The following is a 144,179-nucleotide window of genomic DNA, read 5'->3' on the forward strand; positions in this document are numbered from 1 at the left end:
ACTGTCTGTAGTTTTTCATACAAATGTTCTCTATCACGTTCTGTCTTTGTCTCGGTCAAATAGGCACCAAATTTTACATTTATGTTACATTTTGACTACAAATATGACCCACTTTCAAGCAAGATTAATGTTTCTATCGATGAAATGTCCTTTTAAAGCCTTTAGGGAGAAGACAAGCAGACCCCACCTGCTTCGGGGAAATGTTTGTGTGGTAAACAGGACATGGGAGAAAATGTGGCTTAGAAATGATCAACTAGTTCCAAATAGCATGAATGTATGCATTGAAAATGTTTGGGGTCATTTACTGCAAATAATGCCCACAAAAACCTGACGACTGCCATCTGGAAAGTTTACAATGTTTACAGTGTCCTAATAAAACATCAACACTCACAAAGTACCATGGTAATCAGGCACGTGCACACATAGGCATCAAAGGGGGCTTGAGCACCTGCCCTTTTTATTCCTGGAGAGAAAGTGCCCTTTTTTTCTGGGGTGCTTTTTTAAAAAAAATAATAATATGATCTTTATTCATATAACAACTGATGTCTGTCTGTTTCTTGTGTTTTTTACTTGTTGCTTATTTAATTTAACATGAATTTATTCAGGAATCATTTAAATGAGATTTAAACTCTTATATAAAGAAAAATAGCGCTATTTGTGGCACACAAACGGTTAACAGATGAGTCCCGCCTCCAAAATTCACATCGCTAATATGATTGGCTTTACCTTTCCTTAGTCCTGCCTCTCTAACGTACTTCGCTTTATGATTGGCTTGTCTACACTCGTGCTGCATCATTCGCGCTTCAAGCGCCAAAGCTCAGCCTGAATACGAGACGCGATGTCCATGATTATGCAGGCAGCTATCGGTAAGTGTTTGAGGATGAAAGCATTCTTATATTAACAGTTTTATGCACAAAATATGGGACATGTTGTTACACACAACGATTCAGGGACATTGTTTTCCACGACAATCCCATATTTACCTGAAGAGTTGCAAACGTGTAACAGTGTAATGTATGTAGTTTAAACAGACTGCTCATAAAATAATAAAGCACAAACAATAAAATAATTGCTAACTGCAGTAGTAAGCTTTTTTGTTTGCGTTTTTGTAATGTCTGTTAAATAAGTTTAATGTGTTACACTGGAGTGCTGGAGTAGATTTGGAAGAAATCTGATGGTTCAGTATTTTACTTGCCTAGTCTGAATTTTCACTGACATCACAAAAAAGTAAAATATAAAATACAAATAAAATAGGCCTAATCTATATTTGTTGTTTCTGACATGTGTAACCCTAATAAATATGAAACCTAAGATTAAAGGTGCCATAGGATGTGTTGTCATAATATGTTAAATTATTCTTTGATAATTACATAGAAGGTATGTTGCTTTATTAAGTGCAAAAATTATCCAGAAACGTTTTTACATGTCTATTTACAACCCTAGAATTTGTCATTTTAATTAAATGGTCTATTTTTGCCCTATTTGAAAGGGTCATGAATAATAATGTTGAGCTCTGCTCTGAGGCTCATGCCAGAAGCTCACATTAGTAAACAGACCTTATATTTTGAGCCCTTATCAGACAAAAATACATTTTGAGTAACAACTAATCAGCTAAACGCTAGCATATGATATAGCATTTATTGGCATGTAGCGCTAACTCAGGAGTCACAACTTTGTTTTTAGCATTTTAACAAATTTGTAATTAATGTGTAATTTAATGTTTTCAAAACATGCACATTGTGTAATGGCTTCCTTTGCTGCTCAATAAACCTAGACTACTAAGGAGACCATGGTGTCTGTGTGAACTCATTATTTTGTAGACATCTTTTTAAAATTAAACAATTGCGTGAGTTTGAGGAAGATAAAATGAATTAACTTTTTAAATAATTTTTTTAAAAAGGAAGTCAGAATTGTGTTAATATATATACTTTTTGTTTTTAAAAAAAGAAAAAAATATATACATAATTATGAAAGGTGCCCTTTATTTCACTTGAGCACCTGCCCCTCAAAATGTCTGTGCACGTCCCTGATGGTAATACTGTAGTTTTTGGATGACACATAATTATGGTGACCATACAGTACGTGCAATTCTTCCCGGACACAACCTGGCCAGGATTTCGGGTGCGTCTTCCGGAAGTCGTATTTGTCGACTGCATACGTCATAGAGGATTATTATTATTATTATTACAGAAATTGATACATTTAAAGGTAAGAATGAAACTACGATTGTCTTATGTTTTTAACTGAATGGCGTATGCATCAACAAATACGACTTCTGGAAGACGCACCGAAATCCTGACCAGGATGCGTCCGGGAAGAATGGCACGTATGTTCACCCTACACATAATGGCACAAACAATCCATGAAACCTCTGCTCATTGGTAAATAGTAAATGGACTGCATTTATATAGCATATAATGGGTGTTTTAAATGCATATTAACAATCACAATGAGAAATGTCTGAAAACTGGATTAAAGCAGAGATCAGGGAGCTCATCAAATTATTCACCAGCATAGAACGGCGCGTCATGCACTCCTTTATAGTCTTATCATAAACAAAAATGCCCGCTAGTGGTTTCTGGAAAGAGAAATAATAAATAATATGCAAACTTCAGACGCTGCGTAGAAGATAGTGCAGGACTTTAAAAAGGTCACGTGTCTTTCTGGGACTTGCAGATGCCGGCAAATCATTGGCAGTGTGATCAAACGATCCTGGAAAAATCCAGGATGCATTTTCCATGTATTTTCCGGAATGTCTGTGTGAAAAGCGCTATTCAGTGCTAAATAGCACTAAAAGTGGTTCACTGGCTTGTAATCATAGGGGAACCATTTTATGGCACCTACAGTATGTAGCATCTAGAACCATACAGTATGTGGTGCTGTAGTGGTGCTACATCACCCCCGTATGGTTCTTTATGTGCTATATAGCACTAAAAATGGTTCCCCTCAGTAATTCTTAAAGTGTGGTCCGCCAAACCCCCCCAGTGGTCCGCAAAAAGATGACCTAAACTAGGCAAGTGTTTATACAAAATTGTCACTTATTTAAGTAGATTTTTAATGCACTTGCGAAACTGTGATATCAGTTCTTGCCATTCTGTTTTAATAACGTAAAAATGGATCGGTGACTAAACCAACTAAAATCCACAGATCTATTAGTTTTGTAATGTACTAGTTTTTGTTTCATGTGAAAAATTTTGGACATTAAGGGGAACATTTTTTTCAGCATTTTATTGTTACCATAGTTACAACCATAGACTTCATATACCCACCACCTCAGTTTTAAACTAATGGCTCTTTGGAATGACATTAAGTGGGACCTAGGCTGTTACAGTATGTTTAATTGCAGTTTTTTTCCACATGTGCAGTTTGTTGTTCATATTAAGCTGTAACTCATTTCACATTTACTTTTTCAGATGAAATAAAATTTATATAATAATTTCTGAACATAGTTTTTGACTTGAAACAGTTGCATATTAAACTTAAATTTAGCTTATCCTTCCTATTTTGTTGTTTTTTGGGGGGCGTGTTAGAGTGGGATTCTGTTAGGTGGTCCTTAGAAAAAAATTGGAAGATAAAGTGGTCCTTGGTCTGAAAAAGTTTGAGAAACACTGCCCTTTGATTACGAGGTTTAAGTGCTATTTAGCACCAATGAGTGTGAAAGTAAGTAATGATCAGATTTTTCATTTTTGGGTGAAATATTCTCTTAGCATCTTCTTACGCTCAAATTGTTTAAATTTGGCTTAACATTTGCAAGGTTTAGAAACGCAACTTCAATTATTATTAAAGAGATTATCATAATTTATGCGTGATTTCTTCTGCGTTTCAACAAAAAATATTTTGTGTCTCGAGTGGGTGGGTCCTACAAACATTTCTCAAAATATCTTCCTTTGTGTTCATCAGAACAACGAAATGTATAACAACACGGAGGTGAATAGCCTAAATGATGACAGAATTGTAATTTTTGGGTGAACTGTCCCTTTAAAGTGAGCTGTTATCTGCGCGCACAGGTGCACACACTCAAATGAAAAGCACGCAAACACTAAATCTCGGCGCTTGACAGGATACATACACACAACATTATCTGGAAAATACCTCAGTCTTGGCAAGTATTCTCATAAAAACACTCAGTTATTTCTTAAAGTGAGCGCAAAAGTTTAGAAAGAAATCAGATGTGTGTGCTTATTCGGTCTAAACTGACTAGAGACACTGACACTTTTTATCATTACAGTATGGTAATCAAACAACAGAACACAAAAGGAAAATCAATCATTGTAGCTTGAATTATATTTTATTTGTAACTTTGTTCTTTTCTATGTTTATATGCGTAGGGTATCATTTCTAGATTTCTTCTTGTTTTATTTAATTTTATTTCCTTTATTTTTTTGCTGATCTGAAGTTTAAAATTTCTGTCCTTTCCACTGCTGCGTAGTAGATCAGCTGTCATTTAAATGAATGTGAATGTAATGCGAGTTACTGTACTTCTCTAAATCTACTGTACTGTTTGTTTGCCTCTCACTCGCGAGTGGGCGTGTCGCTCTCTGAGTGACGCAACTAGAGTAGCCTGCACGCGCTGCAGCGGTCAATAAAGACACGCGCGCTCTCAACCATACAACACAGACGCGTCAGAATCAGGACGGCACAACATCATGGGTAAGAAAGCATGTTTAACTCATGTGTTTATCTTTATGATGATTGTGATTATTGATGACTTAAATATTTTTATTAAAAGAAAAATGACTGGTAATCTAAAAATGTTTCATATTGATTTACAATTATAATAGCCTAATAATTAATAAAATATAACTCAATCACAACGCTACTGTATTGTGTTACAGCAGTTAAATTATTTGTGATTTTTTTCTTTTTTGCTATAGGAAACACTTTTATTATTTTATAGTGGTATAAATTAATCTATTTATGTATTAATTTCTTGCAATTTTGTCCACTATGGATCTGTCAAGATGTGTATTTTGAAAAGCATTCATTTCATTTGCATAACTTTTATTTATTTATGTGTTGTTTTTCCCATGACTTCATAACATTAACCAGGCACAATTTAGAGACCTAACTGTTGAATTCAGCAGGTTTATGAACTGGTTCAGTCTAAAGCATCTCTGTTCTGTGTGAATATAAAGTTTAGTCAGGAGTGTGATGTCACTCTGTGTGAGTTTATGTATAAGTGTGTGTTGATAAATCCACTGTAAGTTTTTCTGTTTGCTTGAAGTTTCCACCCCGCTGCATGCAAACATTACAGATCTCTGTGAAAGAGGTTTTTTAAGATTCGTCTTATACAGTAAGAGTAGCCTATAAACAGCTGTGTCCTCATTTGCCCAACTACAAATATTTACAAATGATTAAAATAGTACGGCGTTCACATATCCATAAATAGAAAATATCATCGAATGAGGAAGGACATTGAAAGGCTGTTTTTTCTCTTACCTCAAGCAGCCTTCACTTGCGTAATTGGACGTTTTCAAGAGTTTGTAGCATCACTAAATCCTGCTTTATACCAGCAAACAGTCTGGCCTATTTAGTTAATGCAAACTATTGAAATAAATGCAAAAGGCTTGGGAACACGCACGCACGCACGCACAGGGAGATAGCATCTCTTAAAGACTTGGAGTAAAGCTTTGTTAAAGATTACAACAGCGGGTAAACTGATAAAAAACAGACAACACCCCACTGAGACGAACCCCCACTAATACACACAAATATGCAAACACAAACACACACACACAATAATCTGAGACTAATTTGGTCACCGCAGGTAAGTGAGTACAGAGTCTATTTGCAATCTCTCTCGCTCTCTCTCTCCATGTCTCTCTGTCTGTCATCTATAGGTCTTCATTTCTCTGTAAAGCCCCTTCAAGGCTGCATCTGTTAAACATAAACCACATGCTTCACATGCACAATACATTCTTTAGATCTTTACCACATGCTCCAATTACAAACTTAAACACACACACAGGTCAGGGTCCAGCTGAAACACATTAAAGCAGAGTAACACAACACTGTGTTCCTTGACTGTGTTCTGCAAGAACATCTTGCATGAAATAAAGCACAAAATCCCATTTAACAAGAAGTTTGGAAGGTCATCCGGATCATCTTAGGTATTGTTTGCTGTCCAGTTTACTGCAGACTTGAAAGTGTGACAAACTCTCCTTCTGACTTGTCTATCTAAACTCAGACGGAAAAGTATGAAAGTGAGCATAAAATTTCCAAGGCATTACGTTTAAAACTCTTAAAGCCTTTAGGGAGAAATGTTTGGATGGTTATCAGGACATGGGAGAAAATGTGGCTTAGAAATTCTCAACTAGTTTGAAACAGCATGAATGTATGCATTGAAACTGTTTGGTGTCATTTATTGCAAATAAATTATGGCCACAAAAACCGGACGACTGGCGTCTGGAAAGTTTACAATGTTTACAGTGTCCTAATAAAACATCAATACTAGCAAAGTACCATGATAATACTGTAGTTTTTGAATGATACACAATAGGGCAAACAACCCATTTAACCTCTGCACATTGGTGCACATTTCAAAATAATCAATGAGAAATAAATGTAAGGACTTACAATGACTTGATGTGTGGAACGGTAAGTATAACAGAATAAAAGCATCATAATCTCTCTTCATCATGTGTTCTTACAGCTCTGGATATCAGTACTTGGGACCTTGCATGCAAGTTTAATAACACAGACCACCACACCGAGTTAAACGGCACAGATCGGCTGATCGTGAGGAGAGGTCAACCCTTCACCATCAACCTGTACCTAAACTCTGGATCTTATCAGCCTGGAGCCACTCAGCTTTATATCGAAGCAGAGACAGGTAATGTTGTGTACACCTGACACATTCATTATTGCATTTACACTCACCTAAAGGATTATTAGGAACACCTGTTCAATTTCTCATTAATGCGATGCTGTAATGGTGTGGGGAATGTTTTCTTGGCACACTTTAGGCCCCTTAGTGCCAATTGTGCATCGTTTAAATGCCACGGCCTACCTGAGCATTGTTTCTGACCATGTCCATCCCTTTTTGACCACCATGTACTTATCCTCTGATGGCTACTTCCAGCAGGATAATGCACCATGTCACAAAGCTGGAATCATTTCAAATTGGTTTCTTGAACATGACAATGAGTTCACTGTACTAAAATGGCCCCCACAGTCACCAGATCTCAACCCAATAGAGCATCTTTGGGATGTGGTGGAACGAGAGCTTCGTGCCCTGGATGTGCATCCCACAAATCTCCATCAACTTCAAGATGATATTCTATCAATATGGGCCAATATACTTTCAGCACCTTGTTAAATCAATGCCAGTATTAAGGCAGTTCTGAAGGCGACAGGGGGTCAAACACAGTATTAGTATGGTGTTCCTAATAATCCTTTAGGTGAGTGTATATTTATATACATCCATAAGGCTGCTAATTCAGTCCAGCCTGATCTCACTGGAATTCGTACGCATTTTACAAGTAGAAGAAGTGAATTGTACAAATATGTAGGATTATTATTAAAAATACACGATGAACTCCACGCCTAACCAGAACATCACAGGGGCAAAAACAAATCTTACACATACATGTAAGTGTACAAATATGGTTGTATGAATTATTATGAATTTGCAGCCCAGTCTCGTTTTTGCATTTTTTTTTGTGACCGTATCACGAATTTATGTTTAAGTATCGTTGTTATGTATTGGTTACTCAACTATTTTCTTAGCATTGTGGCTTCTAACCCTAACGCCAGGCCACAATGGTTTAAAAATCAGAAAATATAAAAAAATCTGAAAAAATTGTATAAACCAATACTTAAAGTGACATCCTAACGCAAACACCAAATCTTACCCTAAACCGAAGCGAAAATGGTTTGAAAATAGAAAAAAGCAGTTGAGAAACCAATACGTGACAATGACACATAAACAGAAATTCGTGATAAAGTCACGAAAAAAATTTGGAAATTCGTGACAGTATCATGAAAAATAATTCATAATTTACGTGACTATAGGTATGCAATTTCGTGAGACGGGTTAGAATTAGTCATACATACAATTGCCACGATATTGTGTTGTTCAGTTAAGGTTGCAATGTGTTATCAAGTGTCAAATGTAAAAAGAATGTAAAAATGACATAAAAAAAAACCATGTACATCATATAATAACACGTATGATTGTATCTAAGGGTTTGAATCGGATTTATTTTACAGTATATCAAACATAGGTAAGCACTGACAGCAGGCGACTCTGGGCCAGATCCGGCCCGGGGTCGTCTGCTGGCTGGATTTCATTGTTTATTTGGGGATGAGGTGGGTCTGATGTCACTTAGGGCATCGTGTAACAGAGTTAGGATGACATAAAACATTTAAACAACATTGATTTGGCCTGATTTGACATTAGGAACAAATGTCCCAGAAAGTGTTTCCTTTAACAGCAGAGACCTTTTTAAGCCTATCCTCATGTGTTGTGTTTGGCAGCGACCGTGTTGCTTTTTCATGTAACTTGTGTTATGTTGGATGTGAGAGGAGGACATCGTCAGTGTTTGGCACACAGACAGGAAGAGTCTGTACAGACCCAGATAACCTTACTGTCAAGACAACAAGACTGCAGCTTTTGGCTTATTGAACAGAATCTGTGAAGAGATTAGCCCTCTTAAAAGTTCACATTACTGCGGGCTACAGTATGATAAAGAACTAGAGATGAGCACCACATAAGCGACCCAATGACCACCCGCAACCTTCTTGTGTAACAGAGCGGTGATGAATTTCACACTTCCAAGGGGCCCTCTGGTTTTCTTTAACTTGTTTTAAATATTTGCACATCTAATGAAATATTATGAGTCTTATATAACAGAAGACATTAAACAAACATTACCTTTTATTAACACGACAATACCTTAAATGTACCCTAATGCTTTCCCATCAGAGTTTAACACATTCACCTCAGTTTGATTAATCATACTACACTAACAGGAAATGTGATTTAACTCAATGCCCGGAGCTTTGGAGACGGGAGTGGCGTTCTGGAAAACCTCCAGTTCTGATTTCATAACATTCCAGTGGATGTGATTGTTCAATGGCCTTTAATAGCAGGGTCAATGAGATCTATCCTGCAGCTGTAGACACATTCCTGAAGATTCGGCATGTCGGTCAAAGCTGGTTTGTGCTTGTTAGTGCTGGTGGAACAGTATAGCCTTATTGTTTACTATATTGATCCACCAGCATGATTGTGCTGATAAAACTGGTTGACTAAGAGCAGCTTGCTAATTAAAATAGTTAAGAAGCCTGATAATGATCCCAGCACACAAACATCCACAGACTTTCAGATGCTTAAAAAGTCATACTACACACTTTAAAAATATCTGGGTTAATTTGGACCCATAATGGGTAAACATTGGACAGAACACGTGATGGGTTATAGACAACCCAATGTTGGGTTGTTGTTATGCAACCATGGGGTATAACCCAGCTGTTGGGTTAAAACAACCCAGCATTGGGTCAATTATAAACCAGCGGTGTGTTTTGTCCAATATTTACTCATTATGGGTCAAAATGAACCCGGAGTGCACATTCTGCATGCAATAAATTTACTTTAATATAATGCATACTCTCTAAATGCTGGGTCATAAAGGGACGAGCCCAGCCGCTGAGTAAAATGAATCCAGAAGATATTTATATTTGACCCAACAATGGGTTAAAACAACCCGGTATAGGTTAAATTACAACAGGGGCTCTTTTTCATTTTGGCTAATCAATACACTGCAAAAAATGATTTTCAAGAAAAAAAAATCTTATATTTTTGTCTTGTTTTCAGTAAAACTTTCTAAAAATTCTTAAATTAAGATGCTTTTTCTTGATGAGCAAAACGACCCAAGAAAATAAGTCTAGTTTTTGGACCAAAAATATCAAATTTAAGTGATTTTGTGCATAAAACAAGCAAAAAAATTTGCCAATGGGGTTAGCAAAAAAATCTTGAACATTTTTCTTAAACAATAAATTCAAGAAAATTTGCTTACCCCATTTTATGCACAACTTTATTAAATTTGATATTTTTGGTCTAAAAACTAGACTTATATTCTTGGGTCGTTTTGCTCATCAAGAAAAAACATCTTAATTTAAGAATTTTTTAAAAATACTAAGAAATGTTTTTCTTGAAAATAATTTTATGCAGTGTAAATGTCAGAAAGTCAATGAGATTCAATGTTATACTTATTTTCAAGACATATATTACACTACTGTGGCCGGTTGCATAAACATAGCTGTGACATTAAGACTGCGTCTTAAGAATGATTCTGACTAACTAGCAATTAGTTAGGGCTAATCAGTCTTATTATTTGTATTTAAATAAGACCAATCGACCTTTCTATGTAACATACTTAAAACAGTTATGATCAGTCTTGAAGAAAAAAATTCATGACTAACTTTTAAGACTAGCCTTAAAGTTTTATGCAACCGGCCGCTGATGTAGTTAAGTTAGGGATTTTGTAACTTTAAGATGACCTAAATGCTACTACCAAATTAAGACATCATAGATGCCCAGCAAGCATTTTTTAAAAGACAACACAGCCCAGACATCTAGGCTAAAAGAAGGCAAAATTGGGACTTTCCAACCCATTCTCATGAATTGCATATAAATAGCAAGCAGTGTGAAAAGTTGTGGAATACATAAGCCAAATGCGTGCATATGATTCACTAGTCCTTTCTGTTCACATAATATGGTGCATCCCTTCATGTCGTTTTATGTAATAATTTTTCAATATTTTTTCTGTTTTTTTAAACCATTGTCACTTGAGTTTAGGGTTAGATTTGGGATTTGCTTAAGGATGTCATTACATATATAGGTTTCCCATGTTTTTGTCTATTTTGAACAATGGTAGAATTGGGGTTTACGTTAGGATGTCATTTAATATAACAAAAAGTTGTTCTAACTCCAAACCCAAGAAAGCAATACATAAAACGACACAAAAAGATGCACCGTATTAAGTGAATGGGAAGGACTGGCTTTTCACATGCATGCAAAATTAGAATTTGGCACAACTTTTCACACTGTGTGCTATTTATATGCATTTCATAAGAATGGTCTGGACATCTAACCACAGCCCAAAATAAATCAATAAATGAAAGCAAACACTTATAACCACTGTTGACTTTGCTTACATGATGGGATATCAGACATCTCACAAGATATTTTGGCAACCAAATTGAAGTTTATTTAGCTAGAAGTGTGTTACTCATAACCAGACTATATCAGATCTATAGTTCACCTAGACTGTGAAATGGCGGCTGTAGCTTGTTGGAAGTCACCTCCACAATGTTTGAAACAAAGCATTTGCAGATGTTTTTCGCTGTTGGTGTTGACGCTGTTCTGAACTGTGATTATCATACAGGACCTCAGCCCGTGGAGCAGTACGGCACCAGAGCCGTCTTCAACCTCAGCGATGAGATCGACAGCACCCGTTGGAGTGCAGCGGTCACCAGTCCACCTGCAGACACTGTTTGCCTTTCTATTTGTGCGGCTCCTGACGCGCCCATCGGACGCTACATCCTGACTCTAGACGGACGATTCCAGTTTGAATTCATTCTGTTGTTCAACCCCTGGTGTCCAGGTAAGTAAAAGCAGATGGGTTTGAATACAATGCCTTGAGGTGATAGATGTGAGGAAAGCCTGCTTGATTATAAAGATATTATCTTTTAAGTTATTGTAACCTGGTACTGACACATGCATTGAAATCTGTAAACATCCAACCACTAAAACCGTCTGACTTACAGGAGATGTGGTGTACATGGATAGTGAGGAAAAACTTGGGGAGTATGTTTTGGCTCAGGATGGCATCATCTTTAGGGGCGATGCCAAGTACCCTGTACCGCTGGCTTGGGACTTTGGACAGGTACCAAGAAACACATCTGTACTATTACACAATGCTCGAACATATTGTACTTGATAAACTGATTTCACTCCCTAACAACAAATTGAAAAGCTCAAACACACAACAGCAACAGATGCGTTTAGGTTGATCGGAATCATCGGATCACAAGTGGATGACGCTAAACTCTAAAAAATGCTGGGTTGTTTTAACCCACTGTTGGGTCAAATATAAACATTTTCTGGGCAAACACTGGTTTGAAATTAGCCCTTTGTCTGAAACAAAAGTATCTTACAATGCATCCAATTTTAAATGTGCTAAAAATCACATTTGTGTGATTCTCACGAAATCCAGACATAGAAGGTTTCCAGCATCAATTTTAAAAAAAAAGCCCTTGCAGCCAATTTTTTTTTTTTTTTTTTTGCACATATAAGATTAAGGTCTGAACTTACTATAACCATTATTTTTAGAGGATTTAAAAAATATTTCCTATAGAATTATTAAATTTTTTTAGATTATCATTATCAAAATTATCATTACCGCAACATGATATTACATTAAATATATGCATTTACAAACTCATGCTTCGGTAATGAGAACTAAAAAGTTGTCTAGGTACTATGACAAACAAAATATTAACTTTTATCTGGAGAGAAAAAATAAGAACTGCTTACCTGGTAGCCATCTTGAGTGTCACAGTCAATTATGTCCCTTCAAACATTTGTTTTAAATGTTAGTTCCTTGAGGGCTTAAACAATGATTGAAAATTGTTGCGGAGGATTAGAAAATTGGTCTTGGACACATTTATATTCCTTATTAATGTCTCTACATTTACCAATGATCACCAAATACCACATGTTTCTTTACTGTAAATGTTTATAGTATAACATGCACTGAAGCTTTTTATTTTTTAGATTTTTTAATTATAAATATTTCCATGTCAAAGAACCCAAATCCAGTCATGGACACGTTGCGGTAATGAAAATTTCCCCCTTAAATGTGTAAAAAAACAACAAAATTGGTTCGTCTGATGTCATTTGAAATCATGTGAAAAATAGTACATGAAGAGATGTTTGTAACTGTATGCTTCTTATTTTGATACTCTTACTATGCATTTATTTTTTTATCAAAATATTTCATGACACCTCATAAGTCTAATTTCGCCATTTAGAAAAGCTAATGTACTGAGTGAAAATTACCAGTTACTGGCCGTGGGCGGGGCTGTATCAGTGTGACATCACATTAACAAGAGAATCAAAACAGCATGTCTAATGAGATTGCTTTGGTTTAATGCGGTCTCATTTTTTGATCTTAGGGTTGTTGCGTTCACACACTGCCAAAACACATTTAGGTCCAAACACCTGTAAAATGGATTTTGCGTAATAGGTGCCCTTTAATGCTAAAACAGAAAAAGAATGCTATACTATTTAAATAAAGAAATATTTATTCATCATGGTAGCCATTCTTATATTGCCTTTAATGTAAGATTTAAAAAAAACACAGTAAACTAAATATATTTTATATATGACTTTATTGTATTGTTCAGTTTGAAGATGGCATCCTGGATGCCTGTTTAAGAATCCTGGACATGAACCCTAAACACAGGAAAAACCCAGGGAAGGACTGTTCTGGACGCAGAAACGTCATTTATGTTACACGAGTGCTCAGTGCTATGGTAAGAATCTGACATCAGCTCTGTTACACAACACTGCCTCACACAGGTCATCATCGTGAACATCAGGTTTAGGGAAAGCACCAAGACACAGTTTCATGTGGTTTTCTCAAAGTTTGCATGGATTACAATGAATCACCATGACACATTATATCGTCTTTTAGATAAATAGCAATGACAGAGACAACGGTGTACTGGAGGGATGTTGGAGAGACACGTTTGATGGTGGTGTGAGTCCCATGTCCTGGAGGAGCAGTGTTGATATTCTGAAAACATGGGACCGCTCGTCTTGTATGGCTGTGCGTTACGGTCAGTGTTGGGTCTTTGCTGCTGTTGCCTGCACAGGTATTTCAACATTCGCCCTTATTTACACTGATGAATCATCTTGTATTGCATGTGTTTAATGTAAGCGTCTGCACGAGTCACGACTAATGCAGTTATCTGTATCTGGTTTGTTTTCAGTGGCTCGTGCTCTGGGGATCCCATGCAGAGTCGTAACAAACTACCTTTCTGCTCATGACACCAACAGCAACCTCATAATCGAGCGTTATGTTAATGAGAAAGGAGAAACAATCGGGACCAGCAAAGATATGATATGGTATGAACAACAGCTTGCTTTCAAGACATAAATGTTATACAATTACAGATTCAATACATTATCTCTTTCCACGCCAGCGTTTTTTAAAAAAAGTGTCAGCCAGTGCAACTTTTTATGATTTCCAGAAAAGTTTAATGCCTTCCAGAAAAATTTTCTTTAAATATATAAACATACAATATATCAAATGAAAGAACAGACCCTCAGCTTTAAAAAAAAAACATTTCATCCTACCTTAAATTGATATAATAATTGCATTTTTGTGAAGGACTTTTGTTAGAGATCAGATTCAGAGCGATGATCAAAACATACATAGAGTTTTCACTGTTTTCGGATCAGTGGATGCTTTAGTATTTTATAAGTTGGGTAAGAGCGACACCTGGTGGATAATAACAGAAATATGGATTGCCGTAAAAACTCGTCATTGCCAGGGAAGCTTTATCTCCTAATTGACGAGATCACTTATCAAAGGTGGGGAAAAATTTAAAGGGATTTTTCACCCAAAAATTTAAATTCTGTCATCATTTGAGATTTTTTTAAAACATTTAAAAAACATTTTTTAAGATTTAAAATAAATATTTGTTGTCCCCAGAGTACAAATGTAAAGTTTTAGCTTAAAATACCATATAGATAATTTTTTATAGCATGTAAAATTGCCATTTTGAAGGTGTGAGAAAAAATTTGCTGTTTTTTGGGTGTGTCCTTTAAAATGCAAATGAGCTGAAGGAATGCAAACACTGATCACCATAATGGTGGTTTGTTAAAATTGAAACTCAACTGTGCTGTCAATTATTTTTTTCTCTCTCTGTACTAAATGGCAGTGCTGTGGTTGGATAGTGCAGATTAAGGGGTGGTATTATTATAATAAGATCCCCTTCTGACATCACAAGGGGAGCCAAATTTCAATGAGCTATTTTTTCACATGCTTTCAGAGAATGGTTTACCAAAACTAAGTTACTGTTTTGTTTCAAATTTTCTAGGTTGATTGAAGCACTGAGAACCCAATTATAGCACTAAAACATGGAAAAAAGATTTTTATGTTATGTCCCCTTTAATACTTTCTGTATTTTTCAGCATGTTTGAAGATATTTTAATTATAAAAGCAGGAAACTGTCATGTTATCATTACTTTAAGAGTTGTTGTTACTGTTATGTTTAACATGTGTTGTTGGATCTGTCGCAGGAACTACCACTGCTGGGTGGAGAGCTGGATGACCCGACCGGACCTTCCACCGGGCTTCAACGGCTGGCAAGCGAGTGACCCAACACCACAGGAGAAGAGTGAAGGTCTGGGCGTATTCTGTTGCTTTTTTCATCTGCCATGAATGAACACAAGTAACAGACTGATAAATGTGTTTCTCAGGGGTGTACTGCTGCGGACCGGTTCCCGTGCGGGCCATAAAGGAGGGCGAACTGACGCTAAAGTACGACGCTGCGTTTGTGTTTGCTGAGGTGAACGCAGATTTAGTGTCCTTCCTCAAGTATAAAGATGGAAGCACGAAAAAAATCGTAAATGACCAGAAGGTGGGACAGAAGATCAGCACTAAAAGTGTGGGCCGAGATGAGAGAGAGGACATCACACACCTGTACAAATATCCTGAAGGTCTGAACACACACACACACACACAATCTCACACTGTGCTCAGATTAACTCAACAAACATAAAAAGCAAATCTTTGTATAAAACATTTCTCCGGAAGCTTCAGATGTGGATGGTTTGTGATCGCTGATGTCTCGTCCAGGTTCTGCGGAGGAGCGAAAGGTCTTTGAGAAAGCAAATCACCAGAACAAATTACTGCAGGAGCAGCCAAACCCTGGGCTGCACGTCGACATCAAGCTGTCTGCGGGTATCAGGAAAGGCTGCGACTTTGACGTGTTCGCCATTGCGACGAATAACACGCAGGAAGAGAAGAAGTGTCGTCTTGTGTTTGCATCACGGGCCGTCTCCTATAATGGAGTCACTGGGAAAGAGTGTGGCTTCAAAGATCTGCTCAACGTAGAGCTCGCACCCGGAGCAGGTGAGCAGTGCTGTACGAGTTATCAAGCAAACCCAGCAAGCGATAGCCGTCATTTTACCATCAAGGTTAACTAGACCCGACTATGAGTAACCCACTTCTAGTCAAAATAAACCTGAATATGAATTATCAATATGGAAATCATGTGTTTGATGCCAGGGACCACAAGTGATAAAAGTGTCTGCCAAATGCATAAAAACAAAATGCTAATATTTATTGTGTGGTGTGTTTATTTCAGAGAGGAAGGTCCCGCTTCGGTTGAACTACAGTAAATACTGTAATAATCTAACGGAGGACAACCTCATTCGTCTGGGCGCTCTACTGATCGATTACAGCACCAGAGAAGCCGTCATGGCCATGCGTGACGTCGTGCTGGACAACCCCGAGATCAAAATCAGGGTATGGATGCTATACACCGTTACCACCCATACGGCCAAAAATATATTTTATATAATATACAAAAAATGACCAAAAAATATATTAGCTGAAGTATACTTTTGAATGTTTACAAATTTTTTGTATATTTTGAAATATATTTTAAAAGTAAATACATTTTGAAGCTTTAAAAAATATAATTAGCCCTCCATTTATTTAAATAAGACTCACTGAAAGTGACATAATATCATTATAGTCACGCGAAATGTATTAATTTATTCGTGTCCATGGAACAAAATTCAGCTTTTTTTCGTGTCTTGAGCATAAATGTCTTTTTCGTGACGAATTTCGAATTTTTATAAATAGTTTTGATGTCCGTGGCACGACTTTGTTTTTCGTGTCATTTTATGTATTGTTTTCTCATTTTTCCCCCTATTTTTAAATCATTGTTGCTTGGGGTTGGGGTTAGATTTGGGGTTTGGATTTACTTTTATGTATTGGCTTTATGTACATGTTTTTCTTCCACTTTTAAAACTATTCTTGCCTGTAGTTGGGGTTAGAGTACATAAAATGAAATGAAAAATAAAGCCTACTTATAGCATATATTTAAAAGATATTTTGGCAAATAATAAATTTTTTCCATATGGGGTGTAAAATTTGAAATGTATTTGCTTGCCCTTGAAATACATTTTGAAATATATGTTAATATATGAAGGTTAAAACTTATATATTTATAAAGTATATTTCCAAATTTAAAAATATATTCATATGAAAATTACTTTCTATAAAATGTATTTAGCATTTAAAATATATTTTTGGCAATAGAAATTTATTTTTTGCCGTATGGGCATGACAACCAAACACCTCGATCACTTTATAATTAGCTCATGGCAACTCCAAAATGCTGAGCCACTGTCTACGACTCAGATCCCAATGTGAATGTTTTCCAGATTTTGGGAGAACCCAAAGAGAACCGTAAGCTGGCAGCAGAGCTCACACTGCAGAACCCACTGCAAGAACCTCTGCAAGGCTGCTGTTTCACCATAGAGGGCGCCAACCTCACAGGCGGCAATAGCATCACTGAGAAGTAAGAAATCTGCTTCATGTCTAGAAAGAACTGCATGTACTTTTTGGATGGTAACATATGCATGAACCCGACACAACAGGACGGATTAACTATGGTGGAGACTTTTCTGTGAATGATTGTATCAATGCAGTATCAACTAGTTATTCATGACATTTCTGTCTTTGGGATATCATGCACAATAAATCACTCACGAGTCACAACCCTTACCAAAATTATGGTTGAACTATGGTTATTGAAGCAAAACTAAAGTAATGCTAAGGTAATGTAAAGTAAATATAAAATCATGGTTATTTCGTTAAGGGAATAAAAAAATAGGAACCTGTATTCTGTAACTAAACATATAGCCATAGACTTAAACTGTACATAATAATATTTTGCATTTGTCAAATACACTGTCAAAAGTAAAAAAATTAGCAAGTTGTCACTGGGGCAGTACCCTTAAAAGGTCCACTTATGTACAGATAACTAAACATTTGGTTCCTCTGAGGTACTAATATGAACTCTTCAGGTGCAAAGATGTACTTTTTAAAGGGTACCCAGACAGCAGTGGCATATGCACAGGTTTAATCATAAAGTGTGCAAACACAAAAATCCAAGGCAAAGGCCCAATCCCATTTCTCTGTCTTACCCAATTGGCCCAATTGGGATAGCCCTTACTATCATCTGAACATGCAAAACTAAGGGGTAGGGGGAAGGGGGAAGACAGAGAAATGGGATTGGGCCATAGTCTATATTTATAAAAACTTGCTTTGACGTGGAAAAGTGAGGGTCAGGGTCTGAGCAGACGTACGCTTTTCCAATTGTATTGCATGTTATCTGCATGTACCTGCATGTACCCACATTGATGCAGACAAAACAATGTACTTTTGTGTAGAGATTAATGCCGGATCCAAGTATGGAGTTCATAAATTCATGTTCTCCACACCTACTGATCTTCACTGTAATCAAAGCAATAACAATAATCAAGAAAAATCCCATCCAGTGAAGCTGTTTGATTGAAGTGTAATATGCAAATGTTTTTGTCTGTCCAGACTCGACTGTGGCATTGAACCCGGGCAGGAGGCCAAGGTTAAAATCTACTTCACTCCCACTCAGAGCGGCCTGCGTAAACTCCTGGTGGATTTTGATAGTGACAAGTTGGGTCACGTTAGAGGATACAGGAACGTCATCATTGGAAAATGAGATCCATCAACCATTCCTGTGCACGAAGATTTGATCTGTTTTACATTTGCTTTTCATTATTCATGTCTATTATATGCAGTATTTTTGTAAAAATGTGAAAAGCTGCCCTGGATACTGTGGCACGCAAAAACACCACAATGTAAAAGAGCTGGCAATAAATCTCATCATCGTCAAATTGTAGCACACTGAGTTATCACGTACATGATGCAATATTTCTGGATGTGTGTTAGATGTGTAAACAGAAGTTGTCTAAGTGAAAGCTTAAGGAACAATGCATTATGGGAAAAATAACAATGTAAAAAAGACAATCACAACATAGGAACCCACAACAATTCGATTTTGGATGTTTAGATGGAAGAGTAACACATCTTGCACGTCTTTAAGTGTATCATTGCATTCAAGATTTAAAAAAAAAAATCATTAAAAATAACTTTACTATATTCCTGGATCCTGATCATTTCTAAAATGTCAAATAACTAAAGTTAGCGTTTCGCGCTCCTTTATAGTCTTATCATAAACAAAAATGCATGCGAGTGGTTTCTGGAGAGAGAAATAATAAATTATATGCAAACTTCAGACGCTGCGTAGAGGATAGTGCAGGACTTTAAACAGGTCACGTGTCTTTCCGGGACCTTGCAGATGCCGGCAAATCAAGGGTAGTGTAAACAAGAAAAATCAAACGATCCCGGAAGAATCCAGGATGCATTTTCTGTGTATTTTCTGGAATGTCTGTGTGAAAAGTGCTATAGGCACATTCCTGAATCTGCCGTTTTCTGGGCTTGGTGCCAGTAATGAGCACTTTCTGTTCTTGCAGAATTAAGTTTAGTTTAAGTAAGATGACCTCTTATAGACGGTTTCAGCAGTAACAACATGAAAAAGCAGCTGTCGTGGTCTGCACGTAACTTCCGGTAAACTCCGCTAAGAATAAATAATAAAGTTCTTTAAACTTAGTTTATTTATATAACAAGGAAAAAAACAACACATAGATTACATAGAAAACCTTTGGAAAACATTTGTTATTTTTCGACGAGGCATTTGTTCAAGAGATCCGTTTAGCAACTAGTCAGACCATAAAAAAACCGGAAGTAAAGTTCGGATTCAGAGGTGTATCGCGTCAGCGCACGTGCATCTGATGAAACCGTCTATATAACAAAAATCAAGTTAAAATGTATTCTTTAATTCAATGCTTCTCTAAAGCAGTGGTTCTTAACGTTATTCCTGGAGGCCCACTGCCCTGCATGTTTTGTATGTCTCTTTTATCTGGCAGACTCAGTTCAGTTCATTGATCTCTTCTAATGAGCTGATGATTTGAATCAGGTGTGTTAAATAAGGGAGACATACAAAATGTGCAGGGCAGTGGGCCTCCAGGAATAACGTTAAGAACCACTGCTCTAAAGCATTCACACAACACATGAGCAGCACGTGCTCGCATTGCTAAAAGTAGACCTTAAGCATCATTGCTGCAAGGCATCTGGCTAACTTGTAGAAACAGTCGTACACAGTTGTAAGAAAATAGATTTTTTTTTTACAAAAGATAAACTAAACTTAAAACACTAATGAATGATGCTAAACAATACAGGATAAGGTTGGAAATGAGCAAACAGCTGGTATGCATAGTTGTCCTCCGTTCACTACAATATCATGTAAAAAAGTCACTGGCTGTTTGCTTCAGGCCCTTGCACACATTCAAAAGCAATTGGTCTGAATGCGGATTCCAGTCTTCACCTTGCCATGTTGTCACAAATGAAAAGATAATATACAGTACAATCTTCTTCACAGTTTTTTTAACTACCGAAAACTGGCACGGCACTAGCATGGACCCTCTTCAATGTGAATTCTTGTGTGGTCTTCAAGAGTCGTTTTTTGTTTGAAACATTTTCCGCACTGTAGACATGGATATGGGCGTGCTCCAGTGTGAACTTTCATATGGACTGCAAGATTACCCCTCCTTGTGAATGTCTTTCCACACTTAAGACATGGGTATGGGCTTTCTCCGGTGTGAATCCTCATGTGTTCCTCAAGAGTTTTTTTGCGTTTGAAACACTTTTTACACTGATGACATGGGTATGGGCGTTCTTCGGTGTGAGTCCTCACGTGTTCCTCAAGACTTTTTTTGTGTCTGAAACCCTTTTCGCACTGATGACATGGGTATGGGCGTTCTTCGGTGTGAGTCCTCACGTGTTCCTCAAGACTTTTTTTGTGTCTGAAACCCTTTTCGCACTGAAGACATGGGTATGGGTGTTCTCCGGTGTGGATTCTCATGTGGATCATAAGACTAGGTTTGTGTGCAAAGCTCTTTCCACACTGCAGACACGGGTATGGGCGTTCTCCCGTGTGAATTCTCATGTGGACATTTAGATGACCTTTGTTCCTGCAAGTCTTTTCACACTGAGTACACTGGTATGGGCGCTGTCCAGTGTGAATTCTCATGTGTATTGATCGATAAGCTTTGTGTCTGAAACTCTTTCCACACTGAAGACAAGGGTAGGCCTTTTCTCCAGTGTGAATTAGCATGTGGAGAGTTAGATGTCCTGTGGTTCTGAAACGCTTTCCACACTGAAGACATGGGTATGGGCGCTCTCCAGTGTGAGTTCTCATGTGGATTTTAAGATGAGTTTTCTGCGTGAAACTCTTTCCACATTGAGAACATGAGTATGGACTCTCTCCGGTGTGAATTCTTGTGTGGACTGATAGATCACTTTTGCTTGTGAAACTCTTGCCACACAGCAGACATGGGTGTACATCACCAGAGTGAAATCTCATGTGGCCCACAAGACTATTTTTTCGTGTGAAACTCTTTTCGCAGTGCAGGCATGGGTATGGGCGCTCTCCAGTGTGAACTCTCATGTGGACCATAAGATAATTTTTTTGTGTGAAAACCTTTCCACACTGAAGACAAGGGTGTGGACTCTCTGTAGTGTGAATTTTCATGTGTTCTTCAAGACCCTCTTTCCTTTTGAAAGTCTTTCCACACCGAGGACATGGGTTTGGACTCTCTCTAGAGTGAATTTTCATGTGTTCTGTGAGACCACCTTTCCTGTTAAATGTCTTTTCACACTGAAGACATGCGTATGGACGCTCTCCAGTGTGAACTTTCATGTGGACTGATAGACAATCTTTCCTGTTGAATTTCTTTTCGCACTGAAGACATGCGTACGGACGCTCATCAGTGTGAACTTTCATGTGGACCTTTAGACTAGCTTTACTGCCAAATGTCTTTTCACACTGAAGACATTGGTATGGAGTCTCTCCAGTGTGAATTTTCAAGTGATCTATAAGATGATCTTTCCTTGTGAAGGTCTTTTCACATTGAAGACATGGGAATGGGCGTTCTTGAGAATGAATTCTCATGTGGACCGTGAGATGATTCTTTCTTTTGAAAATCTTTCCACACTGCGGGCATGGGTATGGACGCTCTTCAGTGTGAGTTTTCATGTGGACCGTGAGATTATTTTTTCTTTTGAAAATCTTTCCACACTGCGGGCATGGGTATGGATGCTCTTCAGTGTGAGTTTTCATGTGGACGGTTAGTTTACGTTTGCTTGTAAAACTCTTTCTACAGTCAGGGCAGGTGAAAGTTTTTTCTTCAGCATGGATTCGTATGTGCTTCACAAGGTCTGCTTTACTTTTAAAACCCTTTCCACAATGAGTGCAAGTAGATGATTTGGTGGCTTCTGTTCTTTGCTTTTCTGTTCGTTTTAGAAATGAAGTCATTTTCATCTGCAAGCAACCAGGAGATTTTTCTGCGATTGTGGAATTATGTGATAATGACGTTTCTTCCAGTTCCATCAGGTCTAAAAGAAAATGAGTATATATATATTTGTGTTAATACATTTCTATAAGTGTTCTCAAGACCATAATATGTTAACAAAACCTTAATAATATTGTAAAGTGTTTTTTAACCGTAATGTTTCTCAGCAATCACTTTATTCAGGGTTCCCACACCTTAGTTAACTTCAAATTCAAGGACCTTTCAAAGACTTTCCAGGTCCAATACCCTCAAATTCAAGGACTAAATGTGGGGACACATTTCAAGTGAGAGCAAGGTTACATCGTGTTACCTTTTAAGATACATTGTTACAGTTCCCTTTTGAGGGAACTGGCACTGCGTCACTGCGGTGACACTTTGGGGAAGCCTCCAGAGGTAAGTGCGTCTGAATGTCAATATCGAATTCAACCAATGGTGAGGCTTAACGACAAAGACAGGGTGACGCGGGAACCAGGAAGTATATCGCTATCTGAAATATTGCCAAAGACTGCGTTACAGGGACACAGGAAGTATGGCAAGGGAGACGCAGCGTCTCGTTCCCTTCTCAGGGAACAACAGTTACATATGTAACCCGAGACGTTTTCATGTGTCAAACACAACAAAAGTGCTTAAAATAGATTCAAGCACTTTCAATGACCTGTATCTATGTATGAATATTTTCAAAAACTTCCCAGGGCCTTGAATTTTCCCCCCAGATTCATAAACTTTCAAGGATTTTAAGGACCTGTGGGAACCCTGTTTATTTGTCACTTGGTCACAGGTACCAGCAAAATTATCCATCAACCTCTCCATACATACAATACATAAAATCTGACAAGGGGTAGACAGAACAGGTCGACAGGGTATTGAGGAAGAAGTACAGCATTACATGAAAGAGGGGAGAAAAAAAACAAACCTCCAGACTATGCTCCAAAGGGAGTACAGCAGGGTTCCCCAAATCTTACCCTGGAGGGCCAGAGCACTGCAGAGTTTAGCTCCAACCCTGATCAAACACACCCTGAGCAAGCTAATCAAGGTCTTCATGATCACTAGAAAATCACAAGTGGGTTAGTTTGATTAGAGTTGGACCCAAACTCTGTAGTGCTCCGGCACTCCAGGGTAAGATTTGGGGAACCCTGGAGTACAGTGTGGGAACAGGGGAAAACACCTCACAAACATAAGCACATAGTCAGTACACTTTACAACATGAACAACACACGACTTGCAACGGGGTAGGGGGGAATGGAGGGGTCGAGATAACCCAGCGCAGGCAAGCAGCCATCCGGTCTTGCAGCCATTCTCGGTGCTGGTCACAGACCCACCTGTCAGGATGGGGGGCACAAAGTGACGAGGCAAGGGATGGGGGTACTGGGTGGGTGATTGCGTTCATATGTATCTGAAAAGATCAGATACAGGTCGCATAGGGGCAAAAAAAAAAAATCGGAATTGGGTCGTTTTAGCCTGCAGTGTGAACGTAGCCTAAGTGCTGCGCATCCTACCCCTGACAAGCATTAAAAGTCCAGTCATCACCGGATGACAGGTTTTGATCCAGCTTATTTGTCAGAGGGGAAATAAATGTGACAGCAGGGTTCTCATCTAACACTTGACGTACCAATTACGCACAGCCTAACTTATTCATAATATATTGAGGTAATTACATGACGGGTAACTGAAACCATTTACATATGTGTGTTTAATTTTTTTTAATCAGGACATTGTTAATCTGCTAATTAAATAAGACAAGAAATATTCACGGCACCTAACTAAACCAGAAAACTGGGTCGATTGCTTCCGGTTGCCGATATGCAGTATGGTAGCTTGTTATTGTTATTCGTAGTATTATTTATGTTCTTTTTTATTCTAATATCTGAATGCATGCGAGAAGAAAATGCCTTCTCAAAAGCTATAAAATATTAAAAAGTTAGCAAATTTTCTTTAAATGGAACACAAATAAAAAAAATAATTAAATAAAAACAAAGCTTGATCATTTCAACATTTGATTTGATTGAAAAGCATTATTGATTTTCAATTGAACAACTAAACGCCTTATTTCAGACAGCGCTTGTATTATATGCAAAACATGGCTTTTTATATCAGCCACTATGCAAATGAGAGTTAATTTATGGTCCTCATACACAAACGAAATGTTAGCCACCTGTAAGACAATGGGTTAAGTCTGACACAATCTGGTGATCAACACATTGAGCAAAGCCTGCACTTTTCTTAGACAGTTTTATGTTTTACCAACGTTGGGAAGTGGTGGTTAAAATAGAGAATTGGGGCTGGAAGTGAACACATCCTGAACATGCCCTTCTTGACCCAACCACAGTCAACCTGCAGCTAGAACTAGAGGATATTTCGAAATGCCTCCCCACCATGGCAAATGCAAGATCATCAATCATAAAAGGGAACTTTGACTTAAAGAAAAACTGCAAATACGCAATGTGAGAGATATTGTTTATTTTAGTCGCTTAAGCAAGCTAAGAAACTATGCATAAATAAATTTGCTGCAAACTTTCAGTTATGTCTTTCAGCATCTCCAAACAATTCTGATTAAATCAATTGACTGATTTCAGTTTTGGTAAAATAAGTTTATATTAAACTATTTTAACATATTAAAATAAGGCCATGAGTCTCAGTTAGTTCCGATCCAAATTTCAAGTTTTTTTTTATCACACTTTTATTGGTTTTACGTGGGTTTGCATACTCAAAAATCACAAATTAATAAATTATTTTCACTGCATCATTATTAATGAAAAAGGTTTTTAAAAAATGTTATGGATTCTGGAAGCTCAGGGCTGATTTTATAACCTATGTATCTGAGACTAAAGCCCAATTTATGGTCCTGCCTATACGATCTATGCCGTAATGCCGTAGGTTATGCGTAGCCATGACGTGCACCAAAGCTGCAACAAAAGTCGCTGTCCATTTACCTCCATCACTGCTGGTCATCTCATATAAAACACAACAAGCCTCTTCTTCTTTTGTGAGTTTACTCACCCAAGCGGCTTCTTCGGCTGTTGCACTGCTATGTGGTGTTGTGCACTGGAAAGGTTACAGTATGTTTTTATAGTACAGTCATGATGTGATAGATGTGTGTTCAATATATCTCTGTCACTCCTGAATCTGTCCATCATTTTTACTGAATGAGTATATAAATCATTACTTGCTTGACTTTCTCTCTATTTTAGTGTTGTTCACTGAGGTTCCTCGTGACATCATCTCTCAGGTTGGAGAAGATGTGGAGTTGGCGTGTTCCTTCAAGGGGGCCGGTTCCTCATCCATTTCTCTGGAAATTCAGTGGTGGTACGCTCGACACGGTAAAGACTTACCAGAGAAACCTGAATGGACAGACAACCAGGCAAGCGCAGAAATGTTGTTATTGCGCACACACTTTGCACTAGTAATCCTATACTGCAACATTATTTAGAGACATAATTTAGAGACCTAACCACATCGTTGCCGCAATTGTGCATACCTGTAATTTCGCTTTTGTGTCTCTACAGGTGCTTTCACACGAAGAAACATCAAAAGGGGAAACCAAAATAAGTGTGAGTTGTTCATATAAATGTTATCTATAGATGACCTATTTTTGCAGTTTTGGATTTGTCATTTGACTCTAAGCTTGTCTTATCTGGTAGTCTGCGAGAGAACTGTAATGTGAAGGTTTTTGTCTTATTTATGTTCAGGTGGTCAAAGTGGTCGGCAGTAACATCTCGCACAAGCTTCATCTGTCTAGCCTCAAACCATCAGATGGGGGCACGTACGAATGCAGGGTGATCGACTTCAGTGAAAGCCAAGCTCAGCAGCACAGAGTTCAGGCGTATCTGCAGGTACGGCCGGATGATCTGCAACACGAACGCGCACAGTTCCGTCACATGGACCACGAGACCCATCAGCACACCGTAAAGGGCAACCATCAGCTGGATGATGGAGAGCCGGGTGATGCGGACCTTCACAAGAGACACCCCAAGCGTGAGGAAATGTTTTATAAAGTTGATCATCATGAGGGAAACAAAACCAAAGCCGGAAATAAACACCAATCAGAGAGCAGAGATTTCCAAACACATGACATGCAGATGAACAGTGACTCTGTCCTGATGAAGACTGTAAACTATAGAGGAAAGGAGGGAAAGAAGAAGAGATATAACGGGTGATTATGAAGAAGAAACAAAGAGGGAAATAAAAAAGTGCGCTCACATTTTAAAATCATTTATTAATTTAAAGTAAATGACAGAATGGCCATGCATCAACTGCACAATTTAGATAATGGATGACTGCATATACAAATGTGCCAGTAAATCTGCTGAATTATTCTGATTATTGTGTAATAATTATATTTAGTGTTTTGTTATCACACGGATGTAAACAAGAAATGTGTATGTCATTTTAACGTTAGCTAGTTTTAACCAAATTATTATTAGTAATTTGTTATTTGACCTGCATATTAGCATATTAAAGGGATAGTTCAGTGAAAATTACCCCGTGATTTACTCACCCTTAAGCCATCCATATTCGCATGACCATCTTCTTTTAGATGAACACAATTGAAGTTATATTAGAAAATGGCTCTTCCCAGCTTTATAATGTTATGTAAATTTAGGGTCATTTTCAAGCACAAAAAGTGCATCCATCCTTCACAGACGCAATCTACACAGCTTCAGGCGTGTCCCCAGAGTACATATGTGAAGTTTTAACTCAAAATATCATATAGGCTAGATAATTTATTATAAAATGTTAAAATTGCCACTTTGTGTGTGATCAAAAATTTGCTGTTTTTGGGTGTGTCTTTTAAAATGCAAATGAGCTGATAGCTGCACAAAATGGCAGTGCCGTGGATGGCAGATTAAGTGGCGGTATTGTTATAATAAGATCCCCTTCTGACATCACAAGGGGAGGCAAATTTCAATTAGCCTTTTTTTACATGCTTGCAGAGAATTTTCAAAGTTACTTGTTTTATCTTTATCACATTTTCTAGGTTGATTGAAGCACTATGGACCCAATTATAGCACTTAAACATGGACAAAAGTCAGATTTTCATGATGTGTCTGTCTCCTTTAATAAAGGCCTTCTGGGGGTAATCAATGTGATTTTGTAAAAACTTTATCTTATAAACTATAAATAGCATTAAATCCTAAAAACAAATACGTGATTTTTGTGTTGTGTTCAGTTTAAGTGCGTTCAGTGGCGTGTTTACCCACCACGCAAACCACGCAATTGCGTAGGGCCTCGCGGGCTTGGGGGGCCCCCTACTGGCCACAAGGTGTGCGAAAGTATGTTACGTTTATTCAGACCCAAATAAGCACGGATAAAGCACGCGCGAGTGACAGATGTGCAAGTATGCACGCAGAATAATATATGCGCGCATCCTCGCAAGGGCACATATAGTATGGGAAGCCGAACTCATCAAAAGAAGGACGAAACTGCGCCACTCGAGTGATCTGCGTTATTATATGCGCGGCTATGGCGTTTAATCAGACCCAAAAGTTGCGCGCACAAAAACCGGACGCTTGTCCACGCGCGAATATTGTTCTGACAAGCGTCCTCGCGAGCGCGCAGATGAGCAAACTCTACAGGACAGCGCACCTCTGCACAGCGCGAACAAAAAGCAGCCACACAAGTGCTGGAATGAGCGCTCGCTCGACTCTTTCTGTGCTCTCGTAACTGCACAACATTCACTCGATGGTCAAGTTTACTTTAAAGACTTTGGGCTTCACACTTGTGATTGGTGGTTTGGTTTGATCAGTGACACGAATCTTTTGTTCCACACTCGTACAGGTATAAACATGAAAAATACACCACGCAGGGGTTTAAATAATGTCTAAAATACATAAATCATATTCTGTATCTCATCATTGTCATTAAAATCTCATCTTTAGTGTATTTCTAGTCTATATGCTTGTTGTATCTCACACAGTACGTTTGTTTTTACAATATGAACATGAGAGTTATGTGATTCCCATCCATAAATTCAAGCAATATCCAACTTACAATGTTGTTTGCTGGTGTTTGTTAGTTCAGTTTGTTAGTCTGAATCATAATCTAATGCTTCCTCTTTTTCCTCATTTAGTTTTTTTAGTAAGATGTCAGACAATGAAGTTGCAGTATTAATTACATTGTTTTAAATACATCCTATAAGACATTTGCAAGCAAAATATATATCTGAGAGGGGAGCGAAACATTTTTTTAAAAACCAAGAATTTTTGTCATACCAAACTGTAACAATTTAGTGTTATTTTAAGCAGTGTAAAACAAAATAAACCTGGTTTATATATATATATCTCACTTAATTATATATACTGAATATTATTGTTGTGCAATTCAATTGAAAAACCTTGGGCAATGCTGGGGCATGGGGGGCCTTGGTGCTTGGACTTTGCATAGGGCCCCCAAAATGGTAAACACGCCACTGAGTGTGTTGTGTTATGCATCTCAGGTTTGACGGTCAGGCTCTGCGCAGTGTTTTATTTGATGCAACACTGCCGCCCTCAGGATAAACTGAACAACTTAGTTAAATAAACTTCATAAAATAATGTGTTTATTAAACCATAAACCACGCGAACACATTGTATCAGAGGTGGGACCAAGTCATTGTTTTGCAAGTCACAAGTCGAGTTGCAAGTCATCAACTTTAAGCTTCAAGTCTTAAACAAGTCATTAGTGCTCTTTAACCAAATGATCAGTAGTAATATATCCACTATATGAGAGAATAGAGAAGATGGTTTAATAGAGTATATTTATTTATTTTTAGTATATCCTGATCCACACTCCAGTCCAGTCGGTGGCGGTAATGCTGCTATAAGTTGGTTGCCAACCGCCCATAAACACTAACAAAAAGTTCTACAAGGGCTGAGTCTGAAAGCTCTAAAATGCTGCTTTCGGAGGTGGTGAGAAGAAAAAGACTCTGAAGACTTGGGTGTAACTTTAGCTAGTTAAAAAAGATTTCACACAGCTTTGCTTTGTCTGATTTGAGGGAAGATAACGTTTCCTACGTCAAGTGCCGGAAGTTCGAGTTGCTGACAGACTCGCGCATGCCTGGATGCGGGATCTTATTAAAGGTTTGGTGTGTCTCATTGAGCGGATGTGAAACATAACGGTTTGAAGAGAATAAGTGGACCAGACGTCGTCAGCGAGATATTCATACGAATGATCAGAGCATAAGTGAGTACAATTTGACTTAGTTTAATGCAAAGCGAATCTATTGTAAAACTAATAAATTAGTGATGGTAAAATAAAGTCTCCGATAAAGCAACAAACATCACTGATTCAAAGCTTTGTCGAAAACAGCGCCATATGTTGGTTAATAAAACAGTCGCTTTTTAAAGAAGCTCGTGACAGGTGTAACTAATATATTTACCATGGTGGAATAAATAAATGAATGAAACAATAAACAGCTATGCATATATGACAAAGATTGCCAATATTTTTTGGATAGAACATATGAAGAGAAGTTTAAAATAATTACACACACAAATTAAATTAATAATGTATTTATTATCAGTTTTTTTAAGGATTCAAGGATCACCTCACACACAGTTTATGATTAGAATACAATGAAATGCATAACTTCCGTTGGGCATATCGCATGTGGTTTAGTCGCACAAGTTCAAATTTTTTAACGGATCCAACGCTCAAAACGGATCCGATATTTTACGCATCCGCAGATGGTCGGGACCTCACGCAACCCCTTTGCGACTCTCCATAGGAAATGAATGACTTCCGGCTTTTCGGCCGTCGTGTGCAGTGGAAAGGCGGCTGAAGGCTGCAGCCTCCGGAGGTCGCATGCATACGTCATCAAACCTGGTTTATTTAAAGGAATAGTCTACTCATTTTCAATATTAAAATTAGTGCTGCACAATTAATCGCATCGCAATCGCGATGTCAGCCTGTGCGATATTATGACAACAAAATGATGCAATTATGTTAAATAAATAAATGTGTGGACTTTTAACACAAACTTTCTGATAACAGTTTGATGATTTTCCTTGCCGTTTAAAAAAAGAAAGAAAAACGAACAAAAAAGCAGTGCACGTGTGGCATGCACGTGTGTGGTGTGCGTCGTCACTTATACCAGAGCGAAGATGGATGCAGAGGAGGTTGACAGTGATCTGGTAGCTAAAAAAAAAAACTCTACGTCTGTTGTATGGTGGTATTTTGGATTTAGGATTTTCTGACACTGAGCAGTTGCGACATCACGTGGCAATACGAAAACATTTCTAGTTTTACAAATACACATTTTAGCTAAACTGTGTGTGGATTTTCCTTAAAACCCATCAAGTTGACTCATGATACCATATAGTATAATCGCACATCGCAATATAAGCATCAATAACCGCAATGGGAAAAATTACCCAAATCGTGCAGCCCTAATTAAAATATGTTATTACCTTAACTAAGAACTGTTGAATCATCCCTCTGTCATCTGTGTGTGTGCACGTAAGCGCTGGAGCGCGCTGCGACGCTACGATAGCATTTAGCTTAGCCCCATTCATTCAATGCTGCCATTTAGAGATAAAGTTAGAAGTGACCAAACACATCAACGTTTTTCCTATTTAAGACGAGTAGTTATACGAGCAAGTTTGGTGGTACAAAATAAAACATAGCGCTTTTCTAAGCGGATTTAAAAGAGGAACTATATTGTATGGCGTAATAGCACTTTTGGGAGTACTTCGACTCGCCTGAAAAGTCCGCTCCCCTTCTCACTCTCATAATGGGAGAGGGAGGGTGTTACTGCGCCGAGTCGAAGTACTCCCAAAAGTGCTATTACGCCATACAATATAGTTCCTCTTTTAAATCCGCTTAGAAAAGCGCTATGTTTTATTTTGTACCACCAAACTTGCTCGTATAACTACTCGTCTTAAATAGGAAAAACGTTGATGTGTTTGGTCACTTCTAACTTTATCTCTAAATGGTACCATTGAATGAATGGGGCTAAGCTAAATGCTATCGTAGCGTCGCAGCGCGCTCCAGCGCTTACGTGCACGCACACAGATGACAGAGGGATGATTCAACAGTTCTTAGTTAAGGTAATAACATATTTTAATATTGAAAATGAGTAGACTATTCCTTTAAGTTAACTGAGCATTACATTTAGCACTCTTGGCTTGGAAATTGTGCTTTGTGCAAAATTTTTCTCCTCACAAAATGAAAATTTGGAATAACGAATTTATTACAATTAAAGGTAAAAGTATATTCTTGGAGAAATGGTTACATTTTGGTTTAATCCACTTAAGTGATTTATTTGATTTATTGTTAAAAATATACTCCTATGATTCCTTTTTGTCGAAATTAAATTTTCCTATAAAACCTAAAGAATTTTCTGCAGTAGTCAAAGCTATCCCTTCTGGCCTTATTAGCCATATGACTTATTATAAGATTGATAATAAAGATTGTAACTTTCTTCTTATAAATGGTAAAAATATTTTTGAGAAAAAATGCACTAATAAGGATATTAGACAAGTTTTTCATGAAAGGAAGAGAGTTGTTCCAAGAGGAAAATTTTATTGGAATTCTATTCTAAGAGATTTAATTTGGTTTAAAGCATGGTTGCTGCCACATACATTTTGTATTTCAAATAAAGTAAGAGAAATTCATTTTAAGATAGTACACAAAATATACCCAACTAATTTACTGCTTTCTAAATTTATGGACATTGGGAATGAATGTTCATTTTGTAATAATACTGAGGAGTCTTTATGTCATCTATTTTTTGATTGGCTATTATGTACAGGCATTTTGGAATGAATGTTTTTATGTCTTATCAACTAAAATTGATAAGACAGAAAATTTTAGTTGATAAGACAGAAAAACATTCATTCCAAAATGCCTGTACATTTTGGCAATCAAAAAATAGATGACATAAGAAATCACTCTTTTAATGAAGTCTCTTAAACTTGTAAAAAAATTTCTATGAGTCTGTATTTGGCGTCTTGGAATGTCTTCTATTTTACTTTTATTACTATTTTTTGTTTTTTGTTTTGTTATTCAACTTTGGAAGTTTCTATCTTTGATGCCTGTTTTTCTGTAATGATGTTTATATGTTCTCTAATAATAAAAAACCCCTGAGCATTACATTCGCAAGTCATAAGCGTATTACAACAACAATTTACGATTAACTAAGAGTAATAGTCAACTTCATTGTTAATATTCTGTAATAAGACGTATGCAGCCTGCAAATGCGACCTCTGAAGGCTGCAACCTATGGATTGAGAAACTGCCAGCACCAGCCTACAGTAATTTATCTGACAACTATTGATAGCTGTGAGAATCTAAAAGATATTCCCCCACACCCCCCACTAGTTAACATATAGTCAAACCCAATTTTACTCCCATATATCCTGTTTTGCTTTACATTTTATGTTTTTATGGCTATAATAATCCTTTTTGTGATTGATAAATCCTGTTATGATATAGGTCTCATGCAAAGCTTATCCTGTTATTAACAGTTACAAATGTATACAATGCATATCGTAAAATACTATACCTTAAGTGTATGTCTGGTTCTATTCTCTTAACATATTGTTTAACATATTGTTTACTTTGTGGCCTGTTAAAAGAAATGCGCAAATATTAATTTTTCAATTCTTTCAAAGTTTCCTTATCAATCTACAATAAAACTTTAAACTGAAATGCATTTTATACTAAATAAAAGTACTGATGATGAGGAATAACACTAAATAAAATAAACATGAGATCAAATAAACATGATTAACAATATAAAGCTTGACCCGTTAAATAAAAGCTGTGTCTTAAAACTTGGTGAAGCTCCCTTTCTAGACATAATTTCTGATCCTCACTTGCCTAGGTAGGAAGCTATGTATTAAGGGAGCTTATCAGATTTTAAGACACTGTGTTCTTCACATCATAGCCCACCTGTGTTTCCAGACGCGCGATTATCCAGATGTGCGCTGATTTGGACACAAAGTCCCACGCAGTGTAAAATCCACAGCATCTCTCCAAACGAAACTGTTTCTGGTCTTTCCACTCATCTAATCCAAATATTTAATCCATGAGTGTGCAGATATAAAAATATGACGGCTGACGGGGAGACGCGGTACCGGATTCGTTTCTTCACACTCTGATGCGGATTAATTACACGAGCCGCTGCGGCGGAGGAACACATAGGCGGTGTGATTCGGTCTGAACAATTAGGCGGAGGGATAAAAGGTGTTCGTGAATTCATACTGTACTGGATTTGATCTAAGAAAAACACTCATTTGTAAGTCATCTGTTAGAATATGATTTGCACAAGCTTATAATATAACTATCACAAATATTTATCATTTAAAAATAATAACCTGTGTTATTTGGTATAGATGCTTCTTTTATCAGTAGGGGAGAGCGGGGCACAAAGTAAAGCTTTATCATTCAAAAAAATGTAAGTTAAATTAATAATTTTTACACAGTCAAAACACACATCTCTGCTAAAATGAATTATGATAATGTCGGTCTTGCACCCATCACCAATCCCAGGAAGTAAACTGTTGCCTACAATCCGTGTGTTTGTTGTAGTCCAAGAAAAGAGATTTATTGGAGACGATAACTTGCGTCATCGTTTACTTTGGGGTTTGTACCTTTTGCCTATCGTTAACATGAACTAATACACACTTACACACTAAAGAAAGGTGATCTTTATTGCACAGTGTTTGTACTTTTACTGTACATGCATATTACTTTTATCTTTCGCTGGTTTTGTGTTATATATCTTTAACAGTCAAATCTTCATGTCAGAACACAAACTAAATTTCACAATTAAGCACAGGACAAGACCCTGAAAATGGACAATGGGCAAATGAATAGTCACCGAACTTAACCTTCATTATACAGAGAAAGACAGAGAAATCGTTTTATAAAATGTTCTCTTAAATAACGTGGGGTTCATTTACTTGAACAAGTCTTGGTTTTCCATTACAAAAAGAAGACTTGACCTCCACTTGAAAACATCAAAGTGTCCACCAAACACTGCGTGTGTCTGAGCATCAGAACAGCTGCGTTGCATTTCACTGTGTTTCAGGTTGAATGATGGATGCATCACAGGGTTTGCAAGCATGCAATCCAATTCTGAAAGCTCTCTCTCTCTCTCTCTCTCTCTGTGTTTATAATTGCCGGCTGTGAGATGCCAAGAGCTGGAACAGATGCACAGCTCAGAAACAGACATCAACAACAGATGCAAATATGACAGAAAATGTGAGCGGATGCATCACTGCGTCAAAAGAAATAGAAAAAATGTCATGTAAATAAATAGAAAATAGTAACATGTTATTTGCATGCATAACCCATTTGAATAAAAAGATATGCAATGAGCAAATTGAGACAATCCTCAAGCCTATACAGTTATTCAGGAAAAGTTTTAGTTTTAGTTTTAGTTATAGTAATAGTTCCCAAGTTGCTACTCAATTTGCGTCTTGTCTTTGTAAACTACACATATATCTGCACAACAAATGTTTCTCAGTACAATCTTTTGTGTTTTACGATAAGAAAAAGATGAGTTTGAGCAAGAGAGATGTTGAAGATAAAGAGATATATAGACAAATAGACTCGAAGTAATGTTACTATTGAATCATGAATGCATTTGCGTGATGCTATCTGAGTATTTGTGTGTTGTAAAATCATTTTTTGTGACCTTCAATTGGTGAAGCGTTTACAGTATGTGTCCTCAGCCTTTATTTTTGTGAGGAACACGACAGCTGGTATTTCACTGGCATGATAATTTTCCTTGAAAGGCAGAGAATGCCATCCACCTCTCTCTTTCTCTCTGCTATTGAACAATATGAGAGTGAGTAATAAATGCAGCAAGATCAATGTGTATCGTAATCTAACTCAACCTGGTCAAAGTAATTAGATGTTGGGTTATGTGATCTTTTACTCAGACATTAAGATGGTGAAAATAAAACGAACCTTATCAGAATAATGAAAAAAGTTATCATTAATTGTGTTTGAATATTAATGAAATGGTGGCAGAGATATTTGCCCATGGCTTCATTAGTCTGTGTGTTTGGCTCTTCTAATAGAGACAAATGACTGCCAGCAGATGCCATGCACACAGAGATGCTTCATTCTGATGCACACAGAGAAATACAAATTCAGTCGGTAAACACAAAGCCGTCTGCAAACACTGTAATTACACAGCATCCCAGACAACAAACACTGAATGATAATGTGTCAGCCTATGACATACTGCTTCATTTTGTATGTCACATTTTTGGGGTCCATGTGAGGGTTTTTTCGCTTACAAGAATGTGACATAAGCCCCAAATTCCAATAGTAGATGATGCATAGTCTGATTTTGTAATGCTGCATTTATTACACGATGTGTGGACAGTGTATTGTACCCTGTATTATTGTAATGTATTGAAGTGGTATGTTGTGTGAAAATTAAACATGATGGTATGTTTCTGATTAAGATAAACCAACTAATACCACCTTACAGAAATTATTAAATCTATTGTGAATATTTACTGACATATATGCATACTAAAAAATAATGGGTTATTTTCAACCCAGCGTTGGGTCAAAACGGTACGAACCTAACCAACTGGGTTGTAATATAACCTAAGCTGCGTTGTTTTAACCCATTGTTATGTCAAATATAAACATTTTCTGGGTTAATTAAACCCAATGGCAGGAAAATAACCCAGCATTTTTAGTGTGTAGTTGTTTGAAAAAATGATTCCTGATTGGTAATGGCTTTTGTTGTGTAACATATGTCAAACAGAAGGAACAATTTAACAATCACGTTGTGTATGAAAGTTTTGTTTTATTTTAATTTTGAATGCTGTAATGCTCAGAAGGAATCAAAACAGAAGGGATGAACCGCATCGCTCACAGTTCCTGCCATGCAAACAGCTTTTCTTAATCTTGAAAACATATTAAAAGCATTAACATTCCCCCTTCTGTAACATCTTGACATAACAAAAAGAAAAACAACACGTGGGCTTTAAAAACGAGAAACTCAAAAACATGAACTCAATTTGCTACACAAACTGTTGTGCATGTTAAAGGATCTGAAACCCCATTCAAAGTGTTATACTGGAAGTGTCAAGATGCAACACTAACTCCGTTGAGACGCTTTGTGGTTGTTTACTGGCACACCAAATATGATGATGTGCAAAAATCTCTCTCTCTCTCTCTCTCTCTCTCTCTCTCTCTCTTTCTCTCTATCTCTATCTATCTCTATCTATCTATCTCATTTTTTTCAGGCATGCATCTCTCTTACACCTGTAATGTTTCTAAAAATGGACATCAGCTTTCAAATAGTTTAGAGATTACATTACACAATGTTCGTTGTTGTCCATACCAGAGGTTTGTAATGCACCTGGGACACAATACAGCTGTGTAATCCCATATTACACTGACTCTGAATGATAATTATTCATCAAATAAGAGTCAGCTATAGCAGACATTTTGTCTCAAAATTATTATCAACGTTTTTTCGATAGCAGTGGAAAGTCACCTAACTTCTTCATGTCTCTAATGAAATGAAAAGCTTTTTTTCTTTTTCTGTCTGTCAGAGTGGGTCACAGTCATCTCACTGACTCACCTGTCCTCCATATGTGCACATCATAAAGGTCAGATGATTCAGAAATCACACTAAAACTCATATTCACAACACCACATGAGTTAATGTGTGTGTAGATCTGAATATTCACTGCTATACACTTCTTAATACGAAGTTATGAAACACTGAAAAAAATGATTCATTCAATTTACTAAATTTTTGTAAGGTAAGTGGTTGCAAATAAATTTATTTAAGCTACATTTAAACAAAAACAATTTGAAAAATTAAAAAATATATATTTTGTTTAAATGTAGCTTAAATAAATTGATTGCAACCACTTATTTTAAAAAAATAGAGTAAATTGATTGAATAATTTTTTTTAGTGTGTTTTCAAAAATGTATGTTTCAGTGCAATTGTAATATTAACAACCCAACCAAATTTGAATGATTTTAAAAAAGCCAAACAAATAAAATAAAAAGGTGACAAACTGAGAACACATTTAATAACTACCGAGCCCCTAAGGTGACATTGGAGTAAAAAATCGAAAGTTTAGTTTCATGTGCTCACATGAAACCTTCATGTGCAGAAATTTTTTTTTAAGTTTAGTTTTGCGTGCTCACATGAAACTATCGCGTACGTACGTGAAAGCGAAAGTTTCATGTGTGCATGCGAAAGTTTCACCTGTGCACGCAAAACTAAACTTTATTTAATCTTTGCTCCATGTCCCTTTAGGGGCTCCATAAATATCGGACTTTAAAGTACTGTATTTTTTATCTCTTTTTGAGAAGCTGTTTTATTTATATTATATTATTATATCTTTTGACATAAAACAAAATGATGTTTAATGCTGCAAATGAAATGCAGGTAGTTACGTGATTGTTTATTTATTTGCTGAACTATGAAATACCACAATTGTACTTTAATTTCTTAAGTTTGAGATTTCACATCTATCCAAGAATAGTCACAGCATATAGTGCTTTGAGTTTAAAAATAGTCTTCATATCGTTGCTTAAATTACTGTCACCTACACAATATGTGCATTTAAAATTAGCAACCCAGAAAATATCTTTAGAAAGTGTAATGTACCATGTACATAAATGCAGTATACTCTATATGTTTTGTTGGACTAATGTATGTCGAAGCAAAATCAATGTTTGGATATCTCTAAGTGACAAATGATTCTGTGTTGTTAACTTTCTGTAAACATTTCTTGTGTGAAATAACTTGTTCAGGTTAACTTAGGACTGAATTAAAAACAAACCTTCATTTTCAAAAAAATAATTTCTGCAAAAAGATTCTGCAAGGTGTACAGTATGTAAACTTTTGATTGCGACGGTACATAAAGGTTATTTTCTCCAGATGTCCAGATGGCAGCATGGATGTGAAATATTTCCCATATTTAGCCATGCTGTAAGTCGTGCGATGATCTGAACTCTTAAGCAACAAATAAAAAAATCTCCAACAAAATGTTTCATAGTTAAAATATTACTACACAATTCGTTATCTGTCTCACATGACTGGTTAAGATGTTTAGCTTTAACTCATTAACCCACATGGGTGTTGAGTCCACAGCTTTAACCAAAGTGAGATTTCCAAGTTTCCTCTAAAAACACATACCAGCAATGTTCACTTAAACTTGGTCAGTTGTTTTCAAATGTCTACATGTGTCAGAGGACATCGGTCAATGTGGATTAATCTACTGTTTCGGTATGAAGAACATTCAGTACCGTCTATATTAAATGTTTTAAATGGGTTTGTAAATCTGTACTGTGCTTTTGTTTAGTAAAAATCTGTAGAAATATGTGACAAGTTGTTTGTTTCTGTAAGGTAATGGATAATCTTCAGCTGTATCCGGTTTATGTAGTTATTGCTGTATTATTTCATATAGGAGTGGCTGCATTTCTTTTCTGTATCAGAAACAAAGGTAATCTCAAATTCATATCATTCTGATGTATTATATAAATATGTCTTGTTTGTAACTCTTCGGAAATGTGTTCATTTTTCCTCTTTAAGATTATTGGAATGATGAAGAAAAGGCTGACATCAAAAAAATCCCATGTTGAAGAAAACTTCATGCTTATTATGTCTGAAAACTAAAAACTGTGTCTGGTTGTTTGTTGGCTTGATATTTGTATAATTTAAGCCAAAAGCCAATGGAGGTTATTAAGGCTTGTAAACGCACAACAACTTATAATGGGTTCTTGGTACAAAACATCTTCATGTTAATTTTCAACTTTTATCAACAATTTCCACCAATTAAAACACAAGACACTTATATCAAGGATTATTTTCCTTGGTGATGGTATAGGTCAGGAGAAAGTTTGTGTGCATATTTTAGCATGTAAATAAATTACTCTGTACTGTAAAAAATATACATGTGTGTTTCGTGCATTGCTGTGTATTAAACTGCTTGACTTTCAGCAGCATGAGTTAAAATACGTTGTGACATCCATCATTTTGACCATTAGATGTGCAGGGCATCGGCCGTCCTTCAACCCAACCCACGACCCCGACCTCAACCCATCTGTAATAAATGAATTAATTTATCAGAAAACCTGTGAATGAGACCATCATTTGTGTTTTTTTATTTTCTTATTATCTATTTTATTCTCAAAAAAAATTTTTTTATTAAAAATTGAGATGTGTATCAAAATACTAACTAACATGTCATGTCGTACTTAATAATGATATAAGGACCGATTATAGATATAAGGACCTTAAATATTTGTAGCTTTTGTCAAGCTATTGGGATTGTTTTGATGAAGTATAGCATAAACGTAACGTTATCACAGTTATTGTTAATGCTCAAACACAGAAGAGGCTCATCTCTCTCTAAAACTCTCCTGAAACTCTCTCTGTTTTATGAAACATTCATAAGATGCTCATGCATTTCTTATTATCGCTGTCTTACTTGGTTCAGAAGAGCAAATCATTTCTCTTGCTGCATGTTCCCATGAACTCACATTTCATTTTCTACAGTACACTAGCCATTTAATAACACTGTCTTCTCACATTAGCATGACACAATTATGGCAAACTATATGTGTTTTACAGACTTGCAGTGATAGTGATTTTTGCTCTCAGACTGAGACAAGTTTATCAGAAAAGCAAAGATGAGGAGAGGGTTCTGGGAATGGAGGAGAACTACACACACACACACACACACACACACACACTCAGATTATCATATCAACCGCATAGCAACCTGTCTGAAACAACCAGAACACCTTAGCAACCACATAGCAACCTAACTAAAAACACTCAGAACACTTTAGCAACCACATTAAAAAACTCAGATCACCATAGCAACCACATAGCAACCAGACTAAAAACAACCAGAACCCCTTAGCAACCAGATAGCAACTAAATTTAACACCACTGAGAACACTTTAGCTAATAGCAACCAGATTAAAAATCCCTCAGAACACGTTAGCAACTGCATAGCAACCAGATTACAAACCACTAAGAATTCCTCAGCAGTCCCATAGCAACCCAATTAAACACCAATAAGAACCCTTTAGCTAATAATAACCAGATTAAAAATCACTCAGAACACCTTAGCAACTGCATAGCAACCGAACTGCAAATCACTCAGAACACTTTAGCAACTGCAGTGCAACTGGATTGCAAATCAATCAGAACACCTTAGCAACTGCATGGCAACTGAATTAAAAATCATTTAGAACACCTTAGCAATTGCATAGCAACTGGATTAAAAATAATGCAGAACACCTTAGCAACGACATAGTAACCGGATTAAAAATCATTTAGAACACCTTAGCAACTGCATAAACGGATTAAAAATCACTCAGAACACCTTAGCAACTGCATAGCAACTCAACCGGATTAAAAATCACTCAGAACACTTTAGCAACTGCATAACCGGATTTAAAATAACTCAGAACACCTTAGAAACTGCATAGCCAGATTAAAAATCACTCAGAACACCTTAGCAACTGCATAACCGGATTAAAATCACTAAGAACACTTTAGCAGCTGCATAACCGGATTAAAAATCACTCAGAACACCTCAGCAACTGCATAGCAACTCAACTGGATTAAAAAGTCACTCAGAACACCTTAGCAACTGCATAACCGGATTTAAAATAACTCAGAACACCTTAGCAACTGCATAGCAACTCAACCAGATTAAAAATAACTCAGAACACCTTAGCAACCGCATAACCGGATTAAAAATCACTCAGAACACCTCAGCAACTGCATAACCGGATTAAATTTCACTCAGAACACCTTAGCAACTGCATAGCAACTCAACCGGATTAAAAATCACTCAGAACACCTTAGCAACTGCATAACCGGATTAAAAATCACTCAGAACACCTTAGCAACTGCATAACCGGATTAAATTTCACTCAGAACACTTTAGCAACTGCATAGCAACTCAACCAGATTTAAAATCACTCAGAACACCTTAGCAACCGCATAACCGGATTAAAAATCACTCAGAACACCTTAGCAACTGCATAACCGGATTAAAAATCACTCAGAACACTTTAGCAACCGCATAACCAGATTAAAAATCACTCAGAACACCTTAGCAACCGCATAACCGGATTAAAAATCACTCAGAACACCTTAGCAACTGCATAGCAACCAGATTAAAAATCTCTCAGAACACTTTTGCAACTGCATAGCAACCAGATAAAAAATCACTCAGAACACCTTAGCAACGTCTTAGCAAATTAATAAAAAATCACTCAGAACACCTTAGCAACTGCATAGCAACCAGATTAAAACCACTGAGAACACTTTAGCAACTGCAAAACAAACCACTCAGAACCAGAACACTGTGTCAACTAGTAACCCACAAAAACATCTCAGCATCTGGAGAGCAACCGGATTAAAAATCTCTCAGAACACTTTTGCAACTGCATAGCAACCAGATAAAAAATCACTCAGAACACCTTAGCAACGTCTTAGCAAATTAATTAAAAATCACTCAGAACACCTTAGCAACTGCATAGCAACCAGATTAAAACCACTGAGAACACTTTAGCAACTGCAAAACAAACCACTCAGAACCAGAACACTGTGTCAACTAGTAACCCACAAAAACATCTCAGCATCTGGAGAGCAACCGGATTAAAACCACACAAAAGACCCTTAGCAACCACCCATACAGTACCCATAAGTACAGTGAAGTCTACTTCATCATTATGCTGAAATTCATCAGTGAATACTGTGATGTTGTTTTTATATTTCAATGACTTTACATAAGATTTCTGATGTGTGCTGAACCTGAACACCTCTGCTGTGATGAACAGATTGTTTCTGCCATCTACTGTTAACAGATAAATGTCACTCACACATAGAGCATGATCAACACCTTTAAAAGCCATTTAGATCCCACAGAAAAATACTGAAGTATACTTTAGCATTTACTTTATTAAACTATAGTACATTTTAGTATATGTGTAGTGTATTTACACTAAAATGTACTATAGTTACTATACATTTACAAAGTGTAATTTATACTACACTGTAAATTTTACATAGTATAAATTACACTTTGTAAATGTATACTTACAGTATTCTGTAGTAAATACAGTAGTGTAATTTAATATTTACCATGGTCAGGATTGTGGGATGTGGGATAGTAGGATAAGGTTTAGGTTTAATCTAGATTAAGGACAGGGTTAGGGTCTTGTATATCAAGCTATTATGCCTGCGAATTTAAGGGTAAGTTATGGGAGGGGTTTCGGGTTGTTATGGTTGGTGTTTGGGACTGTTTTTGTCAGGAATGTTGTTCCAGGACCAACAAAAGATGTTGATCCTAAAACATGTCTTGGCAAAATCATGCTGAATGATTGTAAATAATTATTGTAATGACAGATTTCAGGTTTTTGTGAAAAACAACTTTAAGTCATGAATACAGTCATATTAAATTTTACAACAGAAACAGCAGGCATAGTTAAATATTTCAGACTGAGATTTCTCTCTCATTACTTAAAAAGTATACAAGCAGATGCTTTTAGTCAGGTTACTTACAGATGAGGTGCACTTTACAAAACTACAGATACAGTATCCTATACAAACATCAACATGAGAAACACAAAGACTACATATCTGACTACAAAAAGTTTATGGACAGTAAATCTTCACTTCAAGCCTGTTTAACAAAGATGGTCTTGAATCCATAGAAGATGCTGGGCAGGTTTGTCAACACTAAACTAGCCTGAAGCATCCTGGCACCTGGCATCTTGGGAATGAACTGAATCGGCTTCTTCATGGCCTCTCCAGGCTGAAGTGTGAGTCTGAGACAAAAAACACAAGATATACAATTTAAATATTTAGAATTTTAAAACACAACCTTTACCTATACTAAGAAAAAGCTAGTGTAGTATTCAGATACTTTACCATTTTAAATGTTTTAGATGATATGGGTGAGCAAAATGCTTTTTTTAAGATATCAAGTCTTTGGTGTCCCCAGAGTGCCTATGTGAAATTTTAGCTTAAAATACCCCACAGATAATTTATTACCACATGTTAAAATTGACACTTTGTATGTGTGAGCAAAAATGTGTTGCTTTTGGGTGTGTCCTTTAAAATGCAAATGAGCTGATCTCTGTACTAAATGGCAGTTCCGTGGTTGGACAGTGCAGATTAAGAGGAGGTATTATCCCCTTCTGACATCATAAGGGGAGACACATTTCAATGAGCTATTTTTCCACATGCTTGCAGAGAATGGTTTATCAAAACTAAGTTACTGGGTTGATCTTTTTCACATTTTCTAGGTTGACAGAAGCACTGGAGACCCAAAATAGCACTTAAACATGAAAAAAGTCAGATTTTCATGATATGTCACACACACACGCAGACAGACACACACAAACAGCGTGATGTCTGTAATTTTCAGTCTCATAAATGTTGGCAAGTATGTATTGTAGGGCTGTCAAAAGATTAATTGTAATTAATCACATACACAATTAAAGTTTGTGTTTGCACAATGTGTGTGTGCAAAGTGTCATTAAGGTCGCTGTAATTTCACCAAGTAAGATGTGATCCTGGATCAACGTTTTAATCAAAGAAACCCCAACTTACCCATAACTCAAACCCTAACCATTTTATAACCCTTATAATCATTAGTGTGAAATAATAGTTTGAGAATAATTTTTTATAAGCCCCTAACCCAATCCTAAATCTAACATACACCCTAATCCTGCAATCTGATTGAATCTAATCTAATAAAATGTAATAAATCTAAACAAAAATGTTGATCCAGGACCAACAATTAATCCAGGATCACATCCTTCTTAGTGAAATCACATTCACCGTATGTTATTTGTGTAATTTTTTTTTTTTATTTATATTATAAAATATATCAAAATCTTATAAATAGATTTCTTAAATGCATACATGCATGTGTGTGTATTAATTTATATATATACAACAATAATTACACACAGTGCACACACACATATATTATGCACAAACTTTTATTTTGTATGTGATTAATCATGATTAATCCTTTGACAGCCCTAATGTACTGCCATAAAAACATGTTCGGTTCCTTTAAAGAAGCACAAAGATCAATCTTTTGATGTAATTCTTTCCATAGGAATTACTTTATCAAATCTTTGTGTAAGCCACCTCTCCCTATTCAGAAACACAGTTTGAACATGTTTCTCATTTGTAATTTGCTTTGAATAATTTGCTAAATAAATATGTCGTCACTTTGGCATCACAGCTAGTACAGGCGAGTACCATTTCAGGTATTTGAAATGACCTGATTTGAACTAATTTAATTTTGCAAAATACATTTTATGCACATCCCAGCTTAATAAACAAAGTGAACTAAAAGTAAGCCATTCATAAAAAACTCCTAAAAATCTAAACAGTGTGAAGAACATTAAAGGAACCCTGAGCAAAACTGTTTCACACCAATTCATATTTGCAGGTTTACATGTTTGGTTTAACTCGTGGCAGACATAACACTGTTCACCGTAAAACTGAAAGCGCTTCATTTATTACCTCATTCGAATCTTCTCTTCCAAGAGTCCTGCACCGGTGACCCTGAGCTCTCCACTCACTGATACGTTGAAAGGATTCATGAAGGACACTATAGCAGCCTGTGGCCTGTTAACGATGACCGAGTACTCATTCGCGATCTGAAAAATGAAAGTGATGGCATTCAATTTCTGTATGCTACAGAGAGAAACCTCACAGCACTGCAGTTTTGTCCATCACTGACCTGTATACTGAGAGTAGGACTGCTGATGTTGAACTCTTCAGATGCCATCACTCTCTCCTGAGTCTCTACGTCCTCTAAAACCACAGCCAAGTTAACCAGATCATCTTCCCTGGACTCATCCCTTGCATACTTGCCGTAAGAAATCTCGTGTTTGAATGTCCGAGCTGGTGGAAAAATAATAAAAACATGAATCAAAACTTCAAAAGTGCCTACACGGAAGACTTATCATGCAATATTAGTGATTTTTCATTTATTATATTAAGAGATGCACCAATACGAGTTTTTCTGGTCCTTTCTATGTCCAGGATATCGACTGCTTTTAAAGTCTGTGTAAAATCAGATTTTAAAGTCCCCATGAAATCTTCTTATTTTTTATGTAATATTGCATTCTTTATTATAAACAGTTAAACCGTGTAAGTCATTATTTAAAAAAAAAAAATGTATGTGCCCTTATAAACTTTAATCAAAATCTAAAAAGTACTTCCGCCCTCTTGTGGTGATCCTTCTCTGATTACATCAGCTAGGCGGCTTGGGCGGAGCATCAGTTAACCCCGCCCCCTCCAACTGTCAGTTTGCTGCAAATTTCATTTCTAAATAAAATACCTACTTTTCTATATCCAATCAATTTACAGTGGAAAACACAAGCCACGCCCACTATTTTCCTTGTGCGGTATTACGATTCACTCTGAAATACTTCACAACAATGAAAGTAAAATCGATCGCACAAGAACTTTAATTGTGTTCACTGTTTGTCACACCTCGACGAAAAATTAAATAAAAAAAAATCTCGTAAAAATCTTGGACAACGTATCCGCTGTCTGTACTGAAACCATGCCTACAAGTGGGAAAGCTGCCATCTCTCTCAACTTTTAAATACAGCTGCAACCTGAATGGATGTTCGCGATTGCGTTAGGGGCGGGGCCATGCTTGGTGGCTCCAGTGCATCATCGAGCCACCGTTTTAGCCCCACCCAAATAATCCTGAACACAGAAATGGAGAAAAACTGTTTAACGGTGTAAATCCACATTTCAGTACTACATAGTTCACACGCGTTTCGCAAACACTGTGTTTATATTTGTTTAGAAACTTTGAATCAGTGCCGGTCTTTCCTATACGCAAATTACGCAATTTGCATAGGGCCCTGGACCACTAGGGGGCCCCCTTGATCTCAGAATTATTTAAAACCATTATACCAAAGAAAAATTATTATTATGTTTAATGAAAACAAGACGCTATAATTTAAATAATTTGCAAACTTCCGAATTTATGCGGGTTTTTAAAAATACTTAATGATTTCTTAAATCACTTATATGTACTCGGACAATATGCAGGCAGTTTCTCAATCCGAAGGCTGCAGCCTTCAGAGGTCACATTTGTAGGCTGCATATGCGTCATAAAAACGTATTTCAGAATATTAACAATTATAATGTTGACTATTATTCTTAGTTAATGGTTAATTGTTATATTATGCTTATGACTTGCAAATGAAATGCTTATTTAACTTAAATAAATCAGGCTTGATGACGTATGCAGCGCGCATATGCGACATCCGGAGGTTGCAGCCTTCAAATTTAGAAAACGGCCGCGTGCATGACGCAGAAGAGTGATTTGGTAACGATGCGCATATTATATGCCCACCATTGATTTAAAACAAAGCTATCCGTCTGGGGCAGAATAAAGGGGAAAAAACGTGAAGCAAGGGAACAAGATAAAGGATTTGCGCGAGCAAATTACATACAAAGTCAATACACGCGTCCTAGCATGGGGCGATGCATATGACGCGAAAACACGCGCTTTTCCCTTTGAACTTCAAGAACGCGCTCTCGCGCAGGATAATTTGACATGAGAGAGAGAGAGAGAGAGAGAGAGAGAGAGAGAGAGAGAGAGAGAGAGAGAGAGAGAGAGAGAGAGAGAGAGAGAGAGAGACCGAGACAGATGTAAGAATGTTGCCCACGTCGAGAAAACTTAATAGAAGACTTGAAATTTGTAAAGGATTAAATTATATGACACTCGTTTAATTACAGTATGTTAACTGGATAACACTGGATATAACTCATTGTATAGTTTAATAAAATAATGTATTTTGATTACATAAATCAAACCTAACTATATGATTGTTTTAGCTGCTGACCAGCATAGGGAATCTCTAAGGCTAATTTATAAGACATGTTGCTGATACAGTACTGTGTGTTGTACCTTTTCTTGTTAATTGAGTCTTTTTGGGCATCTTATGCCTAGAATTATTCAAGGAGGTTGACTTAACTTCTTTTAACTACCTTTAAAGTTTGATCAATTGTGCATAATGGCATGTGCAACAAATGGATATAGGGTGTCAAACTCATAGATATGCAATATTTAAAATCAGACACTCTTTTTAAAATATTTGGGGTCAACCTCTGGGACAGCTTTAAAGGGACACTTCACCCATTTGCATTAAGCTTTGTATATTTAAAACCCCAGTCATGTTTTTGAATGGTCATGCATCATTTCCTCATTTGCCGCTGAGACAGGAGAAAAACAGATTTCAGTGTTGCACTTCCTTCTTTCAATGATGTAAAAATCATCATTTTGCATCATTGAAAGAAGGAAGTGCAATGTCTTTGTTGAGGGAGTGAGACTACAAACACCCCTTTTCTCGGTCAAATAGGCACCAAATTCTAAATGTATGTTACAGTTACAGCTTTGCATAGGGCCCCCCAGCATCTAGGACCGGCACTGCTTTGAATTGACTTTACAGTCCTTCCAAAAAAACGCTGAGTTTTTTGTAGTAAAAAATCCTTGATCTTGCGGCACGTTTTCTCTAAAAATGCGATGGAATATGCGGGATATTTATGCAATTTTATGTGCTGAAATTGCGTGAACCTGCCAAAACTGCGTGAACTTGTAAAACTGTTTGCAGCTTTTCATTGATGTTCACGTCGCGTAATTACGTCACTTCCTAACATTCCCATGCAACAGGGGACATGGCTGTGCTTGTGTGAAGTAAATGCAACATTTTTCAACTTTCTGCTAAGATATATGTGACTTTTTGCTTCGAAAATGCAGGGATTATGAAATCATGCAAGTCCCGCATATTTTGCAATTTATGCGGCAAAAGTGCGGCATATTTAAAAAATGCGGCTCCCGTTTAAATATGCAGACTTTGGCTGATATGCATTGAATCATGTGATCGCATAATTGCTTTTTTTCTGGAGGGACTGACTTTAAATGCACTTTAAACAATGCTGATGTCTGATATTTGTTTGCTTTTATATACCGATACCGAATATACGTGAATATATGCGCAAATATGATTAAGATGCATCCTTAATCATTAGTCATTAAGGATCATTATTTTATTATGGATGATAGTTTTTTCATGGTTAAGACTTACATTACGTCTACACTAATAATTTAATAACGTAAGAAATGTAATCGTACCAAATTTTAAAAATAATACCATTATGAAATGCTAGATTTTTAGTTATGGCCAATTTTAGTTAACCGACAATTGTCATTTCTCACCCACAACATAAAATTACAATCAGTAGTTTAGTCAATTTGGGGTCTTTATCTCAAACTTTGGTCTGTTGGTTATCGGGTGGCCTTTAGTTGTAGTGTGGTGGTTAAAATATCAAGCACATTTCATGTAGTGCATAATTCTTACTTAGATTAGGAGCGATCTTCAGATCATTATGAATCTCCCAGAAGGTTGCAGCGGTAGGATTGCGGTTGTATTCTTTGTGTTGAGCGTTGATATGCACCTTGAGCACTTTTTCTTTGGGTGCGTTGTTGGTGATGATGACGTTGAACACGATGCTTTCTCCAACTACAGGAGCCTTCAGAAGACTGAGAGACACAGCAACACCCTGCCGAGCTGCATGCAAGGGCACGCAAAAAATAAAGCATTACCTCACTGTATTACAGTCTGTGTCAATTATACAAATAAAACTGTAAATGCTTGAACTTGTTCTGAACGAGTCTTCACCTCTCAACAAAATTTTAATGAAAAACTTCCCTTTGTATCTTTTCAATCAATTAAAAATACATAACTGTCCTTGAAAACAACTCAAGACAATTTTGAGAGGCTTCACAGTTTAGCTTCTCAATTAAATTGACCTTTTTTAAAGGATGTTCAACTTAGTTTCTTATCAGATAACCACTTCTGTGTACACTTTTATATTTAATTAAAATGTATAATGACTTACCAGCAAACCGACTAAATGCTCTGTCCTCTGAAAAAAAAAACAATTTGGTGAATTTGTTTATAATGATATCTTTGAATCATTTTCTCTCATCTGTGCTTCACATACCAGTCTCAGTTTTATAGTCTGAGGTGAGATTCTGCATTTGTGTGGATCCAATACGTTTGGTGCAAACCAGGGCTCCAACTCTTTTGGTATCAGTCATGGTTCCTAAAATGTTGCCATTTCGGACAAGTATTATTTGCACATCGGCGTTCACTTCAGCGTAGACAAATGGTACGTCGTACTGCGCATCTATCTCTTTCTCACGAATGGCTTTAAGAGAAGCAGGTCCACATCTATACATTCCTGTAGCAGAAGATGAATGAATATAAAGACAAACTTCAGCATGGTTAGTCCGTGGCATATGATGTTACTTAAGCCCGACTGATGGTTTGTTCCAGGCTAATGGGTTTGAATAACATGGACTGATAAAATATGCATTGTAAAGAGTCAAAACAAAGTCTATGATGTAGTTTTAAATGTTTTACAATGCCAGAACTGGATGTGTCAATACTGAGATCGACAATGAGTTTTAAAAAATAGTGACCCAGCATGGTCCACAAAACCTATTTTTTTAAATTGAGATTAATACATCATCAAAGTTAAATATTTTTTGTCTTGTTTTCAATACAAATATATAAAGAAAACTCTTAAATCAAGATGCATTTTCTTTATGAGCAAAAGGACAAAAGAAATAAGTCTAGTTTTGAGACAAAAAATATACAATGTAAGTGAATTTGTGTTTAAATCAAGGGAAATGGGACATTTTTCCTTGAATTTTTCTTAAAGGATTAAAAAAATAATAAGTATCCAACGCATGTTAATAAAAATGCTTAAACATCTTAATTTAACTAAACCTAGTCCTTTAGCTAAGCCTTGTCATTGAAACCAGGCCAGAATGTCATAAAAATGGTATTAGATTACTGACCTGCGCTCATCTCTTGGGGTGTGGGGTCAAGAACCTGCCAACCATCAAACCCTTCACCCAAATCAGGCCTCTGCATCCAAGACTCCACCCAAACATGAAAGTTCCTGAAAAATATTCATCTTCAGTATGGTAATCGACACAACCGCATTTGCTTTCGGCTTTCTTGTTTTGGCATTTTATTTATATCAAACATGCTTTATTAATTTTTAATAAAGCTTTAATTTTAAACATTACATTAGGCATCGCTATACTTTAAAAAAATGCAGCACGAAGTTAAAACAAATTGGTTTTGCAAGTTAATTCAACTTATTTTTTAAATTTTGGCTTAAAAAATTGACATAACTACTGAATATAAATTTGAATTGTTTAACTCAATTTCTTAAGTTAGAGTAACAAAAAATGCGTTCATTTGACAAAAATGCTGCATATTTTTTTTACATTTATTTATTTAGCTACTGTGGTCAACATATTATTAAACCTTTTATGTTTTAAAGATATTTTTCAGGATTACTCACCAGATGCTGTCCCGGCCGACAGGCAGCTTTTCCCCAAACTCTGAGTAATATTCCTCAATAACCATGTTTCCATTTGTGTCGTGAGCGGAGTTAAAGTTGGTGACCACACGAGTTGGAATGCCGAGTGCCCTCATTACTGTTAGACAAACAAATATTGCTTTTTAATATCGATAGCGATACAATAACATCTAAACAATTATTTATTCCCAGACAACAGACGACTCTGGGCCAGATCTGCACCAAATCTGCACTAGAGCTGCAGACTTTGGCACAGTTCCGGTGCAGATCTGGCCCAGAGTCGTCTGGGTTATAAGAGATAATGTACAGTCAGCTGGCTGTTATAGCTAAATAAATCCTGACAGGGTCATCAGGATAATATCTGAGCCCATTCGGTCATGAAATAGGTATCAAATCAACGGTTATGTGGCTAATTGCTCCTTATACAAGCATGTGACCACGGAATACAGCAGAGTTTCCTAATTTCAGTCCTCATGCCCCCCTCCCACAGTGTTTTAGATGTCTCTCTTTGATTTAATGCATCAGCTTATTAGTGTGTTAATTAGGGAGACACCTATAACATTACACTTCAATGGTGCAGTGCAGACCTGTCACGTATGACATCACTCATGCAATACTATGACTGTTCTGCGTGACACTGATTAAAGTCAATGAACCTTTTTATGTGAGAGGGCTGATGAGCTGAATCAGGTGAGACATTTTAAACATTCTGTGAGGAAAACTGGAATTTAGAAACACCGGAAAACAGGGACTGACCAAGTATTCCAGTCAGTCATATAAGGTAAACTAGATATAATAACTAACTTATATCTTACCTGTACACATGACAGCTGCAAAAACCCAGCACTGGCCATATTTCACAGGGCGGAATTGTGATGCGGACCACATCTGGAGAATATCTGCACTGCCGGACCATAACGAAGGGTTAATGCCATCTTCGTATTCACCCGACCATTTTCCCATCAGTACACCCTGATCATCCGGAGAGTTTATCTGTTCAAAGAGAGAGAAAACAAGAGACAATACTGAGATGAACAGATAGGGGAGAGGAGAGATGGGAGGAGAGGACTGAAGATGAGAAAGAGCCTTACCATGGCTGAGACCACTCTGCCAATGTAAACAGGACTGGAACGGTTCAGTAAATCTCTCCTCTTGTCTGCTAGATACTGAGGACTTAACTGTAGCATCTTTATACAAATGTCCAAAATCCCCCTTTCATACTGTAGAAAAGCAGTGGACAATAAAAAAATTGTAAAAATGTAAAAAAAAAATTAAAAAGAACAAAAAATATATAAACTAGGCCTGCATAACGATTAATCACAATTAATTGTTTGCAGAATAAAAGTTTTTGTTAAGATAATATATGTGTGTGCGCTATTTTTAATAATTATGTAAAGATGCATGAATATTTTAAGAAATATTTACATGTGTGTATATATATATATATATATATATATATATATATATATATATATATATATATATATATATATATATATTTATACTTTTCTTTTTAAGACTACATAATTATTATAAACAGTACACACACATATATGATGTAAACAAACACTTTTATTCTGCATATGATTAGTTGCGATTAATCGTTATGCAGCCCTAGTATTTTTTTTATGACTACAAAAAGTAGTAAAAACGACTTTTCTTTTTATGACTAGATAACTATTATAAGCAGTACACACACATATATGATGTAAACAAAAACTTTTATTCGGCATACAATTAGTTGCGATTAATCATTATGCAGCCCTAGTTTATATATATTTTTTATTTTTACCACTTTTCTTTTTATGACTAAATAATTATTATAAACACACACAGATGTGATGTAAACAAAAACTTTTATTCTGCAAATGATTAGTTACGATTAATCACTAAGCAGCCCTAGTTTCTATATTTTTTTCTTTTTTACGACTAGATAATTATTATAAACAGTACCCACACATATATGATGTAAACAAAAACTTTTATTCTATCATACGATTAGTTGCGATTAATCATTATGCAGCCCTAGTTTATATATATTTTTTCTTTTTATGACTTACAAAAAGTCATAAAAATGGCTTTTGTTTTTACAACTAGATAATTATTATAAACACTGCATATACATACATGATGTAAACAAAACTTTTATTCTGCATACGATTAGTTGCAATTAATCGCTATGCAGCCCTAGTTTATATTTTTTTTTTTCTCTTTTACGACTTACAAAAAGTCGTAAAAACTACTTTTCTTTTTACGATTAGATAATTATTATAAGCAGTACACACACATATGTGATGTAAACAAAAACTTTTATTCTGCAAATGATAAGTTGCGATTAATCGTAAACAAAAAACAAATTGCATACGATTAGTTGCGATTAATCGCTATATATGCAGCCCTAGTTTATATATTTTTTCTTTTTTACGACTAGATAATTATCATAAGCAGTACACACACATATATGATGTAAACAAAAACCTTTATTCTGCAAATGATTAGTTGTGATTAATCATTATGCAGCCCTAGTTTATATTTTTTCTTTTTACCACTTTTCTTTTTATGACTAAATAATTATTATAAACACACACATATATGATGTAAACAAAAACTTTTATTATGCAAATGATAAGTTGCGATTAATCGTAAACAAAAAACAAATTGCATACGATTAGTTGCGATTAATCACTATGCCGCCCTAGTTTATATATATCTTTTTTTACGACTAGATAATTATTATAAGCAGTACATACACATATATGATGTAGACAAAAACCTTTACTCTGCAAATGATTAGTTGCGATTAATCGTTATGCAGCACTAGTTTATATATATATTTTTCTTTTTAACGACTTACAAAAAGTCATAAAAACAACTTTTCTTTTAATGTCTAGATAATTATTATAAACAGTACACACACATATATGATATAAACAAAAACTTTTATTCTTCATACGATTAGTTGCGATTAATCGTTATGCAGCCCTAGTTTATATTTTTTTTTTCTCTTTTACGACTTACAAAAAGTCGTAAAAACTACTTTTCTTTTTACGGTTAGATAATTATTATAAGCAGTACACACACATATGTGATGTTAACAAAAACTTTTATTCTGCAAATGATAAGTTGCGATTAATCGTAAACAAAAAAACAAATTGCATACGATTAGTTGCGATTAATCGCTGTGCAGCCCTAGTTTATATATTTTTTTCTTTTTTACGACTACATAATTATTATAAGCAGTACATACACATATATGATGTAAACAAAAACCTTTATTCCGCAAATGATTAGTTGTGATTAATCGTTATGCAGCCCTAGTTTATATATTTTTTCTTTTTACCACTTTTCTTTTTATGACTAAATAATTATAATAAACACACACATATATGATGTAAACAAAAACTTTTATTCTGCAAATGATTAGTTGCGATTAATCGTTATGCAGCCCTAATATAAGCATCAATATTGTTTAAATTTTTATACCATAGAAAGTAAGAAATAAAATCCAGTGTGCACTGAACAGTTAAAAAAATAAATCCCCTTATTTTACACTGTATGAAAAAGATCAAATATACATGCATCTCTCACCTGATCAAAGGACCACGGTCTGGCGACGATGTTACCCGGTGTGCCTTTAAACAGCACTCCAAAATCACTCATCACATATTCATCTCTCTGCTCCTCAGCGCTCAGGAACACAGAATCATCTGTACATGAATGAAACAACTTGTTCTTGACTGACAACTTCACATTAGATGTGTTCACATCAAGACTGAGGGCTCACCTCGACTCCAGGGGTTACACAGCAGTGTGAATTGACCGAGTGAATGGATCCTTACACCCATGCGGGTCTCTACTCTCAGACTAAGCGAGTAAACCCCTACAGAAGCAGATACGGGACTGAACAGCGACACTGATATTGTACGGGAGTTCGGGTTGGGCACGGCCTGGTCCAGAGTGGCACTCCATTGAGATGAGGACGGCTGTCCGTATACAGAGACGGGCACTTCGACGGGCACTTCCACAGACAGCGGACCTGCAAAGAGGACATTATCAGGTGGGTTTACAAATACAGCACAATGATACGTTTCCTGTTGATTTTCCATAGAAAATGCCATGAATATGTGCACTACAAAATGGGCAGTCAGTGTTGATCTCTATACACAAATGATGATTTACAAAAGAATTTTATGAATGAATGAGCACCTAAAGCAGTTAATGATGACACACGTGCGTGCTGGTGTGGCCTGTTTGAAGATCTGGGCTGGTTAGCCAACTGTTTGAGGTTCAAACCCAGGAATGATTCATACTGACAAACTTTCATTAGTTATGCACTTTAGTGACAAAGTGCTTAACGTTCGATCAACATAATTGATGACTTTCCGAAAAACAGAGGTCATTTATATCACTCATATGCATGGACACACAAGCTTACCTAGAAGAACTTGGAAGACCAGCTTATCCCTGCGTGGATCGAATGCTCTCCCATCAAAGTTAATCAGAATCTGAAAGGCCTGTCCTCTCCTCAGGACCAAAGTGGTGGAGCTCAAACCGATTGTCCTGTGGCGGGGCTGGTTTCTACTCGACTGTAGGTCGGCATTTTTAAACTTGAACTCTGCACAAAGTTAACTTAAAATCAAACACTGAACAAATTTGAGATTTGGCTTTGACCATGAACTGAAAACTGCTTAACCGTATTAAAATGAATGTTAACACATACAATGGTTAGCCAAATAACTAATGTTTTCAAAAAAGATTACTGTAAATCCTTTAGGATTACTTTTAATTCCTAAATAACACTTTAGTTAAACATTTACACAGTGAAGAGTAAAACAATGTTAATAAAACTGCATTCAAATTTTTATAATTGAAAGTTAGTGTAAATCTCACCATCCATTTGGTACTGCCGTCTTGTTTATTTGCTGTTATATGCTGATCCTTTGCTTTACGAATCTTTATATAGGATATTCTCCCGCCCCTCCCTCTAAAAAAAAACATTTTGCATGAAGTGGCCCAACCACATTCACTTACAGTCAAAGCATGCCAGATAAGACAGTCAGCACAACCAACACCTCAGATGATTGAGCAATCCAGCATTACGTGAGCATTGTGCAGATCAAGGAGTGGATACTGGATTAACACTGTCACAGATTTAGTCACCCATCTGTGAGAAAATAAACAGACTGTCATTAGTTAATAAACAGTATTAGGGCTGTCAAACAATTAATCGCGATTAATCGCAAAATAAAAGTTTATGTTTGCATAATATATTTCTGTCCTGTACGTAATTATAAAAAAATATACAAAGACCCACATTCATGTATGTATTAATATATATATATATATATATTTTTTTTATATATATATAATTATATATTATTATATGTATAATAATTTTTATTTCTATATATTTTATATTATATATGATTAAAAAATGGATACATAAAAAAAATCTTACATTTATACATGCATGTGTGTGATTTTATATATACATAATAAATGTTTCTTTAATACATACATGAATGTGTGTTTATTTGTATATACAACTGAATAAAAATCAAGATATTTAGATGAGCCCACCATCAGAAGCATTGTTTTGTGAAATGCAGAACAGTGCACTGATTTGTGCCTCACAGGGTGATGATGAAGCCCTAACCTCACCTCTAAACTTTTTTATTGTTGTTTGTGGTACAAACCACACCTCAAACAGGTACATCAGCATTCAGTATAGGTACATTATCAGTTTTCAGTTCATGGTCAAAGTCAAATCTGATCTCAAATTTGTTCAGTGTTTGATTTTTAGTTCATTTTGTGCAAACTTTAAGCTAAAAATTTTTTTTCAACACAGCATTGGGTCGAAAAGGGATTACTGTGCTGGTTGTTTTCACCCATTGTTGGGTCAAATATATACATTTTCTGGGTTATTTTAACTCACTGTGCTGGGATAAAAACAATCCAGTATTTATTAAAGTGTAACGACAACCATAGATTGGTTATCAATGACCAAACAAGTTGGTTCTGTATGAGTGAAACCAACCCAAAATGTTTAAGAGTACATGTGAAATCTTTTTTAAATCAATAGTATAAAAAATGAAAATCAGTAATTACCTAAATCTTATAGGATTAAAAAAAAAGAAATTTCACATTAAGACAATAAAGCATATCATTGGGATAACACAATGCATTTGAAAGTTTATTCAATTATTTCTAAAAAATAATTTTTTCAACAATAAATAATTTATTGTCATATGTATTGTGAAAGTCTTATGCCCCTATCACATTTATGTTTCACTTTTGTTATTAAGATTTACAGAAAATACAAGGAAAATGTACTCAAAATGTTTTGAGGTGAGTAAAGTCCTGAAGTCATTTGATTAGAATTAGAAATAAAGATTTAAATTAATCTGATTTTAAGAGATCATGCAGGTTCCTGCTATTATGAAGTGCTCACACATTAAATATGTGATTTTGTTTTTTAATACTGCATACAAATTTTCTGTATTTTCGATTGATAAAAAAATATAAATGATCATTGCAAAAACAACAAATCTAATAGTGGCCTACTTTTAAACACTGTATATTTCTGCCTGTGATTTTCACTTATAATCGTTTTCTCCTGAAGTGGAATAATATATAATTTTATTGTTAGTTTAATTGCTATACAGAAGCACTATTACAAAGACACAATGAATGGTCCATAATGACATCTGTAAGGAAACAATTTCACACCCTCACTTAAATGCATGAGAAGTGAAGCGTGACTATCTCTCATCATCATCATCATCATCAGTGATGTAAGAGCTGAAGTATTGTGAAGGTGTGGTGTTCATGGGCTTGGCATGGTTTCACTTCGGTCACTCCTCCACTGGGCCCTTTTTCCAGAGGATTTTCTGTAATGATGACATCTTGAATTGGGAAACAGCACATTTTCTCTTTTCACACAACGTTGTGGCATTTACAGTCTCAGTGTGGATTAAGAGGATTAGTCACTTAACATTTCAACCTTCCTCATGTACTGAACAGTTTGATGAATCTTAGATTAACAAAGATAAGTCGGCTATAAACAGTCATATAGTTGAGAAACAATGCAAGAGAAAGTTCATGACCGCTTTGAAAATTTTTATGTAAACATGGTAATGAATGGGCCTTCAACTATATCAATTATTTATAATTATGGACACAAAAAGCTTCATGCATCAGTTTTATACTGACAGAGTGAAATAAACACTCTCAGAGTGTTAACACAAAGAAAAGGTAAAAATGATTTTAACTATTTTTAACAACTTGGCTGTTTTGGTTTCACATACTGTATGTTTTGGTCTATAGTTGCTACAGTTTCGCAAAGTGATTTCCAATCAATTTTTTTAATAAATCAATCAAAATTTATACTTTATGTGACATCAGAATTGTTCTTTCAAGTTCTTTCTCAAACGCTCTGACTTTTGGTGACAGTCACAGCTAAAGTGTGTTGTATCATCTTTGTAGTATCGTATGGTTTCATTAAATATGATTTAAATAAACTTTGTTGCACTTCACAGCAGAATTAAGTTGAATATACATGTCTTAAAGAGTTTTTGATGGCCTGTTTTTGATCCCAGTCCATCACTTCGTATTTCAAGGTTGTTATTGATAAGAATCTAGGCAATTATTTCAACCGACCCATCCTGGTTGCTACATCCAAGCCCTTCCCTGTAAATAAACAATGTTTTACTATATTTTCCTCACATTACAGGTTTTTGAAGTCATGTTGTCTCCATCGGTGACTGTCCATCTAAAAGTTTTCATATAATCTTAAACTAAACACCAAAGAGAGTCATTATTGGGTTTGTTTTTTCAAATGCTTCAGTGTTTTTAGGTTTAAACAATACACCCTTACTGTACTCACATTGACCTGTTTGTATATTTCACAACCAATTCACTGAAGAGGAAAGGTCTCTGAATTTTGAAATTGCCAATTTGACAAGTTAACACGTGCTCTGGGTAAGACATAAAGGAAAGTATGTGGCAAAAATATTGACTCACTGTACAGTACAGTATGTACAATCTTTTCTGTATTTATTCATTAAAAGACACATTCATGCTTTAAATCCAAACCCACATAATGCATGGTTAATAAACTCTGTAAATAGTACTCTTGATTTTCAGTTTACTATGTTACACAATTGTCTCTTAACTTCTTACACTCTGAGGCTATTTTGGGGATTTCCGCCTGGATTTGGCCTACCAAATTTCAAAAGCTTCCCATACCCACATGCAGAGGTGCACATACAAAAGTTTGGTATCATTTTACAGGAAACCCTTTGAAATTACATAAAACACTGTTAAAAGTGCTCAACATGGTTGTATGTGTTGTCAGTCCTCTAATAAACACAAAAATAATAAGGCGCTTTTTGATGTTTTTTTTCTAAAGTCTGTATTTAAAAGTGTATAACTCTGGCCCTGAGTGGTAACGAAACCTACAGACAGTTTTGTTTGATTGCAGCTATTGGCAGCTTACAGAGGAAAAAGGAATTTTTTCTCTATCATAATAAATGCAAAAGTTATTTTACTCCAACTGAAGGGAGGAATAATACCCTTTTTGTATTTAATTTCTGCCTAAAAATATTTGAAGTGCTACCATAACCACATACAGTGGAATAAATGGAATATCTTTATATCATTTTAAAGAAAACCCTTTGAAGTTACATAAAAAGCTGCTGTTTGTGCCAAATATTGTTATTTATGTTGTTCTTCATATGATGAAACAGCAAATTTTCTTTTTTATGTTGTAAACACTGTCTTTGATAGTGTATAACTCTGGTTCTGGATGCTCTAGCAGACTGCAGACACTTCTGGTTGTTAGCAGCAGCAGACAGTAAACACCCAAAAAAAGAATGAACTCTTTATCATGTCGCATTCAAAAGTTATTCTCATTTTACTGAAGGGTGTGAAAATACATTTTTCATATAAATATTAATTTTTTGTTTTGCACATATAATAAATAGCAAGGGATTATATATACACACAACCAAAGAAAATGCTGTGAATGGACTCATTTTTTAGAGTAGGACCTAAGATAAAATATGGTGTATCATTTGTGGCTATCTGTGCTATCTGAGGCAGATCACACTCAAGTTTCACATATGTTTACAAAAGACCATATTTTACCTCATTATTCATTCAACGATTGTTGGATATGTGATAATAATAGAACAAAAATAACGATGTAGCTTTATTCCTGAGAGTGAGAGCTTTCATTTGATATAAGACTTGCCCATGTTGGTCATACTTGAAAAATATGAAATACGTGAATATTAAAATCATATACAAAATTGTGGGGGGGTGATAGTGTAAATTAAGTGTAAATAACTTTCTTACAGTGAAAGATATCTCAAAGTGATGCATATCTGCAGAAAGTAGAGACTCTAAGCTTTCAAACAGTATCTCATATGTGGTACTGGGTCCATGATAGACCATTAAAAATTACAGGAATATTTTATATTAAGTCAAAATAAGATAATTCTGGACCCGGTACAGGGTCCCAGAGTTAAAGAAGTTAATTTAATTAAAATATAAATCTGGTTAAACTCACCAAGTTCAGTTGTGGTGAAAATTTTGCATTAACTATGGACCCTCATAATAAAATTATTAGTAACAACAAAAGTAAATCATTGTTTGTGTGACTGCTAGACAACTTCAGTCAATGCAATATGACACCAGAAAGTGGAGATTCATAGCAGTCAACTATGCATTATAGTATCACTTTTAACACATGCACCTGAATTCATATTGCTTCATATTAGATACAAACATCCAGACAGCACTTCTTTCATATCTCTGACAAGATGAGTTACTTTACTTTGTTAGGATACTTTACTATTTTAAGCATAGCTGGACATGTTTTTTGTGAGATTTACTCAAAAACATGAAGGTTTTTCATGATTTTCATGAGTAATTGTAGTGTTGTTCAGCGCTAATGATTATATCTGCTATGCTCCACAGAATGTACAAACATCAGAAGTAATTCAGTCCATCTCTATTTGTGCCACAAAGTGCAGTACCATAGGTGTGATAATTAAACTATTTAATTAAGTAATTGAAAAGGTCTACTGTTTTTGTCGAATTCTTATATACTATCATGTTCATTTAGTTTTTGGTTTGTTATAAATGAGAAAGTCTGTAATATCATGCCAGGTGTTGCTGTCATGGTACAGGTAATTCATGGATGACTGAAGGGAAGGTTGAAGTGTATGAGGATGATACTCAAACAGCCAGAGCACAATACCCCACACCAGCGTGGCAAACAATGGGAAGGGATCTCTCTTGGGTTGGGGAATGTAACCCTTTTCCACAGCCAATCGGGACAAAGCAAAGAGGATTCTGGACAGCAGGTACATATTTATCTGAGGGGATGTAATATAAAGATTAATTTGTTAACAAAATCACACATCAGATAGACAGCACTTACTTACTGTATGAAATCTCGTGCTAAAAGTACTTTTTGAATCCGTTTAATTTTTGGATAATTGTACCTTCACTCACCTGGCTGTTGATGTTGTTATTTTCTCCGAACACAAGCCAGCCTCCGATACACGCAGCGAGGAAAGCGTGAGACTGAAGCTGTTTGCCCTGTATGTGCTGCTGGATCCCCTGCAACCCTTTATATGTAAACACAAAGCAGGCCAAGTTCCTGGAGTGGGTGTATGTGGCCTGAGCGATGGCTTTAAACTTCTCTCTTAGACTGTCAATGTGTGATGATATGTCAAAAGAAAATGCACAAGAAATGTGAAAATCTAAACACTTATGCACAGATTACATTACATTAACAGAACATTACATGCATAAGGTTGCATTTAGTATTATATGGTCATATCATAATTTACAACATTTTATATGAAATCATTAAATTACTAAGTTATTACTAAGTTTTATTTTTAAGTAAAGCACAGATTACATTACAAAGACCATACAAAAGATCTGCTAAAGATGACAATTAGGGATGCACCGATACCACTTTTTTGGAATACGAGTACGAGTACTTGCATTTCAGTACTTGCTGATACCGATACCGAGTACTTAATAAAAAAACATGATTTAAATTTACAGGTAACAGCTTTAGTCATATAATTTAACAAAAAAACAAAGGACTAGTTTTCCAGTTTGTTGTAAACTCTGCCTCTTTGGACAACACAAGAGGCATTAACCCCTTACATGCCGCTCAAACATAGACATTTCTCAGACCGTGGTATCGATTCCAGGTATCGGGGGACTTTTAACGAGTACGAGTACTTTAGAAAATATGGTATCGAGGCCGATACCCAATACCAGTATCGGTATCGCTGCATCCCTAATGACAATCAGCAAATTAAATAAAAACAACATGCAATCTAAACAAAATGCTTTAAAATGAAAAAAGCATTATTGAGATGTCAAAGTTTATTTCACCTTCCACTTCTGAAGAGAAACGTCATGACAAGGGCATGAGGGGCACGAATTTTAGCACCATATCTGGAAGAAAAGAAAGAAAGTTTTATACTCATTCTTTTAGATTCTATTTTACTTTGTTAATTAGTATATTTAACATAACTTAATCATGTTGTATTATGGTCCTGAATGAACACCTACGTACTGTACAAGCTGCAGCTAAAACTTCTTTAAATCTCTAAATAAATCCCAAGGCAAAAACTCTTGCCTTTATTACATTTCTGCATTTGGCAAACTCTTTTATTTAAAGCGACATACCGTGCATTTAAGATATACATTTTATGAGTATTTGTGTTGCTGCCTTAGGGTTGAACCCATGACCTTTGCACTGCTAATGCAATCTGCTCTATCAACTAAGCTACAGAAACATCTTTACCCATCGCACTTTTTAATTAAAAATTACTTAACTGTAATTTTGAGACCAATAAAATGATCAACTTCACATTGAGAAAAGAAATGACGTATATTCTCATGCAAGATGAAATATAATCACAAGACCCCATTCATGCCCAAATGTTTTAAACATCAGAACGACAGTCGGACCTGACGTCAACCTGCTGCCATTATTAAACATAAATGTAGTCAAACGATGAACTCACACAGCTCCATTCCTGAAGCCTTTAACAACCGCCAGAGCAGTTTTATATTTCTGTTGTTGAAGGAGATTGTTGACTGTGTATAACAGAGTTTTAAAGAGACCTGAAGCTGCCATGACACTTCTAGACGCTTTACGCTGTAACACACACGTGCAGCTTTCATCTTCTTCTTCTTCTTCTTTGATTTTTTTTGGCGGATTGCGAACCAACTTCATAGGTGCATACCGCCACCTACTGTGGTGGAGTGTGAAGAGAATAAACTAACAAAACAAACTAAAAAAAAAAAAAAAAAAAAAAATTATATTCTATTTTTTAATCCACTTATCCTGATAAATCTCATGATTGCATTTATCATTTTCCCTGCATTTAATCCGTTAGTTAATATTTCAGTTAATGTGAACTCTTGGATTCCCAGTGATTGCATTTCCTCTTTAAGACTTTCCCTTTCTCTTTCATATACCTTACATACCATCATTACATGTTCCACTGTTTCCTCTATTAAACATACTTCACATAACCCTGTATTATGTTTTCCTATTAAATGTAACGTGTGATTAAGATAAGAATGACCTGTTCGTAAATGAGTGAGGATAACTTGTTCCCTTCTACTTATATTATGATTGATTTTAGATTTCTTAATACTCCTTTGAACTTTATGAAAATGTTGACCTTTTTGACATGAATCCCAGAATGTTTGCCATTTCCTATTACATGATTCTAAAATTAATTGTTTCCCTTCTGATCTACTAATTGAAATATTAATACTTGGTTTATCCATATTTAAACTATCTTTAGCCATTTTGTCTGCTTCTTCATTCCCTTGAACTCCCACATGTGCAGGTACCCATACAAAATTAGTTGTTATTCCCATTTGTTTAATACTATACAATGTAATCATGATTTCTATTAAAATGTCACTTCTATTTGTTTGCATTGATTGCAAACTCAACAGAACAGCCATTGAGTCAGAGCATATTATTACCTTTTCAGGTCTTATTTCATAAACCCATCCAAGTGCCATTAGAATTGCAACCATTTCTGCTGTATACACAGATGTGTCATCTGTTATTCTTCCAGCCTTCCTAATATCAAACTCTGGAACATAGAATGCAGCTCCTGTTCTTCCAGTTTCTATGTTCTTTGACCCATCTGTATATACTTGAAGAAATGAATAATGTGAATTTTTAATATACTCTGCTACTAATGTTTTTACATTACCCACCTCTCCATTTTCTTTAATTTTCTCATGTATCTTTAAGTCTATTTCAGGTTGATCAAGTAACCAAGGTGGTATTGGCGACGTTACAATTATTGGAGCAAATACTTTCGTATCTAACCCAGTTTCATTAATCCATTTTTTAATGTTCCATGCAAAACCTTTACCTGGTGTATTCATAGTTTCCCAACTTTCCTTAAGTACTTCTTTTACGGGATGATCGTTACTTTGTCCATTTAGATTAATCCAATATGCCATAGCTAGTTTTTCCCTTCTTATATACAGAGGCATTTCGGATGTTTCCACCTGCAGTGCTGCATTTGGGGTTGTTTTAACTGCTCCTAAAATGATTCTTAAAGCTTTGGCTTGTATGATATCTAACTTTTTTAACATAGATACAGATGCCGATTCATACACAATACATCCATAATCTAGGACTGATCGCATGAGACCAACATATATATCTTTTAATGACTGCTTATCTGCACCCCAGTCTTGACCTGCGACACCTCTCATTAAATTCAGTATTTTACTGCACTTTTTTAAAATATATTCAATATGATCTTTCCAGGTTAACTTATTGTCAAACCATATTCCCAAATACTTAAATTTTGACACTTTTTCTAATGATACTCCATATAATTTAAGTTGCTTATTTTCTTTCCTTTTTTTCCTTGTAAATATCTGATAACATGTTTTGGATATCGAGAATTTGAACCCCCATTCTAATGACCAATTATCCACTGTCTCTATTGCTTTTTGAATTTTGTCCATATTAAAAGATATATTCCTTCCTCTTTTCCACATTAATCCATCATCAGCATATAAAGCTGTATTAATTTCTGGAGACACTCTTTCAAATACATCATTTATCATGATGTTAAATAATATAGGGCTTATCACACTTCCCTGGGGAGTTCCATTTTCTATACTCACAGTTTGAGACATTTCATTACCCACTCGAACTTGGATTGTTCTATCCATTAAAAAACTCAAAATCCAGTTGTACATTCTACCTTCTATTCCCAATTTTCTCAATTTTAGTAGTAAACCTTCTTTCCACAGCATATCGTATGCCTTCTCAATATCAAAATAAACTGCCACTAATCCCTCTTTCATTGACAAGGCTTTCTTGACATCCGTTTCAAATTTTATTAATGCATCTAATGTTGATCGACCTTTTCTAAAACCGTACTGATAAGATGCTAACACTCCCTTACTCTCACATACATAATTCATCCTGTTTACTATCATTTTCTCCATCAATTTACATAAGTTGGATGTAAGTGCTATTGGTCTATAATTTCCAGCTATCGATGGATCTTTCCCCGGCTTTGCTATCGGAATTATTACAGCATGTTTCCATGACTTTGGTAGCTTCCCTTCTACCCATATCTTATTAAATATTTCTAATAATACTTTAAGAATTATATCATCTGCATATTTTAGCATAATATAACATATTCCATCTTTTCCTGGTGCAGATTGTAAAACTCGACCTAATACTCTTTTAAGTTCCCAAATCTCAAATCCAGCGTCTAGAGTTCCATTTCCATCAGGCATCTTATTATATATACATTGATTTTGCATTAATATTTCATTTCTTTTCCTTTTGTAATTTTCATCAAGATTTTCTATACTATGAGCTTTTTGTAATGTCTTAACTAATATTTCTGCCTTTTCCTTTTCTGTGATTCCAGTTCCTCCTTCTCCAGTTATTACTGGTATATTTCTGGTTTTATAGATCCCTATCATCTTCTTTAACATACCCCAAACTTCACCCAATTCCGTTTCCTTACCTATAGAAGAACAATATCCAGCTTTCATCCCTCTCGGTAGGAAACTTTATCGTTGATAACAGTTCCGCATACATTCTCCTGCTGTTATACTGTAAATATTTAATATAATATGCATGTGTGGTACATAACTTATACATATAAAAGAAACAACTGCTACAAAATTTTTTATTATGATATGGACATCCTTATAATATTTATAATCGATAAATATTTAGGTAGTTTGGAATGTGGTGTGACATGTATTGTATCTAAAACTATTTTACATTTTTAAAAGCCAAATTATTATTGCTGTGTATATGATAAATAATCTTTACTTTGGTTTGATTTGTTTTGTATGATGCCCAGCAGATGGCAGCATAGCTCTCGCGCATAACCGACGAGCACGCGCGCACGGGGACAACCTTTAAAAATGTAAAGTATGTCGCCAAGCAACAAGCAAACTTTAGGCCTATCTGTGAAAATTATTTAAAAAAAAAATAGAAAATTATAGAAATAATTAATTTTATTTTAACCCCTAGTAAATAAGACCGGGGCCAGTTGTTACATTATCTCCAATGTGGAAAAAAATATATCTATCTATGATTTATTTTTATCTTTAATCATCAGTGAATTAGATCATTTAAATTAGTGCAGGTTAAAAATATGCGAAATGGTCAAAAATAGTTGTAGCGCGTGCTCGCCTCATTGCCCCGCGAGTTCACGCGCATAGTCAGTGAGATGTGAGTCCTGCGAGGATGGACCCACGGCGAATCTTGCGGTTCCTGATCCTTATACTAGGATTAAACCGAGTGTGTGAAGGTTAGTTTTGGGTGATTGTTCATTTATGTACTGTTTTATTTACGGGCGTGAGTCTGAAAGTGTGTTTTAATCGCTGAACGTTGAGAATTTACCTCAACAACAACATGGCGCTCACGGTTTAATGACCGTCTCCACAAACCCTCAGACTGTTCTCTCATTTCCGTTCTCATTCCCTGTTTTTGCCTTTTGATTGATGAATATATGAAACACTTTAAGTTATAATCTACCTATATGTGTAATGTAAACAATAAATAATCAGGGGGGCAGTTTTTCTGTCAGAAGATCACGTAAGCGATGAGTTAACGTTAGCATGCTAACATGCTAATACCGCTTGGTATGTCTGTAAAGTTAAGTTTGATTAAAAAACATGAAATGTGTGAACTTCTCGAACACGCTGTATGTCTTTGTATTTGTTTGTTTGTATAATGTTTTTTTTTTTTCAGTTATTTGATGGTATATTATCTGTACAGGGCAGGCCTCTTGATATACTGTATACAGTACTGTATTGATTTGACTATGATTGCTAAACAACCGGAATTCACACAGACAGACCCTACATTTTAACACATTCACGGAGTTATTATGTTCTTTTGTCTCTCTTATATGTTACACACTTGTGTTTGTTCTTGTTAGTGTGTGTTATGCTATTGTTTAATGTTGATATTGGTTTATATAAAGGTTTGTTTGTTCATTGTTTGGTCTTATGATTTTGCGGAAGTGATAGAGGAGGCGTTAGCTCTACAGAATTACTGATGGTTTTCTATCTTTATATAGGAATTGATAAATAAACTAGTTGTAAAATGATCATTATAAACAATGACTCTTTTTAAACTCTATTTGCATTGGTCTGTTGCACGTTTGTGTACTCTTAGTTTTCTCGCTTGTTTTAGGTTTTCTGTTAGTGATTCATTGTATTAGTTTTGAGGAAGTATCAGGACAGGTGGACAATACTAGGCATGGGCCGATTACCGGCTTCAAGGTATACCGAGGTTTTAAACAGTCAAGGTTTCAAAACCACTGAAATATTCTGTGATATCGTCTCCAAGGTATGAGCTGTGTTTATACAAAATTCATTAAATCATTAAGTCATGTGATTGATTTGATGTTTACATTTAATATACATTACAAAAATATTATATATTTTTTGAAAGCATATTATAATTTAAAGGCTTTATTTTTACCTGGCATTTAAAAAATAACACATTTTAGTGTTGCAATGGCAAAACCGTAACACAGTGAAACCGTGGTATTTTTGCTAAAGGTTATCATACCGCCAGAATCTTATACCGGCCCATGCCTAGACAATACCTTCACAATGTTTATGATGAGTTATTATGATGATCAATATAAGTACAGAGCAGAGTCGTGCAAATGATTGTTCTCAATGTAAATTGACTGTTTTGAAATACCATGTTAATACCAGGGTAGACTCAAGCTGTGTGTGGTATTGTTGGCCTTCTGCTTGGCTGTGAATTATGATGTGTTTTACTGTACAGGTTGTGATAATGCTGGGGTCACTGAGACACTTCTGGGATCTCATTCAGGGGTCTCAAGCTGGTGTACATGGACTAAAATAGCTTCTGTTATTTGTCAGAGACGTGACCGAGCATTGACCCCATCTCTCTCTGTTTGTCTCATTCTTTCAGTATCATGTGATGTGAGACATACAGTCAGTTTGTTTCTTTGTTTGGTTTGATGTGGGGTAACTCTTACCCCGGGGCTCTTTCTTTACAGCTCTCATAGACCCTTTATAAAGACCCTTGTTTTCTCTTAGGATAGCAAAACACACTATAAAGAGTTTTCTTAGACTTTTTTTTAGATATTACAATCTCATTTTTTAGCTTTTAAGAAATGAGAGTATTTCCTTGTGAGGTTTAGTAACATACATTTTTTATATATCTTTTGATAAAGAAAAAGTTATGTTCGCACAGTGTCTTAAAAACTTCAGATAGAGTAAGAGTTGTATTTAATAGCTAATCACACGAGCACTATAAAATATAATTTAATGCTAATATTAATACACAGCACAAATGTTTGTTACGTGTTAGGATCGTATCATAGCAGCATACTATATAAATTAGGGGTGTAACAATACGTTGATATGGATAAATGCATCAATTACATTTCTAACGATTCGATGCCACACAAAAATATTGACATAAGGTACTGTACCTTTATTTTGACACACTCCAGATCCTCATTCCTTTTAAACATAACGTTTAGTTACTTGTTTCTGCCAAATCATACATTTTTCATTCATTTTCGTGTGCTAGTGTCAGCAAGTGAATGCAATGCAGCAATAAAGCGGTTGTAGCAGCAAAAGCACAGCGAAAGAGGCAGGAGACGTTGTGACCGCTATCGGACGCAAATCCTGGGTTTGGAAATATTTTGGAAATGGATTGGACCAACAAATGGCGCTTTTGACAGTACCCCACGGTTTGGTTTAGGATGGGTCAGCTTACTTTTGGGAGCTTTTCCATTGGGTGGAGTACTTAGTACCCAATACTTTTTTCGTACCACCTCGGTTGGGGTTTCAAGCGATCCGACCTGATACCAAACATGACGCAGAAACACTGTAGATCACTGATTGGTCTGAGAGAATCGTCACTACCAGTGTCATCGCTATAATGTAAAGATTAGCTTTACCTTAGTGCTAGCTTGCACTGTCTCGAGCAAACATGTTGTCATCTGTGCTCTGCTATAGACAAGTTTCCCAGGTGAAATAGGCGGGCCGCCATTAGCCTTTCACTCTGCCAACGACTTCCAGTTAGCGAGTTTGTTTTGCAACTGCGAACAGCACAATATGTCCTGGAGCCGTGTCGGCGTGTAACACCATCCATAGATAGTAGGGATGCACCGAATATTCAGCCACCGAAAGACTTTTATCACCAAAACAATACGGCCGAAATGTTGTGATGACGCAAACAGAAACCGCGCCCTGCACGTGCTTGTCTGAAGCAACATGTATGCGGCGTGGATGTATTTAACCGCAAAAAAGCGCTAAAGCACGCACAGAGGCACATGCGGATGTGTCCGGTCCAGACGTGATCATCACAGTGAGTACGCCCTTCAAAGATCAGAACTCTTGATGTGAAAACTTTAGAGAGAGTCGCCCAAATGTGTCTCATACTGTATAGTCCATTAACATACATGTGCCGAATAAAGCAATGAAAAACAACGTAACGTTTTTATGCTGCGCTGTTTGGGATTCGCCTTTGTTCTCTGTGTAACGTAAAATCTTTCTGTTATTGACAGGGCACATATAAACAAAATTATCTCCAAAGTATTCTTTTTCTAATAAAAACATTTGTTTATGTCTTAAGTGTATGTATAGATTACAGTCATAAACCAGTCTCTGCTTATTTAAAGAGACAGTAACCTCAATTAACTTACTTAAGTCTGTGTTATTAATGTTAGTTCAAACAACCCAAGACAAAGAGAAAATCACTTCTGTAGCTCTAAAAATAATAATATATTTAATTTATACAAAGACAGTGTTATGACTCGTTTAATTTGATTTCTGTACCTAATGCTAATTTTAGACCTTATTAATGTGCAGCTTTGTTCTTTTTTTATAAATGTTTGTAATTTCTTTATTTGTTATTAGATTTTCCCCACCCCCTTTTTGCTGATCTGAAAAATAATCCGATCCGTGCCTCAAAAACTGTAATGTGATCTGAACCGTGAGTATTGTGATCTGTCACACACCCCTAGTAAAGTAAATACACAGTGATAGCCATAAATGCATTTGTACTAATAATTGGCATAATAATTTATTTCGGTGTTTCGGTTTTTCGGCCTTGGTTTCCTAATTTTCGGTTTCGGCCAAGAATTTTCATTTCGGTGCATCCCTAATCCATACTTTAATTTTTCTGCACGCTAACCAAAGACAGTAAAAGACGCTAACTGTAAGTGCTTGGCAGACACAACCGGAAGTCGTTGGCAGAGTGAAAGGCTAATGGGGGCCCGCCTATTTCACCCGGGAAACTTGTCTATAAGTTCCCAAACTCCTTTGTTGCGATGAAAAACATCCACAGGTTGAGAACCAGGAACACCGTACCAGTTTCTTTTCCAGACTTGCAGTTTGTTGCGGCACATTCGCAACGCACATGCACATTATATGTATATGCCACTTAAATGAGGCTCAGCAGAGTGCGTCGACTGACAAAATGCCACCAGTGTTTGTATAGAAACTGTCATGTGATACAGAGGTAGTGATAAACACGATGTGCAAACATCGAGAAAAAAATAACTGTATGGGGATGTTTAGCATTCCAACAACGCTCTCACTTTTATGATACAGCAGCAGGCAATGCTAATATAACGACACGCCTATAATCCCTCACACTGCAAAGTGTTACTAAACTCGAGGGAAAAGCTAAACCAGGCAAAGTGAGGTGAGCTGACCCAAACCAAACCAAACCATGGAGCACTATGCAATGGAAAAGCGCCAAAATTTGCAGAAAACCTTTGCCAACACCAGCTGAAACAATAAAGATTTTGAATGTTGCCATCATAAGCTTGATTTTATGTGACATTTTTCCTTCCTTCCTTTTTGTCCTTGGCCAATCACATGCCTGTGTTTTTCGCATCATTTATAATTCTGTAGGCACAAACTCTGCACAACCCTTACGGCAGTGTTTCTTGAACATTTCGGCCTGCGCCTCTTTTATGTAGGGTGCATCCCTTCTCAGTCATTGAAATGAGTGTGTGTTAGGGCTGGGTATTGCAACAAATTTGGTGATTTAGTTCAGTTCAGTTCAATATCAATTAGTCATCAATATTTCATTAAAAAGTTTAGATTTGCAGACATGGAATTAATTACGTGTGCTGTCTCTTTGAGACCTACATGTATTGAATGGATCCAATATTCTGTTACACATGTGTTCTTTCTGAATTGATCAGTTATACACAACAGTCTATGTTTAAGAGGATAACCGTGGCATTTTTAAAATCATTTTGGGTAAATAAGGCCAAAAAACATGCAGGTTAATTAGTGGTGCACGATATATCGCCCGCCGATATAACATCGGCCGATATGGTCATTTTTTTACACATCGGCATCGTTCCGATGTCAAAATAGGGCCGATGTGAACAGGCCAATAATTATTCCTGTGTATTTGACGTGTGTGTGTAGGAGATGTGAGTGTGGGGGCAAGGATGTTTGTGTGCTGAAGCAGGTTCTGTCGTTTGCCTGGTCGTTCTTCAAAGTGTCTGAAAAGGATCCTCGCTATGCTGTATGACAGGGGCGTCCAATACGTCGATCGCGATCGCAAAGGCAATGCCGGTAGATCGCACATAAGTTAACTGTGTATCCTCATGCTGCTCCATGCCTCCAAGCGTAATTGTGAAACACGTAAGTCTTTTTGCATTGCTGTGCTTTCTTCTCAAATGTGTTTTTATAAATCTTATGCCTGCCCGCTGCAGCTCAGTCGTGTAAACTTCCGAAATTTACCAGGATGCAATCGCATCGCATTCTTCAGGCACTGATCCACGTGCCCAGGGTGTGTGTGCGCGCGCACAGGCGAGCGAGCGCAGCAGTGTTGTGCTGTTTATATGCTTCTAATACTATTGTCATTTTACTTCTAGTTTGTTTCACTAAACCGTATCTCCGCTATTTTAAACAGTACTCGACATGTACTCCAGGAAACTCCTCAAAAAATAGAGTAATGGTGACAGCCCTAAATCCAATGTAGAGATATATGCAGTATAGTCCACGCATTTAAAGTGTTTTTTAGCATGTAGATCCTGTCGGCTTTATCATTTTATAAGTAGATCACCACACAAAAAAGTCTGGACACCCCTGCTGCTGTATGCAATGAGAGTGAGGGCCGGGTGATGCGAGGGGGAGTTCGGGCAAAATTGTTCAATACAACCAATTTAATCACCCACTTAAAAAATGAGCATCCCGAAGCTTACAAAGAATATGGGAAATCAGCTAATTGATGACATTTTGCACATGGGTAAAGGTGCCCATCAGTCATTTCTGGACATAAATTACAAAAGTAAAAAAAAGTGTTTTGGAAAATAGCTCTTTATTTGATTATCATAAAAAATGTGTTTTCTATATCGGCATCGGCAAATATCGGCATCGGCCATAACAGACAAGAGTCATATCGGTTATCGGTATCGGCCAAAATTTTCACATTGCATCACTAGGGTTAATGCCTCTTGTGTTTTCCAAAGAGGCAGAGTTTACAACAAACTGGAAAACTAGTCCTTTGGTTTTTTTTTTGTTAAATTATATGACTAAAGCTGTTTCCTGGAAATTTAAATCATGTTTTTTTATTAAGTACTCTGTATCGGTATCGGCAAGTACTGAAATGCAAGTACTCGTACTCGTATTCCAAAAAAGTGGTATCGGTGCATCCCTAATGATAAACTTTTGTAACGATGTACCACTGGCCCGAGTGTACAAGTTACATTTCTGTCAATTGTCCCGAGCATCGTTCACGCTTGGCACGGGCCATCGGTATGGATGCACGGATACCACTTTTTCCATTTCCATTCCGATACCAGAATTCTGAATATATGCTGATACCTTCTGATCCGATACTACTAGGGGTGGGCGGAATGACCAAAAATCTATTTCACGGAATAAGTCATTTTATTTCACGGAACGGAATATTTCACGGTATACATGTTTTTCAGTTTATATTGTTTTTTGATGATAAAAATGTACAGAAATACACCACTCACAATAGCTTTTAACTAAATGCTCACCACAGTTTTAAAATATGAGCAATTTAAAGTTAATAATGTTAAAGTGAAAATGCCCAGAAGATAACAACAGATAAGTCTTGATTAGACAGAATCTTGTTTTTAATTGAGTTATTAATTTTATAGACTATTGAAGCTATAGTATGGCTTCATTGTATTTTGTATTTATCCATACATTACATTAAACATATGCAATATGTAAAATGAACAGGTATAAATATATGCAAAAACCTACAGACAGGATAAATACCTGTATATGAGAGAAGAAGCTCTAGATATTATAAATGTGACAGGTGCTATGATGATCATAAAGTTTGTTTTAATGTCTTGACGCCCTTTACTTTCTATTAGACCTTAACATTTGCATCTCTTTCTCTTCTTTTCGATCAAATATGTTTGTATAAGCAAATGGCGCGTCAATCTACATCGTTTCAGCAGCGCACGTGTCACTGATATAAACGCAAGTTTTGTCTTGGCTTGCTTAAAGTTCAGAAAACTTTACAACTATTAGCATTATGTGCGAGAAGAACTCTTTAATTGGCATCGCAGCTCCTTGCGCTTGCCTAGAGAGACCTCTGCACGCGAGAGACCGGCCGGCCGGCTGCTGCATGAGGAGAGAGAGCGCGCGCGAGAGAGAGAGAGTGCGCGCGAGAGCGAGCAAGACAAGAGTCTCACTGAGAGACCCGCGGTGGATTCACTGGCTCTTATTATAAAAATTACACAAATAACTCGTTCATTTTTTATAAGTGAACTATTTTACATGTTTCTCCATCACACTCAGTCTAACATGCTGAAGGGTAGAGTTAGCCACGCCCACGTACTAGCAATCCGCGGAATAGACGGAATAGAAAAATCTGTTACGTCTGACATTTTATTCCGCGGTAACGGAATATACCGTCATACCGCCCAGCCCTAGATACTACTGTATTTTTCTTGAACAATTTAAAATTGCACGCACACACAAAATGTTAAATGTGTATAGTGCTTTCTGCTACATCTAGTATAATTTTTAGGGGTGCACGATTCAGAAAATTTCAGGGGACTTTACATTACAGCTTTGCATTTTGTAAATCTTGAGTCAGCTTGACCTTTGCTCGTTCAGTGCAATAGATTTTAGAAAAGATATGGTTTATTAATTATAATAGAAAAAATGGGAGAAAGAAAATCCAGTGCGTGGTCGTGACTTTCAAAACAAGAGCCAGTTGTTATCGCCATAGAAACTGTCGGCACGCTGAAACTGCACACGAGCTTTAGCGCGGTAACGCTCACGGCCATTCTCCGATCGACTTGGGTTTTACACACAATATTAATCAGACTTGAAACCCGAAGTAATTTAACTGTGACTGACCTGGACCCGACTGACCATTTCAAATACAAACCCGGAACCATATGGTCCGTGGGTGCTCCATCAAGTGTCATTATTAAAGAGTGTCATCATCACAGAAAAACAAAAAAGAAAAAATTTGATGCCAGATATACTTGGGCACTTGTTATAACTGGGCAGCGTGCCCATAAGTAAAGTCAATGTGTGTGAAACACTGTTACAAGAGTGTGCAGGCGTCAGAGTGAATACAACGCAGCGCCATCTATGGGAATACTGAGAAACTCATTTCAGGACAATAGTAACGCGGCATTACAAAAAAAATTTATGAATCGATTTTTGGGATTCTATGAATCGATTCTGAATCGGCAAAGCTAGAATCGCGATTCAAATGTGAATCGATTTTTGCACACCCCTATTAATTTTACATGTAAAAACCAATAATTTAAAATGAGTTACAAGAACATTAGTGATTATCAATCATGGCAATGTTTAGGAGAATAGGTACATTTGATCAAATAAGTATGCTAAATAAATTTTCCTTAATTGCACAAAACTATCACAGTAAAAAAGTTTAGTGTGCAAATGGTTATTTTGGCAATTATGCGGTTTAATGCACATCCCGGGTGCAGAATTGATGCGCCTAATGATGCCATGCAGACGTCCCTAGTATAATTTCGGCTTCAATAATCAGTGAGAATTCAGAGGATGCTAAGTTGTTGCTAATAATAATAATAATAATAATCCCCTGTGTAATATATGCATGGAGAACAGCTAGACATTAGACAAGATAGTATTCCCAATAGGATGTGACTTGTTTCCTGTTATCAAAGGGCAATGTTTCCATGAATGATATTTGTTTGTTTTGTTGTGGTTATGTAATGAGTTTCAATTACAAGCTATAGTAGGACCGAAGCCTTCACGAGGAACCAAAACACACACGTTACGCTCTTCTTTCTCTGTGCTTGTTTGCATGTCGATATGGCGTGTCAGGTGTGACATCACTGATAACATAACAGCCGCCATTGGTTTTCATTTGCCATGTGACCGTGACAAGTTCTAATGTTTTGCATTGACCAAATATTCCATGCCATAGCTGTCATTGTATCGTGTTTGTTTGCACGGCTTAAGCGCTGTATTGACAAACAAGCCTTCAGGGCCAGGACTTGATGTCATTTACATTTAAAGCAAACAATCATAACTGGATGTTTATGCCTGGTAGAGGTGGGGCCTGGTTCTGTCCTCCTAACGATTGACTAAACATTAAGCTTCTCTAAAAGTATGAACAACTTTGTTTCAATAAGTCCTCACCCTTGATCACAATGTTTGTCTTGTGTTGTCTTCCTATTCAATAGTGAACTATTAATGGTTTGTTTTCTGGATCCTCCCATTCTTATGACTTCAGTGCATGAAAACATGACATGTATTTATACTAGTGCAGGGGTTTTCAAACTTTTTGTGTGTGTGGACCACTATTTGTAATCAAGAATTTTCGCGGACCACCTCGTAATACTTATTATAAAATATGTCTACACAAAGTCCTGAATTAATCTGCACATCTAAATAGTCTTACTAGCATTAAACTAAAACTATAACTGGTCATCACATCAGTACAACAGGGGCCTCATTTATAAAGCGTGCGTACGCACAGATTTGATCGTACAGTTTGCGTACGCAAAAATCCACGGCAAAGTGCATATTTATAAAAGCTGTCTTTGACGTGGAAAAGTGCTTAGCGCCACGTCAGGGTCTGAGCAGACGTACGCACTTTTGCTTGTTTGATTGCTGCAGGTTTTTGGAAATATAAGCCATTCTTGCTGTTTGAAATTTGGTTTAAACATTGAGAAGCGCTCTTTTATATGTCTGTGACATTAATTAGGCATCGTTTAAAGGCGGAGATCTGAAACTGCTCGGCTGCGCACAAGTTCAAGTTCATTTGCGATTTATAGATTTGAAAGGGGTACGCGCGTTTTTTGCGCGTACGTTCGGTTTATGAATCACACGTACGCATTTTTTATAAATGATCGTAAGATCAAATGTAGGATGGTTTTTACGCAGCATTTTATAAATGAGGCCCCAGGTTTCTTAACCTTATATCATAATTATTTATATACATATTCTTAGTGTTGGGAAAGTTCACTTTCTACATGAACTAATTTAGTTCACAGTTCACAAATTTTAAAATGAACTAGTTCAGTTCATAGTTCATATTTGAAAATGTTAAACTAGGTCACAGTTACAAAAATGAACTAATTTATAGTTTTTTAAATGATTGCCATTATAGCCCATATAGAACCACAGACAGCTATTTTTTGATCAGTTTTAACACTGAAGCTAAATGCGTCAGATTTCATCTTCATGTCCAACTTTAAATCCTTATCCAACCAGGGTTTACATTAGCATTGACTGTCTTTTAATTTTTGTATTTGCTTACACATACCTTGAAAGGCTAGCTGGGTGGGGGTCACACCCCGGGCGAGAAGCGCTGCGAGGCATTGCGTGTATGACAACTCGCAGGTATTGCACACCACACGTGCACGTTAAATAGCGTGAGCTTAGTCAAAGTCTATTTCAAGATCCGGAATATGCGTTAGGAGCCTATGTTAATCGTTAACGATTTAGAAATTTTAATCGTTAATCGTTAACGATTTTACAAATATGATGTTATTTAATGTTAAACTATTTGAGTTGGGCGGCAGGAATTTCAGCAGTGTCTGTGTTGTTGTGATGACGCATGCAGCGTGACTGGTGAACACCGAATGGTGGCGGTGTTGCCAGATTGGGTGTTTTTTCCACTACACATTAAGACCTGTTTACAGTGTGTTTTAGTCGGGTTTTCGCCTGGAAGAATATACAAATCTGGCACCCTATTGAACGACGTTAAACTGAGAGAGCGTGCCGTTCACAAGCACCAGAATGAATGTGTTCACAGTAACGTTTATTAGGCAGCAGTACACGTTCGCCCAAAATATGAACGAGTTTGTATATTAAAATATACATATTCTTATTTTGCCTTTTCACGGACCACCTGCAGTACCCTCACGGACCACTAGTGGTCCGCGGACCACAGTTTGGGAATGGCCGTACTAGTGCATACTACACATTATATCGCCAACTACTTTTCTAAAATGGTTTAAGATTTGAGGATGAAAACGTAACAAAAACATTTCGAACAGTAGTATGTTTTTATAGCCGTAACAATCAGAATTAGTCCTCGAGCAATGGATTATGGGTAGTAATCACACTCGGATGCATCAACACTCATATAAATGTGCGAGCACAAACGTGTATGTCAGTTTGAGTTTGGAAACGTAATGGTGGTGAGATCCTGTTCTCAAGAGATGTGTCTTGTTTCTGCTAAAGAACACATTTCTTTCTTCTTCTTTACATTTTTGGGATGGTTGAAGTTTCAATTAATCTGGTCCAGACAAGATGATCTGTCTGGAGATATTGCACATGAAGTCTGAAACATAAACCACGCGCTTCGACGTCATGAGCTATCACAGACTGACATCTCCAGAAACTGTCATTGCCGTTCATCATCATTATTGTATCTATAATCATGTGGCTTCACTGTGTGGATTCCTCAATAATTCAGTCTCTTAAAATCACTTTCACATATGTGAATGGCTTTAAATAACAGCGAATCTTGTTAACTGATAACTAATATGTCATTAAACAACAGGGTACGCTGAAACCAAACCAGCACTAATGATCCTTACACATGAAAACCTTAACAAACATATAGATTAGTGATCGCGCGACTGTATATTTTTACAAGTTGTGGAAAGCATAAACATTGTAAGAGTGAGCCAAAGATGTCACACTATGCTATAAAACCAGATCCACTTAATGTGAATCTGTCACTAGCTTCATATGTTTAATGATTCAGCATTTCAGCTGGAAATGAGTCTCACTGGCATGCGTTGGAGCCGTGTTCAGTCACGCCATCGGCTCGACACGCTCTGGCTTGCATGCCGATCTGTGGAGGCGCAGAGGACATTTTGCACACATTCAGGACAACTTTGGAAAGTTCAGTTTACGCTTTGCAATCGTCCGTATGTCGTGAAGAATATTTCAGTTACAATGTTGTGTTTGAGATTTATCAGTTACTTTATGAAAGTTGTAAAAAAGGAAATCCTTTAGTTGTTTTTGTGAAATTAAGCAAAAATTAACATTATAGTGCCAGTGCAGTGGTCTTGAACATGATGCCCGTGGGCACCAGGTTGTCCGTACAGAGTCTGTTAGTTGCCCGCCAAAGCAGATTGTAATAGTAGCCTTAATATTTATTACATATTTTTTATATTTGCTTATGGCTTCTTTTATGCATGTTAACATTTTTAACAAAGATAAAACATTTAAGTAAAACAAAAAGTTTTAAGTAGACTATATAAAAAAGTATTAACTCTTGCTCACAAAAAGGTTTGAGACTCCATGGTGTTTAGCTTACTGTTTTCATGTATGGTGGGCAATGGGGTTGCTTAATTGTCCTTTAAGTAATATAGTACAGTGCAAAAAGTAATGCTTTTAATTGTTTGTGCGCAGTAATGATCTCTGTTGCCTTCTGCTGTTTAAAAGAGTCACTACAGTCTGCTTATCCATTCAGTACAGCGTATACTTCGACTTGAAAATTGATTTCTCTTTGTCTCTGTTTAAACAGGATTGATTTGTAACTGCACCATACCTAGATGTGAGAAGGATGGTTATAAGTGCGAGACAAACGGGACGTGTGTGGTGTCCATCTCTGTGATCAATGGACAGGAACTGAACATGCGTCACTGCATCCCGAAGGAGGATCTGGTTCCTCCCGGTAAGCCGTTTTACTGTCTCGGTGCTGAAGGACTGGTGAACACGCACTGTTGCTATACAGACTACTGTAACGGCATTGACCTCAAAGTACCTACAGGTGAGCACCGTTACGTAATCCAATCATACGTTCAATTACAAAAGATCTTTTCTTACTAATCTGCGTTTCTCTCAGTGACGAACCGATTGGACGGCGGTCAGGAATGGGGTCCTGTGGAGCTGACGGCGGTGGTGGCCGGTCCGCTCTTTGTGCTGTGTGTGCTGGTTCTGCTGGGTCTCTTTCTGTTCCATCACCACCAGCGGGCATACGGCCACCGGCAGAGACTGGAGGTGGATGACCCAAGCACCGAACACATGTTCCTGGCCAAAGACAAGACACTGCAAGATCTCATCTATGACCTGTCCACGTCAGGATCTGGTTCAGGTTAGTATCACGAGACGTGGCGTTGCTACAAAACGTGCTCAAATGGCATCGGTGCAGTGAAGTCTTTTTCTATTCACACAAAACACTTTCGCTGGTTTTATAAAGTCTTTCTTGTCTTTGAGCAGGTCTGCCACTGTTTGTCCAGAGAACTGTGGCTCGTACCATAGTGCTGCAGGAGATCATAGGTAAAGGACGTTTCGGGGAGGTATGGAGGGGAAGGTGGAGAGGAGGGGACGTCGCTGTAAAGATCTTCTCATCTCGGGAGGAACGCTCTTGGTTTCGTGAAGCTGAAATCTATCAGACCATCATGCTCCGGCATGAGAACATTCTGGGCTTTATTGCTGCAGATAACAAAGGTAAACATTTTCATACATGTTTATTTTTAAGGGAAAGTAGATTAAACGTGTCCATTCATTAATTACTGATCTATAATGGTGACATAGTGCCTCTTATAAACATCAGATTGAAGAAATCTAGACACATTTTATACAAATCAAAAACATACATGTGAAAAAGCAAGAGAAATTGTAGAAGAAACTTCATGGGAATTTAGGAAATATTCCAAATTGGAAATTTAACAGGAATTAATTTTTTAAAATTATTTGGAAATTTGTATAAACTATATTATATCCAAACATAAATAAACATTTTCTTTGGTCTTAAGCAGACATGCATGCAAGGTAATACAAATTTTGAAGACTCCTGATACTTCAAAGCCGCTCATCATGCCGTGGATTTATTTGATTAAAAATCCTTTAAAAATCATTCTAATATTAATAATTTCTTAAGGATTTTTTATCAAATCAATGCAGGCTTGATGAGCACAGGAGACTTCTTTCAAAAGCATTAAAAATAGTAATTACGGATGCTCATATCAGTTAATTTTCCCGACCGACAACCGTAGCTTCTAAACCGAACATTAACCGTTAACTTATAAGATTTTAATATGAAATTGTCATTGAGTAAAAATACAGTTAACGGTTGTCTGTGAACTAGTAAAACAAAACATTTCATTTGAACGTGCAAACCGCAACGACAGATCAACAACAGAACCAGGACTCATACATTATCAGATATTCACGCAACATTACCTTATTAAAAAGCATGCGATCGGTCCAGTAGATTTATATCCAAAGGGCAGATTGTTTCCGTTTCATCTACCACAGTGGTCATTTCTAAAGCAGGACGCTTTTCAGAAAGTTTTGGTTTTGCGTCGTCTTTCTCCGTTTGTGCAAAAAGAGAGATGTTTATGGTTAGGGTCAGAGGCCATCAGCCAACGTCTGTCCGGATGTGCGCGAGACGGACCGCCTCCGCTTCCAAACACGCATACAAATGATTTCTCATACAAATGATTACTTAATCAGACCGTCAGGGCAGCAATCATTTGTGTCATTTACAGGACATTCACAAATTAAAGATAGAAAAGTGGCGAAATGTCTGTCGGCTCATGACGACACGCACCATGTATTAAATATTTTTTTATTTTAACTGATAATGTTAATCGGTCATAAATTCGTACCTTCGGTTAACGGTTAAACGGTCAATTTGAACATCCCTAATAGTAATGTGTCCAAACTTTTGGGTGGTACAGTAATTCTGTAGAATAACAGCAGAATGTAGAAGAAAGAGCATCACAGCTTGAGCTAGCTACATGATAGCTAGCTTCATACATTTCCAAATAAATAAACAAATGTATGTAATTAATACATGCAAAGATGGACATTTAGACATTATTTTGTGTGCAGGGGGTGTGGCCTCAGTGGCCCGCCAGTAAGCAGTGTTATCCGTGCATGTAAAATTAAATCTTGATTTTAAAATTTTTTTTAATTCCCATGGAAAGTTTCCAGGCTTTGAAAATTCTCTGAATTTTGCAGCCCTGTGTGTTGTGGTCTAATATTGTTTGTTTGTTTGTATGGCTGACAGATAATGGCACATGGACTCAGCTGTGGTTGGTATCAGACTATCATGAGAACGGCTCTCTGTTCGACTATCTAAACCGATACTCGGTCACTATCGAGGGCATGATCAAACTGGCGCTGTCTGCTGCCAGTGGATTGGCACATCTGCACATGGAGATCCTGGGCACACAGGGTGAGTATGCGTAATATCCTATCACGATTGGTTTAAGCAGATTCACAATTCTTTTTTTATGTTGTTTTTTTAAAGACTATTTTTCTCATTGGGGCAATTCACATTTCGTGTCTTTTGCGCACTCAAGTCTATTTTAAATGTAGGTGCGGTATGTGCTCATATTGGACCGCGTCGCTTGTTTTTCCAGGTGCATGCGCATCTAGTTAAAAACATCTCGAATGCAAGCACACCGCAGGTCATGTGACAAGAACCAACTGACGGTCACGTTTTCCGCGTGGTTTTAGATGCGAAATGAGAACCGCCCCTTACTGAGCCTTAATAAAGCTATACTAATGCCCCCATTTAAAAATGCAGTCCTACAAGATCACAAATATATGCACGGAAAGTGCACGAACAGTTCGCCTACAACAGCGCATGCATGAAAAAATATTGAGACGGGACACTCCACTACAAACAATTACAATAAGGAAATAGACAACATTTGCACACACACACTATCGTTTTCCCTTCTTTTATTTTCAATTCTTCCAAGAACAGAAAGCTGTAGAGGATTTTTGTCACCATAATGTTTGATTTCTGTCTTTTTTTTTTTTATGTTTGTTCTAAACTTTGTTTGCAATGGTGGACCGGCTACTTTTCTTCACTTATCCTAAATGTTTTATGTACTGTAAATGTTGCAAATCAGTAATGCCCTGATGGCCTGGTAGAGTAATAATTTGAATATAAAAAATCATTTGTATTGTGTATGTGTCGGAACACAGGCATCTGCGCGTAGCCGACCGCGGACGTGGAAAATAGTATAACCGGCCCTTACCTCGCCTTCACGTAGTGCGCCCCTTGTCGCGTACTTGTAGGCACGAATCACGATACAACGATGTTTCCGAAAAAGTGAATCGCGGAAACATTTTAATCGTTCACGATCATATCACACACTGATAAGTATGCGTGTGTGTGCTTTTATCAGGTATATAACACAGCAGGTGGATACTTTATGAAGTTATTTTACTCTGTCATGAATCAAAACCTTTAAAGATATGAATGCAGTCGGGTGCCGTGTGTTCCCTTGAAAATCAGCCCTATTTTTTTCTCATGTTGTTTTGCAGGTAAGCCTGGCATCGCTCACCGGGATCTAAAGTCAAAGAACATTTTGGTGAAGAAAAACTGCACGTGCGCTATAGCCGATCTCGGCCTGGCGGTCCGGCACGAGTCCGTCACAGACACCATCGATATCGCTCCCAACCAGCGTGTCGGCACAAAGAGGTACGGACCGATAAACACACATAATGCAATATACCAAGTCAGTGTGTTCACCTTGAAATAAACTGTATTGTGTTGTTTGTGTTTATCAGGTATATGGCACCCGAGGTTCTGGATGAGACTATTAACATGCGTCACTTTGATTCGTTTAAATGCGCCGATATCTACGCTCTGGGTCTGGTGTACTGGGAGATCGCTCGACGGTGCAATGCTGGAGGTAAACATCGAGTCAAACACAACTTCTAAAAACAATACAATGCTGTTTTAAATAATAACATTCATGTTATGTGTGTCAGGTATTCATGAGGAATATCAGCTGCCCTACTACGACCTGGTGCCCTCTGACCCCTCCATAGAAGAAATGAGGAAAGTGGTGTGCGATCAGAGGTTACGACCCAACATCCCTAACTGGTGGCAGAGCTATGAGGTGAGATCCTAAACCGGTGTCAATGAATGTTATTTGAATGTAATAAAAAACGTGACTCCAGCCTGTTTGAAATCAGATTATTGAACGATTATTGTTTATATAATAACTTCTTTCTGCAGGCTCTGCGTGTGATGGGGAAGATCATGCGCGAGTGTTGGTACGCCAACGGCGCCGCTCGACTCACCGCTCTCCGTATCAAAAAAACCCTGTCTCAACTCAGCGTGGACGAAGACATCAAACTCTGAACGAAAGTGTGAGAGACTGTACAGAAACGCTACCACTCCAAACTATCCTGCCAGTTTTAAGTGAAAAGTATTTCCGTCTGCTATATTGCAGCGGGGCCTACCTCACCCCCAACGCCAAAACTACTGAATCCCACGGTACCCAAAAGCCCTTTCTGCGATCTTCATCTACTCCTCACGTATCAATCTTCTGAAACGACTGCAAAATCTACTACCGCTCACATCTGTAATCTCTCTCTCTCTCTCTATAACCACAACATTGCGATTTTCTCAATCATTTTACCCTAAAGATGTCGTTTTACATCATCGGGATGGCTCGTATTTGACCCTTTTAACTTGGTTGCTGTGAACGTTTGATTTGTTTGTGTCAAAGGTTAGCAGACTACCTCGTTCAAGCTAAACTATAGCTGTGTAACATCTACAAATAAACACACACACACACACTCCAGGAAGGTTATAAGTAATGATGATAAGCAAAACATGATTGGTATTTTCATTTTATTCTAACCGTGTTAGCAAAACAACCTTATTTGCACTTTATTATGGAGGTTTTGCGAGTGGATTACAGCCATCTTGATTTAAAAAAAAACAAACAAAAGAAAGCACACACATCTGATCGGTACAGAGAGATCTATTTATTTTGGCTTTTAGGTATCGTCCTTGTTTTTATAACTTTCATTCACTCCATGGGCAAAGCTACTGTACATAGTATATTTTTAAAGGTATAGAAATGTAAATAGCCGACCCTTTTTTAATTTCTAAGCTAATTTAAAGTGTTGGGTGCATTGTGAAAATGTTTCTGGGCAGTCAGGTATTACGATAGGAATGCGTGGAAGTGTACGGGTCGCGGGTTTGAAAAGGTTTTGTGTTGGGTACAGTACAGGAAAACTTCTTTGTTTGTTTTTTAAGCTAATCCTCTCGCTGTAGCATTAAATGACACTAAACCTGACTTAAACACTAGTTATGCACATTTTATCAGCTGATGAGGTTTGGGAATTGTTTGGACTTAAAGAAATGTTTTACTTTTGTTGATACTTTGCATAGGACAGAGGAAAGTCTTCTTTATGAACCGTACAATAGATTGTGTGATGAAACCGCATATTCGGACACATCACCATGAGCTACAAGATGCACAATCCATGATGTTTATAGGATCAAGACATCTGGCCAATAAAGCTTTGAATCATGAATGATTTATGATGGGGTGCAAGATTTCTAATGGATAACGACTCTGTTGTATGCATTTGCGTGGATTGAATTGGAAGTGCTTTTGTTTTACTCATATTTTAATATTTGTGGATGTTGACAGGCCCACCGTCCATTCAGGTTTGTTGTTTTTGTGGTGATTGACTCCTGATGTTTTGCGTCTCTTAGGAATTGTGTGAAAAGACTTGAAAGGTTTGGTTTCGCGCTGTATTTATGAATACTCCATTAATACTACTGCCCTTCACTCCTGTATGGGATATGCAAGAATGTAAAAATAGTTTGATTTGATTTTTGATAATCTTGTTTTTTTATTCTTTAGATTGTTGTGTGGTTGTAGTCGCTTGTATTTATTAGCTTTTTCATTATCATCTGTTGTGTGCTTTGACGATTTTTGTAATGTGAATCAGTTCAGGTTTATTTGTATAGCGCTTGTAACAGTAGATTTGGTCTTAAAGAAGCTGTACAGCGTTTATTTTTTGTTTTATTCGATCTCCCTGCCTCTCCAGATTGACGTCTGGTGTTTTGACAATCTCGATAGTAAGTGATCGGTTACAATTCAAAGCCACTATACAATTAGTTTTATACTCAAACGTGTCCAGAGAAAACCAAAAATCGTATATATATTTAGGATTTGTTGATGCATGTGATGTTTTTATTTATTTTCATTTTTTTATTTCGTTATCTGCATCCAAAAAGACCAGCAGGATTTACGATCTTACACTGGATTGATTTTGAGTCATAACACTACTGAGACAAACTAGCACGCTGCTAATCCGTCAGTATAGTTAGGAAATCTCATTTGATTGTTTCATTTAGTCTCTGTTTGAGAGTGTGTACAGCCGGTCAGTAACTCGATGTAAACCCGGCAGGGTGACGCAAGACCTCTTTGACTTCGCTCCATGTTGTGTGATATATTGATCATGTCTGTGTGATCTGTCTTGTATTATAACAAGAGAAAGTTTCCTTTAACTTCTGTGACCGCACAAGCTACCTATAATCTGTGTGTATTTCCCAAATCTAAACGGGGGATTTCAGGAATTTCAATCATGTACATGGGTAATGAAAAAATGAAATAAAATACAGATTTTCCTACATTGTGTTGTGTGTTCATTATTTAAATTTAAATTTTAAATTAAAGTTAAATGGCATGAGAATTGTCATCTATTCATACATAAAATAACATACACCATTTACAAAATGAGAACTATAAAACTTTAAAATATACAAAAAATATATGTACTTGAAATATATTTTTTAAATAAATTTTACCAATAACTTTTGGCCATTTTTTTTTATATTTTCAAATATATTTTTAAAAATGTAAACAACAGGTTTGAAAAGATTAAAATGATATTCAGAATTTCATACATTTTATGCATCCTATTTTTTGCCGTATGGATTGTAAAATAAGAAATTTACTTGTTGCCCCTGAAATACATTTTATTATGTGTTAATTCAAATGTAAAAATCTATTTAATTAAGCTTTACTTTCTACACAATGTATTTCGCATATATTAACAAATATTTTTGGCCAAAGAAATATATATTTTACCGTACGGGAAACAATTAATAAATAATAATTAAGAATTAACTATAATTAATTATCTTTAGAATTGTAAAATGCTTCTCAAATCATTTTATCTGTATTGCACATGTTTGACACTGGACCACAAAACCAGTCATAAGGGTCAACTTATATATAAAAATATATATATTTATAGATAATTTATCATCTGAAAGTTGAAAAAACATATCATTGATGTATTATTGGCCGAGATAGAACTATTTGGAAATCTGAGGGTGCAAAATATGTAAATATTGAGAAAATCTCTCTTAAAGTTGTTCAAATGAAGTCTTCAGCAACACATTACTAATGATGATAAATATTTTTTACGTAGAAAATTTACAAAAAATCATCATGGATCATGATCTTTATTTAAAATAATGATTTTTGGCATAAAAAACATTTTGAAAAATACGTACAATGTATTTTTGGCCTTTGCTGCAAATGTTGTGGTCCAGGGTCAGAAATGAACCTCAAATCATTTTGTCTGTATTGCAGATTTTTTCAAACCTCAAGATTGTCTAATTTTCAAACTTTTAATATTTAAATGAACATTTCATTTCTGAATGCTTTTATATTGTCCATATTATCTGTACAAAATGTGAATGTTAAACCAGTGCAACATCCAAGAAGCACCACAGTTGACAAACTGGATCAATTTTATTTTGCTCGTGCACATATTTGACGTGATAGAAAACAGTTCAGGTGTATTTACAATCTATAAAATGAATTCATAAAAGTCATTACAGAGTAATACCAGCAAAATATATTACAATGAAATGATGGAAGAACTCTTTCCTAATAGGAAATCTGAGGAGAACAAGAGGCCATTGAGCAGCGTTCAGTGTTTCCTCGTGTTGCTTGTTTAATGGGCTGTGAAAATCATCAAGTTTTAGCCCAGATTACATTAATATACAGCACTTAATCAAAAGCTTATTCTTACACATACTCTTGGGAATATATTTAGAATTTATTGTAATCGTAAATTGGATATAAATGTTTAGGAATTAAAAATGTAAAGTTATGTATATTGCTAACCAAACAAGTGTAAACAAATCTGTAACTTCTTCATACAAATGGTCAGATTTGGTATTTTGTACAAAAGGGCAGACATTCCTACCTCAATGAGTACATGATATGTAAAGTTTTAGCCTAAAATACCCCACAGATCATTTATATTATAACATGTTAAAATTGACACTTTGTAGGTCAGAGCAAAAATGTGCCGTTTTTTGGGTGTGTCCTTTAAAATGAATATGAGCTTTTGAAATGCAAACACTGATCTCTCTCTGAACTAAATGGCAGTGCCGTGGTTGGATAGTGCAGATCAAGGGGTGGTATTATTATGACATCACAAGGGGAGCTGAATTTCAATGAGCTATTTTTTCACATGCTTGCAGAGAATAAATGACCAAAACTAAGTTACTGTGTTTTTCTTTTTCACATTTTCTAGGTTTTTAAAAGCACTGGAGACCCAAATATAGCACTTAAACATGGAAAAAGTCAGATTTTTATGAGGGGATAAAAAGCAAAACAGAAAATCATTTAAAATAAAAGGATATTTTCAGTAGTAGTCCTCAACTTTTGGACCCAACTGTACATTTGATCAGACAATACATTTTAAGTGAATCAAGTTGTCCTAAGCCAAGAATGGGTATTGGTCAACATTTTAGGTCAACTTTTATGAAAGGTTTTGATGTTGACTAGTGTAGGTCAAAGATAAGTCTGGAAAGGAAATGGTCACACATCTAACAAAACAACATTTTTGTCATACAGCTGGCAGGAAGTTTCATAACAACCTTGCCTAAAAATGTTCCCATGTTGAATCACCCTGACTGTCATCCTGTTACATGTCATACTTTATATCAAACTAAATACTTCAACTTCAAATGATTTTTGCACTCAAAGTGGACAGAAATCTGTAGCATTGTAAACCCACCAGCATTTCTTCTGTAACACCAGAAACACGAGCAATGCAAATAACAAATCAAAAATGAAAGGTAATGAACACATGATGATGATTTGATGTTGCTATTGTATTAAAATAATGACACGACTTCCAATCATATCAAACGTTGAGCATCACTTATTTCAGCTCTGCTTCACATTGTTGAAATTAATTTTAGTGTTGAATAACAAAAATCTAGTTTTTAAACAAAAATAGGAATGATTTGTATCATGTGTGGTCATTTCAGTCATATTTCATATTGTGCTTTGGAGGATCAGTCAACACAACTCATCTCAAATGCCCACTGCAAAGCAAATAAACTACATTACCCTTTTAAACGGCTAAAAACTGAAACCAGTATCATTTAAAACAAATAATTTCTTCTGCAATGACGTTGTAAAATCTTGCGTTTTTGCATGCAAACTTTGTTGTGCCCTTCAAACAGCTGCCCTACATGTTCGTGTCGCTTCGCCACATTTTCATAAATAACACTCGCTCTTCAACATGTGGATTTTGAGGTTTTCTACCAAATAAAATCAGAATTATTTCATTTCCTATTTGATGTGAAAAAGAGGGTTTGAGGCTGTATATATATATATATATATTAAAAAAAAAAGTTTCTTCATAGGAAAGATTCAAACAGCTGAATATCTTGTGCTTTATAAAGTTCTTGTCTTGAGAGAGACGCTCTCCTTCAATGATGTCTACTTTCATCAAGCCAGACCTGAAAATAAAAGGCAAACATGTCTGTAAAATATTGCTGACTATATATATAAGATTTCGAGTTTTTCAACCAATTAGATAAATGAACAAGTACTGAGTCTCACCATCATCTCCACTGGTGAGGACCAAAGCCTGCAAGATATCTGAGAGAGAAACGATGCCTCTCACGACTTCCTGTTCATCCACGATCACTAACCTGTGAACCTAAGAGCAGAAAACAGACAATTCTCAGCTTTGTGTCATCAAACGGGGCTGTTTTAGCCGAAAAGTGGTCCTGTTTTTCCTCACCTCGGCCTCCACCAGTCGGTTAATGATGGCTTCTAACGTTTCAGTGGCTCGGCAGGTGAGCACGCCCTCGAAATGCTGCGAGCGATGCTGAAGCGCTTTGGTCACAGTGATGTCCAGATTATTATACGTCTTCTCAGCTGCTAGATTCTGTGTGTTACAACCCAAGACTAAGACGGATGCATGAACATTTACAGACATACACACAATTTTTGCCTTGATCCTTAGATGATATACAAATGTCTGCTAACTCGGCGCATATAATAAAAAAGATAGCACAGAACACAAACCAATATAACATCAGCACCAGCGTGGCTTAATGTCAAAAAATAAATCAGTAAAACTTACTATAACGTCAAACTTGGAGTAAATGTCAACCACTCGCCCTGTTGGCCCAAACCAGAGAAAAAAAACAATGAAAACACAAATCGAATGCAAAACGACCCCATACTTTACATATAGTTTGTTAGCTAAATACTTTACTACAGCTGAACTTCCTAAGATATATCTGCATTGTTCACAAGAGCAAAATTGTATCTTTGGGTATCTGCAGTACAGTTTGAATATTCTGAAACCTGAAAGTCTCCTAAAGATCTCATTTCTTGTGATCAATGTGTTTCCACTCACCGTTCTCATCCACCACGGGAAGCGCGGACACCCGCTGATCCACGAAGATTCCCAATGCGGCGTAGACCGGCGTGTCAGCATGCACGACTGCGATGTTGTCAAACGTCCCGATGTTAAGCTCCTCAAGTGTTTGAAAGAGAAACGCACGTTTGGGGATCTCGGATATCTGTCACAGATCATTAACATCACATTAACATTCGGCCTACAAAAAACCAACAACACTTAAACTCATGAGCCAGGTTTCCATCCAGTTTTTGTGCGCTTTTATTATCGACAAAGTGAATATAAAAAAAGACTGCGAAGTTTGCCATCTCTGGTCTGTTTCCATTGAAATGCCATTTTATTGATCAAATTGATTGATTTATTGATAGAATTGCATATGACAAAAAAGGAATTGTCGCATACAATTTGGTGTATCGCCAAAAAAATCTTAAACATTTTTTTATACATATTTTTTTGTATATCGTAAATTATCTTTCTTTTGTGTTACACATAACAAAAGATTTTTATTGAAATTTGCCAGCTTTCACAAAAAATGCAACATCAAAAAGCTGTAAAAGTCCTAAAATAAAGGTCGAGTTGGATCTGAAAACCTAATGTTGGTTCGGGTCTAAGCTTTAACGTCTATAGCTCAGTTGGGACCAGGTCGGGTTTGATATTTGTAGCCTCGGGTCTCCGGTAATTTCAAAAACCAAATGGATCTAATTATGAGGAATATACCATTGAATATTTAAGAAAATAAGCCTTAATCATTTTATTGATAAATAATTGACATTTTTAGTCCATTCACTTATGGGTTACGATGTGTCTTCACATTTTATAGTTTTTATGCTTTATAAGGTATTTTACTAATATTATAAAATCAGTTTCATTTTTTATATGTGTGTTTTAGTTTTCATGGTAATTTTAGCAATTTTGTTGTGTCATTTATTTATTTTTATATTGCTACATAACTTGATTTTAATTTTAAAATAATTTATTTTATTTATAGCTAGTTATGTTTTTATTTATTTACAGCTCTTAATTTTACCGCCTCAACTTCAAACGTATTTCTGTTTATTACTAAAGCAACATTTCACATTTACATTTAGTTTATAAAATAATATGTAGATAATTATTTTATTTGATTACAGTTAACAGAAATGCTTTACTAGTTTTAGACGTTGCTTAGGTAAACAAAGAAGCAGTCCAAATCAAAACAGAAATGCTTTTAAGATGCTGTTGTGCCCTTCGGACTTTGCATATCTATCATGTGACACCTCATTTATTTGCGTTAAGGCTATTTTTTGACAAAAGTGTTATTAAACTATTTTTTGCAACTTTTTTTAGGTATTGACAATGCGTTTATGCGCTACATTTAAATGGAAAATCATTTTGTCGACATTTACACAATTTAATCGCTAATAAGCATTTCCTATATAGGTAAACTTTTGGATGCACCTCAACTTTTTTGCAAAAGAGCCTTGGATGGAAACACAGCTATAGTTGCAAAAACCCCAAAACATCCATCTAAAAAAACAGATTTACAAAAGTGCCACAAACCAAACGCTGCAAGGTTTGTAAGAAATAATGTGTCACGAAGGTAGCTATACTTTGACTATGAAATTACTTTAATATTGTGTTGATTTTATTACCAAAACTGACTGAAGCACATGAGAAATGATCAGCGAGCCGCACATACTCTCATGTGTGCTTTAGCAAGCATTAAATCCAGCAATTAAAGTATTCATGAAGTTATCTGCTGTTGTGTGCTGAAGAAAGTTAAATGAGATGAGATGAAATCAGTTTTTTTTTTAAATTACAAAAGGAAGTTTGAACTAAAGGCATAATGATTTAGTAAGTGAAACTTACAAAGAGCTTGAGAAATTTGAGGATCCTCTTGTGTGTTAGGATGTAAAGCGTGTTTCCTGTCAGAGGATCGATCACAGGTAATCTGTGGATCTTATTCTTCAGCAGAGATGAAACAGCATCGTACAGACTGAGAAACAAAAAAGAAAACAAAATAAAAGTGGTGAGGATGAGTACCTCTCATTTCTTATTTCTGCATCTCCATTTCACTTCATGTCCTGCATCTTAGCCTCACCCGGTTATGATGCAAGGAAAAATGCGAGGACAGAGGAATCCAAATGGCATAAGTTAAAGTTAAATGGCATATTCTCACTCTCTATATGAAGTTCATTTGCTATTAACCATTATTTTCATAATCAATCAATTAATCAGGTGTTTTTTTTTTTGATTAATCAGATAAAACTATAAATATTTGTTCCAATCGATTTTTCACTTCTTATTGCTTAATAAGGCACTAAATTAGGGTAGAAGTGTACTTTTAAAAGTGCAAAAGCCACACACTACTACACAGTTTTACTAATATCATCTTTTTGATTTTGATATTTTAAGCCTTAAAAAAACATTTAAATTGTAAAACATCTTTAAATGTCGAAACATAAACAAACAAAACGAATCGAGACTTCAGGGATGTGCTGTTGAGGAAATCTTACCACAGATAAATAAACTCATTTTAATCTTTAACTTTAGACCTTGTTAAGAATTCATTAACATTATTAACAAAAAAATAAGCAATTATGTTATGCAAGTGATATACATGCACTGTTACAGTAATAAATACCTGGATTTTCCCCTTCCTTTAAAACAGATGCTTAGTTTGTGGTTTATGCTATTTTTATGAAAACCCAAAAACAAATAGAAACTCAATCATATTAACAAATGAAATTAAACCTAATTATTAACCAGCATTCATTTGTGCTTTTGCTTCCATCTTTGTCCTTTCAGGGTTGCCAGATCCCCGTTACAAAAACAAGCAAATGGTCCTTCAAAATGAGTCCAAAAGCATCCCAATAATTATTCACAACCCAAATTTCAACAGCTAATGAACCAAATCCCTCATCTCTAATCCGTAGGAAAAAATCAACCTGCAACAGTTTAAAAGAAGCCCACTTCAGACTAGGGATGCTAAACAATTAATCACGATTAATCGTTAGCAGAATAAAAGTTTTTGTTTACATCACATATGTGTGTAAACTGTGTATAATAAATATGAACACATTCATGTATAATTTTAAGGAAAAAAATTTATATATTAAGTATTTATATTTGTAAATAATATAAATTATACATAAATATACAAATGTATATACACATGTAAACATTTCTAAAACATATACATGCATGTGTGTACATTTATTTATACAAAGTTATTATACACAGTTCACACACATATATGAAGTAAACAAAAACTTTCATTCTGCTAACGATTAATCGCGATTAATCGTTAAGCATCCCTACTTCAGACCTCCGACGACAACAAATTGCATTATCGATTTTTATCGACTAGTTGTTACAGCCCTATTCTCTATTATCAAATATCAATTGTATTAAACACAAGGTTAAACACATATGAGTTACAGTTTATAGACATTAAAATAAAAAAGACATTCTCAAAAGTACTCTTAAATATAGACGGTAGTAACAACATAAACAAACGGCTTTTGTGGTCAACACATAACTTCCGGTAAACTCAGCTAAGAATAAATATCAACAAAGTCCTCTTAAAGTAGTTTATTTATATATCAAGCAAAATAAACAACATGTAGATTACCTAGGACAGAGGTTCCCAAACTTTTTCAGCGTGCGGCCCCCCTTGTGTACAGTGCATTTTTTCGCGGCCCCCAAAATAAATTTTATGACAAAAACTGTTTTAAAATGTAATATTTTAATTAAACAAAACATATAAAATTATACCTAGTAGTGCTGTTGGTTAGTTGGCTTATTATTTTTTAGGTGTAATTACACAGAATTCATGATAAATTACACAGAATTCATGATACGTATTTCATAAAATGTCATAAAACTGAAACAAAACATTTGTTATTTTCGACGAGGTTGTTTAAGAGTTCAGTTTCAGCAACTAGTCAGACCATTAAACAAACAGAAACTGGAAGTAAAGTTTTTAAGGGAAAATGAGACTTAAGGACTTAAGGTAATACTTTAGCATTTAAGGGTAAATACTTATTGACAGCCTTAAGGTTCACTTAAGGGTTTTCTTGCAACCTATTTTTTATTAAGGGCACCCTTAAGCTTATATTTAAGGGATTTCTTAGCTTAAGGACTTTCATGCAACCGGGCACAGACGCTTAATCGCATCACCGCACATGTGTCTGATGAAACAGTCTATATGTCTGAAATTAACATTTCCAGTAACTTAGATGAACACTAACATTTATGCATGTTTGAATATGACTGGTTGAAGCTACGATGTATGTGGCTAAGCAAAAAAAATAATTTTGCTGTATGTAGTTCAGTGTCTGTATGTAGCACCATGGTCCTGGAAAAACATGATGGTCTCATTTTACTACATACTCCACTGCTTCATATCATTGAAATGACAATAAATCTCCTTGACCTGACTTTTAAAGGTGTGTCAGATAAAACACTTCGGTATAAGATACACAGATTAATTCATCGGTTTTTGAATCATCAATGTAAGCATTGAGAAGCACCCATATGATGTTATATTAGGAAGAACCTCAGCTCTCACCTGGCATTGGGCGATATGCTCACGAGCGGCTTGAAGGAATCTTGCAGATAGACCTCTAATGACACAAAAACAAACACATACCAGTTAATCAAACATTTTACTTATTACTATTCATATATTATATCGCACATGGTCATTCCTACCTCTCCACGTCTCAATTTTGTGCTCCTCTAACTCGTATATCTGAACCTACGAACAGAAATACACCACATGAACTCCTGACAAAGTCCTCAACATCACACTGAAGAACAACAGTTTTAACATTGAGATTTTTTTTACCAGAGGTGATTTGTAATAGCGATGAAGTATATTGATGAAGTCTGTGATGGTCAGCATTCCTATAACAGTAAGCAACAGTACAATGACAACACAGCACAGACACGCACGCTACAGACACACTGGAAAAGTCAATAAAACCTACTTACCCACAAAGCATTGCTTCTTGCTGTCCCAGAGAGGAGCCGCTCTCACCCCATTAGAAACTAAAGCAAAGAAAGCTTTCTTCACCTGGTAACCACACAACCATAAACCAACCATCAGGAATGAGCAAAGTGCATCAAACCCTAAAGCTAAACTTTATTTAACCAGTCTGTCTTTCAGGGTTAAGTTTATGTGTGGGTTGTAAAAAATCTCAGAACAAAGAATGATTGTGAAGTAAAAATTGTGTTACCCACCTGAAGTGAAGTGTCAAACACAACTAACTTTGAGCTGGTGGGCACCAGATCATAACAACGGTGTGATTTCATGAAGCGCGTGTACACATTATGCTCATTGTCTGTAAAAGAGAAACAAAAAGACAGGGTTCCCACACCTTAATTAACTTCAAACTTAAGGACTTTTCAAGGACTTTCCAGGTCCAATACCCTCAAATTCAAGGACTAAATGTGAGGACACATTTCAAGTGTGAGCAAGGTTACATTGTGTTACCTTTAAAGACACATTGTTACAGTTTCTTTTCGAGGGAACTCGCGCTGCGTCACTGCGGTGACACTTTGGGGACGCCTCCAGGGGTAAGTGCGTTTAAATGTGTATATCAAATTTAACCAATGGTGAGGCTTAACGACAAAGACAGCGAGCCAGGAAGTATATCGCTATCTGAAATATTGCCAAAGACGGCGTTACAGGGACGCAGGAAGTATGGCAAAAGAGACGCAGCGTCTCGTTCCCTTCTCAGTGTACAACAGTTACATACGTAACCCGAGACGTTTTCAAAGCATTTAAAGCTAACAGTTTAGCACGTGTGCTTAAAAAGTCTAGAATGTTTATGATATTATCCTACACTACACAGGGAATAATATGGATTTTTCCCAGAAAACTTCTTGCATAAAATAGATTCAAGCACTTTCAATGACCTGTATCTATGTAGGTATATTTTCAAAAACTTCCCAGGGCCTTGAATTTTTTTCCCCAGATTCACAAACTATTAAGGATTTCAAGGACCTGTGGGAACCCTGAAAAGAGTTTATTACAGCTTTATTGATAACGTAAGATCATAGTCCTGTTGTCTGCTTTCAATTGCAGCAGTTAAGTGAAGTCAAAACCCCTCGTTGCTTTTAGATCCACAGTTGATCACATTCCTACATCTTTGTATCCTCAGATTACAGTTTTTATTTTTCCAAGTCATTTTTTTTGCATTCTTACCCTCTATGGGTGCCTCCTTTCTGCCATCCAACTCATCCAGAACAGCAGGAACCTGGAAAACAGATCATGTTGAAAATCAAACATTCAAAGCTTGCTCTCATTATAATACAACATTATAAACATCTATGAAAGCTAAAAGTGTCTTTTAAACACATACGTGATCCTGTACGTAAAATCAAGACTTAAGTGTCATAATTTAATCATGAGATAAGGAGCACCATAGTTTGATTTGATTGATGATCTTAGTCAGTCAATAATAAAGGGACAGTTCAGCCAAAAATGAAAATTACCCCATGATTTACTCACGCAAAAGCCATCATCGATGTATACAATTATCTTTATTCAGACAAACACAATCGGAGTTAATTAAAAATGTCCTGGATGTTTCAAGCTTTAAAGTGGTAGTAAATGGTGCTTCAGATTTGAATCCCCCAAAAAGTCCTTCATGGAAGTAATCCACACAGGTTCTGGGGAACAAATAAAGGCCTTCTCAGGGCGATGCGATTTTGTAAGAAAAATATTAATGTTTGAAACGCTACAAATGAAAATAACTGTCTTCCAGTAACAACCAACGTGTGTTTACTGTAAAAGTAAGTTTCCAGCGTATGATTTTGGATGTAGTGTACGAGATCGGTTGCCCTTAAGAAGGCCTTTGTGAACCCACTGGAGTCGTGTGGATTACTTCTGTGAAGAATGTATGGACGTTTTTGGACTTCAAATCAGAAGCACCATTCACTACCAATATAAAGCTTGGAACAGCCAGGTCATTTTCTAATATAACTCTGATTGTGTAAGTCTATATAAAAATAAATAAAGATATTTATATACATTGAGGATGGCTTGAAAAGCGTAAGTAATTCATGGGTTAATTTTTATTTTTGGCTGAACTCTCTCTTTTAAGATGTGAAGTTTTATTCACAGATGTTCTTTACATTACGTAGGATGGTTTTGTATAAAACAGTAAAGCACTATAAAAAGAGTTGGTCACATATTAAGCCAAATTATTTATTAGCAGAATATGTCTGCTTGTATCTTAGTCACCGGTTAACCGAGTTCTTATCCATTTACTTTTGTTAAACTTTAGAGCTTCAATCTTAGTTACCAAATAACAGTTAAAGAGATGAAAATTCTGTCATCATTTACTCAATCTTATGTTGTTACAAACCTGCATATGTTTTTTTTTAGTTCTGATGAACACATAGGAAGATATTTTGAGAAATGTTTGATCATAAGCTCCATTCACTTCCATAGTAGAAAAATAATACTATGGAAGTTAATGGGGCTCATGAACGGTTTGGTTACAAACATTCCTCAAAATATCTTCCTTCATGTTCATCAGAACAAAACAAATGTATACAGGTTTATAACAACATGAAGGTGAGTAAATGATGACAGGATTTTCATTTTTGGGTGAACTATCCATTTAACAGTATAAGTACTGATGTAACCATAAAATCAATAGCACAGTGAAATATCAGCACATCCCTCTGTACTCAAGCATAAAGTCAGGCACCTACATGACCTACAAACTACAGTACATCTTTAAATGAACAATAAAATTGTAGGTCAACATGAAATAACTTCAAATCGACTTCTGGATCTGACAGCTTTATAAACACACAGTGACAAACTAACAGCATCTGACACTGAAGTAAGTTAACTTAATGCAGTGTAACAATAGTAAACTAATACATTAATAGTAAAGCAGCAGTCAGCACAGACAGTTCTAGACTAACGACAGTAAACTGGATAAACCAACACAGTAACTTACTAAACAAAAAAGTGATACTGCACTGTTAAAGCATTAAGAAGATTTCTGGCCTCGTTTGAAACAATACATAACATCAAGTACAGACGATTTCAACACGTGAAAGAATTTTGCTGTTTATCTTACAAAACAATAAAAGACAACTGATCTTATCGAGCATGACTGTGTGTTTTCATTCAGTTAAAGTGAGCCGTTAAAGAGTTCAATGAGATCACTTACACACTCCATGATCCATTCAGTGTCTCTCCACACACCCAATGACGTTTAACTCGATATATCGACACACAAATGATGTTTAACCCGGTATATGAAGACAAATATGATGTTGCAATCCAATTCTTGTCCCGCTGTTCGCTGATAGACTTCTTCAAGGATGAGGAAGAGACATACCGCTGCGCAGGCCTGGACCGGATGTGACGTCACCCACACACGCGCGCTAATCATAATAATTTTCGCGTGCAAAATAATAATAACAATAATTTCCGTGTGTTAGAAATAGTAATACTAATTTTCGTGTGTTAAAAATGTTTTAGACTTTACTTAGAATAACTACTAAAAATTTAAAAGAATGAAAAAAATATTTTATAATGGACATTCTTTTTATTCTTTTATATATATATATATATATGCATATTTGGTATATTTCATTTATTTTACGTGTAAAAAGGTCAGTTATTTGTTTGTTTATTTATTTGTTTGTTTGTTTATTTATTATGTCATTATTTATTTATATGGTGTGTATATTATATATGTATTTTGAATTAGTAAGATCTTTTACTTGTATCCTCCATAATGTTAAATGTTATTTTATGCTTATATGTTTATGAAAACGTAATTAAAAATTAAAAATAAATAATTTTCGTGGGTAAATCACATTTAAGTCACATTTACTTTTATTTTATTTTATTTTTACATTTTTCATTTTAGCAGACACTTTAATCCACAGCAACTTAAAAGTACAACTTTGTCTATAATACTATTATTATTGTGTGCTAATTTGTATAATACATATTTACAACTGCAAGTGCGTTCTAGTTTCATTCCTACTAGTAACAATTTGTACTGACTAACCAAAATAGCTAAATATTATAGTGAGTTTACCTGGATTGGACAGACAGAAGCAACTATTATATTTCATATCTAAATTTTAGAGCCCCCAAATTGGGGTTGTCTGGTGTTTTATCATGTGTTTGCAGAGAAAAGCAATCAAATGGAGTTTTTGTGGATTTCTGCAGCACATTTTTAAGGCTTCAAGTAGGTTTTTTTACAGTAAATGGAAGCAGTGAGATTTTGTTATTAAAGTGCAAAGGTTTGACCTCTTGATGCGTTTTCATTAGTTCAAGAGCTGACACTTCTTTTCTCCGCCCATCAAGGCCTCATGCTGATGCTGCTCATCAAGAGTTTAAAAATATCAATTGTTTATTACAAAATGATGGCGTGCTGGTGTACCACAAGTTAAGTCACTTTGGATGAATGGGTCTGCCAAATGATCAATAAAATAAATGTGATGTTTCAACACTTCCCAGTCTTCATCATCATTTAGTTCCACTAAACATCTGCATTTCTGTGTTACAGCTTATCATAAATCTAATCACGCAAGAAAAGTTGGTTGTTTTGTCTTCACATTTGCACCTGCAATACAGGTACTGTAACAGAGTTTAAGCGCAGAGTCAAGTGAGAAGCAGACCTTCATTCACACCTCTGCACCATGAGAACGTGTTAATGACCACGTCAAAAATATAAAGAGTTTCAACCTCAGCTGTGGATCTCATATATTAAGACACATTGGTTATATATAGATTGGGCTTTTTAGGGAAGGAGGTTGAATGAAGTGTTAAAGTGTTAAAATAATAGTGGATTCAAAGTTTAACTTTTGTCATTATGGACTTGCATCTAAACCCCTATGCTCTTTTATGTTAAAAAATGACTAGAGACCACAACAAAGTGTGTGTAAATAATAAAAAATATAGAGTTTGGGTAAATAGTTTATTAATATTTTATTTGAGGGGCTTCTTCTCAATGTTGTAGTTCATAATTATCACCTCCAGAGGGCAGTACAACGCCACTGACAAAAAGCATTGCATCTGGTCAGTCATTTTTAATATGACCAATGTCATGTGCTGTGTTTTGAAGTTTCGTTCAGCTACGAAGTCCCCACAATGCCAGAAAAAATGGTCAAAAAGTGGTCCCTAGCTATCACTGGGGCAGTACCCTTTTAAAAGTTATAGATATAAATACATTTGGTAAAAAAATGTATGTAGCTCTGAGTTACTAATATGAACTCTTTAGGTGCAAATGTATACTTTTGAAAGGCTGCACAGTGTCTGACAGTGTACAGATGTTATTTTATATGGTTTGGGCACATATTTGACCCTGGACCACAAAACCCCCTCAAGGGTCAATTTTTGTTTAATTTGAGATTTATACATCACCTGAAAACTGAATAAATGAGCTTTTCATACGACAATATTTGGCTGAGATACAACTATCTATAAGGGAGCAAAATCTAAATATATTCAGAAAATCGCAAAGTTCTCCAAATGAAGTCTTCAGCAACACATATATTACTAATGATATGATAATGAATAATGATACTAATGATATATTTAATTTACCACATGAAACATGACCTTTACTTAATATCCTTTTAATATTTTTTGCATAAAAGGAAAATCATTAATTTTGACCCATACATTGCAATGTAGACAATTGCTACAATATAGCTACCCATGGTAATTATGACTGGTTTTGTGGTCCAGGGTCAAATATAAGATGTTCTTCCAATATTTCATTATTTTAAAGAAATTAAACATAAGCATGTAAATTTAAAATGTACACACGCGTGTGATTTGTTCATGTGTTTTTTACATGGGAAAATTTGAAAAAGGGAGTAAAAAATCCAAAGCCTTGAATAAAAATACAAATATATTAAGAAATATATCTATTAAGTTACTAGTTTTGGATTAATAATAAATGTTTATAAATATATAATAATATATAAAATATTTTTTGCTTATGTTCAATTATGCTGGGATACAACTCCCTTTCTATATTTTTAGATGGCATGTCAGCAGCGATAGAGACCAAATATTCTGTAGTCATATCACATATTTATTTTCAAACACATCAGTTTAGGGTTATGATTATGATCAATAGGTTATAATGATGAAGATATATATCTTAGAAAGATATCTTACTGTCTCATGAACCTAAAAAAGGTTTGATATTAGTATGCAGAACAATGCTTTACATATCAAGAAATTAATTTACACGGCTAATTTGAATTGAACGTTTTCTAAGACAATATAAGTAGGACAGGTCAGTAGAGGATCATTTGTGTATGTGCAGTGAAATTACTTTATCGTTCATCGTCGGTAAAATCAATTAAAGAGATGAGAGAGTGTTTTTCTGTCCTCTAAAAACTCTCAGATGGAGGAAAACATAATGACAGAAAATCACATGATCAATACTGATGGCCTGGGTCACCAATTTCAACTTTTAGGGTGCATTGAACTAGAGAAGCCTACTTCACACCGCTTTGTGTCATGCAGTATTACCACCTTGGGTGTGCATTATTTTTGAATAATTCAACGGGTCGTCGTAAATTATTTCTCACATATGATATTATCCTGGCACAAATTAAAAATCAATATAGTGTTACCAAGTCCAAAAACATGGTATCATGGTCCACAAATCATGTTATTACTTTAACATAAAGCCTTATTCAGAAACCTCCCCCATTTGCTACTGAACAACCAAACATAGTGCCACTCCAATCTCTTGCCCTCTCAGAAAAAGGTACAAAAAGTGTCACTGGGACGGTACCTTTAAAAAAGGGTCCATTTTGGTAAAAATATGTAGGTACTAGTATTCTAAGGTACCAATGTGGACCTATAAAAGTGTACTTTTTAAAAAGGTACTGCCTCAGTGACAGCTTTTGTAGCTTTTTGTACCTTTACTCTGTGCCATTGGTTACTATGACCACTGTTTATGCTGCTGAAATTTAGAAGGACATTTTTAAAGAATCACTGTGTTTTATAGTCCATGGATAGCTTACTAAAGCTGCAATGGGACTAAATATTTTATAGCATAAAAAAAATTGCACACCTCAGCTGTAAGAGCTTCACTCTTCTATGACTTTGTTTAGCATGTTTTATATTTGTGGCTTTTTTTAAATATCCCTTTTGCCAAAACAGAATCATACTGAGACATAAACAGCTCGTGAACAAAATCACTGTTGTCTTATCTCAGTGTTTATTGGCTGGGTTGTTCTACACACGCACACGCATGCACACGCACGCACGCCCACGCACACACACAGAGTCATCAGCTGAATGTCATCCTAACACACCCCATGTGAGAGTCTGAGCCAGAGGCATCAGCCGAAAATTAATTTCTCTAAAAAGTGCTCTTTTAATTAAACAAATGGTCCTGAAAAATGGTGAGTGTGAACTAGTGTCAGAATTCCCACATGTGTAAGAGTTTATTACTGTGAACAGAGCCTGCGGTTAGAAGACAAACACACACACACACGTCTGGAGTTCAGAGGTGTTTGCTATGAGTTTATACTGATTTTTAAAATAACTTAAAAGACCTTTACTGACTTTACCAAACAAAACAACACTTAAAAGAAGATGCCACAGGTCATCCTATAGATTGTCATGAATGTACTTAAAGTATGTTCAGTATATTCCTGGGAATCAAAACCATTATCATGCATTACAAGCACTGTCATTTACCAGATAGTCTACACGTTCTTTCTTTCTATATTGGATAGAATATTAAACTCACATTTACTAGTTGAGATTACATTAGTTTGACATTCACCACATACATTAGAAGAACATATGGATTAACCTTAAATGGAGGAAAATTTGACTTTTTCCATGTTTAAGTGCTATAATTGGGTCCCCAGTGCTTTTATCAAGATAGAAAATGTGAAAAGATCAACCCAGTAACTTAGTTTTTGTAAACCTTTCTCTGCAAGCATGTGAAAAAATAGCTCATTACAATTTTGCTCCCCTTGTGATGTCAGAAGGGGATAATACCGCCCCTTAATCTGCACTATCCAACCACAGCACTGTCATTTAGTGCAGAGATCAGCTCATTTGCATTTTGAAGGACACACACAAACAGCACATTTTTGCTCACACCTTCAAAGTGGCAATTTGAACATGTTATAATAAATTATCTATATAATATTTTGAGCTAAAACTTCACATACGTACTCTGGGGACACCAAATATTTATTTGACATCTTAAAAAAGTCTTCCCCTTTAAATAAATGCACTATTTTCTAAAATGAAAAACTGACTATTTCAGATTTGGGTTGTAATTGAACCTATATGCTGGGTTGTTTTAACCCATTGTTGGCTGAAATCTAAACATTTTATGTGTTAATTTAACCCCCTTTTTTAATTATTTAGAGTGTGATCATAAAACGTAAAGGTGTTACCTGTGCATCACCTTTTGCCGTAAATATTTTTTTTTTACTGGTACTGTGGATTTTAACAGTAAGATAAAACTGGATTTTTTTTAAATAATAATTTTCTGAAAAAAATGCTGGATTAATTCCAAAAGGGACAAACTCAACTAGTGTATTAAATTAATCCAGTTTATATTTGACCAAACAATTAAACAACCCAGCATTTTCAGTTGACCCAAGCCATCATATGTTAAATTAAAACCCAACTGGTTGGGTTTGTCCCTTTTGAACCCAATGATGGGTTAACAATAATTTTAAGTGTTCTTTGACAAAGAAAATAATTTCTTACACATTGAAATATTTATGTATTTGCACTATTGTATAAAATTTGCACTAATTACAAGATTACTGGATATTTTGTACTGTTAAATGTACTACACTATAAAAAACTCTAGGTTATTTGGGTTAAAAAAGGGAAAAACCCGGTTTTTGACCCAATGCTGGGTTGAAAATACATAATTTTTTTTACATTTCCACATCAGTTGTATCTCTGTACTCAAGATTATCTGATACTTTTAGGTAATTTAAAGGGGACATATCATGAAAATCTGACTTTTTTCACGTTTAAGTGCTATAATTGGGTCCCCAGTGCTTCTTTCAACCTAGAAAATTTGAAAAAGATCAACCCAGTAACTTAGTTTTGGTAAACCATAATATAGGTCATTGAAATTTGGCTCCTCTTGTGATGTCAGAAGGAGATAACACCGCCCCTTAATCTGCACTATCCAACCACAGCACCGCCATTTAGTGCTGAGATCAGCTCATTTGCATTTTGAAGGACAAACCCAAAAACTGCACATTTTTGCTCACACCTACAAAATGCCAATTTTATAATGTTATATTAAACTATATGTGGGGTATTTTGAGCTAAAACTTCACATTGGCTACGCACTCTGGGGAAACTAAAGATTTATTTTAAAACAATAGACGTTGTCTCGCTTTTTAGATACATGTGTGCTTAATGGTTTGGCTTAGTGTCCTTTATAAAGGTTCTCTCACATTAATAGTGTAATGCCTGAGGTTTTTGTCACATTTAAGGACACAGCGCTCCTGTGGTCCTCAGTGACCTCCAGCTGTCTGTCACCCTTACACACAACTCACCTACACGCTACATTTATCCATAATCACCAAAGAAACTCACTTTAACTTAGATGAGCAGTGTGAATGTAATGTTCGCAGCGCAGGACGCTGTTGGCTGTGTGAAGCAGCTGCAAGTGAGGAAAGTGCCGTCCGTAGATGCTCAGATTTGCTTTCACACACCCTGAAGCGCACAGAAAGCAAGAATCTGATGTCAGACGTGCCTTCACTGTGCCACCGTCAGCGGTCTTATGCCTCCTTACACACACACACACACACACACACGCACACACACACACACACACACACACACACACACACACACACACACACACACACACACACACACACACACACACACACACATAGACAGAGCTTGTGGAGATGTGCCACAGGAGGATGCAGTTAAGAATAGCAGAAGTCATGTCGCATCAGATGCAAGTGCTCTGTATGTTATTGGGGTTATTTCATTGGCCTACACCGGGCGGGAGGTTTTCCTCCTCCTGTAGTGATTATCTGCAGCCGTTTGCATGCTGTCATTGTTCCTCACCGCTCCGCTCGAGAGCTCGGGCCCTCAGGTTGACATAATCCAGCAGAGGAGCCTGAACACAGAGCCTTTATTAAACTGATTCCTCCACAGCCAAGGCAATACATCACAGCTGTGCCATTCCTACGGTTATTGTGCAATGGAATCACGTCTTTCTGTTTTATTCTTGTGTCGTTTCGTGAAATGTGTTTTTGTTTTACTGTTTAAATTAGAGAGGAAGACTCAACGTATCAAGCAAGGCAATACAATATTCAAAGAAAGAAAGTTTCAAGCTAAATCTCTTTATAATCTTAGATTGTGACCTGATACCATTTTTTTAGATTATAACTTTATTTAATGTCCTGAGAGCAACTTTAAGAGCAACCTGTGAGCAGCTGACTACTTTAACAAAGACCAAAGATGATCACAGTGTGAATAGATCACCTTAAGATGAATGATTGTCCTCTTTGTTCTCAGAGAAAGAGGACAGATACAGAAGGACACAGCTGCTGTCACAGCAACATTTCAAAACAATATTTTTTTGTTTTCATACAGAGAAAAAAAATCTAAACATGTTTTATTCTGCCATCATTTACTCACCAATTGAAAACAAAATACAATTAAAGTAATTTTATAGAGAATTTTAAACCCATAACGCAAAAAAATTACCTGGTCTATATGAATATATTTATTTAGCATATATATTTGCTAAATGTATTTTATAAACAGTGAAGCTAAATCAAAAATATATTTTTGCAGTTGAAATTAGATTGATTTTTTCCCTTTTTTAAACCTTTGTAAAATAGGCCTACATGAATAAGTTTTTCTTTACATGCGACTTCAAAACATTTCCTTGGATTGAATATGCAGGGCTCAAAATATATATTTAAACACTTTAAAATATATTTATTTTAAAAATATATTAGCAAATATACAAAACTGGTCCAAATTATATTGGTGAAAAAATATTATTGTAAACATATTTCAAAATATATTTCATTAAATATATTTTTGGGCCATTTTTGTATATTATTAAATAAATAAATAAATAAAATATCTAACCTTTAAACGATTCTGTCAGAAAGTATTTGATTTATGATATATAATTATATAATAAATTGTCATATATATAATTTCATAATATAGTTACGGTATAAATAAATAAATAAATAAATAAATAAATAAATATATATATATATATATATATATATATATATATATATATATATATATATATATATATATATATATATAAAACATATTAAAATACTTTTAAAAAACCTACAATAATAATAATACAGTACATAATACTCATATTTTATAAATGTCATTTTTGTAATATTATTTAATGTATGGCATAGATATTAGTTAATAAAAAACTATATTGTCACATCGAAGGTGCCACTGACATCAGCTAAAACCGGCACAGAAACTAAGTGTTTCAAATTTAAAAATATTTATAACTGTGGTGTTGTTCACATGGGTAAGTTACTAAAGTTGTAAACAAATAGGCCTAGTTCATTTATTTCCAGTCTGGCCGCGGATCGGTGAGGTGAGGCAATCTGAGAGGCGGGATTTATTACGTCACAGATTGACAGTTTAACAAACCAATCCAATTCGAGCTCCGTGGCACGCGGCCTCTCCGAGATGCAGTTTACGCAGATGCAGAACCTTCACGAAATTGTACGATATTTAAAAAATTTGTTTTGTTTTATTTTTGAATTGTCCTTAATTTTCTGGGCTGTGTTCCATTTCCTCGTCAAAAGGACACAGGTAAGCTAAGTTGTTCAATTAAAAGCGAGAATTTCATTTTGGAGAAATGTATTATAGCAACATTTAAACCCAAATGCACGATTCTGTCAGAAAGTATTAGATTAATGACATATAATTATATATTAAATTGTTAATGACAAAGATCATTACAAATGTGATCCAGATTTGAGTGCAGAATGACTTTGAATGCTTGTAAATAATCATTTTTAAGTATGAGATGTTTAAAAGCCCAACGTCTGTAATAACCAGATAAGACATCTTGTCTGATTCTGTCAGTTTGTTATTAAACCCTATCAGACATTTCAGCTGTGACTAGATTGAAATCTTTCACAGGCACTTTTTTGTTATCAGAGCCTTGGATTTAAAGGGAAAGTTCACCCAAAAATCCTGTCATAATTTACCCACTCACATGTTGTTACAAAGTAAACCTTTATAAAGGTCTTTTTTCTGATCAACACAAAGGAATATATTTTGTATTTTTGTAACCAAACCGATTATGAGCCCCATTCACTTCCATAGTATTCTATTTTCCTACTATGGAAGTGAATGGGGCTCACGAATGATTTTTCTATGATAGTTTGAGGGATGTAATAATACACAGAGTTGAGTGTGTCTTATGATGAGAGCGATTTAGAGATATGATTTCTGTCTTCAGCCGTCACTCTTCATCAGGTGTCTTGTGTATGTGTTGTTGTGTGACACCTGGCCTTGTCAACAAACCGCTGGGCTAATGGAGAAGAGCTGGGGAAGGTCTGAGATGTGATTAATTTTCTTCAGCTCACTGCCAAGGACACACACATAACCCCCCACAAACACACACGAACGCACGTGCGCGCGCACACACACACACGCACGCACGCACGCACGCACGCACGCACGCACGCACGCACGCACGCACGCACGCACGCACACACACACACACACACACACACACACACACACACACACACACACACAACACGCGCGCACACACAAACACACACAGCCTGAGAAATAGAGGAGTGCAGTGTTTATGTGTTGTATATATAGATTGCGATATTTTGACAGAGGAACATTTTATTACTCAAAAGTTCATAAGATGCTCTTTCATTGCTAAGAGGACGTGGAAACCCTATTACTGACAAGTTCAGTTTTGTTTCTGTTTTGATAGATTTTCTATTGAAGTTTGTGGTGGAACATATTGACCCAGACGGAGCCTCCGCCTGTTTCTGCATTAAAGGTGCATTGTGTAACTTTTAGGAGGATCTCTTGACAGAAATCCAATATAATCTACATAACTATATTATTATTGGTGTATAAAGATTTTACAAAAATGAACTGTATTGTTTTTATTAGCTTAGAATGAGCCGTTTTTATCTACAAACACCGCAGGTCACTTTACATAGAAGTAGCTTTTTTGTGCCGCCATGTTTCTACAGTATAAATGGACAAACTGATCTACAGAGCACGTTTTGTCACTAAGTCGTCTCAGACGATGACATATTTATCCTGTTGCGGCTAACATAGCTTCTCTGTGCGTTTTGAAAGGGAGGTGTGAGTGGTGGACTGAGCCACTTGTTGCAGTTCACAATCTCACCACTAGATGTTGCTAAAAATCTACACAGATTAGTGTTGCATGATATGCCCCATAATGAGATGGTCCTATCGTCAGCCCGTGAGATCGCCGATGCATGATAGTATATCTTGCATGCCAGGGAGCGGGAGCAACTAACTCGCTGATTTTAAACCCCTGTGCGCCTAACAACCTCTTCAGTGCAAGGAAAGGCCAGAGCCTTGTGTATTACAAGCTCAGGTGCAGGGAAGAGTCAGAGTCATGCGCATTACAAGTTCAGGTGCGAGAAAGAGTCTGTGCCTCACGCGTTCAGGTGTAAGGAAAAGTCTGTGCCGTGTGCGTTCAGGTGCGAGGAAGAGTCCGTGCATTACAAGTTCAGGTGCGAGAAGGAGTCCATGCCGTGTGCGCTCAGGTGCGAGGAAAAGTCTGTGCTGTGCATTACAAGTTCATGTGTGAGGAAGAGTCCGTGCATTTCAAGTTCAGGTGCGAGAAGGGGTCCGTGCCGTGTGCGCTCAGGTGCGAGGAAGACTCCATGCATTACACGTTCAGGTGTGAGGAAGAGCCATGCATTACAAGTTCAGGTGCGAGAAGGAGTCCATGCTGCGTGGGTTCAGGTGCGAGGAAGAGTCTGTGCCACGCATTAAAAGTTCAGGTGCGAGTAAGAGTCCGTAACATGCATTACAAGTTCAGGTGAGAGGAAGAGTCTGTGCCACGCATTACAAGTTCAGGTGCGAGAAGGAGTCTGTGCCACGCATTAAAAGTTCAGGTGCGAGAAGAAGTCCGTGCCATGCGCGTTCAGGTGTGAGGAAGAGTCTGTGCCATGCATTAAAAGTTCAGGTGCGAGAAGGAGTCCATGCTGCGTGGGTTCAGGTGCGAGGAAGAGTCTGTGCCACGCATAAAAATTTCAGGTGCGAGTAAGAGTCCGTGCCATGCATTACAAGTTCAGGTGAGAGGAAGAGTCTGTGCCACGCATTACAAGTTCAGGTGCGAGAAGGAGTTCATGACGTGCACGTTCAGGTGTAAGGAAAAGTCTGTGCCGTGTGCGTTCAGGTGCGAGGAAGAGTTCGTGCATTACAAGTTCAGGTGCGAGAAGGAGTCCGTGCTGTGTGAGCTCAGGTCCGAGGACGAGTCCGTGCATTACAAGTTCGGGTGCGAGAAGGAGTCTGTGACGTGTGCGCTCAGGTGCGAGGAAGAGTCCCTGGTGTGCATTACAAGTTCAGGTGTGAGAAGGAGTCCGTGCTGCGTGGGTTCAGGTGCAAGGAAGAGTCTGTGCCACGCATTAAAAGTTCAGTTGCGAGGAAGAGTCCGTGCTGTGCATTACAAGTTCAGGTGTGAGAAGGAGTCCGTGCTGCGTGGGTTCAGGTGCAAGGAAGAGTCTGTGCCACGCATTAAAAGTTCAGGTGCGAGGAAGAGTCCGTGCTGTGCATTACAAGTTCAGGTGTGAGAAGGAGTCCGTGCTGCGTGGGTTCAGGTGCAAGGAAGAGTCTGTGCCACGCATTAAAAGTTCAGGTGCGAGGAAGAGTCCGTGCTGTGCATTACAAGTTCAGGTGTGAGAAGGAGTCCGGGCTGTGTGGGTTCAGGTGCAAGGAAGAGTCCCTGCTGTGCATTACAAGTTCAGGTGTGAGAAGAAGTCCGTCCTGCGGGGGTTCAGGTGCGAGGAAGAGTCTGTGCCACGCATTAAAAGTTCAGGTGCGAGGAAGAGTCCATGCTGTGCATTACAAGTTCAGGTGTGAGAAGGAGTCCGTGCTGCGTGGGTTCAGGTGCGAGGAAGAGTCTGTGCCACGCATTAAAAGTTCAGGTGCGAGAAGGAGTCCGTGTCATGCGCGTTCAGGTGTGAGGAAGAGTCTGTGCCATGCATTAAAAGTTCAGGTGCAAGAAGGAGTCCGTGCCACGCACATTCAGGTGCGAGAAGAGTCTATGCCACGCATTAAAAGTTCAGGCGCAGGAAGTAGTTCGTGCCATGCACTAAGGTGCGGAGAAGAGCCTGTGCCATGCATTAAAAGTTCAGGTGCGAGAAGGAGTCCGTGCCACGCACGTTCATGTGAGGGAAAGAGCCTGTGCCACGCATTAAAAGTTCAGGTGCGAGAAGGAGTCCGTGCCGTGCGCTAAGGTGAGGAGAAGAGTCTGTGCCACGCATTAAAAGTTCAGGTGAGAGAAGGAGTCCGTACCGTGCATTACACGTTCAGTTGTAAGTAAAAGTCTGTGCCGTGTGTGTTCAGGTGCGAGAAGGAGTCCGTTCTGTGTGCGCTCAGGTGCGAGGAAGAGTCCGTGCATTACAAGTTCAGGTGCGAGAAGGAGTCCGTGTCATGCGCGTTCAGGTGTGAGGAAGAGTCTGTGCCATGCATTAAAAGTTCAGGTGCAAGAAGGAGTCCGTGCCACGCACGTTCAGGTGCGAGAAGAGTCTGTGCCACGCATTAAAAGTTCAGGCGCAGGAAGTAGTTCGTGCCATGCACTAAGGTGCGGAGAAGAGCCTGTGCCATGCATTAAAAGTTCAGGTGCGAGAAGGAGTCCGTGCCACGCACGTTCATGTGAGGGAAAGAGCCTGTGCCACGCATTAAAAGTTCAGGTGCGAGAAGGAGTCCGTGCCGTGCGCTAAGGTGAGGAGAAGAGTCTGTGCCACGCATTAAAAGTTCAGGTGAGAGAAGGAGTCCGTACCGTGCATTACACGTTCAGTTGTAAGTAAAAGTCTGTGCCGTGTGCGTTCAGGTGCGAGGAAGAGTTCGTGCATTACAAGTTCAGGTGCGAGAAGGAGTCCGTTCTGTGTGCGCTCAGGTGCGGGGAAGAGTCCGTGCATTACAAGTTCAAGTGCGAGAAGGAGTCTGTGCCGTGTGCGCTCAGGTGCGAGGAAGAGTCCCTGCTGTGCATTACAAGTTCAGGTGTGAGAAGGAGTCCGTGCTGCGTGGGTTCAGGTGCGAGGAAGAGTCTGTGCCACGCATTAAAAGTTCAGGTGCGAGGAAGAGTCCGTGCTTTGCATTACAAGTTCAGGTGTGAGAAGGAGTCCGTGCTGCGTGGGTTCAGGTGCGAGGAAGAGTCTGTGCCACGCATTAAAAGTTCAGGTGCGAGAAGGAGTCCGTGCCATGCACATGCGTTCAGGTGTGAGGAAGAGTCTGTGCCATGCATTAAAAGTTCAGGTGCGAGAAGAAGTCCATGCTGCGTGGGTTCAGGTGCGAGGAAGAGTCTGTGCCATGCATTAAAAGTTCAGGTGCAAGAAGGAGTCCGTGCCACGCACGTGCAGGTGCAGGGAAGAGTCTGTGCCACGCATTAAAAGTTCAGGCGCAGGAAATAGTCCGTGCCGTGCGCTAAGGTGCGGAGAAAAGTCTGTGCTACGCATTAAAAGTTCAGGTGAGAGAAGGAATCCGTGCCACACGCGTTCAGGTGCGGGGAAGAGTCCGTACCGTGCATTACAAGTTCAGGTGTGAGGAAGAGTCCGTGCTGGCCAATACAAGTTCAGGTGCAAGAAGGAGTCCACGTGGTGCACGTACAGGTGCGAGAAGAAGTCCGTGTCCATTACAAGCTGTCTCGTACAAAGAGAATCCCACAAGCTGTCGTATGCGAGGAAAAGCACCCAATGCGCATTTGTGTCACAAGTGCGGAAATGTTAATGTGAAACTATGATAATAATACTAGCATAATAAGCATTTAAAACTATAATGGGCAAATGTGCCAACTATCGTCATAAAGGCTTGCTATTGGCCATATGTTTGACTGCCATCGGAACAACCCTACAGTGGACCTTTATTGGCTATAGGGCTTTAGTTTACATTACAGCCATGAATTTGATCTATCTTTTAATATTTAAGGCTATAATGTTTTGGAGTCATATGGTACTAGGGGAGGGAATTTCTTATTGTATAAAGCATTTTATTTGACAAAAATGAGGATATGCCTGTTAGTGCATGAAAAGTCATCAGCTGTTTCTTAGATGTTTCTCCTAAAATTCTTCTAAGGTAAAAAACAAACAAAATTGAGAGAGTACAATAACAGTATGGACTTAATGCATAATTCAGATAGACAAGTTCATGTTAAGATTTAATGTTGAGATCACTGGCTTTGGTTTTCTGGCAAATTTAAAACATTGTAAAGTGAAGTTCTTCTTGAATCTAGAGGAGACATGGATAAGATGTAAACCATTTGAGACTTAAGTAAAAATCTCCATTTAAAAGAACAGTATGTAAGAAATGTATATCAATTAATCATAAAATGGCCCTGATATGTCACTAGACATTAAGAAATCATTTTTTATTTCCAATACTTATATAACTGGCAACAGCAGTCCGGCCAGGATATTGTCATTTAAAAAGTGGAGTTGCAGCCCTCAAATGATGTTTATGTTGTCATGTTGTGTATTGGCCACCAGTTGGGTGATTGCAGTACCAGTTTTAGCCACAAGTTTTGTTGTTGCAATACCAGTTTTGGCCACAATCCTACATACTGTTCCTTTAAAGTCAGTCTGAGATATTCTTGCCTAAGAAAGTGTTACTTTCCGAAATGAACTAAACTTGGTGTAACAGCTGGCCAGGTCAATTGATAATTATTACAAATTGCTCAATGTGAATAGCTTTTCACCTTATTAAAAGTGACATGCCACAATAGATTCTGATAAGGGCTGTAATGCAATGTGCTTGACACGTGTCAAGTCTTTATGCTGCGCCTGTCCTATTTTTTCTTGGAACGATGTATATAAAACCTCTTTGATGGGTAAAAAAAAGATTTGCTTTCAATTAAAAGACACTGATTGAAAAAAGGCCATTTCTAGAAACTTCATCCTTCATCAAGAATCCAATTACCGTGTGAAAGAGAAAATGTAAAGAGTTTTTATTGAATGTACTCGGTAATGATGGACTATGAATGTAATAACTCTGCCAATTAGGCGTTTTCATTTGATTTAGACTGACTTTATGATCTCTCTCAATATCAATTACACAGAAAGCTTTCAAAGATCTCCTCTAGCGTGAGCGGAGAAGAGCAGAGTCTCATTAATGCATTCTTACCAGTTTTCATTTGCAGGGTTAATTACCAATTCACAGTTTCTAGGTCAAACACACCGTGTCTACTATCATGCAAAGTGACGCTTTGATAAAGTGCAATGGGTTTTTTGACATTTAACAAAACATTTTTAATGAATACAGCCGGTCTGTTATATAGGCTAGTGCTCATGGTTTCACAGAATTTGTAGCTATTGGCACATTCATTGTTGAAGGTTTTTGTGTTTCTTGCTCGAATTAAAAATGTGAGTTGTATTCATTGAGCTTTTGCGATAATGAATCATTAAGTAGAATCATGTAAGAAGATGTGTGTAATTGTGTATGTCAGCTGTTTGACGGACGGCTGTCAATCAATGTCTGCACATTTCAGCATGTGCTTAATAAAGCAGAATATTCAGCAGTTTATTGGCTGTGCTGTGCATTTACATCATCTGAATTTACCAAAGCTGGACAGCTGAGGTTCTGATGTAGTGGACATCCAACACCTTCACAGTTTTTTCATTTTTGTCCTAATGATTCGTTTTTATATTATTTTACCAAATTTAATCATAAAACAGGTGTATAAATAAGTGCATTTCTTGTAATCTTGCTATTTTTTTCTTGCTTTCAGTGGTTCTAGGTCAGGTGAACAGAACTGATGGCTTGTTAAAGTTGTTACTGTTCACAGTCAATAGGGGGCAGTGTTGCTGCTAAAACTGATAAATGTAAACATTTAAAAAAAAGTCTTCTACCTGTGTCTTGTCCATTAACTAAATAAGCATGAGAATGAATGTGTATATCGGCCTAGATTTAAATATGCAGTTTTGTGAAAGTGTAATTTTGCTGTCACCTTATTTTTTGCATGTTTAATTGATACAGGGAATTAGTCTCAGTTGCATGCATTTATATAGTTTCTATTTTTAAATGTGTATCTTCTCTTCATGTTTGTTTTATGACTCAAATGTTATATTTACAGCTGGATTACTGTATGAATAGATGGTGAGGAATAGGTTTGACTTTGTTCAGTGCAGTTTTGAATCTGTGTGTTAGCGTGTTTTTTGCATGCACTGTGTGTGTGTGTGTGCGCGCGCACACGTGTGTATTGATTGATGCTGTTTTTCAATGTGTGTGTTTGTGTACAGTGTGTACAGGGAGTTGTGGTTTAGACATGTCATTCAGTCTTTTATACTCTGTAACCATCATACAGTCACACATTGGGTTAAAAACCACATTAACACGTGAAAAACACAAAATGTTTTTGCATTTTGAAATTGAGGCTCTTTAACCACTCTGAAGATTTGAAGGAGTTATAGTTTCTTTAGACATCAACTGGGCATGAAATGGAAAAAAGAAAAACAGGAATTGGACAGTTTAAAGCTATGAAGTGGTATAAAGTAGCGCAGTTCAAATAATTTGGTCTTGTGAGAATTTATTGTAATGAGAAATATTTTAATTCATAATGAGATATGTCTTTCAGTGGTAGCTTTGGTAAATCTGATCCTAGTTTAAAACATTATATTTACATTAACATTTACTAGATTTCTTTTATAAATGGTGGAGACCCATGTGAAATTACTGGGATCCTTTTCTCAGGAGAAACATCTGAGAAAGCTGAGAAAGTCTTTTTGTTTAATCTCGTTGCAAACAACTGGTGTAATAATGATCTGAGATTTGTAATTGGTCAGAAAACCATTTAGGTACAGATATGGATACATTTGGTACCAGTATGTAGCATTGAGATACTACATTCTTTAAAATGCTGCACTTATAACTCTTTCCCTGACAGTGTTTTTTATTGCCAGTTAGCGCCAGCATTTTTTATGATTCATAATAGTTTAATGCCTTCCAGAAAATATCATTTTTTAAATATAAACATACAATATATCAAATGAAAGATCAGACCATTTGTTGTCAAAAAAAAAAAAAAATCCTATCTTCATCTGTTCTCTTTTTATCACATCTCAAATATGGGTAGGTTTCTTCAAAAATACAAAATTTTGAACAAAAAGCTGAGATAATTGCGTTTTTGTAAAGGACTTTTGTTAGCGATCAGATTCAAAGCACATACACAGAGTATTTCCTGTTTTTGGATCAGTGGATGCCTCAGTGTTTTATAAGTTGGGTAAGAGCACCACCTAGTGGATAAAGGCGGAAATATATGGACTGCCATAAAATCTCATCATTGGCAGGGAAAGATTTAAAAATAAATGTGCTAAGGTTTTTCACAGTAGACGTGTTTCTGATTTTTTTCTCTCCTTAGGACTTAGGTTTTTCTCCTTTTTTGTTAGCCTAGCTGACATTGGCTTAACTTAGATCTCTTCTGTACGTTACATCATTACTACGCTCACTAGTACGGGTTAATCTTAGCCGCCTTACTCTGGTCCTTATGTTGTCCACCGATTTTTCTGTGTTGTGAAAAGCACTATATAAATAAAATTGAATTGAAATTAAGTGATTCACCTCTGAAAAGCCACTTGGCCGAAAACCAAATAAAAATTATTTATAAAAGGTTTTTGTATAATTGTATTAATATTACACTTTTAATGTTATTAAATAATAATTGAATGAATATAATTTGGACTACAAACCAATAACTACAAATAAAAAAATAATTTGACTTTTTTTTTAAAGTAACACCAATATTGGATGAAAATAAAACTAAATTTTCTCATATTTTTAGCTGTTTTTTCTTTTGGGCGAAAACCGATAATGCCATTTTTGGCAGGTCTTCAGCTGCAAAGGTGTACTTTTTGAAAGTGTTTCACCCCAGTGATGTGTTTTTTGACAATTTTTTCTGACAGTGTGGGTTTCTTTAAAATTCAAAGCTAAATGTTTGAGCTTCTGTCGTATACTCAATTAATGTAAATGGCGATTTGGTTTTGTGTGAAGATAAGAATGAAATCTTATTAAAAATTATTCCAGTAGAGATGCACCGATATATCATCCTATAATCAGTATTTACCCCACTGTCGGACATCAGCCGTTGGTTTAAAAACAGCCAATGATCAGGGCAGATTATATCCTGCCAATCAAAAGGGGCGGAAAAACGATCAGAACTCATAATGTGCAAATATTTGGGTTCACAATGACAACAGAATTGCAATTTGTACTTTAAGCACTTTTAGGTTTTTACAACATAATACTTTAAAACAAGAAGTAAACAGCAAAACTATTGGTATCTATGTCACCCTAAATGATCGAATAACGGTATCGCCACAGAGATTTTGTATCGGTGTATCAGTCATACTCACATTAAACTAAACCACATATCTAATCACACAAATCTAACTTGAATATCTGGAATGGCACATAGGATTCAAGGGCTATAGTGTCTCTTTTTTCATAATTCAGTGAATAATTACTTGAATTCAATTCTGTCACTCAAAGCTATCAAATGACCTCAGACTATAACTATTGCAAAAATAATTTTTACATTTTTTTTGGATAAATTGTTCCTTTAATTAATGTTACAGGTTAGGAGGTCAGTAAAAGTAATGAACATTTCACAGAAGTCGATCAGGCTCGGGTTGAGCGATGGCAGTGTGTGTTTTGCTTGTGGAGTCATTCGGTCACAGACGCGCTGTGTTTTTCTCCCCGGTTCTGAGAATGAGAAATGATTGTGCTTGACTCTGATGTAGGAAAATAAACCTTTCTAATGTGACGCGCTGCTCTGGCCTGAGGAACACAAAGTCCAAACAGAAATCAACAGGGCCTCCGCGTCGCCCCCTCAGCAAACTCCCCGAGGGGGTATATGGTTTACACTGCTGGGCAAAAGGGCCCGAGACCCCGGGAACAATCAGACCACATGCTCGCTGAAACAGGACAGAGAGAGAAATATTTATATTCCCAAAGAAACAAAACAATGAGCTGGACTCACTTTGACAACTGTATTTGTGTAACTTTCAGCAGATATCAAGTTATATGATGAAAGTCATTTGAGAAACAGACGGTTGTGTCTTAATAATTCTTTCTTAAAGAAACTGCATTTATAGTGTCATGACATCACTGCTGCTATATTGCATGAAATTAATGTTCTGGGTTAAATAGAAATCAAACATTTGTGACATGACCACAGAGATCATTTTTTACTACTTTCATATACGTGACCCTGCCTGTAAAAACCCAGCTAAAGTCTTTTTTATGTGATTTACTACATAAAATCATCCTAGATAATGTGAAGAACATTATGTGTAAAGATAATCTTGATATGTTTAATATTGACTTAAGGTCATGTCAAAGATTGAAATCAGTAGCTTTTTTGATTTGCGCAAAACTTTAGTGTTATTTTCTAAATGTCGACTAAAAACTATTGCAAAGTTTAACCAATGTTAAAACGTAATATTGTTCTGTCAAGATAAGTCATTTCAAAAACAATGAAATTGGTTGTGTCAGATTTCATACGGCGCTGCACAGACCGACATGCGGATGACATCAAAATACTACGCAAGCGACTCTAAAGCATACAGAGCAGGCAACTTCCTTTGCAGTTTTGCAACAAATTGCTTGTTCGAAGTGTCTGAAAAACCACCCAAGCCGAGCAACTTTTTTACGACATATGGAAGTTTATGTGAAATTGCTGTGTTTCCATTGGGCGCATTTTCAATTCGCTTACGAAATTTACGAAACTTTAAGGTATTCACTGATATGAAAATTTGGAGCCAAAACCGATACCAAAAAATCTGGATCCACTTGGTCGAAAACCGAATAAAAAATATTTTAAGGTTTTTGTATAATTGTATAAATATTAGACTTTTAATGTTATTAAATAATAATTTATGAAAATAATTAGACTTTTTTGAAAGTAACATCAAAATTGGATGAAAATAAAACAAAATGTTATCATTCTTCCAGACGTTTTTCTTTTGGGCGAAAACCGATAATGCCATTTTTTTCTGTAAATTTTTGGCAGAAAAAATTTTGGTGCATCCCTACCTTATTATAATCTAAAGGACCTGCACTCTTTGGTATCAAAATGTAACTCCGTGGTACTAATATGAGCTCTTCTGCTGCAAAGGTGTATTTTTTGAAAGGGTTTCACCCCAGTGATGTGGTTTTTTGCTACCTAGTCTCACAAGGTTTCGTGATATAGTCATGTAAATTTTTTATTCTTTATTCGGGATATTATCATGAATTTCAGTGTTTTTTCGTGATCGTATAACGAATTCCTGTTTTCGTGTGATTATCACGTATTGGTTACTCAGTTGCTTTTTCCTGTTTTCAAACCATTGTATCGCTTTGGTTTAGGGTTAGATTTGGTGCTTGCATTAGAATGTCACTTTATGTATTGGTTTATACAATTTTTTTCTGATTTATTTTTTTATATGTCGCCTGGTGTTAGGGTTAGAGTTGGGTTTGGGTAGGGATGTCATATTATGTAAATCTAACCCTAAACTGAAGTGCAATGGTAAGAAAATAGGACAAAACAGTTGAGTAACCAATACGAAAACAGGAATTTGTCATACGATCACGAAAAAACGCAGAAATTCGTGATAATATCACAAAAAAAGAATAAAAAATGTACGTGACTACATAACGAAATTCCGTGAGACTGGGCTGTTTTTTGACAATTTTTTCCTGACAGTGTGGGTTTCTTTCTTACATTTAAATTAAAAGCTAAATGTTTGAGCTTCTGTCGGATACTAAATTAATGTTAATGGCTATTCAGTTTTCTGTGAAGAAATGAAATGAAGAATGAAATCTTAAACAAAATTATTCCAGTAGGGATGCACTGTAAATGAGAAAAATCCTTTACAGTTTTGCCACATATTACTTGTTTCAAAGTGTCTGAAAACCAACTTTTTTGCGATATATGGGAGTTTATGTGAAATTGCTGTGTTTCCATTGGGCGCATTTTCAATTCGCTTATGAAATGTACGAAACTTTAGCTTGAATTTTACAAACGGGATCATATGTATATATATTACACATTGGCTTTGTTGGCTGAACACGCTAAAAGTCTTGTTCCGTTTTTAGCAAAGTCCTCTAAGTGGTACGCGTACATCGAAATTCAATTGTTGAGCTGCAAGAGTTTTTTACCTGATTAAAGGAGGTTTACTGGCTATATTAAGATATTGATTCAATTTTAGACCATTTTATCTTTATTAAAAAAGGACACTGAAGAGTGAATACATAGAGATAGGTTGGGATTGGAAAACAACGGTTCTGCCAAAAATAAAGCTTGCATGCACTTAGAGGGTTTTGCAGCAAAAGCCAAATGTGTTAAATACCAATGGAATGACAAAAGTAATATTTGTGAAAGTAATGCATTTAAGTTACTGACTAATAACCATTTCATTGCATTAAAATTAAATTACTGAACCTAAACATAAAAGCCTGAGGAAAAAAATGCTTATTTACAAGAAAACATGTTAGGGTTTTGCATCTGATTTTTATTCTTCAAGTTGCTGCATGGTCAAAGTAACCAGGGCGTTAATCTGTTATAAACCACATTACAAGGTGCAGAAATTGTATTCGGATAGCTGAATAATATTCTTATTAATGAATGCAGCTATTTATTGAACATTGGCGTCGTTTATCATATTGCTGTTGCTTCTGTTTTATTAAAGCAATAAGCCACTTGAGGCTACGCGTTACAATGAATTTACCACGGTTTAGATCTCTCTCTCTCTCTCTCTCTTTCTCTCTCTCTCTCTCTCTCTCTCACACACACACACAACACACACACATAGCTCCTTTCCCCCTGTGGTCACATCTGCATGAGTTTGTTTTATAAAGCCTGCCCTCTCTGTCTATCATTAGCAATCTCACCCCAGGTTAATGGCGCTCTTTTAAAATTAACGACCCCTGAAGATATACAAGCTCTCCAGGTTAAAGGCATGATATATGATTTTTCTCTGGTAATTACCTTTAGCCGGGCCGCTCTTACTGTTCCTATGCATTTCAAAGAATAATGTGGGATTGTGTTTTTCTAGAGTCTAGTGTTTCTCGCGAGTGCATGAGCGTTGAAAGCCGCTTCGCAGGAAAGACAAAATGGTCGCTGTGCGCTTTGTGCTAAGAGGAAAAATCCGAAAGGGCTTTTGAACAGAAGAGGTCCAATTATTCTGTCTCTTCCGTGGCATTGATTCACAATACTGTCACATTTAGCTGCGGTGTGATATTTAACGTTGTCGAGAGCGGCGTTCGCCTTCAAAGAGCTCAGCTGAAACGCTGATCGCAGCCCTCGTCGGCGTCATCGACAAATGTAAGTGATTAACAATACGAAGGTCTTAAGGTCAGGAACAGAAGAGACATCATAAAAACGCCGCACTGAGGTTCGATAGGAAAGATAAGAGAAAGCCTCGTGCGTTTCTCCTTCTGAATTTCTTCTTTTCAAACCCTGACAGCTATTCTCTCCCCAGATGGAGGGCAGAAATGCGTGCGGCGCAGGCCTTCGTCTGCCCAGGAATAAAAGCGTGAAAATGGAAAACGTGCAGCTAGCACTTTGCTCCGGTGCCTATGTGAGGCGCAGTCGGATTGATCTCCCATAATCCTTTGTCTTGATGAGACAATGAAAAATGCCCCCCGCCACCGGCGTGTCAATATGAGCGCAGGAGATGCGGCGGGTTTTTATTTAACCCGTTTCTTCCGTCGGATGATGCCTCTTGTTACATTTTCAGCGCCTGCCTGTCAGCTTGACATCGCAATATTGCGCTTCTCCCGCGCTTCCTGGTCGGTTTCATTTATTTCAAAACACCATTTCACACACGACTGACTTTAACAAGGCATTATACAGTGTAGAGGGTGAGTCGAGGAGATCGAATCGTGACAGTTACAACATTTTTTATCGTAGAAATGTGGAATATTGTAAATAGCAGACTCCATAAATGTGCCAGAGGTTTTTCGTGCCGTGTCTTTTGATGTATCTCTGTGCCGAATGAAATAAGATCCCAGATTGGCTGCTTTTTTATTGTTTCTTTTGTGTACTGGCACTTTGAAAGTACAACATACCGCAAAACTTCTCCAATGATCATCTTTTCCAGTGAGTTTGCAAACAGATATTAAGGTTCCTTTTGAATTTTTTTCAAGTTCGATCATGAAGTTTATTTGATCTCTTGAAATATTCTGTGAATTGTGTAACACATTGCACTAAATATGTTTTTTTTAATAATCTGATTGTTTTGCTTGTGTGCAGTGTTATGTTAATGTGCCAGAGTTGAGTCAAGTTTTTTTCTCCACTTCTACACCATTTGGTTCCTTGCCCCTGTTGCCTTTGGGACTTCTGACATATTTTCTTAATGAATAAAAATATTTAATTAAAATCCTATCAATACAAATATTTTCACAGCACTCAGAAAAAATGTGCACAAGCTGTCGGTGGGATGGTACCCTTTAAAAAGGTCCTACTACTGTATGTACCATTTAGTTACAGACATGTACCTTTGAGGTACTAATATGCACCCTTTAGATCAGAAATAGGCCAAAGTTGGCCCGCAGTGACGTGAAATTTGGCCCGTCATGCCACGTGAGATAAGGAAAAAGTATAAACGTTATTGACGCAGATGTTCATTTTTCTAATTAAACATTTTCTAAAATGTAAATTTTGTTTCATTTGTACATTACAAAAAATGTAAATTAAATGCAAGGAATTAAAGTGAATATATATTTTTTAATGGATACTTGAAGGTGTATAGAAACGCAATAAACTCGGGTACTATATGCTTATAATGGAGAGGTCGGGGTAGTGGCACACAGACAAAAGGAAATTTTAAAAATTATTGGCAAAATGATTTATTTTTATACAGCAGTTACCTTTGAAAATAAAAATGCATTATTATGCATAAACAGAGTAATGTTTGTTTATTTATTTTTAAATTTTAGAAAATTATAAATAAGGAGAATCAAGGCAACTTTTAATATAACACGGCAACTTTTAATATAACACAGCAACTTTTACTTTCGGCACACAGCCCTCAGTCAGTTTTGATTTTTGGCCCTTGGTAAGAAAAAGTTTGGGCACCTGAAAGGGTACCACTTTTGTTCCTTTTTCCCTGAGTGCATAGTGTGTTAGCAGAGCAAAAGGTCATGGGTTCAAACCCATGGAAAACACTTTTTTTTATCACACTGCACTCTTAGATTGGATGTGTTAAAAACAACACAATCAGTGTTAGTTTAGGGGCAACACACTAAATGCGTTGTCCCAGAATGCAAACATCTCTGCATGCATATATTGGAACAACACATTTTGTTTTTCATTTTAACACAAAAAAAAACACATTCTTTCTTGAAGTGTGTAAAAAGTGAAAAGTTGGATCAACTTAAAAAATGACTTTAATTGGTAACACCCTAAAAAAGTTTTTTTCAACTTATTTGTTTAAGTTTAAGATACTTTAATTGAAAAATTAAGTTGAAAAAACAAAACAAAATCCAAGTTGATCCAACTTTTCACATTTTACAATGTGATAAAAATGTAAACCTTGTAATGCTGTAAGTCGCTTTGGATAAAAGCTAAAATTCTGCCAAATTTAAATACATAAATAAATTATAAAAAACAGAAAACTGTACGCAAAATATGTGCCGAAATTTAAAATTAAATGAATATTTTAACAATGTCATGTCAGATCCGTAAGGTCTGAAACTGAATGCTGCCCAGCTTAATGCACAGAATGTGTACAGATGTGAAGCTAAGGTTCAACCAAACATTTGCTAGATTTCTCATTAAGGGGGGGGGGGGGTTCAATGGTATTTCATGCATTCTGACTTATTAACACAGTTTAAGAGTTATTTCCTTATGCTAAACAAATGCAAAGTCTCAAAAAAGCAATTGGACGTATTACAGCGTATTTCTGTGCCGAATGCACTTCGCCAGCGTTCGTTCAAGTTTTGGAAAGATTTTTTCGTATATGGATCCAGCTGACGTTTCAGGGGTTCGCTATAGACGGTTTCAGCAGTAACAACATAAACAAGCGGCTGTCGCGGTCCGCACGTAACTTCCGGTAAACTCCGCTAAGAATAAATAACAACAAAGTTCTTTAAACGTAGTTTATTTATATAACAAGCAAAAAACAACACATAGATTACCTAGGAAACCAAAACATTTGTTATTTTTGACGAGGCATTTGTTCAAGAGATCAGTTTATCAACTAGTCAGACCATTAAAAAAACGAAACCGGAAGTAAGGTTCGGATCCAGACGTGTATCACGTGCATCCGATGAAACCGTCTATACGTATCACTTTTTTATGGGCACTTCCCCCGGGAAAACCACGCCTACATGTCAATCAGCGGGAGAGCGAGAACCTAAGTTACAGGCATAAAAAACAATGGCATGAAAGAAGAAGTGTGTTTTTGGATGTAAGGAAAAGTAAGCCAGTCTTTTGGAAACAATTGATATAGTTTGTTTATCATGCGTGTGTGTTTGTTTAACGCTGGATTTCATTGAAAAGTCCCAACCGGGTCATAAGCTGCATGCGGTAAGCTATACTTCTGTGTTCTGTTGGAAATGTTATATAAACGACATGAACATGTAGTGAATCATAAGTTGTTTTGTATACAGTGTTGCATTACTCGTACTCGCTCCTCACGCAGCTCGTAACTCCTCCTTCCGAAATTTTTTGTACAGTATCGGAAAGAATCGGTAAAGCTAATCTTTTTTTTTATAAATTTGATAAAACTAAAGACTCTTCGAATATATATGAAGAATGTAATACTACTCTATAGGTACTCAAGATTAACATCAGATACGCAGAAACTAAGAGTTGCTAAATCTAGCAATAAAGTCAGTCTCTCAGACACTCTCTGGTATCATAGTACAATGCTGGTAATGATGAAACTAGTGACCATAGTTGACTACTAAGGATGGTTTTGAGAAACATAACCCCAGAACATCTTAACTTTGTAGTGGTGAGTTTTGAACGGTCAAGTGGATCTCACATTTTCTTCGTAAAGTGTATGAATCTATTTTTAAATGTCATGAAGTTTGATATGATTTTTACGTACTAACAAGTGATGTCTCTGATCCTACCGTTCTTCCATTTAGCTGTGCACCAAAGCAGAACACTTTGACAGAGACTAATGGTGGTTTTAATTTGAATATTGATGTTTTTCTCTTTGCATTTAAGTGTTCAGCTCCATCAGTCGCAAGAAGATGGGTGAAGCGCTCCGTCGAGACTCTTCCTCCAAATTTCTCTCTCCCTCACTTATCTTCTTGTTTCTGTTCGTCTGCATGGCTGCTTTGGGTGAAACGCGGCGTGGCTGACACGTCAGTGCTGTTTATTAAGACACGAGTCTATCAGGTCTCATAAGCGGCTGCTCGCGGGCGGCCCCGTGTTCTGTTGCTTCCGGACGGTGTCATCAATCTTACACCGGCTGTCCTGATGCATGATGGGACATCACAGATAGCGTTCTCTCCCCGTATGGAAGTCGACAGGAGAAAGCAGGTACACTGAAAAAAAAAATCCTTTCAATTTACGTAATTTTAATGTGTACATCGGTCCCACATAATCCGATTGTGTAAAACCAACATAATTTTCCTCATTTAATTTTTATGTGTCAGACCAAAACATTTTAATTGTTTTAAGTAGTCTAATATAAATATGTTGACTCAAAGTGCTATTTCTCTTTCCTATAACACATTTATTTTGTAATGTTTAAGTAATTTTATTATGTAAGGGGACTAGATTTTCATCTGTAATTCCAACATGCTTTTTTAATGCTTATATTATGGGATTATGTAACTCTAAAGCAATTTCATTATGTCACTGGCCCCAGAATAATCACCCATAATTATCCAAATGTTATTTATTTCTTTTTTAAATATAAAATACATTTGCATTGGCATAAAAAGCAAAGAGTTTTGAACAAATGTTTAGTGATATTGAGGCAAACCACTGCTTTCAGATCATCAATTCATTTAAATCACTACACATTAATTCATTAACAGTCAATAACTATTACAACAATCAGCACATGCAGTACATACAAAGGGGAAATTTCCCAAACAGGTTGTAGATTAATCCATGACTAGGCCCTAGTTATATTAGAATATTTTTTACAAAAAAAGTTTACAAACAAACCTACCTTACAAAAACAACACTGGAGTACATCTTGAGACAAAACAATGGCACCGATATATGTCAAGATATGTCAGTGCAATATGTTTTCAAATTAAGGCATTGCAAAAGTCTGGGACTAGAAAAAGCCCCATCTGTAAAACTGACCCAAATGTTTAAAATAGTTACTATCACAGTAGATTTAGAAGTGCTAAAACACAAACACTTGCATTCCAAAGAGACATGCAAAACAGTAAGTACTATTATTTTTTAAATGGATTTACAAACTGGAAAATATCAATCCTTCAGAAAGTCAGAGCTACAGCATTTGTATAAACTGATAATCAAAGATTCAACAAAAACAAAATACAACAACCATTTCCAAAATCAACTCTGAGCAGCAAACTGTTAATGTTTTAATAAGAGAAAACACTTAAAACAGATAAACAAAGTCAAAAATGAGCAGCAGTCTTTCTGATCCTTTCACTGAAAGAAACTGTTTGTTAAAGTTACGCTCAATGCAGTTCCATTAAAATCTTTTGGATTTCCTCAAAAATAAAGCGGAGATCAGGATAGCTCAGGTTTAAGGCATACATCAGCTCAAACAACATGGCACGATGTTGCAACACCTTCATGGCTTCCAGGACTATACAAAGATCCTCTTCTTCATCACAAGAAGCATGTTGTTTGAGAGCACAAATCCCAACATTGGTGTCTTCAAATGACCTCACTGATGCTGACTTCATCCATGCCCTGTACAAAACAGACAAATTTAGTTAAAGAAACAGAAAAATGTTACTGTTACAATAAAAGTGTCATTGGAAATTAGTACAATGCAAACAAATATAAATGTAAGTATACAGACCCATGTGCATTGCCACAGCATGTTACAATTGGTTACAAATATATGGGTTACAAAGCAAGGCAGCTGCACTGTCCACTGCTCCAGGTGTGTGTGCGCGTTTACTAGACTGGAATGAGTTAAATAAAGAGGCCACATTTCGAGTGTGTGCTACCATACCTGACAATCACAGCAAAAGTGAATTCTCTCATTTTCTCACTCTCATGTTGTTACAGACCTGTATAATGTCTTTGTTCTGATGAACACGAAGGAAGACATTTATTTTGAGGAATGTTTGCAACCAAACTGTTCATGAGCCCCATTCACTTCAATAGTATTATATTTCCCCACTATGGAAGTGAATGGGGCTTATGATTGGTTTGGGTACAAACATTCCTCAAAATATCTTCCTTAGTGTTCATCAGAACAAAGACATTTATAAAGGTTTGTAACAACATGGTAGGGAGTAAGTGATGAGAATTTTTATTTTTGGGTGAACTACCCCTTTAAATCTTCCCAGGTGTTTTAATGACCCTTGTGCCAAAAGATGTCACTAAAACATACTACATTTTCTGTACTTCCAACAATGTTTACACATTTTTATGTCTATGAATCTATATTACTTACTTCTGTCATTTGATCATTAATTGTTCCAAGCCTTTTTGCTAGCTGTCCTCCTTTCTGATAGAAGAGTTTCGTCAGGTTTTTGGATTGGAGGTCCAGGTGACACGCAGGAACATAAGACAGTAGTGATTCTTTTAAATTCAGCATTTATCTGAAAACAAATTAACCAACCATTGTATATTTGAGTACTGCGAGTCAAAGAATAATATATGTATATTAGTTACAAAAATAAGATTTAGCTCCTAACAGCAGTAAAACAGTGATAGGAATTACTTACCAATGCTTTTGAGTGTGTGCAAGGATGATGGACCTATAAGAGGAAATATTCAGAGGTGAAATCAACACATAACCTCAAATGATGAAGGTCACACATACACAGAGCATGAATAATAATAATGAAATAAGTATTAACGTTATATCAGTCATACAAAATTTTGACAAAATGAGACCTTAAAACAACAAGGTTCTCTTCTGAAAACGTCAGCTTTAAGGTGTGGCACTTCAAAGCGATTTTTTTCAGTTAATATACCAGACGTCACGCGAGATATTTAAAAAAGCTTTTTCTAATAGAATCAAGTGTTGCTCGTGGCGTAGCGAAGTCACGAATAACTGATGCGGGTCTGTTCATCTGATTAAGCAGACAGTTTGTTTAATACGCAATGTCATTATTAATGTAGTCAATTGATATCATCTGGTAAATTACTTACATGGATAACGTTACTCTGGACAGAATAACGTTTGGTTAGCGTTTTATTTGTCCTGAACCGTTTCCATAGAACAACTGAGTAAAAAGTGCCTCAAAAGTCAACTAAAATCTGACAGTTTTCAACTCGGATAAAACTACCAAACGTGAAATAACGTTATACAGCTGACATTTTTAAAACGCTGTTTTTCTTTATGAGCCTTACACTTACTGACTGACTGACTGACTGACTGTAACGTTAACTTACTCCACCAACCTCCTCCAAACTAATTTTTACTACAAGTCATTGCAATGGCTACATATTGTAAAAAAAACCTGTCTATCTAGTGAAGATGTATCACGTATCAAGTGAACATAAATAAATAATAGAACTTACTTTAATAACGTGGTGTCCGTCTGAGAGAGTTCTTCTGACTGACTGCTGCTGCTGAGTCTTCATTTTGGCGCCCAAAACAAACGATATTGATTCTCCTTTTATGGCAATTGACGTCCTTTTCATTGAGCTGTACTGCCACCTTCTGCTCAGGAGGTGCCATTTTGTGTGCAAACTCAATTTTATTGCTTTAAGTATTCAATTCAATCAATTTTAATCAATGTGAGAATAATGTGTTCATTTTACATTCAAACAAAACATTTTAATCCTAATCAATTAAATTATGTTTACACAAGGAATATAAATATTTTGTGTTGCATATACATGTTTATTTTATTTAAATTCAAAGACCCACCAAGTCCATTTTTTTCAGTGGGTATGACGGCTGTGAGCGCTTCACTGATCCCAGATAGAGAGAAACAGAGAGACCAAGTTACAGACTGCAAACGTTAAACACTTCATTTAGAAATCTCATTAAATTAGGGGTTTTTTTTTTACCAGCTAGTTTCTCAAAGCATAACTCCTTACAATGAATGCTGGATTGTTATGAAATCTAGAAATGTTTACATCCAGTGTAATATTAACAGACACCTCAATTTTATGTTAATATCACGCAGGAGAAAGTTTTTTTTTGCATTAAAAATGCAGTTTTATAGAAAGCAGTGAATCTAGGACAGCGGATATATGAAGATCCAAGAAAACATCCGGGATTAGTAAAACCCCCGTGATGAGCGAGAGCGAGAGAGACGGGGAACAAAGGATACATTTTGGAAAAGGCTTTGCGGAAAAATGAAACATTTTGACAAGGAATTTCATGCTCATCAGAAACCAAAGTATGTTTTCTGTATAGGCACTTAATCTTCTAAATTTAAAACATAAAAATAATAATGCTTTAAAGTCCACGTAAAGTCATTTCAAAGAATTGTTTCTAAACACATTATAAATGTTAGAAATGTATTGCTGAAACATGTTGCAAAGACTGTGAACTATGCAGTACTGAACTTGTGGAGTTATATTGTCAAACAGTTCTGTGTTCAGGATTATGTGGGCGGGGCTAAAACGGTGGCTCGATGATGCACTGGAGCCACCGAGTATGGCCCCGCCTCTAACGCAATCGCAAGCATCCATTTAGTTTGTAGCGGCCTTTAAAACTTGAGACAGACAGTAGCTTTACCGTGCACGCCCCAACATTTGAGAGCAGAGAATCCTGCCTGTTTTTCCAAGATTTTGATAACTTATTTTATTTATTTGATGTTTTTTATCATTCAAATTAGTCTGGGGGGTTAATATCCCATTTCTCGGTGGTGTCACAAACTGAAAACACATTTAATATTGGACTTTACACAATCATTAATGAAACACAAGTAAGGTAATGGTTTTGTAAATCATACATGAGATCATACTGAAGTAATTTGTTGCATTCGGCGATGGCTTTATTAACAACCTTTACAGTTAGTAATTCTGGCCAGGTTCATAATGCGCATTTTAACTTATTTCCTGCCAGTTTTTTTTTTTTTTTAAAGTTGCCCGCCAGAATTTTTTGGTCAGTTTCACAAAAGTTTCACAAAATGCCTTCCAGGAAAATGTTCTTCTATAAATATATAAACATACAAATATATTAAATAAAAGAACAGAACCTCTGCTTTCAAACAAACAAGCAAACAAACAAAATGGGAAAAAATCATCCTATCTTTTTACCTACCTCTCAAATATGGGTAGGTTTCTTCTAAAATACCAACTTTTAAGCAAAATGCTGAAATAATTGCATTTTTAAAAAAAAAAACTTTTGTTAGAGATCAGAATGATGATCTAAACATACACGGAGTTTACAGTGTTGTTGAATTAGTTGATGCTTCAGTTTTTTATAAATTGGGTAAGAGTGCCACCTAGTAGATAATAGCAGCATTACAGATTACCGTAAAAACTCGTAAGGAAAACGTCATTGGCAGGGAATCTTTTCTCTTAATTGACGATATAACTCGTCAATGGTGGGGAAAGAGTTAAAGAGATTTTTTTGAGAAATTAAGTGTTGTTAAAATTACTTATTTTTTGTTAGGTACAAGGTGTTTTACAAAACCAACAAGGCGCTAGAGTCTGTGTTATATCAAATGTATTTCAAATTACCAAGATGCGTCGAAAGGTCAGTATGGCTGCTCTAGTCAATTTCAATTCAATTTTTCAATTTTAAAGAACTTTATTGGCATGATTGTGTCACTTACAATATTGCCAAAGCATTATACATAAAACAAGAAACATACAATAACACAATAGTAACAAACATTAAGGTGCAATTAAGCTAAGGTGCTGGATGATGGATGAAGTACTACTGCAAAATAAAATAGAATCAGAGCACTGTAAAAAAAATCCGTAGAAATTGCAGCTGGGTTGCCGGTAATTTACCGTAGATTTAAATTTATGTTTTTTACTGGCAATATTTTGTTCAAAGTTAAATGAACATTAAACATTTACAAGTCTTTGTCTTTACAGAGTAAAACTAAAAAACAGCATCAAGCAAAACATTCTGGGAAACAAAATCTGAAGCAAAAAACAGAAAAAGGTTGATGATGATTTCTGGTTCCCAGAATGCTTTGCATGAGGCTGTTATTGTATAGTTTTATTCTGTAAAGATAAAGACTTGTTAATATTTAAAATTTATTTAACTTTGAACAAACTCTTGCAAGTAAATAACATAAATGTAAATCTACGGTAAATTACCGGCAACCCAGCTGCAATAACATTGAAATTTCTACGGAATTTTTTTACAGTGAGGATATTTACAATATAAAGTAGACTTTGAAATATAAACCCGCTACAACCTAAATAAGTCCCGCCTTCCAAAAAAGAGCCAATCGCCAACTACACTTGGGCCAAATACAGGAAATACGTCATGCAAGTAGTCAAGTGGTCAAGTGCAAAGACGGCAAGTGTGGGTATTTGGACGCAAATCATGAAATAAATGTGCAAATAAAAATTGCCGTTGCAAATCTCTGCAAACTTCCTTAAAAAGACTTTGGCTATAATTTGAACACAATATATTCACAGCTTACATTTAAGTCCCTTTGGCATTAAAGCTCACAGTACAGCATGTCCTCTTGTACTTTATTAATTGTCCATATCTTTTATTTGACATAGACGCTATGAGTGTTTTGAATCTATTTGGTTTGGCATGCTGTGATGAGGGATGAAAGAGTCATTGTTTTGTGTACAGTGGGATATGAGAAAGAGAGATAAGGTTTGTGAACTATCATGTAAATGCGATTCTGTCTGCCGGTCCGGGGAAATTGAGCTTCATTAAGTGAGTCAGAGCAGATTTATGTAGTGATGTGAGCTGCAGTGGTTTGTGTGGACACTGTACACCACACAGCGAGATCATGATGAATCTACTGCTCGCTTCTCTGGCTGGACGCCTGAACACAGAGAAAGAGAGAGAGAGAGACTAATGTTATTCCTTGTAGACCTTGCAAATACTTTGAAAATACACTGTTTTGTCATTTTAATGAAGCACATTTGAATTGAAGTGAGACAGGATGGAGAGGGAGACAGGACGAATAAGAGAAAAGGAAAGACAGAGATTCAGTCGAAATGAATAAACAGTGTAAAAGTTACTCTAGATATGATTAACAAGTAAAAAAAAAACATTTTAGCTGCGTATCACCGTCCACAAATTGATGTTTGATTTGCGTCGGTCTGTGTGAGTGAGTGAGTGAGTGACTCTTTATCGTCATCACGTTCGGAGACGAGTACTTTTGGGTCTCGGGGGAAATAAACGGGGGGATGAAATAACAGGCTTTCCACTTCTGATTCACATCCAATCTGCCTATTACCAGCAGCAGTGCACGGAGAGAGAGAGAGAGACAAATCTGCTTGCTCCGGTCCGAGAGAAAATTTGAATCAATATTTCCCATTAGCGTGGTTGATGCTTAGAGCAACAACAGAGCAGCTCGGATCAGAGGCGGTCGTGTGTGTGTGTTCAGGTGTCTGGGATAATTGAATCTGTCTGTGGCTTTCTGATTAAACTGCAGGACAAAAAAATCACAATCAGATGAAGGTTATGAGCTGACAGAATCTACCACGTTTGAAGCTTAGGGAAGCGCTTTTTTGCACAAAGTAACGTTTGTTTGTTTGTTTGTTTTATTTATTAGTGGTGTTTTTTAAGGCAAGCATCATTATTAGTGTTGCTTATACTATAGGTAGGGCTGGGCGATATATTGAGTTTTGGTATTTTTTCCTTGCGGGATACAGGATATGACAATTGTATTGACAATTGTGTGGTTCATCATGCATCTTGTCCCTGCTGCACACGCGTCTAAAGGGTTTATGATAAAAGTGACGCTCGCATTTGCCAGATACTTGCTTAGTTTAGTGTTAAATTAGTGTCTTGCGAGTATTTTGTAAACAGGAGTGTCTCTCTTATCATAAACCCTTTCGACACGTGTGCAGCAGGCACATATTTTGACAAGATGCATGATGCACATGGTTCACATGATGCAACAAACACATATTTTGAATTCACGCCCCTCGAAAAAGAAGTCACCGGCCGCCACTGGTCAGACGTAAGCTTTTCAACCAGCTCGCATGTTGTGCAGCTGTATATTTAAAAAAAGAGAAAAACCCTAACAATAAAAAATCACGTTCATAACAGCAGCGCTCCACGTGAGACCTCCTGCAGGGGGAGTCCCACTGATGACAGCCGATGACATCGAAGTACCACGAGAGAGATTTGAGAAATCATACGGAGGAGTTTGCTTTCGAATCTTGTGGTACTTTGATGTCATCCGCTTTTCGGTTCTTGCGGTGCTGCATAAAGTCGAACACAACTTTTTATCATCACTACTATTAGGAACTTACCAATGTTCAGATATGTTCTACTACTACTGTTTAACCACTAGGGAGTCAGCTGACATTGGCTTAACTTAGCACCCTCTTGGCTATGTTATTACTACGCTCGCTAGTGCGGTTTAATCTTGGCCGCTGTTGTCCATCGTTTTTTTTGTTTTCTCCGGCATTTACTAATGTAAAGCTGCTTTGAAACAATAAAACAATTGAGAAACGCGCTATATAAATAAAATTTAATTTAATTCTGCTGTTTTGTCTGTATGCCAGGGTATGGCGACCCTGTATAAAAACATTTACATTTATTGTAGTTGTTATCAGTTCAGTCATCTTTCTATTGAGATACTTATTACATTCTTGCAGAAATTTTTTTGTTATAGTTTGTATTATTAATATACATCTTATACAAATTTAATATGCATGTCTTTGCATAATAGCACTACAAATATAATGTTCTGATTACAATCCTACAGAAAATGTTATTTTTGCACTTACAGTTAATATTGCTAGTGTACATCTTTTGTGAAAATAAATACAATAAAATCATGTGTTCTGTATTTTTTTGGTTTTGTTTTGTACTAATATCTATTTACTGTAATGAAACTATTTTAAACATGGTAAAGCCTGTTTTGTATGTTTCAAGTAAATGTTGCGTGTGTGTCAGGTGTTGTGTAGGATTAATTGTCTAGAGTGTGTTGTGGAGGTTGTGTGAGGTCTTGTGTAGTATTTTGTGTGTGTCAAGTGTGTTAAGAAGGTTGTGTAGTGAAATGGAGAGCATGATAGTGATCAGAGAGGAAATGGCTGTTGTGATGTTGACCTCAGGTTCACCTTCACTCGATCTGTCTTTACTGTCCTTCAGTTGACTTTTCACCCCTGTACCTCCAGTAAGAGGAAACAGAACTGGGGATTATTTTGGCCCTGTGTACAGACACACACACACAGTGAGAGAGAGAGAGAGAGAGAGAGAGAGAGAGAGAGAGAGAGAGAGAGAGAGAGAGAGAGAGAGAGAGAGAGAGAGAGAGAGAGAGAGAGAGAGAGAGTGTAAGTAAAGTTTAGGCATCTGAATTAATTTCAATCTAAGACATTTTGTCTACTTTGTATAGTAAAGGGATAATTTTTTGTTAGACCTGAATAAATGTTTGTGAGAAACATTTAAACCAAGAGAAATTGAGACTTATTGTCCATGAAACATTGTAACATTAAAACTCTTACTGCAAGTTCTGTCAGACTGTAGGGCACAAAGATGAAGAGTTCAAACCAGAAATCTGGCATTGATTTCACTGTTTACTGTATATTCTGGGACACCAATATTATATACCAAAACCAGATGCATTACACTTTGCAAGGTTTGAGGTTTACAATTATACCCCAGTAAATTTAAATACACCATTAAGATGTGTATAGAAACAGCAATGTGTTTCCTGTTGATTTCTTCTGTGTCCTGTGAGAGGAACCGACGCTATAACAGGAAAAATATTCAGGCTATAAACGTCTGTGTGTTGAGTTAAAGCAACGGTTCCCTTAAAAATGACTTTTTTCTGTTGTTATTATTTACTCAACACATTGTTCCAAACCCGTATGCTGTTATTAAGAATCTTCAGAAAGGTCTTTATCCATACCAGAATAAATGTCCCTCAAGTTACGAAAACTGCAGACATGTCGATATTTATGTAATTTTGCTAAATTTCTTCCTCAAGTTTGTATTTTTAAACTAACATAGCAGTCTATAGGAATGAAAAATCTCAGATGAAATTAATATTTTTAATATTTTGATGATTTCTCTTGGACATGGATGAAATTAAAAAGAGCGAAAATGGAAACTTGTACTCGAGTCTTCTACTTCTTAGATATTTCTCCTGAGAAAACCCCCTAGAAATATCACAAATTACAGTTTCAGAATATCTTAACATTCAACTGATCTCAGATTTGCCAAGTCTGCAATATCATTAAAGATTTCTATATGAAGTCACATATTTCTTACCAAATTTGTTTTACTCATACAATCGACATCCATTTCACAACTCCATACTCTTAAGGGGACACTCCATTTTTTTAAATATGCTAATTTTCCAGCTCCCCTAGAGTTAAACACTTGATTTTTTCCGTTTTAGGATCCATTCAGCCGATCTCTGGGTCTGGCGGTACACTTTTAGCATAGCTTAGCACAATCCATTGAATCTGATTAGATTTGATGAGACCATTAGCATCACGTTAAAAAATAACCAAAGAGTTTCAATATTTTTTTACTATTTAAAATTGACCCTTCTGTAGTTATTGCGCAGTTACCAAGGGGACTATTTACAGAAGCTGCGTAATATCATTGCACCTCCTGCAGCCATGTTACGGCAGCAACGTCCTTGATTATTACGCCAGAATGAGAGTATAGTTCATAGCCATATCTGCCTAGAAAATCACAACTTTTAATTTTCTGAGTCAAGTTTTAAATAGGAAAAATATCAAAACTCTTTGGTTATTTTTAGCGCGATGCTAATCGTCTAATCAGATTCTATGGATTATGCTAAGATATGCTAAAAGTGGTACCGCCAAACCCGGAGATCAGCTGAATGGATTCCAGAACTGTAAAAATCAAATGTTTAACACGAGGGGAGCTGGAAAATGAACATATATTCAAAAAAAGTGGAGTGTTTATTGTATTTTAACAATGGTGTTGTGTTTTTGATTTTTATTTCTCCTAAGCAATTTTCGGAAAAACATCTGAGACCGAGTTGATACTTAACTGAAACACAATTGAAAACTCCATCAGATCTCTTGTGCTAGTGTATGAAAGTGATTCATTTGGAGATTCAACTTCGTTCAATGACATCGTCAATGCACCATTTTTCAATTTGATGTAAATGCAAATGAACACAAGTTTTATATGGACGGACAAAGAGTGCTGCCTGTCCCTTTTTAGTCGGGTTTTAAAATAGCAGGTTGCAATTATTCCACACCAAATTTGAAAGGTAAATTTATACACCAATGGTGAGCACAATCTGTATGGCCTTGGCAATAAAACAAACTTTGGCTGAATAGAATTTGAATAATGCCGTGGTATTTACGGCCAAAGTTGTTTTTAAACGAGTCGACCTTGTTTACGTGAGAGTCGGGTGTGAAGGTGGGCTACTCCACGGGGAGCGGCCAGCTGCCACAGTACCGAACCAAACCCCCTCAGGTCCAAACGCACAACATTTCCCCACTTGAAAACTTAATCGCACCCTCTTTGCCACTTTTATTTCCCTGAGTTTACCCCCTGCCAGCATTGCCGAGCAAGTTTGTTGTGTGTCTGTAATCTTTGTCGTGTCATTACAATGGCTGCATTTATATCAGATTCGGAATGACTGAGGACGCAAGCGTGTACCCCATTTGACTGTCATGCCGACCGGTTAAAACAGGGAGCGTGTTTGATGAATGTGAGCCCATGCGAGCCTGTTCTCAAGTTTGTTGTCATTTTTTCACAATCTTCCTGATGTCTTGTCAGCAGGGTGAGTGAAAAATACGCTTGACTTGGATTTCGGCTGCTATTTCTAGCTGTGATTTAGACATTCATTGCTCAAGTCTCTTGAAACCAGCGACAGATTATCGATGGATTAGATGAAAACCGGCTGAATTTAGAGATCCTTCGCACCATGTGGGTGTGTCGTGTTGACAAATGCATGTGTATATTTGTGTTTTAGGTCTTGTGATCAAGAGAAACTACAGTTTGTTTCACAGGCACCTGTCTGGCCTCCTTCTTATCACTCTCAAATGAAAAAGGGAAGCGTCTATCTGATCACACCAATCGACACCATGGAATCAGACTGGCGGTATGAAATCTTAGAGACATACATCACCTGAAAGTCATAGAGTATCAGATGATGATATGGGGTGCATGAGTACCACGTGATGCTGTTGCTAGGGTGATTTGAGTGGTTGTTATGCATTTGCAACATTGTTGGTGGTAGCCAGGGCAGTGCTATGTAGTTCACAGGGAGTGGTTGCTAAGGGGTTGCTAGGTGCTTGCTTACTGGTCCAGGTCTTATGCTGCGTTCACACCAGCCGCAGTAGAGGCGTCAAGCGCGAGTGATTTCAATGTTAAGACAATGTGAAGACGCGTTGACGTGGCGTTTAGCGCTGCATGGTAGACACGATTCCATCTCATTTGCGCATCTAGTTGGCACGCGCGAATGGTGCTTTTTGCATTTGATGCAAATTTGCGGCTAACGCCGAGTTGAAAAATTGGAACTTTGGTGGATTTTCACGCCACGTTAACCAATCAGGAGCCTGCTTGCTGCTGTGGCGGCAGCCCCGCCTGGAGTCACTCATTCAACAGGAAGGAACGCTTGATATTGTCTGTGAGCAGTCACCCGGAGAAATACGACACAAGTTCTTATTTCTATAGAGACAGGAATAAAAATGACCTCGCTTGGAATAGTGTCAGTGAGGACATTGGGCAACCTGGTAAGTTGTTAATACACATTTCACTTTTCGACCCGCAGCATTCCCGCCATTTTTTTAACTATTTTGCCCCTATAGTAAGGTGACCAAATACAAACCGGTAACTCTCTCGATAAATGCACAATCAACCATCTTGCAAACAGACAACCGCAAAGCACTTGCCCCTCCCACAAGAGGCGGATTTAGCCTCCGACGCACGTCAAATGCATTCAAACTGTTCAAGAGGCAAACTAGGTGCGGTAGATGCGATTTTGATGCCTCAAACACGGCTGGTGTAAACGCAGCATTAAGAATCCATCCCTGAGTCTCTGTGGTGTTCTGGTTTCTAGATATGGCTCAGGTCCAGTCTTCAGTGGAAGTCTGAAGCAATTTACTCTTTTCAATGTGTTGCACTCAGATGTCATTGAGTGCTTTTACATGCACAGAATAAACGGATAACTATCAAAAATCTGCTCATTATCACTATGCGTTTACATGCATATCAATAAACTGGCTATGCAGAAACTGGGTTACATGGGATTTGCAGGTTTCTCGCAGGCAGTGATGTCACAGTCGATAGTACATTCGTTTAAAAAGCCATCCGACATACTGTTGCATCTCTACTCATGTCTGCAGAAACTGTAAATGTAAGATGAGCTTTAATTTTCACAGTATCTCCAACTGCTTGAGTCGAGTGCAGTCTTATGCGTCACTTTGTGCTTATTTACGCGTGGCCATTTACCTTTCACACGCGGAGACTTGTGCACATGCACACAACTGCGAGAAAGCCGGTTAGGGTGTTTACATGCAACGCGAAATTGGAGTAATCGCCACAAAACTACTTGTGCCGTTCAGTTTTTGCTTATGCCGTTTATGGGCTTTTTACGCATTTACATGAACCCACACGTTATCAGTTTATTAAGCATAATTGGCGTAAGACTGTGCATGTAAACGCACTCATTGCATAATGGGTTTGCCCTAATAAATGGCACAAAACATAATGTTGGTCAAGTTTCAGTCCTGTTACTTTGTTGAATGTTGACTAGTAAAACTTTAGGTCTGTCATTAAGGCCCAATGGCATAAATCATAATCCAGAGTAAACCCTCATTAAAAACCATGTTCCCCATGAGTCTCCGAGATCAGCTAATCTGACAGCAGAGGTGCTGAGTGTCACGGCTGCATTATTCCAGAGACAGTGTTGATATGAGCTCCGGAATACTGTCAGTCCGTCTCCGCACATCTCTCTCTCAACCTCTCAGCACCAGCTCGGAGAAGAATCCAACCATTCAATTATTCCTGGAGCTGAGCCATTCTGTGTGTGTGTGTGAGGCCGGCACGTCAAGCCGCGGAGACGTTCGGCGCGTCGCTGCGATCAGAGAGTATTACTGTGCAGTGGTGCAGGGAGGCAGTAGCCGCATTAACTCTACATGTGTATGCGACGTGCTCGCAGTCATCAGCCTGCACGCTGAAATGCAGAAACGCATGTCTTATCAAACGCACCTGTCAGTCACTGAGATGTCAACAGATGTGAAGGTGATGTATGCGCGTGTCTGCCGGGAGGAGTAAATAAAACACTAGAACACGACTGTCTCACCCCAGCTGGCGCTCGCCAGAGAATCTGGAATTGATCTGCGTACCGGGCGTAGTCAGCGATGCCACATCCAGTGCTGGCATTTTGCTGACACGGAGTGTTGGCATGGCAAAATCCAACTGCTCCATGCCAACTTAAACAGCTTGTGGAAGAAAAAATTACAAATGAGATCTATTTAACATTGAAATCGTTGCAGTGAGATTGAAGTGAATGTGAGATATTGTTAGAAAAACATTTTCCTTCAATATGAAGGGGTATTTCACAAGATTTGAATGTTGAAAATAGGTGTTTTGGAGGGGTTTTAAGGATAAAAGGTTTGTGACAGCAGCCAAAAATAAAAGACATTTCATATATGGGACTATGATATGTTAGTTATGTCAAAATATGTGTTCAGCGCGTTATGTTAACCAATGTCCATCATGTGTCATGTCAAAATATGTGTCTGCTGCAGACGCTTTGAAGGAATTTATGCTTAAAAAAGCGTCTCTTTTATCATAAACCTATGCAGTATGCAGCAGGGGAACATATTTTGACATGACGCACGATGCACATCGGTTACATGACGCACCGAATACATACACCACTGCTTAGATTTGAAACATTTCTCTTCTGAATATTTCATGGCTAAATGATGATGAATCTTCAAATTCATTTAAACAGCTGTGTACTCTTTCTGCAGATAAACAATAATTAAGTTTGCAATTCATTTTTTTCTTAGAAACAGTTTAAGGTGAAACATCTGAGAAAAGCTGACGCTTAAACGAATTTAACCAAAGTCTCTCGAGCTATGAAAGATCGTCCTCTGAGAAATAAAGATCCCCTGAGAAGTTTCATGAAATGGCTGTGAGAGTGTGCTATAGCTGTTGGGAAGAGTTTCTGTCGAGCAGATAAATGTAAATGAGCCAGTAAAATCTCTGATGGCCGACCTTAATCATCAGAGATGTGATGAAGCCTGAGGACAGAGCCACTTCATTCCCCGACCTTACTGATGTTTTTTGCACGGATGTCCTACAACTAAAACAGAATTTATCCACTATATTACAACGCATCATAGATACAGGAATGATGCATTGTGTTTCAACTAAATTCTAATGCCTTCATGTTAAACTAAACAATGTTGAAAGAAAATGTGGGAGGGTTAGGCTTAAAGGCCCATTGAAGTGCCATGGAACGTGCAGCATTATTTCATGTGGTGTAAATGTCTTCTTGGGTCCAAAGAAATGTATGCAACCCGAAATGACCTGATGTGCATAAATTATAAAAAAGTATACATTTTTTTAAAGAAGTGATCCGAGACAAACCCGAAAAATTACAACCCGAGCCCGACCTTATCCAGTGGCAATTTTTTTTAACCTGAGTGTACCCGAATGTACACAGGTACATTATTACATGACTCTCTGGAGTACTTAATTCTGATTGCTCGGTCGTGCCATTACAAGGTCCTTCGATAACAACACTAAAAACAGATTACACACTTTTCATCTTGACCGGAACTACTTTTATGTATAATATATCACTCCGCCATAACTTCCCATGCCAGGTTTGAAATCGTTACAAATAATATAATATTCAATGTGATATATCATCATCCTTTCAGGTTTGGGATACTCAGAAATGTTGGAGCGATGCAATCTCATTCATGTTTTTGGAAGCTTGGTGACTTCAGGCGACACGAGCAACAGTGACCACTAGTGTTCGGGGAAAAGTTTAACTTTATGCAAATGATAAGCAACTTTGGGGGACCACTACCGATGGCTACCATTTCTTCATAATTGTTACTAGGTGCGGAGCCGATGGTGTAGTGGATGGTGCTCCGACACATGGTGCAGATGCACTTCTGGTGACCCGAGTTCGAATCCCAGCTCGAGGTCCTTTGCCAATCCCATACCCCTCTCTTCACCCTATACTTTTCTTTTCATCTCCTTAATTACTATCTATCTAATAAAGGCAAAAATGGCCCAAAAAACAACTTTATAATTGTTACTAGGCAAACCAGAATTAGAAAGGTATCCTAACAAAGTCGCTGGTAGATCTGTTGTGTCCACTATCTTAAACTTAACACCTTCGAGCCTGATAATGAAATAAAGGTAAACGAAATCTGTTGTGGATAATGCTCATATTTTCACACAAAGCCTGTCGGGTGATCAGAGTAAAGTTGATAAAGTTAGTGAGTTTAATCAATCATTTGAGGAGTGTCAGTCTTCGGTCTGCTGGATAATTTCAGCACAAATTAACGTTCGAAACAGGAGGAATTTATCTCGGCAGCATTTGGTGCAGAGTATCAAGCTGTTCACATCTGCACGTACACAAACACACACACATGTTAAAGTTTTCTCCGGTGGCCTCGGGGGGGTTGAGTCGCATTCTGTCCGTTCCTCCCTCGCTCCTCTCATCGGGGATTTCTCCTCTTAGTTTAGCGCTTTCTGCGAGAGGAGCGTCTGCTTCTCCATATGTGGCCTGTTTGAGAGAAGGCTGAACTACACTCCATGTCACACATAAAGTTGCTGAATTATTAAGATCTCCAGATTTTTTGTGTACTGCACATCTTTGATCCATCTGTTAGGAAGACGCTCATAGCTGCTGAAGTGTACCGTACCTTTCCTCTGGCTCGCAAGCTGTCGCCGATCAACTCGGAAGACGAAAACCCGTGTTGTCATGATCTGGACGTTTGACACGCGTATATGTCGACTTTCGATCGGACCATTTCACTGTGTCTATAGCTATAGATACGTTTGGGAAAACATACAATTCACACTTGGACTGGTTTATTTCCTCTACTGTATGCTTAGGGGCCAGTCACACCAATAGCGTTTATGGCAGTTGCAGGCGCCTTTTTTGAATGATATTCTATGGGCAGGGCGCGTTTGCGCGCTGTTTATGCGCGCCGAGCGCCTTGCGTTTTTTTGCCGCCTGCCGCGGACGCGTTTTTGAAGGAGCGCTGAGAGCGGAGAAGCGCCCGACGTCATTCGTGTCTTTCCATTGTCCAATCGAATGAGGGGAGAGGCGGGCCTTACGTTGTGGCGAGGGAAGTTTACAGTTGCTTTGAAGAACCGGACTCCACTCGCTCACTCTCTCCTGCGTGTTTGTGCACCTCTCACCCTCAAACAAGGTCAGAGCAAGCGTCCTCTTTTTAAAGTTTCTGCTGATATGACAGTTAACAGCAAAAGAGCGCTCACGCTTCAATATTTGATTGACAAGACAGCTGACTCGGTGGTTGCTTAGCAATATGAAAAGCCGCGTCGCACTGCTCTTTTTTTTAAAAAGGCAGTGCGTCGCGCCTTGCGTTTGCAAGCGTTTAAAGCGCTTTTGGTGTGACTGAAGCCTTACTGTGCACTTTTAATTCCAGTCATTTTTTTCCTGCTATATTTTAAAATCATTTTTATTTTCTTTAAATTGTTATTTTAAATTCTTATGTATCTTTGTTTTTTACTTTAATTTTAAATGTCTCATATTTTTCTCATTTCTATGTAAACCACTTTGAATTACCTCTGTGTATGAAATCTGTTATACAAATTAACTTACCTTGCCTTACCTACTATGCAGAAATATATATAGACGGTTCAGCAGTAACAAGATAATCAAGTGGCTTTCGTGGTCAACACGTAACTTCCGGTAGACTCCGCTAAAAATAAATAACAACAAAGTACTTTAAACGTAATTTATTTATATAACAAGCAAAATAAACAACACGTAGATTACGTGTTGAAAAAGTACATTTTTTTGTTTTAGAACACAATATAACTACAGAAGAGTCAAGTTTTAAAAAGGAAAAATATTCAAACTCTTTGGATATTTTTTAGCACGATGCTAATGGTCTAATCAGATTCAATGGATTATGCTAAGCTATGCTAGCGCCAGACCCAGAGATCAGCTGAATAGATTCCAAAAAGGTAAAAATCAAATTTTTAACTCTAGGGGAGCTGGAAAATTAGTTTTTTTTTTTTCAAAAAAAAGTGGAGTGTCCCATGGATAAATGGAATTTCCCAACATCTCAAGTCATATGTGCCAATCCCATGGCTCGAGCACCCACAGAAAAATGCCAGATATGCTCAATTAATTTTAATCAGAAACGTAATATCTACAATGCTTTGATGAATAAGTTGAAGAAACAGCGATTCACATTTCGCGTCTTAAAAATACTCACTGAAAAACGCAACCGCATAGTTTTCCTCCATCTTTCCAAATTGCTTGGGTGCTCCCGTAGCGTCTGCCGTTGCTAAGCAACCTAAGGATTGAGTGACGCTGTGCCGAGCACCCATCGGCTGAAAAAGAATCGATCGTCTCAAATGAAGCTTTTTGGTTTGTTTTATTCCGTACGGTGGAAAGGAATAAAACTTCTTTAATTAAATGATAAAAGTCATTGTCTTCATAAAGTTTATTTCATAGCTAGCATGTGTCCTAAATACACACAATAATGTTTATATCAGTATATTAATGGTTTGACGCAAAGTTCAATTAGCATAATTTGACAAAAATACAAATCAGTTCTTGTTTAAAATTTCATAGTTTTGCCATTTTAAAAGCTGAAAATGTATTAATGAACACATGTTAAAAGGTCCAGGTTGTGACTTTCCTATGACAACATGAGGAAAAGTTAAAATCCCAGTTGTTCAATGCAAATCAATTATTATGGCTTGATTTGAAAGTACAGAAAGACAAGTAGGTCTACACAAACTCTGATGATGAATGGATGATCTTAGCAGGTTGTCATGACTGTAGATGTGTACAGCACAACATGAACTCACAGTGGTTAACATCACTAAGGAAAGAGTCGATGGTATTCACTGTTAAACAACAAGCCGATGATGTGTTTATGTCACAGACGTCTGACTGTGTGAAAGTCAGGATTCCTTCACTTCTCCAGCAGTCATCGGTCCATCACAACAGGAGCAACAGCGTCTCATTTGAATTACTGTGTGACATTAAAGACCTTCTGTTCTGCTGGATGAAGGTAATCCTCCTTCAGACTGACTGAATGTGTGTACGACTCCATTACAATTGGGATATTTTAACGTGGCTCACAGAG

General features: G+C 36.7%; 7 protein-coding genes and 1 long non-coding RNA gene across 8 annotated transcripts; 3 read left to right on the forward strand and 5 right to left on the reverse strand.

Annotated features, from left to right (window-relative positions):
* The first annotated feature begins 4,500 nt into the window (after positions 1 to 4,500).
* tgm2b (transglutaminase 2b) lies at positions 4,501 to 19,229 on the forward strand. The gene is made up of 13 exons (XM_065293871.2): positions 4,501 to 4,650; positions 6,653 to 6,832; positions 11,388 to 11,606; positions 11,770 to 11,888; positions 13,411 to 13,539; positions 13,701 to 13,881; positions 13,999 to 14,134; positions 15,314 to 15,417; positions 15,494 to 15,733; positions 15,873 to 16,148; positions 16,384 to 16,544; positions 17,471 to 17,607; positions 18,639 to 19,229. The coding sequence occupies exons 1-13, from the start codon at positions 4,647 to 4,649 to the stop codon at positions 18,787 to 18,789; spliced, it is 2,037 nt and encodes a 678-aa protein (XP_065149943.1). The 5' UTR covers positions 4,501 to 4,646; the 3' UTR covers positions 18,790 to 19,229.
* Positions 19,230 to 20,181: 952 nt separating this feature from the next.
* On the reverse strand, positions 20,182 to 24,252 carry LOC135783292 (uncharacterized). The gene has a single exon (XM_065293982.2). The coding sequence runs from the start codon at positions 22,576 to 22,578 to the stop codon at positions 20,599 to 20,601; it is 1,980 nt and encodes a 659-aa protein (XP_065150054.2). The 5' UTR covers positions 22,579 to 24,252; the 3' UTR covers positions 20,182 to 20,598.
* Positions 24,253 to 25,676: 1,424 nt separating this feature from the next.
* vstm2lb (V-set and transmembrane domain containing 2 like b) lies at positions 25,677 to 27,609 on the forward strand (the record flags this gene model as incomplete). Its single annotated transcript, XM_065293981.2, has 3 exons — positions 25,677 to 25,898; positions 26,044 to 26,088; positions 26,227 to 27,609. Coding segments are annotated over 3 exons (735 nt in total), but the record flags the coding sequence as incomplete, so codon positions are not given.
* A 15,393-nt stretch (positions 27,610 to 43,002) lies between these two features.
* On the reverse strand, positions 43,003 to 55,960 carry tgm5l (transglutaminase 5, like). The gene is made up of 14 exons (XM_065293870.1): positions 55,825 to 55,960; positions 55,370 to 55,549; positions 54,719 to 54,970; positions 54,523 to 54,641; positions 52,026 to 52,154; positions 51,750 to 51,927; positions 50,917 to 51,052; positions 50,402 to 50,505; positions 49,540 to 49,779; positions 49,435 to 49,461; positions 48,894 to 49,103; positions 45,248 to 45,411; positions 45,028 to 45,164; positions 43,003 to 43,310 (listed from the first exon to the last, which is right to left on the reverse strand). The coding sequence occupies exons 1-14, from the start codon at positions 55,829 to 55,831 to the stop codon at positions 43,160 to 43,162; spliced, it is 2,034 nt and encodes a 677-aa protein (XP_065149942.1). The 5' UTR covers positions 55,832 to 55,960; the 3' UTR covers positions 43,003 to 43,159.
* A 3,884-nt stretch (positions 55,961 to 59,844) lies between these two features.
* On the reverse strand, positions 59,845 to 63,141 carry pxmp4 (peroxisomal membrane protein 4). Its single transcript, XM_065293868.2, has 4 exons — positions 62,997 to 63,141; positions 62,359 to 62,421; positions 61,456 to 61,654; positions 59,845 to 61,316 (listed from the first exon to the last, which is right to left on the reverse strand). The coding sequence occupies exons 1-4, from the start codon at positions 63,107 to 63,109 to the stop codon at positions 61,056 to 61,058; spliced, it is 636 nt and encodes a 211-aa protein (XP_065149940.1). The 5' UTR covers positions 63,110 to 63,141; the 3' UTR covers positions 59,845 to 61,055.
* A 3,550-nt stretch (positions 63,142 to 66,691) lies between these two features.
* On the forward strand, positions 66,692 to 84,523 carry acvr1bb (activin A receptor type 1Bb). The gene is made up of 9 exons (XM_065293866.1): positions 66,692 to 66,806; positions 79,508 to 79,753; positions 79,829 to 80,077; positions 80,203 to 80,433; positions 82,001 to 82,168; positions 83,272 to 83,428; positions 83,518 to 83,642; positions 83,722 to 83,852; positions 83,972 to 84,523. The coding sequence occupies exons 1-9, from the start codon at positions 66,743 to 66,745 to the stop codon at positions 84,095 to 84,097; spliced, it is 1,497 nt and encodes a 498-aa protein (XP_065149938.1). The 5' UTR covers positions 66,692 to 66,742; the 3' UTR covers positions 84,098 to 84,523.
* A 2,982-nt stretch (positions 84,524 to 87,505) lies between these two features.
* On the reverse strand, positions 87,506 to 98,810 carry prkag1 (protein kinase, AMP-activated, gamma 1 non-catalytic subunit). The gene is made up of 13 exons (XM_065293867.2): positions 98,631 to 98,810; positions 96,644 to 96,695; positions 95,677 to 95,777; positions 95,428 to 95,509; positions 95,282 to 95,340; positions 95,146 to 95,191; positions 95,003 to 95,057; positions 92,299 to 92,425; positions 90,448 to 90,613; positions 90,169 to 90,206; positions 89,824 to 89,970; positions 89,640 to 89,739; positions 87,506 to 89,536 (listed from the first exon to the last, which is right to left on the reverse strand). Exons 1-13 carry the CDS (start codon positions 98,637 to 98,639, stop codon positions 89,526 to 89,528), a joined length of 993 nt encoding a protein of 330 aa, XP_065149939.1. The 5' UTR covers positions 98,640 to 98,810; the 3' UTR covers positions 87,506 to 89,525.
* Positions 98,811 to 125,188: 26,378 nt separating this feature from the next.
* Positions 125,189 to 128,636, reverse strand: LOC135783338 (uncharacterized). Its single transcript, XR_010545612.2, has 4 exons — positions 128,319 to 128,636; positions 127,517 to 127,549; positions 127,243 to 127,390; positions 125,189 to 126,527 (listed from the first exon to the last, which is right to left on the reverse strand). It is a non-coding gene; the product is annotated as an uncharacterized lncRNA (long non-coding RNA).
* Between the last annotated feature and the right edge of the window lie 15,543 nt (positions 128,637 to 144,179).

The sequence above is a fragment of the Paramisgurnus dabryanus genome, chromosome 7 (assembly GCF_030506205.2).
Source record: "Paramisgurnus dabryanus chromosome 7, PD_genome_1.1, whole genome shotgun sequence".
In the NCBI taxonomy this organism is placed as follows: domain Eukaryota; kingdom Metazoa; phylum Chordata; class Actinopteri; order Cypriniformes; family Cobitidae; genus Paramisgurnus; species Paramisgurnus dabryanus.

Bases quoted from the DNA above. Each gene is read 5' to 3' on its own strand.
- tgm2b (XM_065293871.2), top strand. The intron at 13,882-13,998 runs GTATTTCAACAT...GTTTGTTTTCAG, and splicing joins TGCTGCTGTTGCCTGCACAG to TGGCTCGTGCTCTGGGGATC. The intron at 16,149-16,383 runs GTGAGCAGTGCT...TGTTTATTTCAG, and splicing joins AGAGCTCGCACCCGGAGCAG to AGAGGAAGGTCCCGCTTCGG.
- LOC135783292 (XM_065293982.2), bottom strand. From the start codon at position 22,578: ATGGAACTGGAAGAAACGTCATTATCACATAATTCCACAATCGCAGAA.
- tgm5l (XM_065293870.1), bottom strand. The intron at 51,928-52,025 runs GTAAGGCTCTTT...CTCTTTGAACAG, and splicing joins GCAGAGTGGTCTCAGCCATG to ATAAACTCTCCGGATGATCA. The intron at 49,780-50,401 runs GTCAGTAATCTA...CTTCTGCTACAG, and splicing joins ACCCCAAGAGATGAGCGCAG to GAATGTATAGATGTGGACCT.
- pxmp4 (XM_065293868.2), bottom strand. From the start codon at position 63,109: ATGGCAGCTTCAGGTCTCTTTAAAACTCTGTTATACACAGTCAACAAT. The intron at 61,655-62,358 runs GTGAAATAAACT...ACACATTGACAG, and splicing joins TTTCTCTTCAGAAGTGGAAG to TCTAAGAGAGAAGTTTAAAG. The intron at 61,317-61,455 runs GTGAGTGAAGGT...ACATCCCCTCAG, and splicing joins ATAACAACATCAACAGCCAG to ATAAATATGTACCTGCTGTC.
- acvr1bb (XM_065293866.1), top strand. From the start codon at position 66,743: ATGGACCCACGGCGAATCTTGCGGTTCCTGATCCTTATACTAGGATTA. The intron at 80,434-82,000 runs GTAAACATTTTC...TATGGCTGACAG, and splicing joins TATTGCTGCAGATAACAAAG to ATAATGGCACATGGACTCAG. The intron at 83,429-83,517 runs GTACGGACCGAT...TGTGTTTATCAG, and splicing joins CAGCGTGTCGGCACAAAGAG to GTATATGGCACCCGAGGTTC.
- prkag1 (XM_065293867.2), bottom strand. The intron at 95,510-95,676 runs GTGGGTAACACA...TGTGGTTACCAG, and splicing joins TGTTTGACACTTCACTTCAG to GTGAAGAAAGCTTTCTTTGC. The intron at 89,740-89,823 runs GTGAGGAAAAAC...TTCTGCTCTTAG, and splicing joins ACCGACTGGTGGAGGCCGAG to GTTCACAGGTTAGTGATCGT.